Source organism: Rutidosis leptorrhynchoides, chromosome 3, assembly GCF_046630445.1.
Source record: "Rutidosis leptorrhynchoides isolate AG116_Rl617_1_P2 chromosome 3, CSIRO_AGI_Rlap_v1, whole genome shotgun sequence".
Lineage (NCBI taxonomy): Eukaryota > Viridiplantae > Streptophyta > Magnoliopsida > Asterales > Asteraceae > Rutidosis > Rutidosis leptorrhynchoides.
The window spans coordinates 82,314,043-82,458,221 of record NC_092335.1 but is presented as its reverse complement, the minus strand read 5'-3'; the positions used below and the strand labels follow the sequence as shown (position 1 = coordinate 82,458,221).

Genomic DNA, 144,179 nt, shown 5'->3' with positions numbered 1-144,179 from the left:
TAAAACTGCATGTATTCTCATCCCAAAATATTAGATTTTAAAAGTGGGACTATAACTCACTTTCACAGATTTTTACTTCGTCGGTAGTAAGACTTAGCCACTGGTCGATTCACGAACCTATAACAATTATATACATATATATATATCAAAGTATGTTCAAAATATATTTACAACATTTTTAATACATTTTGATGTTTTAAGTTTATTAAGTCAGCTGTCCTCGTTAGTAACCTACAACTAGTTGTCCATAGTTAGATGTACAGAAATAAATCGATATATATTATCTTGAATCAATCCACGAACCAGTGTATACACGTCTCAGGCTAGATCACAACTCAAAGTATATATATTTTTGGAATCAACCTCAACCCTGTATAGCTAACTCAAACATTACTGCATATAGAGTGTCTATGGTTGTTCCAAATAATATATATACATGGGTCGATATGATATGTCAAAACATTTGCATACGTGTCTATGGTATCCCAAGATTACATAATATATTAGAATACATGTATAATATAATATAAGTTAGCTAGGATATGATTTGTATAGAATTGTTACAATATTTCCAGTAGCTACAACAATAAAAAAAAATCCAATTTTGTTTTACCCATAACTTCTTCGTTTTAAATCCGTTTTGAGTGAATCAAATTGCTATGGTTTCATATTGAACTCTATTTTATGAATCTAAATAGAAAAAGTATAGGTTTATAGTCGGAAATATAAGTTACAAGTCATTTTTGTAAGAGGTAGTCATTTCAGTCGAAAGAACGACGTCTTGATGACCATTTTGAAAAACATACTTTCACTTTGAGTTTAACCATGATTTTTGGATATAGTTTCATGTTCATAAGAAAAATAATTTTCCTAGAATAACAACTTTTAAATCAAAGTTTATCATAGTTTTTAATTATCAAACCCAAAACAGCCCGCGGTGTTACTACGACGGCGTATGTTCGGTTTTACGGTGTTTTTCGTGTTTCCAGGTTTTAAATCATTAAGTTAGCATATCATATAGATATAGAAAATGTGTTTAGTTGATTTTAAAAGTAAAGTTAGAAGGATTAACTTTTGTTTGCGAACAAGTTTAGAATTAACTAAACTATGTTCTAGTGATTTCAAGTTTAAACCTTCGAATAAGGTAGTTTTATATATATGAATCGAATAATGTTATGAACATCATTAATACCTCAGGTTTTGTGGATAAACCTACTTGAAATGAGAAAAATAGATCTAGCTTCAAAGGATCCTTGGATGGCTTGAAAGTTCTTGAAGCAGAATCATGACACGAAAACAAGTTCAAGTAAGATTTCTACTCGAAATAAGATTGTTATAGTTATAGAAATTGAATAAAAGTTTGAATATGAGTATTACCTTGTATTAGAAAGATATCTTACAGTAAATAAGAAAGATTTCTTGAGGTTGGATGATCACTTTACAAGATTGGAAGTAGACTTGTAAACTTGAGAGTATTCTTGATTTTATGAAACTAGAACTTATAGAATTTATGAAGAACACTTAGAACTTGAAGATAGAACTTGAGAGAGATCAATTAGATGAAGAAAATTGAAGAATGAAAGTGTTTGTAGGTGTTTTTGGTCATTGGTATATGGATTAGATATAAAGGATGTGTAATTTTGTTTACATGTAAATAAGTCATGAATGATTACTAATATTTTTGTAATTTTAAGAGATATTTCATGCTAGTTTCCAAATGATGGTTCCCACATGTGTTAGGTGACTTACATGGACTGCTAAGAGCTAATCATTGGAGTGTATATACCAATAGTACATACATCTAAAAGCTGTGTATTGTACGAGTACGGATACGGGTGCATACGAGTAGAATTGTTGATGAAACTGAACGAGGATGTAATTGTAAGCATTTTTGTTAAGTAAAATTATTTTGATAAGTGTCTTGAAGTCTTACAAAAGTGTATGAATACATATTAAAACACTACATGTATATACATTTTAACTGTGTCGTTAAGTCATCGTTAGTCGTTACATGTAAATGTTGTTTTGAAACCTTTAGGTTAACGATCTTGTTAAATGTTGTTAACCCATTGTTTATATTATCTAAAGAGATGTTAAATTATTACATTATCATGATATTATGATATATTAATATATCTTAGTATGATGTATATACAGTTAAATGTTGTTACAACGATAATCGTTACATATATGTCTCGTTTCGAAATCATTAAGTTAGTAGTCTTGTTTTAGCCCAATTAGGGTCTACACAATTAACTTGGGCCCCAAGTCAATTAACCCTAATTCCCATCTATAAATATGGGGCACAATCTACATCAAGTTCACAATCTCCCAATCGCATACAACTCTTACTCTCTCAATGAAAGCACCACCTCATACGATCATTCGATCATGCTGCAACGCCGCCACCGCAAGTCCACAATGCACACGGCATTTATCGCCGGATCTTCTCCATGATCGTCTTCACGATCGCAACTCTAGGGTTTTTACCTACGGGTCTTGTAGGGTTTTTTCTCCCTTTGCCGTCGATAGGGTCCGACTATCGACCGGCGGGCAATTCGTTGGCCACCCTCCCGAGATCATCATCTCGGGTACGGGTTATTCACGGTAACTGGACCGGAGATCAACAATGTTGACGCCTAAAAAAACCTTATCGCATTGATGTCCGTGTGTATGTTTTCCCTTGGAAAAAATATGCATGAACATTTTTACATATGTAGTTCATTGTTAATACACTTAATGACATGTTTACTTATCATTTATCATGATTAAAGATAGTGTAACAATATCTTAATATGATTCATATGTATTTAGTAAGACGTTGTTATAACGATAATCGTTATATATATCGTTTCGAGTTTCTTAATTCAATAAACTCAATTTTATGTATATAACTCATTGTTAAAATACCTAATGAGATACATCTTATCATAATAGCATGTTAACTATATATTTAATCATATATATGTCATCATATAGTTTTTACAAGTTTTAACATTCGTGAATCACCGGTCAACTTGTGTGGTCAATTGTCTATATGAAACCTATTTCAATTAATCAAGCCTTAACAAGTTTGAATGCTTAACATGTTGGAAACACTTAATCATGTGAATAACAATTTCATTTAATATATATAAACATGGAAAAGTTCGGTTCACTACAGAGGGGGTTCTCACAGTGTTACCTGTGACCAGTGTTGTAAATCTCCCGAGATCTCCCCGAGATCTCCCCCGAGATCTCATTTTTAGAAGGCAACCGAGACGAGATGTTCATCTCCCGAGATTTCTAGGTCAACGGGGTCAAACTTAGTCAAAGCCACGATTTCTCGGATTTTCTTGCTAATTTATAAAATTTTCTTGTCAAATTCGTAATTTCTAAGATTTTCTCACTCATTTCTCGGATATTTTTGTAAAATATCGTAAAAACGTATATAAATATACATATATTTATGTTTTTATGTATATTTTTATTAAAAAACTATAAAGTCAACGTAAGTCAACGTCCGAGATCTCCCCGAGATTATTCCGAGATGCCGAGATCTCCCTAAAAAAGTTCAAACGAGATCTCCCCGAGATCCGAATTCTCCAACCTTGCCTGTGACGAAGCATTGGCTCTTACTCCTTGCGGTCCGAATATGGTTGGCTTTGCCGAGAGCCATGGCCGTAAAATCAGTGTCTGAGGTACGCTCAGTGGTCACCAGGCAGTTATCTGGGAAGGCACTGAGTGGGATGCGTCCCTACTAACTTCAGTTGGTATCAGAGCGGTGGTCTTAGCGAACCAGGTATTGCATTAGTGTGTCTAACTGATAGTTGTTTAGATGCATTAGTGGGTCTGGACTTCGACCGTGTCTGCATGTCAAAAGTTTTGCTTATCATTTCGTGTCGAAAATTATTTTCTTATCATTCTTAAAGTCTAGACACATCTTACTGCATTGATTGCATGAATAGTGTATAGACAAAATTCATATCTTAGCGTATCTGCTAATTCATATCTTAGCGTATCTGCTAATTCATATCTTAGCGTATCTGTTACTGTAAACTTTGCCTGGCATATTCCGTAAATTCTTTCGTAATCTACGAAATCTTTTATTCTATATATATAGATATTCTATGTAATTAGAAAATCATACGATAGCCGGAAATCAGTTCATATCGAAAAATCCTTTACTCAATCTTACGAAATGGAACTCGCTACAAGTTCAAGTCCCTCGAATTCCGATATGGAGTATCACTCGAGCTCCGAAAGCAGTGTGACCGGAATGGATCAACTAATCAGTCATCACCAAATCTGGAGAAATTGGGAATGGGTTCGTAGTCGACTTAATCAATGGAGACAAGAAAAAGGAGATTCCTTCTACCAATCGAATTCACCTCTTGGAAAAGAACCTAAAGCACTTACCGGCGAACCCATTCGAAATATCATTTTCACACTCATTTCCAGTGTATCTCGCCACGATTATATTCTATCTAAAATTCTAAACCTTATTCATTCGCTCGTTCCGACCGACAATCATCCCGGAATAATAGAAGAAGTAAACAAATTTCGCGCTCGAGTAATTAATTTGGAGAATATGGTGTAAAACGTACCAGCTTCAGCAACATCACCGGCACTAACAGCACCAACAGTACCACCAACAACCCAAGTTTCAACATCACATGCCTCAACATCCCATTCTGTACCTCGAGTATAATCAGCATTCTACGTATCGTTCTACATCATTTATCTTCGTTCGACATGGCGATTATGTAATCTCTAATGTTTTAGAGATTATGTATTCTAGTTCTAACAGTAAATCAAATGAGATTAATATTATATTAACTCATTAAATCTATGATTACATCTGAAGAAAATATATATGTAAGTATATTTTCATAAAGATTGTAATTAAAAATTCTTTCGTACAAACGGTTAATGGTGAAAATATTTTAACGGGTATGTAATACCCGAGGAATATTTAGATTTCACATTAATAAGTTACACTGTACATTCTTCGAATCTGATTCAACAGTCATTTACTATCCTACTTACATCCACCGATATACTTATCCGTTCACCGCAGGATAACTATTTTCATTCAATTTCATATTTGGATTTTGACCTATCAGAATCCAACAAGTGGCATAATGAAGAAAACATTGGACAAAATAAAATTTGTTAGAAACAAACAAATTAACTATGAGAAATTTTTTGTTAAGAATCCACACTAACTGTTCCTAGCTAACTGATTACATTTTATTTATCACAATTTATTTATCACAATTCATATTCTCGCAATTTTATTTACCGTCATTTAGTTTCTGTTATTTATTTTACGCACTTTAAATATCGGGACACATATACAAGGTTTTGACATATCATATCGATGCATCTATATATATTATTTGGAATAACCATAGACACTCTATATGCGGTAATGCTGGAGTTAGCTATACCGGGTTGAGGTTGATTCTACAATAATATATATACTTTGAGTTATGATCGAGTCTGAGACATGTACACGGGTCACGATACGTATTAAATAATTCGAATATTATATATTAAACTATATATGAATTATTGAACTATTAACTATGGACTATTAGCTGTGGACTACCAACATTGGACAATTAAAATGAATTAAAATATTGATTATAACTTATGAAACTAAACATTTCTTCAAGTTTGCCACTTGATTTCATCTTAAACCTCATTTGTATCTTGACGATTACAATCTGCGTTCAAACCTTTTATGTGTGACGACCCGGAAATTTCCGATTAAATTTAAACTTGATCTTTATATGATTTCAACACGATAATCAAAGTCTGTAATATTGAGTCTTGAAAACTTTGGAACAATTTACATGAATGCATCTGACTTTGACCATTCTCGACGATTCACGAACCCTTGTTATAAATAAAGATGTATATATAAATATAAATATAAGTATATATATTAATTTGAATTAATAAAATACAAATTAATCATTTGAATTGAAAACGTAAAGTAAAATATAAAATAATTAAGCTGTTATTAAAATAAAAAAAATTATATATATATATACATATATGACTCCTATATAAAATTAATAATATATATTAAATACTCAAATATGTTATTATATAAAAATAAGTATTACATAATTTATAATATGAAAAGTTAACATAATAAATTTTATTACAAGTTAAGAATATAGTTGTTGTAAGTAATATTAATATTACTTTAATTATTACTATTAATATTAACATTAATTTTGGATTTGATACATGTAATATATTATTATTAGTATTATTATTATTATTATTTTTTATTAATAAAATTTTTACTATCATAATTATTATTATTAAATATCATCATTCATTATATTAGTATAATTATTATTAATATCATACTTAGTAATACCATGGTATTATTATAAATGACATATATATATATATATATTCCTGTATTATTATTAATTATTACTAATAGAATTATTATTATTATTATTAAATGTATTATTATTATATTTATATATTTTATTGAAAAATCAATTACACAGATTTATATATCACGCGTATATATCTTTTTTTGTTTTAACTTGTTTTGTTTTTTTTCTTCTTCTTGCACACTTGTGAATATCGGTTGGATTAGTTGAAGATACAAACAAGTACCCATCAATTCATGACACAGAAACAAATCAATTAATCAGATGATTATATTCGTTTTATGCAAACCACAATCGAAAAACAGAAAAATCAAGAAAACCACTCGTTAACCTTTGTTCCTTCATTTTTTTTTAGCCAAAACTCAATTTCGTATTGAATCTTAAAATCTTTAAATGAAATTATGTTAGAAATCCTTCGTTTAAAATGTCAGCAAAGTTTTAAAGCCCAACTCATTGTATCAAGATCGAATTTGTGAAGTCAAACTTATTAATTCAAAAGTCAAAGAAAGTGTTCATCGCGAAATTCGTAATCGTGTTGAAGTTTTCAGTGAAATTGATGATTGATAAGGATTTTAGGAAAGATTTGGAACTAAATTCATGTTGTAAGTTTGGTTTAAAACGTTCTCAAAATCAAAGTTATTTTTTTTTCTTCCCTCACAACAGCGACGAACACAAGGGCTGCTGTATTTTCGTTTATTTTTATTTTTTGATTAACAAGAAACTTGTTTACTGATTTCTAATTATTTATAAGCCTTAAACAAAACTTGAATTCGTTATTTTGATTATAAACACCTCTGTTCGAATGATCCTGTGAAGAAGATGAAGAATAGAGGGAAACAGAAGTTATAAGTTAAATAAATTCTAGTTCTGTATTAAATTAGGAAATGGGCAACAGCCCAATTGGTCTGAGTGTTTGGCGGGGGAGCGAGAGGTCGCGGGTTCAAGTCCTTGGAGCTGCGGTATATTTTTTTAGGACGATTTCCTCTAAGGTAGTCTTTATTATATGTATTATTATTATTATTATTATTATTATTATTATTATTATTATTATTATTATTATTATTATTATTATTATTATTATTATTATTATGAACTATTATTGTTATTGTTATTAACGTTATTATTATTATTATTATGAGTATTTTGAATTTAGTTATTTTAATAGAATAAGTATTATGATTATTATTATTTATGGTTATGATTAAGATTATTATTATTATATATACATTAACATTGTTATTGTTATCATTATTATTTATATCAAAATCAATAAGGGTGTTTTTATTAAAACCTTAGAATCACTAGTATTATCAATATAGATATTACCATTACCACTATGATTATGAATAATAAAAGTATTATTATTTTTATTAGTATTAATACCATTTCATAATTATTAGAATTATTATTTATATTACAAACATAAGTATCATTAAATATTAACATTATTATTATTAATATAATTACCACTATTAGTAATGCTATTAATAAAATTTTAACGTTATTAACAAACAACATGTTATTATCCCTAAAGCTACCAGTATTATTATTATTAGTAATATCAATATTATTAACATTAAAATTTTTTCTGAAAATGAAGGTTTTAAAGATATTAATAAAGATATAAGTATGTACTAATCATATTAACAATTTTATATAAATATTCATAAATAACAAGTTAAATATTTTAATATATTACAAATCAGATATATATATATATTAATATAACTATATAGATAATAATCATTTTGAATATATACACAAATTAAATATATAATATATAAATTAAGATATAATAAATTAAGTTGTTCGATTACAATTATGTATATTAATAAATATACAAATGATATAGGTTCGTGAATCCGAGGCCAACCCTGCATTGTTCGATATAGTCATATGTATTTTTACTACAAAATACATTTGGCGAGTTTCATTTACCTTTTTACCCTTTATATTTTTGGGCTGAGAATACATGCGCAATTTTTATAAATGTTTTACGAAATAGACACAAGTAATTGAAACTACATTATATGGGTGAATGATCGAAGCTGAATATGCCCCTTTTGCTTGGTAACCTAAGAATTAGTAAACCGATCTACTAATTGACACGAATCCTAAAGATAGATCTATTGGGCCCAACAATCCCCATTCTGGAATTTGGAATGATTTAGAACTTCGATTTTATCATGTCCGATAGGTGTCCCGGAATGATGGGGATATTCTATATGCATCTTGTTAATGTCGGTTACCAGGTGTTCAATCCATATGAATGATTATTTTTGTCTCTATGCACGGGACGTATATTTATGAGAAATGAAAATCTTGTGGTCTATTAAAATGATGGAAATGATTATTTATGTTAAACTAATGAACTCACCAACCTTTTGGTTGACACTTTAAAGCATGTTTATTCTCAGGTATGAAAGAAGTCTTCCGTTGTGCAATTGCTCATTTTAAAGATATTACTTGGAGTCATTCATGACATATTTCAAAAGATGTTGCATTCGAGTCATTGAGTTCATCAAGATTATTATTAAGTCAATTATAGTTAGATATATTATAAAATAGTATGCTTGCCGTCAACTTTCGATGTAAAGAAAGTTTGTCTTTTAAAAATGAATGCAATGTTTGTAAAATGTATCATATAGAGGTCAAATACCTCGCGATGTAACCAAATGTAATGTATTCGTCCAGATGGATTAGGACGGGTCACTTCAGTTGGTATCAGAGTGGTGGTCTTAGTGAACCAGGTCTTGCATTAGTGTGTCTAACTGATAATTGTTTAGATGCATTAGTGGGTCTGGACTTCGACCGTGTCTGCATGTCAAAAGTTTTGCTTATCATTTAGTGTCGAAAATTATTTGCTTATCATCCTTAAGGTCTAGACACATCTTACTGCCTTTATTGCATAGACAGTGTATAGATAAATTCATATCTTAGCGTATATGTTATTGTTACCTTTGCCTGACAGCTTCCGTAGATTCCTCCGTAACTTATGGGATTTTAGTATTATATATGCATATGTAAATTATGTATTGCAGGGTACTAATCTACATCCTATAATCTATTTCTTATCGAAAATCCTTCATCTGATCGTATGAGATGAATCCCTCAACCAGTTCGAGTCCCTCTGATTTCGATAGCTATTCAGATAGTTATTCCGACAGCTATTCCGACATGGATGTTCACCTAAGCTCCGAAGGCAGTGTCACCAGAATGAATCAACCAATCAGTCATCCCCAATTCATTTGATGGGTTCGTAGTCGACTTAATCAAAGGAGACGCGAAGAAGGCGATCCCTTCCACCAACCAAATTCACCTCTTGACGATGAACCTGAAGCACTTACCGGTGAACCTGTTCGAGACACCATTTTCTCTCTAATTTCCAGAGTATCTCGTCACGATTATATTCTATCCAAAATTCTAAACCTTATTCAGGCGCTCGTTCCGACCGACAATCATCCCGGAATAATGGAAGAAGTCAACGAGCTTCGCGCTCGAGCAATCAATTTGGAAAACGTGGTGCAAAACCTACCAGCTTCAACAACAGCACCGGCAACACCAGTACCACCAACAACAACATCCGCAGCACAAGCCTCAACACTACACGCCTCAAACTCACAGTCGGTACCCCAAGCATGATCTCCGTTCTACGTATCGTTCTACATCATCTATCCTCGTTCGACATGGCGATTATGTAATCTCTAAAGTTTTGGAGATTATTCACTCTAGTTTCCAACCGAAAATAATATGAGATTAATATCATATTAATTCATTAAATCTATGATTACATCTAAAGAAAATATATATGTATATATGTTTTCATAAAGATTGTAATTAAAATTTCTTTTGTACAAACTGTTAATGATGAAAATATTTTAACGGGTAGGTAATACTCGAGGAATATTTAAATTTCACATTAATAAGTTACACTGTACATTCTTCGAATCTGATTCAACAGTCATTACTATCCTACTCATATCCACAGATATACGTATCCGTTTACCACAGAATAACCATTTTCATTCAATTTTATATTTGGATTTTGACCTATCAGAATCCAACAAGTGGCATAATTAAGAAAACATTTGGCAAAATAAAATTTGTTAGAAACAGACAAATTAACTATGAGGAATTTTGTTAAGAATTCACGCTAACAAAATCCTAGCTAACTGTTCCTAGCTAACTGGTAATTCCGTATTACATTTATTTATCGCAATTTATTTATCTCAAGTTAATTATCGCAATTTTAATTCTCGCAATTTTATTTATCGTCATTTAATTTTTGTTATTTATTTTACGTACTTTAAATATCAGGACACGTATACAAGGTTTTGACATATCATATCGACACATCTATATATATTATTTGGAATCACCATAGACACTCTATATGCAGTAATGATCGAGTTCTCTATACAGGGTTGAGGTTGATTCTCAAATAATATATATAGTTTGAGTTGTGATCAAGTTTGAGACATGTACACGGGTCACGATACGTATTAATTAATTCAAATATTATATATTAAACTATATATAAATTATTGAATTGCTAACTGTGGACTATCAACTGTGGACTAATAACATTGGACAATTAAAATGAATTAAAATATTGATTATAACATATGAAACTAAATAATTCTTTAAGTTTGCCACTTGGTTTCATCTTAAACCTCATTTGTATCTTGTCAATTACAATCTGCGTTCAAACCTTTCATAATTCTTGAAAACACTTCAATCAATAGGATGAACCAACCGCACTTCATCTACAGAAGAAGAGATTGATGCATATAGTTATGCACCTGAAAGCACTCGGAACCTGAGTAAACGTTTAACACGTGTCTGTGCTAGCTCCTTTGGCATTGTTATTACCGAAAATAACATTGCAACCCTTTTTCAAAGTAGTGAATTTTGTTACAGCTCCAGCAAGTCAACTTCGACTTTCATTCGGATTAGCCTTATTATAACCTTGATATATAAGGTTGCCTTTCATCATCGTTACCAGAGAACCGTTTATATTCCACCATATTAACAGTAAACTTACCAACAACTTCATTACTCATTGGCTTAAGTCTCTCTGAAGGACCATTATATTTGTTCATTAAAACCCTATCATATACTCATTCGCATCTTGTAACGAGAATAGCCATAATAATTATCGAGAATCGGCAATCAGTATTTTGAATTTCGCAGCATTTCTACATCAACAGTTATATGTATACATATAACATTTATCTCTTAGAATTATGATATCTCATTCTGAAATTCTGAAAAGCACTCTAGCCTATGAATCAGTCTTTCGAGTTTTGAAAAAGCTGATGAAGCAGTGAAAACTGAAGACTGCCTTAACAGTCAAAAGTTTGATGATAAAGAATTGTATGTTGGCAAAGCTCAGAAAAGTTAGAACTGGAAAACGGATTGAACTAATTATGAAGGAGACCAAGGACAAATACAAGGAAAATACCCTATATCCAAAGAATCCAGGTAATTCTGGATCTGTTGAAATCATTAGCGAATATCTTGCTCTGTACTCATGTTAAAATCTTGCGAAAAATCTTTCTTCATCAACCATCGAACTTAGAATTCCAAAATATCATCATAAATATCTTCGATATTTCTGAAGATATTTTCATAAATATTCTCGTCCGAAATCATTTATCGCTTCGTGCTATCTGTATTACATCAGAAAGGAAACTATTTTAGTTTCTAAACTCTGAAAGATTTGAATTTAAAATATGAATGTTTTTGAAGTAGTGTTGGGAATTGAAGCATGAGTTAGTATAATATAATGACACTTGATCAACGTGATTATATTACAGTAAGTCATGCTGAGTTTCTAAATGAAACGTGGTGATTCACAGACTATAACATCATCATGTACCATGTTACACGACTCTTACATTCTGTCTATTCTATAAACATATCAAGAACATATTTCATGATAGTTCTATCTTTTATCTTAAATTCTGGTAATTCAACCAATCAAGATCTTGCTATTACAATCTCTTTCTTAGGACATTAGTTATGTTCATTCAAAACTTCATACCTACAAATTCTGGACCATTATTTGCTTAACTTGAAGTTGGGAAGTAGAAACAAAAGTATGGAACTCCAAAATATAAATGAGACAAAGAGGGTGAATTTATAGTGAAATATCTGACAAAGCAATCGAAATAGATTATCGCATTTAACCAAAGAGGAGTCTAACTTCCTTATTTATCGGAGAATCAAATCTTATTACGAGGATTTCTTGAATTCCGGAAATCAACCATATCTACTTCAAAAGTTAAGACGAACTTTTATTACCTCGTCTCACTCTTTTGTGACAGCTTCACTCGTACTCTTCGAGTAATTGAATTATTTTATCCATATTACTCTATGGTAATAAAACTCTATTTATCAACTCATATTCGCCATGAAAACATTTTTATGGTAAGCCATGATGTAGTGACCCGAACTTTTCCATGTTTATATATATTAACTGAGATTGATATTTACATGATTAAATGTTTCCAACATGTTAAGCAATCAAACTTGTTAAGACTTGATTAATTGAAATAGGTTTCATATAGACAATTGACCACCCAAGTTGACCGGTGATTCACGAACGTTAAAACTTGTAAAAACTATATGATGACATATATATGGTTATATATATAGTTAACATTATATTATGATAATTAAACATATCATTAAGTATATTAACAATAAACTACATATGTAAAAACAAGACTACTAACTTAATGATTTTGAAACGAGACATATATGTAACGATTATCGTTGTAACGACATTTAATGTATATATATCATATTAAGAGATATTCGTACATCATAATATCATGATAATATAATAATTTAAAATCTCTTTTGATATTATAAACATTAGGTTAACAACATTTAACAAGATCGTTAACCTAAAGGTTTCAAAACAACATTTACATGTAACGACTAACGATGACTTAACGACTCAGTTAAAATGTATATACATGTAGTGTTTTAATATGTATTTATACACTTTTGAAAGACTTCAATACACTTATCAAAATACTTCTACTTAACAAAAATGCTTACAATTACATCCTCGTTCAGTTTCATCAACAATTCTACTCGTATGCACCCGTATTCGTACTCGTACAATACACAGCTTTTAGATGTATGTACTATTGGTATATACACTCCAATGATCAGCTCTTAGCAGCCCATGTGAGTCACCTAACACATGTGGGAACCATCATTTGGCAACTAGCATGAAATATCTCATAAAATTACAAAAATATGAGTAATCATTCATGACTTATTTACATGAAAACAAAATTACATATCCTTTATATCTAATCCATACACCAACGACCAAAAACACCTACAAACACTTTCATTCTTCAATTTTCTTCATCTAATTGATCTCTCTCAAGTTCTATCTTCAAGTTCTAAGTGTTCTTCATAAATTCCAAAAGTTCTAGTTTCATAAAATCAAGAATACTTTCAAGTTTGCTAGCTCACTTCCAATCTTGTAAGGTGATCATCCAACCTCAAGAAATCTTTGTTTCTTACAGTAGGTTATCATTCTAATACAAGGTAATAATCATATTCAAACTTTGGTTCAATTTCTATAACTATAACAATCTTATTTCAAGTGATGATCTTACTTGAACTTGTTTTCGTGTCATGATTCTGCTTCAAGAACTTCGAGCCATCCAAGGATCCATTGAAGCTAGATCCATTTTTCTCTTTTCCAGTAGGTTTATCCAAGGAACTTAAGGTAGTAATGATGTTCATAACATCATTCAATTCATACATATAAAGCTATCTTATTCGAAGGTTTAAACTTGTAATCACTAGAACATAGTTTAGTTAATTCTAAACTTGTTCGCAAACAAAAATTAATCCTTCTAACTTGACTTTTAAAATCAAATAAACACATGTTCTATATCTATATGATATGCTAACTTAATGATTTAAAACCTGGAAACACGAAAAACACCGTAAAACCGGATTTACGCCGTCGTAGTAACACCGCGGGCTGTTTTGGGTTAGTTAATTAAAAACTATGATAACCTTTGATTTAAAAGTTGTTATTCTGAGAAAATTATTTTTATTATGAACATGAAACTATATCCAAAAATTATGGTTAAACTCAAAGTGGAAGTATGTTTTCTAAAATGGTCATCTAGACGTCGTTCTTTCGACTGAAATGACTACCTTTACAAAAACGACTTGTAACTTATTTTTCCGACTATAAACCTATACTTTTTCTGTTTAGATTCATAAAATAGAGTTCAATATGAAACCATAGCAATTTGATTCACTCAAAACGGATTTAAAATGAAGAAGTTATGGGTAAAACAAGATTGGATAATTTTTCTCATTTTAGCTACGTGAAAATTGGTAACAAATCTATTCCAACCATAACTTAATCAACTTGTATTGTATATTATGTAATCTTGAGATACCATAGACACGTATACAATGTTTCGACCTATCATGTCGACACATCTATATATATTTCGGAACAACCATAGACACTCTATATGTGAATGTTGGAGTTAGCTATACAGGGTTGAGGTTGATTCCAAAATATATATAGTTTGAGTTATGATTAATACTGAGATACGTATACACTGGGTCGTGGATTGATTCAAGATAATATTTATCGATTTATTTCTGTACATCTAACTGTGGACAACTAGTTGTAGGTTACTAACGAGGACAGCTGACTTAATAAACTTAAAACATCGAAATATATTAAAAGTGTTGTAAATATATTTTGAACATACTTTGATATATATGTATATATTGTTATAGGTTCGTGAATCAACCAGTGGTCAAGTCTTACTTCCCGACGAAGTAAAAATCTGTGAAAGTGAGTTATAGTCCCACTTTTAAAATCTAATATTTTTGGGATGAGAATACATGCAGGTTTTATAAATGATTTACAAAATAGACACAAGTACGTGAAACTACATTCTATGGTTGAATTATCGAAATCGAATATGCCCCTTTTTATTAAGTCTGGTAATCTAAGAATTAGGGAACAGACACCCTAATTGACGCGAATCCTAAAGATAGATCTATTGGGCCCAACAAGCCCCATCCAAAGTACCGGATGCTTTAGTACTTCGAAATTTATATCATATCCGAAGGATGTCCCGGAATGATGGGGATATTCTTATATATGCATCTTGTTAATGTCGGTTACCAGGTGTTCACCATATGAATGATTTTTATCTCTATGTATGGGATGTGTATTGAAATATGAAATCTTGTGGTCTATTATTATGATTTGATATATATAGGTTAAACCTATAACTCACCAACATTTTTGTTGACGTTTTAAGCATGTTTATTCTCAGGTGATTATTAAGAGCTTCCGCTGTCGCATACTTAAATAAGGACGAGATTTGGAGTCCATGCTTGTATGATATTGTGTAAAAACTGCATTCAAGAAACTTATTTTGTTGTAACATATTTGTATTGTAAACCATTATGTAATGGTCGTGTGTAAATAGGATATTTTAGATTATCATTATTTGATAATCTACGTAAAGATTTTTAAACCTTTATTGATGAAATAAAGGTTATGGTTTGTTTTAAAATGAATGCAGTCTTTGAAAAACGTCTCATATAGAGGTCAAAACCTCGCAACGAAATCAATTAATATGGAACGTTTTTAATCAATAAGAACGGGACATTTCACATGACGACCACGATCAAATTTCGGGACGAAATTTCTTTAACGGGTAGGTACTGTGACGACCCGGAAATTTCCGATCAAATTTAAACTTGATCTTTATATGATTTCAACACGATAAGCAAAGTCTGTAATACTGAGTCTTGAAAACTTTGGAACAGTTTACATGAATACATCTGACTTTGACCATTCCCGACGATTCACGAACCCTTGTTATAAATAAAGATGTATATATAAATATAAATATAAGTATATATATTAATTTGAATTAATAAAATACAAATTAATCATTTGAATTGAAAACGTAAAGTAAAATACAAAATAATTAAGCTGTTATTAAAATAAATATATATATATATATATATATATATATATATACATATACATATACATATACATATACATATACATATATGACTCCTATACAAAATTAATAATATATATTAAATACTCAGTTATGTTATTTTATAAAAATAAGTATTACAGAATTTATAATATGAAAAGTTAACATAATAAATTTTATTACAAGTTAAGAATATAGTTGTTGTAAGTAATATTAATATTACTTTAATTATTACTATTAATATTAACATTAATTTTGGATTTGATACATGTAATATATTATTATTAGTATTATTATTATTATTATTTTTTATTAATAAAATTTTTACTATCATAATTATTATTATTATTAAATATCATCATTCATTATATTAGTATAATTATTATTAATATCATACTTAGTAATACCATGGTATTATTATAAATGACATATATATATATATATATATATATATATATATATATATATATATATATATATATATATATATATATATATATATATATATATTCCTGTATTATTATTAATTATTACTAATAGAATTATTATTATTAATATTAAATGTATTATTATTATATTTATATATTTTATTGAAAAATCAATTACACAGATTTATATATCACGCGTATATATCTTTTTTTGTTTTAACCTGTTTTGTTTTTTTTCTTCTTCCTGCACACTTGTGAATATCGGTTGGATTAGTTGAAGATACAAACAAGTACCCATCAATTCATGACACTGCAACAACTCAATTAATCAGATGATTATATTCGTTTTATGCAAACCATAATAAAAAAATAGAAAAATCAAGAAAACCACTCGTTAACCTCTGTTCCTTCATTTTTTTTTAGCCAAAACTCAATTTCGTATTGAATCTTAAAATCTTTAAATGCAATTATGTTAGAAATCCTTCGTTTAAAATGTCTGCAAAGTTTCAAAGCCCAACTCACTGTATCAAGATCGAATTTGTGAAGTCAAACTTATTAATTCAAAAGTCAAAGAAAGTGTTCATCGCGAAATTCATAATTGTGTTGAAGTTTTCAGTGAAATTGATGATTGATAAGGATTTTAGGAAAGATTTGGAACTAAATTCATGTTGTAAGTTTGGTATAAAACGTTCTCAAAATCAAAGTTATTTTTTTCTTCCCTCACAACAGCGACGAACACAAGGGTTGCTGTATTTTCATTTAATTTTTTTTTGATTAACAAGAAACTTGTTTGCTGATTTCTAATTATTTATAAGCCTTAAACAAAACTTGAATTCGTTATTTTGATTATAAACACCTCTGTTCGAATGATCCTGTGAAGAAGATGAAGAATAGAGGGAAACAGAAGTTATAAGTTAAATAAATTCTAGTTCTGTATTAAATCAGGAAATGGGCAACAGCCCAATTGGTCTGAGTGTTTGGCGGGGGAGCGAGAGGTCGCGGGTTCAAGTCCCTGGAGCTGCGGTATATTTTTTTTAGGACGATTTCCTCTAAGGTAGTCTTTATTATATGTATTATTATTATTATTATGAACTATTATTGTTATTGTTATTAACGTTATTATTATTATTATTATTATTATTATTATTATTATGAGTATTTTGAATTTAGTTATTTTAATAGAATAAGTATTATGATTATTATTATTTATGGTTATGATTAAGATTATTATTATTATATATACATTAACATTGTTATTGTAATCATTATTATTTATATCAAAATCAATAAGGGTGTTTTTATTAAAACCTTAGAATCACTAGTATTATCAATATAGATATTACCATTACCACTATGATTATGAATAATAAAAGTATTATTATTTTTATTAGTATTAATACCATTTCATAATTATTAGAATTATTATTTATATTACAAACATAAGTATCATTAAATATTAACATTATTATTATTAATATAATTACCACTATTAGTAATGCTATTAATAAAATTTTAACCATTATTAACAAACAACATGTTATTATCCCTAAAGCTACCAGTATTATTATTATTAGTAATATCAATATTATTAACATTAAAATTTTTTATGAAAATGAAGGTTTTAAAGATATTAATAAAGATATAAGTATGTACTAATCATATTAACAATTTTATATAAATATTCATAAATAACAAGTTAAATATTTTAATATATTACAAATTAGATATATATATTAATATAACTATATAGATAATAATCATTTTGAATATATACACAAATTAAATATATAATATATAAATTAAGATATAATAAATTAAGTTGTTCGATTACAATTATGTATATTAATAAATATACAAATGATATAGGTTCGTGAATCCGAGGCCAACCCTGCATTGTTCGATATAGTCATATGTATTTTTACTACAAAAAACATTTGGTGAGTTTCATTTACCTTTTTACCTTTTATATTTTTGGGCTGAGAATACATGCACAATTTTTATTAATGTTTTACGAAATAGACATAAGTAATTGAAACTACATTATATGAGTGAATGATCGAAGCCGAATATGCCCCTTTTGCTTGGTAACCTAAGAATTAGTAAACCGGTCTACTAATTGACGCGAATCCTAAAGATAGATCTATTGGGCCCAACAATCCCCATTCTGGAATTTGGAATGCTTTAGTACTTCAATTTTATCATGTCCGATGGGTGTCCCGGAATGATTGGGATATTCTATATGCATCTTGTTAATGTTGGTTACCAGGTGTTCAATCCATATGAATGATTATTTTTGTCTCTATGCATGGGACGTATATTTATGAGAAATGAAAATCTTGTGGTCTATTAAAATGATGGAAATGATTATTTATGTTAAACTAATGAACTCACCAACCTTTTGGTTGACACTTTAAAGCATGTTTATTCTCAGTTATGAAAGAAGTCTTCTGTTATGCAATTGCTCATTTTAAAGATATTACTTGGAGTCATTCATGACATATTTCAAAAGACGTTGTATTCGAGTCATTGAGTTCATCAAGATTATTATTAAGTCAATTATAGTTAGATATATTATAAAATCGTATGCTTGCCGTCAACTTTCGATGTAAAGAAAATTTGTCTTTTAAAAACGAATGCAATGTTTGTAAAATGTATCATATAGAGGTCAAATACCTCGCGATGTAACCAAATATAATGTATTCGTCCAGATGGATTAGGACGAGTCACTTCATTATGAGTCTTGAAAACACCTCAATCGAGAGGAGGAACCAACCGCACTTCATCTACGGAAGAAAAGATGGATACATATAGTTATGCACCTGAAAACACTTAGAACCTGAGTAAACATTTAACACGTATCTGTGCTAGCTCCTTTGGCGCTGTTACTATCGAAAATAACCTTGCAATCACTTTTCAAAATAGCCAATTTTGTCACAGCTCCAGCAAGTCAACTCCGACTTTCATTTGAATAAGCCTTATTATAACCTTGTTATATAAGTTCACCTTTCGTTATCGTTGTCAAGGAACCGTTTATATTCCACCACATTAGTATTAAAACTTACCAGCAACTTCCTTGACCTTCGACGTTCCGAAAAACCATTATAAATGTTCAGAAAAACCCTATCATCTTATAACGAGAATTACCATACCAATTACCAGAAAATCAACAAGCAGTACTTTGAAAACTCGCAGCATGTCTACATCAACAGATATACAAATAACATTTATCTCTTAGAATTATGATCTTCCATCCTGAAACTATGAGAAGCACCCGGTCTACGAATCAAGACTCCAAATTCTGAAAAAGCTGAATACAACAGCAAAAACTGTAAACGACCTTAACAGTTGAAAGTGATGATAAAGAATAGTATGTTGGCAAAGCTCAAAAGAAAATTTGGTACTGAAAAACAGATTGAGCAAACTATGAAAGAGGCTGAGGACAAATCACAAAGACTAAATCTGCCTACAAAGAATCCAAATGATTCAGTATCTGCTGAAATTACTAATGAATACATTGTTCCTGACTCTACGCTTTTATGTACAAATCTTCATCATCATCCATCGATATTAGAAATTCTAAGATATCATCGTATCTTTCATTATAAATATCCTCCATATTTCTGAAGATATTTTCATAACTATTTTTATCTGAAATCATTTATCTCTTTGCGATATCAGTGTTACATCAGAAAGGAAACTATTTTAGTTTCTAAATTCTGAAATATTCGAATTTAAAATATGAATATTATTGAAGTAGTGTTGGGAACTGAAGCATGAGTTAGTATAATATAATGACACTTGATCAACGTGATTATATTATAGTAAGTCATGCTGAGTTTCTAATGGAACGTGATGATTCACAGTTCATAACATCATCACGTGCCATATTACATAACTCTTTCATTCTGCTTAACTTCTGAACATATCAAGAAAGTATATTCTTGATAGTTCTATTCTCAGTGATTCAGGTAATTTGACAAATCAAATCGTGCTATTATGTTCTTTCTTATTTAGAACATGAAGTTCATTCGAAACTCCATAATTACGAACACTGGACCATTACTCGCTTTACTAGAGGTCGAGAAGAGAATAAAAAGGCAAAGAGCTCCAAAATATAAGAGAAAATATAAAGCCCAATAACAACACTGAGGTTACAAACCGTGGATATTAATACGAATAGCAATATAAGGACATGGTAGAATTAAGAATAGTATCACCCCAAGGTAATAGTAAAAGTAAACAGATTTTTCTAGTGGAAGATTGAAAAGAAGGAGGACAGGAATAATAATTAGGAAAATATCAAGGATTAGAACGGGATTAAGTATTTTCACAAATCTTTTGGATGTAGGAACTAAGAAAGAAAGTATAAGAATGATGAGAATAATAAAACGGAAGGGTTTAACTTATAAAGGAAAAATCAGACGTAATAATCGAGACAGATGACAGCATTTAATTAAAGAGACCCTAATTTCCTTATTCGCTGAAGAATCAAATCTTTTAGATTTAGAAGATTTTCTTTAAATTCCTTGAATTCCGAAAATCAATCGTGACTACGTCACTGGTTAAGACGAACCTGCATTTACTCATTCTCATTCTTTTATGATAGCTTCATTCGTACTCTTCGAATAATCGAAATATTTTATCCATATTACTCAATAATGATAAAACTCTATTTATCAACTCATAATTGTCATGAAAACATTTTTATTGTTAGCCATGATGACCCCACTCAAATTTCGGGACGAAATTTCTTTAACGGGTAGGTACTGTGATGACCCGAAAATTTCCGACCAAATTTAAACTTATCTCTATATGATTTCGATACGATAAGCAAAGTCTGTAATATTCAGTCTCGAAAATTTTTGAACTGTTCAATTGACCTTCGACTATTCCCGACGATTCACGAACAATTAATTGTAAATAGATATTTATGTATAAATGTATATATATATATAAATAATAATTTGGAAATATAATTTGAAGTATTATATGTTGTTGTTATTAAAATAAAAAAAATAAAAATATGATATTATAATAATTATTATCTACAATATATCTATATATATAAATAAAGTATATTAAAAATAAATATTAAATGATTGTAATATTCAATTGACGTTCCTAGTGATATTAAATGAGTTAAAAACAACATATATGATTTTAAAATAAACGGTGATTCGAAAATGAGTTTTATAAATTATAGGCTTATTAAAAATGTATTCAGGAACTATTTGTTGAATTCTAAAACTTTTTATATTTTACTTGGGGTTGGGAGTGAATAATTAATGTAATTTTTATTTAATAGTTAATGACTGAATTTTATACCATAATGACCAAAATAAATAAACGAATTTAATTTAAAAATATGGGATTTTTCTGAAGACTTTTCTCCGTCACTGTTTAACGACGGAATACGAAATACTACCCCTTATAAACTACTATTGTGGCTGCTAAACTGTTCTTTAAAAATTCTCACGTTTAATTTTGATTTTTGTTACTTAATTATTATTAATATTAATATTATAATATTATTATTATTAATATATATACACTTGAGTTATTATAAGATCAAACTCACTGCTTACGTTTCTTGTTTCATTCGAATAACTACACACAACAATACAGTGTTACAGCTCAACCAAACCCATAAACTTATTATACACATTTATTCTATGGTGTTACACTTAAACTACTTGCATGCTACTTCTGTTTACGTTTATTTTTTTATTTTTATTTTTTTGAGAGAACCAACACCACTTTTCGGTTGCAGCTAACCATCGGCCACCATCACCATACACCGCCATCTTCAACCATCATCACCTTCATCCACCAAAACTCTATAAACCCACCACCACTAAACCACCTCCCATCATCGATCAAACCCACTTGTGCCACTCGTTTCTTTTATTTACCACTTTCAAACAATCACCACCCTCACCATCTTAAGTGAATTAAACCAACCGTAAACCACCACCTCCATGAAACCACAGCCATCACTATTGAAACCACCCATGAAACTACTATCGTCTCCTGTTTTCCTGTTGCCAAGACCAAAACCCAAACCCATCTAACCCATGTAACAAATGTTACTATTTTGTTACTATTTGAAATCGTCTATAACGGTTAACGAAAAGAATGATAAAAGCCGAAACCCCACTTTGTTACTATACGCTACTACTTGTTTCTTTCCATTCGTCATTTAAAAAAAAATTATATATAAATGAAACCCACTTGCTAAAGTGGTCGATACTTTATTTTTATACTTATATTCTATTGTTTTAAAAAGTGAAAGATATCTATATATATGGACTTTTGGTTTTAGCTTGTCGGTTGGAAAAAATAAAAAGGAACCAAAATATTTTTTTAACTTGTTGATTAAACTAACTGAGTCAATTAATACAATAGGGTCAATTAAACCATAGTGGGATTAGACTACTATCCGTAATATTAATAAGGATATTGGACTATGTATCCTATGATAAAAATGATTAAATTTTAATGATGGTGCATTTATATTAACGACGATAATAATGGTTGGGTTTTATAAGAAGAAGAAGAAAGAAGCAGAATACTACGGGTTAAAAGGATTTAATGGGAGGGTTGTTACAGAAAAACATGGACAGTGTAATGGTTTGGATGCGTGTTGTGGGTGAGCGAGAGGTCGCGGGTTCGAGCCCGTTCTGTGGCATTATTTTTAAGCCATTTTATTTTTGAGGTAGAATTCCTATTTATTATTAGTATTACTTTTATTATTATTATTATTATTATTATTATTATTATTATTATTATTATTATTATTATTATTATTATTATTATTATTATATAAGTATTATTGTTATTAGTATTATTATTGTTGTTATTATTATGATTAGTAATATAAGTAGTATTAAGTATTATTTTTCAAAATTATTATTATTATTATTTTGTTAACTTAAGTATTATTATTAACTTTATCATTAGTAGTAAAATGATTATTTTTATAATTATTATTATTATCAATATTATTATTATCATTATTACTAAAAGTATCATTATTTTTAAATCTATCATTTTTATTAACATTAGTATTATTATTGAAATTAACATTTTTATTAAAATTATCATTTTTATTATTAAAAATATCATTATTATTATTATTAGAATTATCATTTATTATTATTATTATTATTATTATTTTTGAATATTACTATATTTTTTATAATTACAAGTATCATAACTATTATTATAATAACTATATTATTATTATTATTATTATTATTATTATTATTATTATTATTATTATTATTATCAATATTACTATTAATATTATTATTATTATTACAATAAAATTTGTTATTTAAAAATACTTATATGAAACATATATAAAAGTATATATATTTCTATATATATATATATATATATATATATATATATATATATATATATATATATATATATATATATATATATATATATATATATATATATATATATATATATGACAATTGAAATAATATATTACTAATATTAATATATAACTTATTCGATTATGATTACATGAGTTAACATATATAAATGATATAGGTTTGTGAATCCGAGGCCAACCATGCATTGTTCAGTTCCGTCGTATGCATGTTTACTACAAAATATCGTATTGTGAGTTTCATTTGCTCTCTTTTTAAATGCTTTTGGAATATATATTTTTGGGACCGAGAATACATGCACTGCTTTTATAAATGTTTTACGAAATAGACACAAATAATCGAAACTACATTCTATGGTTGAATTGTTATACCGGATATCGCCCTTGTTGAACTTGGTAGCCTAAGAATTGGTGTTTATTATAATTGCCACCAATTGACGCGAACCCTAAAGATAGATCTACGGGCTTTGACACGCCCCAGTCAGAGAATTTGAACTGCTTTAGTACTTCGATGTTTATATGTTTGGGGATATTCTAGATGCATTTTGTTAATTTCGGTTACCAGGTGTTCAATCCATATGAATGATTTTATAGCAGTGAGCAGACCTGCACAGATTGTTTATGAAAAATGAAAATCTTGTGGTCTATTAAAATTATTGAAATGATTGTTATGATAAACCTATGAACTCACCAACCTTTTGGTTGACACTTTAAAGCATGTTTATTCTCAGGTATGAAAGAACCTTCCGCTGTGCATTTGCTCATTTTAAAGATATTAATTGGAGTCATTCATGACATATTTCAAAAGACGTTGCATTCAAGTCATTGAGTTCATCAAGATTGTTATTAAGTCGTTGATAGTTTGATATATTATGAAATGGTATGCATGTCTATCAACTTTCGATGTAAAGAAAGTTTGTCTTTTAAAAACGAATGCAATGTTTGTAAAATGTATCATATAGAGGTCAAGTACCTCGCAATGAAATCAACTATTGTGAATCATTTATAATCGGTATGAACGGGTCATTTCAGTCAAGTTTTAAATTGTCGAGTATGGATGCTAGAGCTTTTGTTGTGAAGATGCCGAATTGGTCTAAGTTCCATTTCCAAGTGTTTTGTTTATCAGAGAGGCTAATGGATGCTAGAAGGTTATTTAAATCCGTTAGTTCATTGAGTACGCAACCATTAGGTGTTCGGGACCAATTCCATGAGTCAAATGTAGACGAGTTGTTTATTCTGAGGCAATCCGATACCGAAGAGATTTTGTTGGTTTCAAGCATAAAAAGCCTTCAGAATTGAGTGCTAAATTTTCTGTTCCGCACCGTTATCATGCCAGAATTTGGTGTTGTTTCTGTTTCCGATGTTTTTGATTATCAAGTTGGTGAAGTTAGCTCCAAGGTTATCCACAATTTTTCCGGCCTTGATTATTTCATTCCAAATTATGCAACCTGAAACATTTCTAGAAAAAATGTTAGTACAAACCCCTCCCCATCCCCGTATATGCTCGATATGATTTTAACCCATAGTGCATTTTTTTTTTAATCTCCACCACCATTTGCATAGTAGGGATATGATTTTGCAAATTAAAGACCCGATGTTCAACCCACCTTTATCATATGGTAAAAGAATACGTTCCCATTTAATCCAATTGATTTTATTGTCCGTATCCGACCCGCCCCAGAAAAATTTTCTTCTTTTTGTTTTCAAGTGTATTGATTATTTTTATGGGTGCATAGAATAAGGAAACGTAGTATAATTGGATACTGGAGAGAACTGATTTAATTAAAGTTAGTCGTCAGCCGTAAGACATGGATTTTGCCTTCCAATCATAGAGTCGTTTTGTCGAATTTTTCAATGATTTGTTGCCAAGAGGAAGCTTTTGTAGAAGGGACACCGATGGGTAGTCCAAGATAAGTGAATGGGGTTGAGCCTGCCGAGCAATCAATATAGTTAGTCATTTCCTCAACATCGTTTTTTGTAACCCCGATTCCATATAAGTTGCTTATTTAAAGATTTACTTTTAGACCGGATATGTTTTCGAAGCATTTTAATAGTTCAGAGATATTTTTTGCATTACGATTACTCCATTCGCCGAAAAAGATTGTATTATCTGCATATTGGAGATGGGATACCACAATCTTGTCGTGGCCAACACAAATACCGCAAAATTGGTCGTTTGCGATTGCACGTTTTGCGAGGATGTTGAGGCCTTCAGCCGCAATGATGAAGAGGAAGGGAGATATTGGATCTCTTTCACGGATACCCCTACCGGGAGAATATTCCATGGTCGGGGACCCATTGATGAGTATGGAGATGGAAGATGAGGAGAGACAAGCTCAGATAAAGTTGATCCATTTAGGGCCGAATCCCATACATTTCATGGTGTCGAAAAGAATGTCTCATTCGATGCAATCGAATGCCTTTTCGAAATCAACTTTGAATATGAGGCCCTTTCGTTTTTTCCTTTTGAGTTCGTCATTATTTCATTTGCAATTAAGACACTATCGATGATGTTTCTACCTTTTAAGAAAGCGGTTTGTTCAATACCGATTATTTTGTGGATAATTTTAGAGAGGCGATTGGATAAGATCTTGGTGAGAATTTTATAATAGCTTCCGATTAAACATATTGGACGATATTCATTAAATCCGATTGGGTTGACTTTCTTAGATATTAGTGTGAAAAAAGAGGCATTACAACCCTTAGATATTTCGAAATTGAACCAAAACCAATCCCGGGCTTTAATAAGATCCTCTTTAATTGTGACGATCCGGAAATTTCTGACTAAATTTAAACTTAATCTTCACATGATAACACTATTCCGACATGATAAGCAATTAATTTTGACAAGTTTTAAAACTTTTGAAAATGGGTTTTTATATAACGGTTGACCACTATGTTTGTCCGACGATTCACGAACGTCATAACATGTATTATATATATATATATATATATATATATATATATATATATATATATATATATATATATATATATATATATATATATATATATATATATATATATATATATATATATACATCTAACTTGAAAACATAAGAATTTAATATCTTATTAATTATTTTCACAAAGTATTATATACATATTGTAATAAACATAAGAGTTTTCAATATATACGGAATCATGCGAATAATATTTATATACGAAATGATAAAAATTTACTATTGAGTGATGCAATTTCAAATTAAAAATTTTACGTATTAAATCGTTTTATTTTTATGATGTATTTTTTTAATTTTTAAGAAGACACGAAGTTAAATCAAAGATGTACAAGTTGTAAAGCACAACGTATAACAACGTAACTTAAAATAGTTGAATTGAAATTATTTCATTTACTATTCATGTGAATAGTAAATGAAACGAAATTAATTAATTTACTATTCACATGAAAGTGACATGATAGAAATTATTAATTATAAGTTACATAAAATACCCCTAAAGTATATTTAATAAATAAGATTTTTTTAAAATATTAAAATTCTTTCATTCGATTGAATTAAATGAATTCCGTGATTTATGGTGGCACGGAATGATCAGCAGACTAGTACGTACACTCTACATCGAACGTATATAGTAATTTTATAAATAAATGGACCTTTTACAACTATATTTATAAAGCTTAAGACCAAACTAAATATATGTATTCAATTATAAAAAGTGGAATTTTTTTTTATTTATACTTTTACCCTTCAATTATTAGCAATACTGGTCCGTAAAAAACTGTCGGCATAAACTAACAAAATAGAGGCAGCTAAGTTAATTTACACGTTTGATTCCTTTTATTATTATATTACTATTTCATTATTATATTATTACTTTATTATATTATTATATTATTATATTATTATATTTATTATATATATATATATATATATATATATATATATATATATATATATATATATATATCGATCGATCGATCGGAGAAAAACACACACACATATATTTACATATATATTTATTTCATATATTTTTATTCCGTAATAATTCTAGTGTAATATTCAAATTAAGTATTAGTAGTATACATAAAATACTACGACTGAGTTATGCTCGAGTAATTTTCAAAACAAGTTTCAAGTGGGTTTTAGCTAAGGAAATTATGGGTATAGTTCGGGGGTATTGTTCGTGAATCCGAGACCAACCATGCATTCGTCGTTGTCATTGTATCTACATATTTTGCCTACAATATTGAACCACAATATTGGAATGTGAGTTTATAGATCCCTTTTTAAATGCTTTAAATATTTTTGAGCTGAGAATACATGCACTTTATTTTATACGCAATGGGCACAAGTACATACTTAATTCTACACTGAGTTTGAACCGAAAATCCCTTAGCTTTGGTAACTAGTAGCTGCCGGTTATAAGAATTGGTGGGCATGAATAGTTGTATATGGATCCATAGGGCTTGACATCCCCGTCCGTTCCAGGTATAAAGACCCTAGCCTGAACTATAAAACGGACGTATGCTATTTGAGTTTAGTACACGTTGGTTTGCGTGTATTGTACATGTTGGTTGCATGTATGTTAAAACAGGGGTACTTATTATATATATGTTAAGTTTAGTTACCTGAGTGCTCAATTTCGTAGAATATTTTGATAAATGTTTTGGATTAAACTACTGAAATCTTGTGGTCCACCTTTATATACAGATTATGAGCAATATTAAAACCATGAACTCAGCAACCTTTGTGTTGACATTTTTTAGCATATTTATTCTCAGGTCCCTAGAAGTCTTCCGCTGTTTGCTTATACGTTATACAAACTAAGTGCATGGAGTCGTACATGCTTTATTCGAGAAAAACTTTGCATTCACAAAATCATCACCATGTATGTTATTTTGATTGCATTGTCAACGGACGTATTATTGTAAAATATTATTTACGGTGATTGTCTATATGTAGAAATCATCAGATGTCGAAAACCTTGAATTTAAATATTCATTTATGGTGTATCTTTTTAAAAGAATGCAATGTTTACAAAACGTATCATATAGAGTGAGACGACCCGTCCTAATCCATCTGGACGAATACATTACATTTGGTTACATCGCGAGGTATTTGACCTCTATATGATACATTTTACAAACATTGCATTCGTTTTTAAAAGACAAACTTTCATTACATCGAAAGTTGACAGGCATGCATACCATTTCATAATATATCAAGCTATCAATGACTTAATAATATTCTTGATGAACTCAATGACTCGAATGCAACGTCTTTTGAAATATGTCATGAATGACTCCAAGTAATATCTCTAAATGAGCAAATGCACAGCGGAAGTTTTCTTTCATACCTGAGAATAAACATGCTTTCAAGTTTCAACCAAAAGGTTAGTGAGTTCATAGATTTATCATAAATAGTAAAATTCATCATTTTGATAGACCACAAGATTTAAATACAGTACACCTATCTCGTGTACAAAACCATTTTTCATAATGCTTAGCAGAGTAGGTTCGTATCCTTTTCTCCCCCGTAGGTTCCTCGTGATTTTTAAATAATCGTGCACATATCTCGTGCAAAAAACTAATACACATAACCTGTGTATAAAAATTATTCTATCGATACATAACATTCATTTCGATTTCATTGCTCAACATGGTAACCGAACTTAACATATTATGCGCATCAATAATATCCCCAAAACAGAACATCTCGTCTGTATAATATATAAACTTCGAAGTACTAAACACCACGCCCACTAGCTCTTCCGTTTAGTGAATATTCTAGGTGAGGGTGTTAAACCTGGTAGCTACCTTTAGGATTCGTGTGAATTAGGGCCATACCCGATTCTAATTCTTAGGTTACCAAGCAATAATAATCGGGGGAAAATATTCACATCAATTGGTGGCAATCATCATGTCCACCTAATTCAATAATAATCAACAGAACTTCTGTCTGTATAATAATTCATTCGAGGAATGTTTTGCTTGTCTCTATCTCGTCAAACATTTATCAAAGCATATCATGTATTCCAAAAATATAGATTGTAAAAGCATTGAATAAAACAGTTGTAAATCAGTTATAAAGTAGCACATGTATTCTCAGTCCCAATAATGTAAAGAGTAAAAGGGAATCAAATGAACTCACTATACGATATTTTGTAGTAAAAATATACATACTACGGAACTGAACAGTGCAGGGTTGACCTCGGATTCACGAACCTATATCAAGTATATATATTAACACATATAATTAACATGTAATAATAATCAAACTAGTTTATGTATATTTAGTAATATATTTGTTATTTCAAAGGTTATATATATATTTATTTTGTATTTTAATATTTATACATATAGTTATACTAATACATATATATCTATATAATTAGTATTATATTGTTAAATCAAAAATTTGTTGTATGTAAATATTTATGTAAACAATGTTATTAGATTTAATATATAATGTATATGTATTAATAATATAGTTATGGTATATGTAATAAGTATATTTATATACAAAATATTTATTTGTTAAAATAATAATTTTGAAAATAATGATTTACTTAATAATAATAATAATAATAATAATAATAACTTTATTACTAATGATAATATTTAGTAATAACAATAATGATAATAATATTTAATTGTGTTAATGATGGTAACAATAATAATTAACTTATCCCTAATAACAATGATTAATAATAATAATAATAATAATAATAATAATAATAACAACAACAACAACAACAACAACAACAACAACAACAACAACAACAACAACAACAACAACTACCTCTCAAGAAAAGGCTCCAAAAAAATGACTATACGATATTTTGTAGTAAAAATATACATACTACGGAACTGAACAGTGCAGGGTTGACCTCGGATTCACGAACCTATATCAAGTATATATATTAACACATATAATTAACATGTAATAATAATCAAACTAGTTTATGTATATTTAGTAATATATTTGTTATTTCAAAGGTTATATATATATTTATTTTGTATTTTAATATTTATACATATAGTTATACTAATACATATATATCTATATAATTAGTATTATATTGTTAAATCAAAAATTTGTTGTATGTAAATATTTATGTAAACAATGTTATTAGATTTAATATATAATGTATATGTATTAATAATATAGTTATGGTATATGTAATAAGTATATTTATATACAAAATATTTATTTGTTAAAATAATAATTTTGAAAATAATGATTTACTTAATAATAATAATAATAATAATAATAACTTTATTACTAATGATAATATTTAGTAATAACAATAATGATAATAATATTTAATTGTGTTAATGATGGTAACAATAATAATTAACTTATCCCTAATAACAATGATTAATAATAATAATAATAATAATAATAATAATAACAACAACAACAACAACAACAACAACAACAACAACAACAACTACCTCTCAAGAAAAGGCTCCAAAAAAATGACTACCCTTGCCCAGGCTCGAACCCAAGACCTCTCGCTCACCCACAATACCCTCAAACCATCCCTCCATGCATGTTTTTCTGAATTAATATCGCCCCAAAAATTTATATCGCTATTCTATCTGTTTTCTTTCCCATTCTTCCTTAAACGAACTGAGCTTCTTCCAGCCCAAAAGAGATTAAGTGAATTCGGCCCAACATGTAAAACCCATTTATCAATTTAATAAATCCAGTTATAATTTGATAATCCAATGGAGCAAGAATAAATTCGGCCTGTCTGCTTTTCCCCTGAGTTCGACCGTCAAAAACAAAAAAAAAAATAAAACGTGTTGTACTAGTTGTCGGCCACAACATGCAAAAGGAAGACCAAGCAAAATTTGCCAAACAATCTCGGCTTCTTGTTCTAATTACGTGGAAGGCTAAGAAAAATTCCCAACAAATCCTTATTCTATTAACGTAGCCCCAATTAACTCGGTTTCTTTATTAAAACACGATGGCAAACAGTTCCTAGAGGTGTTTGGTTTAACTTTTAAACTGAATCTCTTTTTGTAGTGCATCTCCACTATGTCTTTTTAATATCCCAAGTGTGGTTAAAATAGATAACAAGTGTTTGGCCAAAATAATAAAGTGGGGTAAAATGGATAGCAAGTATTCGGCCAAAAATCTTCCAACTGTCCCTCATGCATCAAATTATCATATTTCATTATGCACCTCACTCTCATCATTCATTTCACTTTAATACAATAATGAACGCCACTTTCTTAAAGATTAAATTTGTCAGCCATACACTCTTAAACCGTCCCACACCATAATCAATCAAAAAAAAATCACTTTCTCTCCCATTCAAGTTGCGTGAGCCCACAAGTGCTTGCCACTATAAATTTAAACGATCCTTAAAATTCTTCATTAGCCACATAGGATCAGCAGGTGAGGGTTTTAGGTTGGAGTTTGGATAGAAAAATGAAGTGCAATAATTTGTTGTTTCTTGACGGACAGAAAAATAGAAACAACATTTGGGTGTTAGATGATGGTAAGCAAATAGAGAAAAAGAAAAACGCAGTAGCAGTCGCAGATGTGGCGATGGGGTGGTGGTTCATGAAGGAAGTAAAAAGACAACAAGGGTGTATTTAATGGTTTTGAGTAGTTTTTCCCTATCTGTAAGTATGTCGATATTTATATATGAATATAGTATATACGTAATGATTATAATAATGTAAATCGAATAATTGAATTTATAAAATTTGATATGATCGATTGTTGTGTAGTGACAATAGTCGACAAAGAATCTCGAGCAGGAAGAAGAAGATAAGGAAAATAGGGACTTGAAACAGATTCGTACGCTTTAACTGTTATTGACAGCTAACAAAAATTCGATTGAAATTTTTTTGTAGTGTTTAATTGAAGTCGTCCAAGAATATTGAACAAGGGAAGGAAGGACAGTCGATAGATTATAGAATCGTGAGCAGGATCGAATGGAAGAAAAATATGAATTCTGATAGTGATATGAAACAGAATTCGATCCCTTTATCTGATTAATATCTAACAAATTTTGTATCTGTCTGCTTGATTTCTTCTCATTGCTTTGTAGAAGGAATATATAGAGTGTGAGTATACAATGGATGCTGTAAGAAGGTTTTCTGTAGTGGTGATATGGGATCGACAGGAAGAATCGATCAAGAATAAGAATACCAAAAAAAAAAAAAAAGGAAAGCGATGGCTAACAAATTCGTACAATTCTGTGAATTTGATATCTACAATATTAGACACGAAGAATCATGAGCAGTAGGAGAACAAGAACAGAGAAAGGAAGAAAATAAAAGTAGATTGGACACTCAACTAATTTTGTTGTATTGTGAATTCGCCTGGTATCAATTGCAGACAGGAACAAAGATTGAATAAGAAAAATTATAAAGCTTGATTATTATTTTTAACTAAATGGTACTATCGATTTGGATGTTTAACCATTTCAGGGACATAAAACAAAATTGTTTACAGTATGACAGAAATGTGAACCTGATTCATAATACGTATTTGTATATGTATCATTATATATATATTTTTATTTATTTTTATAGTTTTTATATATCTATATATATATGTATTTATATATTGTATGTATATATCTGTATTTATATATATAAATAATTTTATTAATTAATAATTATAACTATAATAATAATACTTTTAATATTATAAATAATAATAATATAATGGTAATAATAATAATAATATTATTACTGATATAGTTAATAATAACTATAAAATTTGTAACCATAATATTATTAATAATAATATTAATTATAATAATACTAATATTTTTAATGAAAAGAATAATATTAGCAATAATAATACTATAACAATTTATTTATCAAACTTCATATCTATATGTTATATATTGAAAATAATACTATTAATAATACTGATTTTAATATATAACAATATACATATAATTATCAATGAAGTATATATATATATATATACACACACACACATATCTATTTACAATTAATTGTTCGTGAATCGTTGGAACTAGTCGAAGGTCAATTGAATATATGAAATAGTTCAAAAATTTTGAGACTCAACCTAACAAACTTTCCTTATTGTGTCAAAAATATTAAATCATATCGAGAGTTTGGTTTAAAATTAGTCGAAATTTTCCGGGTCGTCACATAGAGGTCAATACCTCGCAATGAAACCGGTGAATAACGTACTGCGTCAATAGCGATTTTAGCAGGTCGTTACATTAATCAACCACCAATATTTTTTGAAGAATTTCATGTTGAAGCCATCAGGACCGGGAGCTTTTGAGCTATCACAGTCTTGAAGTGCATCCCACACTTCATTTTCAGAAAATAGGGCTTTGAGAATAAGGTTATCCGCTTGAGTAATATAGGAACGATGATGATGCAGCGGAGGTGTACGAAATACTATTATTGTTTACTGCGGAATACGACGAAATATTACACAAGTTTTATTATTTTACGGATGGAATATACCTAAACCTTGCTACAACACTATAGGCAGTATACCTAATCGTAGAGTAGTGTAGTTTTTAGAAAGTCCGGTTCGTTCCACATGGAGCTAGCGATTACGTACTATATTTTTAACAACTATATTTATATAAAATATATATAATTATATATAGTAATATTATTATTATTATAAAAGGGGGTTTTTACCGTTTAGTGACCGGTTTGTCGATTTTAAATAAAGCGTAAAGATAAATGATGATAATTAAAGTGCGTAAAATAAATAACAATATTTAAAGTGACGATAAATAAAATTAAGAATAATAAAATGACAATAATTAAAAGTACGATGAGAAATACAATAAAAGAATTATGCTTATTTAAACTTCCGTAATCATGATGTTTGACGTTTTGATTTTAATTTATTACTCTGGGTTAATTGTCATTTGTCCTGGTTTATTTGATACCTATATGGGTTTTGTCCATAATAGTCCATCGGTCATAATTATAAAATGCTCGTCAAATTAACCATATTCTCGGAGTCAAATATTCCAACTAATTAGGGATTCGAACTATAACAAGGTTTAATACTTTGTTAATAATTACACCAGGTTATCGACTGCGTGTAATCCAAGGTTTTAATACTTTGTTAACAATTACACCAATTATCCTTGTATGTAATCCACCCCTATTTTAATTAGTCCATGATACATTAATTTATTCACTTGGCCATAATGAATAATCAATTATCCAATCCAATTGATTAATTAAATGATTTGTAAAAGATGTCGTATAAACATCACTAAATAGGACATTCATAATCATTTAATAATTATTAGATTAAATAATTTGAAGATATGTTCGACAGGTTCCAATGAGTTGTCATTCAAGTAGACAATACCCCCTACCTATTAATAGTCAATAGTCCAATGTTCACAAGTGTCGGTCTTTTGTCCAAACCCTAATTATGGTACAAAATCCAATAACCCCGTCTTAATATTTAGCCCAACATCACGATTACTTCGGCTCAAATAAGCATAATAATAACTTAGTTACGAGACATTAATTTAAAAAGGAAGAACATAGCTTACAGTGATTATTTATCGCGCAGCGTTACACGGACAGAGTTCCGACTTTAAAACCCGTAAAACATTTCTTACAATAACCCAATTATTATTAATCTTAAATTAAACTTAATATTATAATAAAATATATACATATTCTTACAGAGGGAAAATAAAAGAGTGAAGGTGAAATGTCCCGTTCATATTGATTATAAACGTTCCATATTAATTGATTTCGTTGCGAGGTTTTGACCTCTATATGAGACGTTTTTCAAAGACTGCATTCATTTTTAAAACAACCATAACCTTTATTTTATCAATAAAGGTTTCAAAAGCATTACGTAGATTATCAAATAATGATAATCTAAAATATACTGTTTACACACGACCATTACATAATGGTTCACAATAGAAATATATTACATCGACATATGTTTCTTGAATGCAGTTTTTACATAATATCATACAAACATGGACTCCAAATCTTGTCCTTATTTTAGTATGCAACAGCGGAAGCTCTTAATATTCACCTGAGAATAAACATGCTTTAAACGTCAACAAAAATGTTGGTGAGTTATAGGTTTAACCTATATATATCAAATAAACCACAAGATTTCATATTTCAATATACATCCCATACATAGAGATAAAAATCATTTATATGGTGAACACCTGGTAACCGACATTAACAAGATGCATATATAAGAATATCCCCATCATTCCGGGACACCCTTCGGATATGATATAAATTTTGAAGTACTAAAGCATCCGGTACTTTGGATGGGGTTTGTTAGGCCCAATAGATCTATCTTTAGGATTCGCGTCAATTAGGGTGTCTGTTCCCTAATTCTTAGATTACCAGACTTAATAAAAAGGGGCATATTCGATTTCGATAATTCAATCATAGAATGTAGTTTCACGTACTTGTGTCTATTTTGTAAATCATTTATAAAACCTGCATGTATTCTCATCCCAAAAATATTAGATTTTAAAAGTGGGACTATAACTCACTTTCACAGATTTTTACTTCGTCGGGAAGTAAGACTTAGCCACTGGTTGATTCACGAACCTATAACAATATATACATATATATCAAAGTATGTTCAAAATATATTTACAACACTTTTAATACATTTTAATATTTTAAGTTTATTAAGTCAGCCGTCCTCGTTAGTAACCTACAACTAGTTGTCCACAGTTAGATGTACAAAAATAAATCGATAAAAATTATCTTGAATCAATCCACGACCCGGTGTATACGTATCTCAGTATTGATCACAACTCAAACTATATATATATTTTGGAATCAACCTCAACCCTGTATAGCTAACTCCAACATTCACATATAGAGTGTCTATGGTTGTTCCGTAATATATATATATATATATATGGGTTGACATGATAGGTCAAAACATTGTATACGTGTCTATGGTATCTCAATATTACATAATATACAATATAAGTTGATTAGGTTATGGTTGGAATAGATTTATTACTAACTTTCACGTAGGTAAAATGAGTAGTTTTTAACAATCTTGTTTTACTCGCCATTTCTTCGTTTCTAATCCATTTTGAGTGATTCCAGTTGCCACGGTTTCGTATTGAACTTAACTTTATGAATCTAAACAGAAAAAGTATAAGTTTATAGTCGGAAATACAAGTTACAAGTCGTTTTTGAAAGAGGTAGTCATTTTCGTCGAAAGAACGACATCTTGATGACCATTTTGAAAAACATACTTTCACTTTGAGTTTAACCATGATTTTTGGATATAGTTTCATGTTCATAAGAAAAATCATTTTTCCAGAAGTATAGCTTTTAAATCATAGTTCTTCTTAGCTTTTAATTATCCCAACCAAAACAGCCCCCGGTTTTACTACGACGGCGTATATCCAGTTTTATGGTGTTTATCGTGTTTCCGGGTTTTAAATCATTAAGTTAGCATATCATATAGATATAGAACATGTGTTTAGTTGATTTTAAAAGTCTAGTTAGAAGGATTAACTTTATTTGCGAACAAGTTTAGAATTAACTAAACTATGTTCTAGTGATTACAAGTATATAACGTTGAATAAGACAGCTTTTTATGTATGAATCGAATGATGTTATGAACATCATTACTACCTCAAGTTCCTTGGATAAACCTACTGGAAATGAGAAAAATGGATCTAGCTTCAAAGGATCCTTGGATGGCTTGAAAGATCTTGAAGCAGAATCATGACACGAAAACAATTTCAAGTAAGATTTCCACTCGAAATAAGATTGTTATAGTTATAGAAATTGAATTAAAGTTTGAATATGATTATTACCTTGTATTAGAAATATAACCTACTGTAAGTAACAAAGGTTTCTTGATCTTGGATGATGACTTGGAATGGATTTAGAAAACTTGGAAGTAAACTTGCAATCTTGGAAGTATTCTTGATTTTATGAAACTAGAACTTTTTGGAATTTATGAAGAACACTTAGAACTTGAAGATAGAACTTGAGAGAGATCAATTAGATGAAGAAGATTGCAGAATGAAAGTGTTTGTAGGTGTTTTTGGTCGTTGGTGTATGGATTAGATATAAAGGATATGTAATTTTGTTTTCATGTAAATAAGTCATGAATGATTACTCATATTTTTGTAATTTTATGAGATATTTCATGGTAGTTGCCAAATGATGGTTCCCACATGTGTTAGGTGACTCACATGGGCTGCTAAGAGCTGATCATTGGAGTGTATATACCAATAGTACATACATCTAAAAGCTGTGTATTGTACGAGTACAAATACGGGTGCATACGAGTAGAATTGTTGATGAAACTGAACGAGGATGTAATTGTTAGTATTTTTGTTAAGTAGAAGTATTTTGATAAGTGTCTTGAAGTCTTTAAAAAGTGTATGAATACATATTAAAACACTACATGTATATACATTTTAACTGAGTCGTTAAGTCATCGTTATTCGTTACATGTAAGTGTTGTTTTGAAACCTTTAGGTTAACGATCTTGTTAAATGTTGTTAACCCAATGTTTATAATATCAAAAGAGATTTTAAATTATTATATTATCATGATATTATGATGTACGAATATCTCTTAATATGATATATGTACATTAAATGTCGTTACAACGATAATCGTTACATATATGTCTCGTTTCAAAATCATTAAGTTAGTAGTCTTGTTTTTACATATGTAGTTCATTGTTAATATACTTAATGATATGTTTACTTATCATAATATCATGTTAACTATATATATAACCATATATATGTCATCATATAGTTTTTACAAGTTTTAACGTTCGTGAATCACCGGTCAACTTGGGTGGTCAATTATCTATATGAAACATATTTCAATTAATCAAGTCTTAACAAGTTTGATTGCTTAACATGTTGGAAACACTTAATCATGTAAAATAACAATTTCATTTAATATATATATATATAAACATGGAAAAGTTCGGGTCACTACAGTACCTACCCGTTAAATAAATTTCGTCCCGAAATTTTAAGCAGTTGGAGGTGTTGACGTATCTTCTGGAAATAAATGCGGGTATTTCTTCTTCATCTGATCTTCTTGTTCCCAGGTGAACTCGGGTCCTCTACGAGCATTCCATCGAACCTTAACAATTGGTATCTTGTTTTGCTTAAGTCTTTTAACCTCACGATCCATTATTTCGACGGCTTCTTCGATGAATTGAAGTTTTTTGTTGATTTAGATTTCATCTAACGGAATAGTGAGATCTTCTTTAGAAAAACATTTCTTCAAATTCGAGACGTGGAAAGTGTTATGTACAGCCGCGAGTTGTTGAGATAACTCAAGTCGGTAAGCTATTGGTCCGACACGATCAATAATCTTGAATGGTCCAATATACCTTGGATTTAATTTCCCTCATTTACCAAATAGAACAACGCCTTTCCAAGGTGCAACTTTAAGCATGACCATCTCTCCAATTTCAAATTCTATATCTTTTCTTTTAATGTCAGCATAGCTCTTTTGTCGACTTTGGGCGGTTTTCAACTGTTGTTGAATTTGGATGATCTTCTCGGTAGTTTCTTGTATTATCTCCGGACCCGTAATCTGTCTATCCCCCACTTCACTCCAACAAATCGGAGACCTGCACTTTCTACCATAAAGTGCTTCAAACGGCGCCATCTCAATGCTTGAATGGTAGCTGTTGTTGTAGGAAAATTCTGCTAACGGTAGATGTCGATCCCAAATGTTTCTGAAATCAATAACACATGCTCGTAGCATGTCTTCAAGCGTTTGTATCGTCCTTTCGCTCTGCCCAAGAGTTTGTGGATGATAGGCAGTACTCATGTCTAGACGAGTTCCTAATGCTTGCTGTAATGTCTGCCAGAATCTTGAAATAAATCTTCCATCCCTATCAGAGATAATAGAGATTGGTATTCCATGTCTGGAGACGACTTCCTTCAAATACAGTCGTGCTAACTTCTCCATCTTGTCATCTTCTCTTATTGGCAGGATGTGTGCTGATTTGGTGAGACGATCAACTATTACCCAAATAGTATCAAAACCACTTGCAGTCATTGGCAATTTAGTGATGAAATCCATGGTAATGTTTTCCCATTTCCATTCCGGGATTTCGGGTTGTTGAAGTAGACCTGATGGTTTCTGATGCTCAGCTTTGACCTTAGAACACGTCAAACATTCTCCTACGTATTTAGCAACATCGGCTTTCATACCCGGCCACCAAAAATGTTTCTTGAGATCCTTGTACATCTTTCCCGTTTCAGGATGTATTGAGTATCTGGTTTTATGAGCTTCTCTAAGTACCATTTCTCTCATGTCTCCATATTTTGGTACCCAAATTCTTTCAGCCCTATACCGGGTTCCGTCTTCCCGAATATTAAGATGCTTCTCCGATCCTTTGGGTATTTCATCCTTTAAATTTCCCTCTTTTAAAACTCCTTGTTGCGCCTCCTTTATTTGAGTAGTAAGGTTAGTGTGAATCATTATATTCATAGATTTTACTCGAATGGGTTCTCTGTCCTTTCTGCTCAAGGCGTCGGTTACCACATTTTCCTTCCCCGGGTGGTAACGAATCTCAAAGTCGTAATCATTCAACAATTCAATCCACCTACGCTGCCTCATATTCAGTTGTTTCTGATTAAATATGTGTTGAAGACTTTTGTGGTCGGTATATATAATACTTTTGACCCCATATAAGTAGTGCCTCCAAGTCTTCAATGCAAAAACAACCGCACCTAATTCCAAATCATGCGTCGTATAATTTTGTTCGTGAATCTTCAATTGTCTAGACGCATAAGCAATCACCTTCGTTCGTTGCATTAATACACAACCGAGACCTTGCTTTGATGCGTCACAATAAATCACAAAATCATCATTCCCTTCAGGCAATGACAATATAGGTGTCGTAGTTAGCTTTTTCTTCAATAACTGAAACGCTTTCTCGTGTTCATCCTTCCATTCAAATTTCTTCCCTTTATGCGTTAATGCAGTCAAGGGTTTTGCTATTCTGGAAAAGTCTTGGATGAATCTTCTGTAGTAACCAGCTAGTCCTAAAAACGGGCGTATGTGTTTCGGAGTTTTCGGGGTTTCCCACTTTTCAACATTTTCTATCTTTGCCGGATCCACCTTAATACCTTCTTTGTTCACTATGTGACCGAGGAATTGAACTTCTTTCAACCAAAATGCACACTTTGAAAACTTAGCGTACAATTCTTCCTTCCTCAATACTTCTAACACCTTTCTCAAATGTTCACCGTGTTCTTGGTCATTCTTTGAGTAAATAAGTATGTCATCAATGAAAACAATGACAAATTTGTCAAGGTATGGTCCACACACTCGGTTCATAAGGTCCATGAACACAGCTGGTGCATTAGTTAAACCAAACGGCATGACCATAAACTCGTAATGACCGTAACGTGTTCTGAAAGCAGTCGTTGGAATATCATCTTCTTTCACCCGCATTTGATGATACTCGGATCGTAAGTCAATCTTTGAATAAACAGACGAGCCTTGTAGTTGATCAAATAAGTCGTCGATTCTCGATAGTGGGTAGCGGTTCTTGATGGTAAGTTTGTTCAACTCTCGGTAGTCGATACACAACCTGAATGTACCATCTTTCTTCTTGACAAACAAAACAGGAGCTCCCCACGGTGATGTGCTTGGTCGAATGAAACCACGCTCTAAAAGTTCTTGTAATTGGCTTTGCAGTTCTTTCATCTCGCTGGGTGCGAGTCTGTAAGGAGCACGAGCTATTGGTGCAGCTCCTGGTATAAGATCTATTTGAAATTCAACAGATCGATGTGGAGGTAGTCCCGGTAATTCTTTCGGAAATACATCGGGAAATTCTTTTGCGACGGGAACATCATTGATGCTCTTTTCTTCAGTTTGTACTTTCTCGACGTGTGCTAAAACAGGATAGCAACATTTTATTATTAGTTTTTGTGCCTTCAAATTACTAATAAGATGTAGCTTCGTGTTGCCCTTTTCTCCGTACACCATTAAGGGTTTTCCTTTTTCTCGTATAATGCGAATTGCATTTTTGTAACAAACGATCTCTGCTTTCACTTCTTTCAACCAGTCTATACCGATTATCACTTCAAAACTCCCTAACTCTACTGGTATCAAGTCAATCTTAAATGTTTCGCTAACCAGTTTAATTTCTCGATTCCGACATATATTATCTGCTGAAATTAATTTACCATTTGCTAATTGGAGTAAAAATTTACTATCCAAAGGCGTCAATGGGCAACTTAATTTAGCACAAAAATCTCTACTCATATAGCTTCTATCCGCACCCGAATCAAATAAAACGTAAGCAGATTTATTATCAATAAGAAACGTACCCGTAACAAGCTCCGGGTCTTCCTGTGCCTCTACCGCATTAATATTGAAAACTCTTCCGCGGACTTGTCCATTCGTGTTCTCCTGGTTCGGGCAATTTCTAATAATGTGGCCCGGTTTTCCACATTTATAACAAACTACATTGGCATAACTTGCTCCGACACTACTTGCTCCGCCATTACTCGTTCCGACACCATTTGTTCCTTTCGTTCTGTTAACCCCTGGTCCGTAGACCTCACACTTCGCCGCGCTATGACCATTTCTTTTACACTTGTTGCAAAATTTGGTGCAGAACCCCGAGTGATACTTTTCACACCTTTGGCATAGCTGCTTCTGATTGTTGTTGTTGTTGCGGTTATTATTGTTGTTGGGATGATTATTGTAGTTGCTATTGTTGTTGTTGTTGTTGTTGTAGTTGGGCCATTTGTTGTAGTTGCGATTGATGTTGCGATTGTTGGGATAGTTGTTGCGATTATTGTTGTAATTGCTGTTGTTGTTGTATTGGTGATTCTTATCACCGTTTTCCTCCCACTTTCTTTTGACTTGCTTCAAATTGGCCTCTTCAGCAGTCTGTTCTTGAATTCTTTCTTCAATCTGGTTCACTAGTTTATGAGCCATTCTACATGCCTGTTGTATGGAGGCGGGCTCGTGTGAACTTATATCTTCTTGGATTCTTTCCGGTAATCCTTTCACAAACGCTTCGATCTTCTCTTCCTCATCTTCGAACGCTCCCGGACACAATAAGCACAATTCTGTGAATCGTCTTTCGTATGTGGTAATATCAAATCCTTGGGTTCGTAACCCTCTAAGTTCTGTCTTGAGCTTATTGACCTCGGTTCTGGGACGGTACTTCTCGTTCATCAAGTGCTTGAATGCTGACCACGGTAGTGCGTAAGCATCATCTTGTCCCACTTGCTCTAGATAGGTATTCCACCATGTTAACGCAGAACCTGTGAAGGTATGCGTAGCGTACTTCACTTTGTCCTCTTCAATACACTTACTTATGGCAAACACCGATTCGACCTTCTCGGTCCACCGTTTCAATCCGATCGGTCCTTCGGTTCCATCAAATTCCAAAGGTTTGCAGGCAGTGAATTCTTTGTAGGTGCATCCTACACGATTTCCTGTACTGCTAGATCCAAGGTTATTGTTGGTATGTAGCGCAGCCTATACTGCAGCTATGTTTGAAGCAAGAAAGGCACGAAATTCCTCTTCACTCATATTCAAGGTGTGTCGAGTAGTCGGTGCCATTTCCTTCAAAATATTCAAATGAAACGAGTTAATCATATAGAATATCAAGAGTAGTCAATAGTATTTCGTAGCGTAATATGAACTTATTTATAAAAGCTCTTTCTTCATATTAGCGTTTTATACTCTTTAATTCGGGTAGTACCTACCCGTTAAGTTCATACTTAGTAGCTAACATACCATTTCAACTACTACAATTCTATATGAAAAACTAATCAAAACAAAAAAAAATATATATCATATTCAAACCTTTATACAATAACTTGCAAACTTACAATACCGCTATTTTACATATAGCATGAAATATAGCACATAAAACTTTGATACAAAGTAGTTGCGAAGATAATTCTAGTTAATAAATAAGGTGTTCAGCAAAGGCAATAAAGACACGTAATTCATACGTCCAGAAACAAGTCATGCATTCTGGTTTTACTAATACCACTTCCCATCCTTGGTCTTGCGGAACGTAATCGTTGTGACCGATAGTATGACAACGTGTTGTAACGTCGTCAAAAGGGCGAAGGTTACGTAATGACCAACAGTCTCGTAATAACCTAAAAACCTCATTTCTTACCCCAATTACCAACTCCGTCACTTGTAGGAACGTTTTGTTTAATAGTTGTAGCCCGATGTTCTTGTTCTCACTTTGGTGAGAAGCGAACATTACTAACCCGTAAGCATAACATGCTTCTTTATGTTGCATGTTAGCCGCTTTTTCTAAATCATGAAGTCCTATATTCGGATATATTGAGTCAAAATAATTTCTTAACCCGTTGCGTAAAATAGCATTTGGGTTCCCCGCAATATATGCGTCAAAGTAAACACATCGTAACTTATGGATTTACCAATGTGATATCCCCCATCTTTCGAACGAAAGCATTTTATAAATCAAGGCATTCTTGGAACGTTCTTCGAATGTCTTACAAACTGATCTCGCCTTAAATAGTTGTGCCGAGGAATTCTGACCGACTCTAGACAAGATTTCATCAATCATGTCTCCGGGTAGGTCTCTTAAAATATTGGGTTGTCTATCCATTTTGTATTTTTATACTGTAAAACAGACAAGAGTTAGATTCATAAAAAAAAATACTTATTAATACAAGCAATTTTTACATATATCATAAAGCATAAGCACACTATATTACATATATTACACCACACGAATACAACTATCTTATTCCGACTCGCTCGTTTCTTCTTCTTCGGTTTTGGTTCGTTTTGCCAAGTTTCTAAGGATATATGATGTTCCCCTAATACGAGCCGTCGTTTTCCACATTGGTTTAGAAAAACCTGGTGGTTTTGAGGTTCCCGGGTTATTGTCACAACTTAAGAAATACGGGTGTTGACGATACATATAAAGTTCATCGGAGTTAGAATCAGATTTCTCTATTTTTATGCCCTTTCCCTTATTGTTCTCTTTTGCCTTTTTAAATTCAGTTGGGGTAATTTCTATAACATCATCGGAATCCTCGTCGGGATCCGATTCATCGGAGAATTGGTAATCCTCCCAATATTTTGCTTCCTTGGCGGAAACACCGTTGACCATAATTAACTTTGGTCGGTTGGTTGAGGATTTTCTTCTACTTAACTGTTTTATTATTTCCCCCACTGGTTCTTCTTTCAGTTCCGATTCTTCTTCCGGTTCCGATTCTTCTTCCGGTTCCGACTCTTCTTCCGGTTCCTCTTCGAGAACTTGTGAATCAGTCCACGAATCATTCCAATTTCATTTGACTCTTCATTATTATTAGGTGAGTCAATGGGACTAGTTCTAGAGGTAGACATCTATCACATAATATCAAACACGTTAAGAGATTAATATATCACATAATATTTACATGTTAAAAATATATAGTTTCCAATAAAATTTATTAAGCAATCTTTTTTCAAGTAAACACGGTCGAAGTCCAGACTCACTAATGCATCCTAACAAACTCGATAAGACACACTAATGCAAAATTCTGGTTCTCTAAGACCAACGCTCGGATACCAACTGAAATGTCCCGTTCATATTGATTATAAATGTTCCATATTAATTGATTTCGTTGCGAGGTTTTGACCTCTATATGAGACGTTTTTCAAAGACTGCATTCATTTTTAAAACAACCATAACCTTTATTTTATCAATAAAGGTTTCAAAAGTATTACGTAGATTATCAAATAACGATAATCTAAAATATACTGTTTACACACGACCATTACATAATGGTTCACAATAGAAATATATTACATCGACATATGTTTCTTGAATGCAGTTTTTACATAATATCATACAAACATGGACTCCAAATCTTGTCCTTATTTTAGTATGCAACAGCGGAAGCTCTTAATATTCACCTGAGAATAAACATGCTTTAAACGTCAACAAAAATATTGGTGAGTTATAGGTTTAACCTATATATATCAAATAGACCACAAGATTTCATATTTCAATATACATCCCATACATAGAGATAAAACTCATTTATATGGTGAACACCTGGTAACCGACATTAACAAGATGCATATATAAGAATATCCCCATCATTCCGGGACACCCTTCGGATATGATATAAATTTCGAAGTACTAAAGCATCCGGTACTTTGGATGGGGTTTGTTAGGCCCAATAGATCTATCTTTAGGATTCGCGTCAATTAGGGTGTCTGTTCCCTAATTCTTAGATTACCAGACTTAATAAAAAGGGGCATATTCGATTTTGATAATTCAACCATAGAATGTAGTTTCACGTACTTGTGTCTATTTTGTAAATCATTTATAAAACCTGCATGTATTCTCATCCCAAAAATATTAGATTTTAAAAGTGGGACTATAACTCACTTTCACAGATTTTTACTTCGTCGGGAAGTAAGACTTGGCCACTGGTTGATTCAAGAACCTATAACAATATATACATATATATCAAAGTATGTTCAAAATATATTTACAACACTTTTAATACATTTTGATATTTTAAGTTTATTAAGTCAGCTGTCCTCGTTAGTAACCTACAACTAGTTGTCCACAGTTAGATGTACAGAAATAAATCGATAAATATTATCTTGAATCAATCCACGACCCGGTGTATACGTATCTCAGTATTGATCACAACTCAAACTATATATATATTTTGGAATCAACCTCAACCCTGTATAGCTAACTCCAACATTCACATATAGAGTGTCTATGGTTGTTCCGTAATATATATATAGATGGGTTGACATGATAGGTCGAAACATTGTATACGTGTCTATGGTATCTCAAGATTACATAATATACAATATAAGTTGATTAGGTTATGGTTGGAATAGATTTATTACTAACTTTCACGTAGGTAAAATGAGTAGTTTTTATCAATCTTGTTTTACTCGCCATTTCTTCGTTTCTAATCCGTTTTGAGTGATTCCAGTGGCCACGGTTTCGTATTGAACTTAACTTTATGAATCTAAACAGAAAAAGTATAAGTTTATAGTCGTAAATACAAGTTACAAGTCGTTTTTGAAAGAGGTAGTCATTTTCGTCGAAAGAACGACATCTTGATGACCATTTTGAAAAACATACTTTCACTTTGAGTTTAACCATGATTTTTAGATATAGTTTCATGTTCATAAGAAAAATCATTTTTCCAGAAGTATAGCTTTTAATTCAAAGTTCTTCTTAGCTTTTAATTATCCCAACCAAAACAGCCCCCGGTTTTACTACGACAGCGTATATCCAGTTTTATGGTGTTTATCGTGTTTTCGGGTTTTTAATCATTAAGTTAGCATATCATATAGATATAGAACATGTGTTTAGTTAATTTTAAAAGTCTAGTTAGAAGGATTAACTTTATTTGCGAACAAGTTTAGAATTAACTAAACTATGTTCTAGTGATTACAAGTTTATAACGTTGAATAAGACAGCTTTTTATGTATGAATCGAATGATGTTATGAACATCATTACTACCTCAAGTTCCTTGGATAAACCTACTGGAAATGAGAAAAATGGATCAAGCTTCAAAGGATCCTTGAATGGCTTGAAAGTTCTTGAAGCAGAATCATGACACGAAAACAATTTCAAGTAAGATTTCCACTCGAAATAAGATTGTTATAGTTATAGAAATTGAATTAAAGTTTGAATATGATTATTACCTTATATTAGAAATATAACCTACTGTAAGTAACAAAGGTTTCTTGATCTTGGATGATGACTTGGAATGGATTTAGAAAACTTGGAAGTAAACTTGCAATCTTGGAAGTATTCTTGATTTTATGAAACTAGAACTTTTTGGAATTTATGAAGAACACTTAGAACTTGAAGATAGAACTTGAGAGAGATCAATTAGATGAAGAAAATTGAAGAATGAAAGTGTTTGTAGGTGTTTTTGGTCGTTGGTGTATGGATTAGATATAAAGGATATGTAATTTTGTTTTCATGTAAATAAGTCATGAATGATTACTCATATTTTTGTAATTTTATGAGATATTTCATGGTAGTTGCCAAATGATGGTTCCCACATGTGTTAGGTGACTCACATGGGCTGCTAAGAGCTGATCATTGGAGTGTATATACCAATAGTACATACATCTAAAAGCTGTGTATTGTACGAGTACAAATACAGGTGCATACGAGTAGAATTGTTGATGAAACTGAACGAGGATGTAATTATAAGTATTTTTGTTAAGTAGAAGTATTTTGATAAGTGTCTTGAAGTCTTTCAAAAGTGTATGAATACATATTAAAACACTACATGTATATACATTTTAACTGAGTCGTTAAGTCATCGTTAGTCGTTACATGTAAGTGTTGTTTTGAAACCTTTAGGTTAACAATCTTGTTAAATGTTGTTAACCCAATGTTTATAATATCAAAAGAGATTTTAAATTATTATATTATCATGATATTATGATGTACAAATATCTCTTAATATGATATATGTACATTAAATGTCATTACAACGATAATCGTTACATATATGTCTCGTTTCAAAATCATTAAGTTAGTAGTCTTGTTTTTACATATGTAGTTCATTGTTAATATACCTAATGATATGTTTACTTATCATAATATCATGTTAACTATATATATAACCATATATATGTCATCATATAGTTTTTACAAGTTTTAACGTTCGTGAATCACCGGTCAACTTGGGTGGTCAATTGTCTATATGAAACATATTTCAATTAGTCAAGTCTTAACAAGTTTGATTGCTTAACATGTTGGAAACACTTAATCATGTAAAATAACAATTTTATTTAATATATATATATAAACATGGAAAAGTTCGGGTCACTACAGAAGGTGTGTGTTTTTTCGAGCAGAAAACGTATCAATTTATAGACTTGGCCAGCTTCTGACCCCCATGCGATCGCATGGATTTTCTGCCTCCTGGCCATGCGATCGCATGGCCCTCTGATCCAGATATTTTTGGCTTTTAAAAACGTGGGCTGCTGAATTTTAATAATATATAATATAATATAATATATATAATTAATTATATATTATATTATATTCTTGTGCATAGTTGACTTGTAATTTTAGGTCCGTTGACTCCCGGTTGATGCTCGGTTATGTCTCGGTTCCGGATTTTCGAACGTCTTTTCGTACGCTTTAATATCTTGTACTTTATATTTCGCAACTTGTAATTTGCACAAAAATTTATTTTCCTTAACTCCCAAAATCCGCGCAAGTCTTTAACTCACTTTTTGTGGTGCTTTTGAATGCACTGTGGCTTTAGTGGCAGTTTTCAAGCTTTAGTGGCACTTTTTCTTCAATTCTTTAATCTTCGTGCTTCGTCTTCACATTTATTTATTTAAATGATTACAACTTAAAAATAGAATAATTACAACTAAAAACTTTACATTTTGGGATGATATTGCGACTAAATATATGTTCATTTGGAGCACTATCAAATATCTCCACACTTGAACGTTGCTTGTCCTCAAGCAATACAGAACTTGAAATTAAATCACACTTCATTCGAATCACTTTTTTATTCTCACAATTTATACATCAGTGATTTTAATACGGCGGTATAAACAATGATATTAACGGTATGGTTTACAGTCCCACATGACTATGAAAATTTAGATCCTTTAAGGAAATTGGATCTTTATGAAAATATTTGATCTTTTGAAAATTCATTCTAGCTTTTACCCTAGATAAGTTTTCCAGAATAACCCTTCATCGGTGTTTGTAAATTATTTTTGTGGGTTGCGTGGGTTTCATATTTTAAAATTTTAGCTCAAAACTTGTGGTTTTGCGTCACCCACTTGCTAACCTTGTATTAGGAAAGCACACGTCCAGTATACTTGTTCCGTATATTACCTTTCGGTATACTACCGTCCGATTGTAAAGGAAAGCGTTGACCAAGCAACTGTTAAGGAAATGTCTAATGACATGCTTTTGATTATGGTCCACATCGTGTCAGATACAATTACTATCCTTTGTAGGAGAAATAGTAAAGATCACCCTATAATTTTTCGGTCTGGCACAAGGTCATGTCTTCGACCATGCTATGCAACCACCGTTCTTACGGTTGACACCCGATTTAGTTCAGGTGACCTAATGAATTCCAGGTGAATTTCTAGGATTTTACGTTCAATGGTAATGAACGCATTGAAAATGGGTTTTCAGAAAACAAATCGGTTGTAATTTTTATCAAAATATTTTCTCGTTCAAGCTCGAGTTTAGATATCATCAAATTCTATGAGTTTGTAATTCTCAATCTTTAAAGTCAATCTCAAGGATTGAGTAATATCAGGCTTAAAAGCTGATTTTTTTAATCTTTTAGGAGATTATCCTTTCCGGGGGTCTGATTCATTAGTCTTGTCAAGCTAATTTGCACGGCGCCCTCCCCAGTTTACGAGACAGATCCTTTCATAGTTAGGATAAGTCTAACCACATGGCAACCCTGTTTGATGCTGAGGTCCGTGGATTTCCTGCTGATTTTAGAGATGACTTTTCTAGATTTTTCGTCAACCTACAGCTAGTCTGGACGACAACTTCCTGACCTAAATCAAGAAGCGCGTGTCTTTTTCGGAAGACTTTACTTCCTTTTAATGATAGAATTGATTCATCGTGTAGACCCATCTTTCTTTCAAATATATTACAGTAAATCGGTTAAAACTGATTAGTTTAGTCCAAAACAAAAGTACCTGTAATAATCTTGTACAAAAATATGTGATATCTGTTTTAAAGAACTTAGTGCATTCTTCCCACACTTAGCTTTTATTTTATTTCTTTCTTCGCCTTTTTATTCTCTTATTTTTCATTTTAAATGAATTCTAACGTTTTGGGTTGTTTCTCAATTTATGTCCTCTCCAAGGTAACAATAATTTCGGTGTTAATACCTAGTTTTATCGTTCATAAATATGTATAAACATGATTTTGAATTCATTTAATTGCACACCAAATTTTAAAAATTTTACTAGAAGTGGGTAGTCAGTATATAAGACTAGGGCTGTTCTTTATTATCAGAGAGCACTAGATTCTAATACAACTACTGTTTTACTAGTAAAATTTAACGGTAGTTATTAAACCAAATGTATAAGTCAAATGTTTAAAACCCAAAAGAATTTAATCCCTTCCCACACTTAAGATCTTGCAATGCCCTCATTTGAAATAAATCAGTAAAAATTAAATTCATGAGGGTGATTAGTGTAGAAAAGTGATTAAAAATACCCAATTTGTAATTACTAAGCTCGTTGAATGATAGATGGTGCGCCTCATCATTCATTCCTTTTGTTGTAATTTCACATATGTTTTGCGTCTTATCATCAAAATTAGTAGCTTTTGCTGAACTTAATGCCAGTCTTTGAAAGTGCGCTGTTTTACCCTATTTTACATAAGATAAACTACAAACATATATACACATATATTATTATTATTATTATTATTATTATTATTTTTTATAAAACCTTTATTTATTAAAACAATTTAAATGAATAGATTTTTTTAAAAAATTTGTTTCCTTTTACTTTAGGTAGAGGTAGTTTCGGTACATTACACCTAGTCCGTCCCTCAACAAAATTTAAAAATTGTCGTTTAAAGCAATTGTTTTAAAAACAAAGATTTCGGTTTTTTTTTTTGGTATACTTTAGATCAATAATATTAAAAATAATGATAACAAAATTTTTTGCCTCATCCTTGGGTAAAGCAATTTTGATTCTATGACCTAGTCTTTAACTCCTGACGAATTTTAGATATCATTTTTTTAACTTAATGAAATAAAGTAAATTTTGATTTTAAATTCACACAAAACTTAAATTTAAAAAAATGCATATTAATTTTATACAAAACTTACAAAACAAAAATTCAGAATGGGGGGAGAAAACTAGTTCTTTAGTGTCTGCTAGCGAAAAAGACCAATCGGATTCTATTTTTGGAACCACACGAGAACAGAACAACTAACTCTAGACAGCATTTTCTTTTTAGAACATTTGAATCTCCCCACACTTAGGTAGTTGTGGTGTCGAAATTGTGATTAACTTCATCGTCAACTTCTCTTGGACCATAATCAACTTGCATATCTGTGACTTTTGCTTTAAGCCATTGGTCAGATTCCAGTGTAATATCCACAAATTCAACTAGTTTCGCATTTTATTTAGGCGATAGATTGGATACTAACCGGTTACATAACTTAAAGTTCCCCTTGGTTCTAGCATCGCGAATCCGTTTAATAAGTTTCTTCATTGAACTATTAATAACGGGGTCATTTAATTTCGTATCAACAACGGGGTTCTTTGTTATCAGGTCATCATTAGATGTTACTTCATCTTCCCCACACTTAGTCATTTTATTATTGTTAAGCACTACCGTTGGAGTTGGTAAAACAATATGGTTCTTACCAATCATTTTCATTGGTTCAACGGATTTGGTTGGCGGAGATTTAGACTTCGAATCACAAAGGTAACTGATTTGTCACCATTACTAAGTGTCATTCTACCCTCTCTTACATCAAATAACGCCCCGGTGGATGCTAAGAATGGTCAACCTAAAATTAGAGAAATGTTTGAGTCTTCTTCTATGTCAATGACAATAAATTTGACTAGAAAGGTTAAATTACCTAATTGAACGGGTAGGTTGTCAGCAATTCCAACTGGGTGCCTAATGGTTTGATCAAAGAGTCGAACACTCATCTTCGTTGGACTTAACTCACCTACTCCTAATCTCTTATATAATGAAAGAGGCATAACACTCACACTTGCACCTAAATCTGCTAGTGCATCATACATGAAACAATCACTAAGGAGACAAGGAACAATAAATTCACCCGGATCACCAACCTTGGTGGAAGTTTTGGTGAAACTGTCTTCACCGGGTTTATTTTTACGGTTTTTGTTTCTTGCACTTTCTTATTCTTCTTCTTCTTTCCAGAGGTATCACAAACTTTATTACATATTACTTGCTAATACTCAACTCCTTTTCTTGGAAACTGATAATGCTAAAAACGAACATATATTTCATAGCATTATTCCTCAAGAAAGACAAGCTTTTAGTTGCAATTGTTCTATTTACAAGTGATACTCGTTTAAATAATAAAAGGTGAAGACAAAAGACAGATTCGACGAATTGAAGACGCAAACGACCAAAAAGCTCAAAAGTACAAAAGACAATCAAAAAGGTTCCAATTATTGATAAGAAACGTCTCGAAATTACAAGAGTACAAGATTCAAAACGCAAAGTACAAAATATAAAATTGTACGCAAGGACGTTCGAAAATTCGGAACCGGGACCAGAGTCAACTCTCAACGCTCGACGCAACGGACTAAAAATTACAAGTTAACTATGTATATAAATATAATATAATATATAATTAATTATATTAATTATATATATGTTATATATATATTATAAACCGTCGGCAGAGAAAGACTCCAAGGGTGTGAGCTGTAAATACATTCTTCGCGACTCGCGGAGTTTGAAGAGGATTTTGCCGCGAGTCGCGGAGCCCCAAAAATCAACTCTGCCTATAAAGTAAACCGAATTCTGATCAAAAATTCATAATCTATTTCTCTCTTCTCTCATATATACGATATATATATATATATATAATTTATATTTTAATTTTAATTATAATTATAATTCTAATAATAAGGGTATGTTAGCGAATATTGTAAGGGTGTAAGTCGAAATTCTGTCCGTGTAACGCTACGCTATTTTTAATCATTGTAAGTTATGTTCAACCTTTTTATATTAATGTCTCGTAGCTAAGTTATTATTATGCTTATTTAAAACGAAGTAATCATGATGTTGGGCTAATTACTAAAATTGGGTAATTGGGCTTTGTACCATAATTGGGGTTTGGACAAAAGAACGACACTTGTGGAAATTAGACTATGGGCTATTAATGGGCTTTATATTTGTTTAACTAAATGATAGTTTGTTAATGTTAATATAAAGATTTACAATTGGGCGTCCCTATAAATTACCATATACACTCGATCGGACACGATGGGCGGGGTATTTATATGTACGAATAATCGTTCATTTAACCGGACACGGGAATGGATCAATAGCCACTAGAATAATTAAAACAGGGGTGAAATTACATTCAAGGGTAATTGGTGTAATTGTTAGCAAAGTAGTAAAACCTTGGTTTACACGCAGTCGATAACCTGGTGTATTCATTAAACAAAGTATTAAAACCTTGTTACAATTCGAATCCCCAATTAGTTGGAATATTTAACTTCGGGTATAATAATAATTTGACGAGGACACTCGCACTTTATATTTATGACTGATGGACTGTTATGGACAAAAACCAGACGGACATATTAAATAATCCAGGACAAAGGACAATTAACCCATGGGCATAAAACTAAAATCAACACGTCAAACATCATGATTACGGAAGTTTAAATAAGCATAATTCTTTTATTTCATATTTAATTTCCTTTATTTTATATTTAATTGCACTTCTAATTATCGCACTTTTATTTATTGTTATTTAATCGCACTTTTAATTATCATACTTTTTAATTATCGCAATTTTATTTTCGTTATTTACTTTACGCTTTAATTTAAGTCTTGTATTTATTTTATATTTTACAATAGGTTTTAACTGCGACTAAAGTCTTAAAATCGACAAACCGGTCATTAAACGGTAAAAACCCCCCTTTATAATAATAATATTACTTATATATATATTTGTATTTTTATAAAATTAAACTAATATAGCGTTGAGCTTTGTTTAAAGATTTCCCTGTGGAACGAACTGGACTTACTAAAAACTACACTACTGTACGATTAGGTACACTGCCTATAAGTGTTGTAGCAAGGTTTAAGTATATCCATTCTATAAATAAATAAATATCTTGTGTAAAATTGTATCGTATTTAATAGTGTTTTCTGCTAAAATTGATAACTATTTTATATACACCTCGCATAACATCAAGTATTTTTAGCGCCGCTGCCGGGGATCTTATCTTAAAAGCCGGAAGCGGAACGCTAATATAAAAAAAAAAAAGATTTTTAGCTTACTTCTATTAAAAATTCGTTTTTGTAAAAATACGTGTTAATTATTCAAAAATATAAAAAGAAAAACAAAAATATAAGTATTTTTTTTAAATATTTAAGTTTAATAAGTTTCTTTATTCTTATTTTAATTTATAAAAATATAAGTTTTATTAAATATCTTTTATATATAGAAAAAAAAAACAGAAAACAGAAAATAAAAAAAAATAAATAAAGAAAAAACGCGTCGAATTTAAAGCTGTCATCTGAATTCTGGAACCCCGCGACTCGCGGGGTTTTCTGCATTAATTACCGCGACTCGCGGAGACTTTCTGACACGCCGACAGAAGTCCTAATTCAGCATTAATTACGGGTATTAATTAATTATTATTATTATTTAACCCTAATAATTATTATTATTATTATTAGTTTTATTTTAAGATTTACTTTTTATTTAATTTGTTTTATTTAGTTAAATTAGTTTAATTAAATTGTAAAATTAATAGTTTTATTAAATAAATAATATAAAAATAATATTTTTATAAAAATTGTACTTTTTACAACTTTTTGTATATTTTTATATTTTGTCCCTTTTTAATCGTTGAAGCGTAATATTTGTATTTTTCTCTCATATTTAATTTTAAACTTAGTTTTTGCTATAGTTATTTTTACTCCTAGATTTTTAGGCTTTGCCGTAGAATTCCTTAAGTGCTTTTTCTTTAGACTAAGATTTAGGTGCTTTAGAATTTTGCGACGCCTTTTTAAGTTTTAGTTTCTTTTTAAGTTATTTCCATTTGGGATTTAGTTTTTCCTGTAAGCTTTAATATTTTTAGACCTTTTACTATGTATCAATTATCATTCCAATTAGTAATTTCAATTTGCGATTATAATTTTAAGTTAGTTGTAGTAATAAGGTTAGGTTAGTCAAGTAATTTTTAAGTTTTTATAAGTTTCTTTTATTTTTCCGTCACCTTTTATTTTTCAACCATTTTTCTTTTTCGACCTTTTGCGACGAACTCTTTTTCTCTCTTATTTCTCGCCATTCTAGTTTTTAGGACTTAGAATTTTTTCTACTTCTTATCTAAAATTTCTTAAAATTACGAAAATTTATTTTGAGTGGTTAAATTGATAGACATAAAAATTTTCTGATTCGTAGTAATAGTTGGATTTGTACGTGGACCGGGTTATTGGAGCCAAACAGTCCTCAATTATATTGAGACCAAACGAATCCTGCCCCTCTGCTGCATCTTTTGGCTATTCGAAATGTGGGCAAAATCAGAAAAGTCTATTGATTGGATAACTTATTATAATTTTTCTTTCCTTTTTAAAACTAATAGGATATTCAGTGAATGCATCGAGCAAGACGTTCACCACCTTTTGTACGTTCACCACCTGTAACTAGATCAAGACATTTAGCAAATATTACCGCCGTTGATTTTTCTTTAGAATCGTCATCCAGTCGACCAAGTACTTCAGTTCAAATTTCCGATAATCCATTTTTTGAACCCAACCTCACAATTGAGAATCCGGAAAATATTCAGGAACGGTTCGTAGATCCTGAACCATTAAACTTTCCTCCGGAGCCACCAATCATTCAAACAGAGATTGTTGAGGAACGAACCATTAAATCAGAATCATCTAGTGATACCGATTCAACAAATTCAATTATGGAGAATCTAGAACCTTTAAGTATGGAAGACCGAATGAGAGCTAAACGCACTGGCCAAGGTCACGCAATTACTCATCCAGACATTAATGCGCCAGATTATGAAATCAAAGGACAAATTCTACACATGGTGACTAATCAATGCCAATTTAGTGGTGCGCCGAAGGAAGATCCAAATGAACATCTACGTACCTTTAATAGGATCTGTACACTATTCAAAATCCGAGAAGTGGAGGATGAACAGATATATCTCATGTTATTTCCCTGGACTTTAAAGGGAGAAGCCAAAGATTGGTTGGAATCGTTACCTGAAGGGGCGATTGATACATGGGACGTTTTAGTTGAGAAATTTCTTAAACAATTCTTTCCTGCATCTAAAGCCGTAAGACTTCAAGCAGAAATTGTTACGTTCACACAGAAACCAAATGAAACTCTATATGAGGCGTGGACAAGATATGGAAAGTTGTTAAGAGGATGTCCGCAACATGGTTTAGACACCTGTCAAATAGTACAAATATTCTACCAAGGATGCGACATCACTACAAGGAAAGACATAGATATAGCAGCTGGTGGTTCTATTATGAAGAAAACCGAAACTGATGCTTACAAAATTATTGATAATACTGCTTCCCACTCACATGAGTGGCACCAAGAAAAAGATATCGTTAGATCATCTAAAGCAGCTAGAGCCGATTCTAGCCATGACTTAGATTCCATTTCCGCAAAGATAGATGCTGTGGAGAGACGAATGGAAAAGATGACTAAGGATATTCACTCAATACGAATTAGTTGTGAGCAGTGTGGAGGACCACATTTGACAAAAGATTGTCTCAGTATTGAATTAACAATGGAACAAAGAGAGAATATTTCATACATAAACCAAAGGCCTGGAAATAATTATCAGAATAATTATCAACCGCCAAGACCAATTTACAATCAAAACCAGAATTATAACCGAAATATTCCATACAACAACCAACAGGGTCCTAGCAATCAACAAGTATCCAATAATACTTACAATCAGCAAAGACCGAATTTTCAAAACAAACCACCACAACAAACCGATGATAAAAAACCAAATTTAGAAGATATGATGACGAAGCTAGTTGAAACTCAAACGCAGTTTTTCACATCTCAGAAACAAACCAATGAACAAAATGCTCAAGCATTTAGAAATCAACAAGCTTCTATTCAAAATCTGGAACAAGAAGTGAGTAACCTAGCAAGGTTAATAGGTGAAAGAAAACCGGGAAGTCTACCTAGTGATACAAATGCTAACCCCCGGAATGAAACAGCTAAAGCTATTACCACAAGAAGTGGTACAACACTTAAACCACCTGAAATACCTGTAACTTCTGATGAAACTATTCCTACTCCACAAGAACCACAACCTGATCAAGATAAGGAAAAAGAACCGGTAGTTGAAAAAGTTAATGAAGATAACACAGTTAAGGATAAGCCTTATGTTAAACCATACCAACCACCACTTCCTTACCCGAGTAAAATGAAGAAAGAAAAACTTGAAGCCGAGCAATCCAAATTTTTGGATATGTTTAAACAGATAAATGTAAATCTTCCTTTCATTGATGTGATTTCAGGAATGCCAAGATATGCTAAATTCTTGAAAGATCTAATCTCAAATAGAAAGAAAATGGAAGAACTCTCGGCTGTTACTATGAATGCTAATTGTTCAGCAGTGCTGTTGAATAAGATACCAGAAAAATTATCTGATCCAGGAAGTTTCACAATTCCATGTTTTCTGGGTAGTCTTAGTTCAATAGAAGCATTGGCAGACTTAGGTGCTAGTATAAATCTAATGCCGTATTCACTATACACTAAACTAGACCTTGAAGAATTGAAACCAACCAGAATAAGCATACAACTAGCCGATAGATCAATAAAATATCCTAGAGGGATAATGGAGAACATGCTAGTTAAAGTTGGTACTTTAGTATTTCCAGTAGATTTTGTTGTTCTGGACATGGAAGAAGATTCTCAAGTTCCTCTCATATTAGGAAGACCATTCTTAAACACGGCTAAAGCAATGATAGACGTGTTCGGTAAGAAACTGACCCTAAGTATAGAGGATGAGAGTGTTACCTTTTCAGTTGATAGAGCAATGCAACAACCACAATCTGCAGATGATACATGTTATTATATTCAAACTATAGATGCACATGCAGAATTATTAGAAGAATTTCCAGAATTACAAGGAACAGGAGAATGTTCTTTAGGAGAAGGTAATGAACCAATTGATGAAGCTGAAATGTTAGCTACACTTATAGCTAATGGATATGAACCAACAACAGAAGAAATTCAAATGCTAAAAGAAGAAGACAGATATCGATATAAATCATCGATAGAAGAACCTCCGAAATTAGAGTTAAAGCCACTTCCAAACCATTTGGAATACGCTTATTTACATGGTGAATCTGAATTACCTGTAATAATATCGTCTTCTCTTACTGAAAATGAGAAATAACAACTCATTTCTGTGTTGAAAGCTCATAAACCAGCCATTGCATGGAAGATTCATGATATTAAAGGAATAAGTCCTTCGTATTGCACACATAAAATCCTTATGGAAGAAGGTCATAAAACGTATGTGCAACACCAACGAAGACTAAATCCTAATATGCAAGATGTAGTTAAGAAAGAGATTATTAAACTGCTAGATGCAGGTTTGATATATCCAATTTCTGATAGTCCATGGGTAAGCCCAGTTCAATGCGTACCTAAGAAGGGTGGCATGACTGTCATTACAAATGAGAAAAATGAGCTTATTCCTACTAGGACTGTAACAGGATGGTGTGTATGTATTGATTATAGAAAATTAAATGACGCCACCAGAAAAGATCACTTTCCCTTACCTTTCATAGATCAAATGTTGGAAAGATTAGCCGGAAATAGTTACTATTGTTTTCTAGATGGATTTTCCGGATATTTTCAAATTCCAATAGCACCCGAGGACCAAGAGAAAACCACATTCACGTGCCCTTATGGTACTTTTGCTTACAAACGCATGCCATTTGGACTTTGCAACGCCCCTGCAACCTTTCAAAGGTGTATGATGGCGATTTTTCACGACATGATAGAAGAATGCATGGAAGTATTCATGGATGACTTTTCAGTCTTCGGTGATACATTTAAATCATGTCTAGTTAATCTGGAACGAATGCTAATTAGATGCGAAAAATCAAATCTAGTACTTAATTGGGAGAAATGTCATTTCATGGTTAAAGAAGGCATCGTTCTTGGACATAAAATTTCAAAAGAAGGAATTGAAGTGGATAGAGCTAAAGTAGATGTAATTGCTAAACTTCCACATCCCACAAATGTTAGAGGAGTTAGGAGTTTTCTAGGGCATGCCGGTTTTTACCGACGTTTCATAAAAGATTTTTCTAAAATTGCCACTCCTATGAATAAACTCCTAGAAAAGGATGCGCCATTCATCTTTTCAGATGAGTGTATCAAATCTTTTAATATTCTTAAAGAGAAACTTACTAATGCACCAATCATGATAACACCAAATTGGAATCTACCATTTGAACTAATGTGCGATGCAAATGATTTTGCAATGGGAGCCGTTTTAGGACAAAGGATTGAAAAACGATTTCAACCTATATATTATGCTAGTAAGACGTTACAAGGAGCACAAACAAACTATACAACTACTGAAAAAGAACTCCTTGCTATTGTCTTTGCTTTTGACAAATTTCGATCATATCTCGTTCTAGCAAAAACGGTGGTCTATACCGACCATTCTGCTCTTAGATACCTATTTTCAAAACAAGATGCTAAACCAAGATTAATCCGTTGGATCTTACTCTTACAAGAGTTTGATATTGAAATCCGAGATAAAAGAGGAGCAGAAAATCTCGCCGCTGATCATCTTTCTCGTCTTGAAAATCCCGAATTAGAAGTTCTAAATGAATCGGCCATACAAGACAACTTTCCTGATGAATATCTATTGAAGATAGATTATAAAGAAATCCCATGGTTTGCAGACTATGCAAACTACTTAGTTTGTGGATTCCTTGAAAAAGGATTATCGTATCAAAGACGAAAGAAATTCTTCAGTGATATAAAACACTATTTCTGGGAAGATCCACATCTGTTTAAAAGTTGTCCCGATGGAATAATACGCCGATGTGTATTTGGAGATGAAGCTAGTAAAATTTTAAACCATTGTCACACAGGACCAACAGGAGGGCATTATGGGCCTCAACTAACAGCAAGAAAAGTTTATGAAGCTGGATTCTATTGGCCTACAATTTACAAAGACGCACACCTTCTTTGCAAATCCTGTGATGCATGTCAAAGGGCCGGAAAAATAAGTCAACGTGATGAAATGCCACAAAATGTCATCCAAGTATGTGAAGTATTTGACATTTGGGGTATTGACTTTATGGGTCCATTTCCAAAATCTAATAATAATCTATATATACTCGTAGCCATTGATTATGTATCTAAATGGGCGGAAGCACAAGCTCTCCCAACTAACGATGCACGAGTTGTAGTCAACTTTTTAAAACGTCTTTTTGCAAGGTTTGGAACACCGAAAGCTTTAATAAGTGATCGGGGTACTCATTTCTGTAATAATCAACTTGAGAAAGTTCTTAAAAGATATGGAGTAACTCATAAAATCTCCACCGCATATCATCCACAAACAAGTGGACAAGTTGAAAATACCAACCGAGCTTTAAAACGTATTCTAGAGAAAACGGTAGGATCAAATCCGAAGGAATGGTCCATTAAATTGGAGGATGCACTCTGGGCTTTTAGAACAGCCTACAAAACTCCAATTGGAACCACACCTTTTAGACTTGTTTATGGAAAAGCATGTCATCTTCCAGTAGAAATTGAACACAAAGCATTTTGGGCTTTGAAGACATGTAATCTTGATTTACATGAAGCCGGACGTCTACGATTAAGTCAACTAAATGAATTAGAAGAATTAAGACATGAAGCATACGAAAATTCGTTAATCTATAAAGAAAGAACGAAGAAATGGCATGATAAAAGAATCAGAAGTTCAAAAGAATTTAAAGAAGGAGACAGAGTTCTTCTTTTCAATTCACGATTCAAGCTATTTCCTGGAAAATTGAAATCAAGATGGTCTGGACCATTCATAGTCAAAAGAGTTTTCCCATACGGAACGATAGAATTAATAAATTCAAATGGGATTGAATTTAAAGTTAATGGTCACAGAGTTAAACATTACATACATGGTCCGATGGAAGTCGACAGCGAAGTTAATCACAATTTCGACACCACAGCTAACTAAGTGTGGGGAGAATCAAGTCTTTAAAGGATAATATGTATTTCTGTTAGAGTTAGATTGTCTGTTTTTGTGTAGTTCTCGAAAATGGAACCCGAATGGTCTTTCCCTAGCAGACCCTAAAGAACTAGTCTTCTCCCCCCATTCTGAATTTTTATTTTTTTTAGGTTTTTACAAAATGAAGACTGCCTGTGAACTAAACCATGGTCTATTGCTACACGCTTTGATCACTAAACGTAATAATGACATACTACCGAGTGAAATAGTATCAGTAATCAGAGAAAGAATGGACGGAGTTAGAAAAGAATCCAGATGCGAAGATAATAAGTTACAATTTGGTAAAGGAAAATCAAAATCCGCAGCGAAAAGAAGAGCACGACACCTAGAACGATGTCACAAATGCGGAAAATGGTCACATGGAGGTAAATGTTCCAATAATCAAACCTATTCAAATACCGAATTTGTTACTTTATGCAGAGACGGACCGTTCATATGTTTAGAAGAAAAGACACTGAATGCTCGAGGTTACGCCTATGTAGCCATGGAAAATCAATTAAACCGACTATCTTATGAATGGGATAGATCATATAACTAAGAAATCTATTTCACAGGTATGTCTGTACAGTTTTTATTTTTTTTTTTTTTTTAACCTTTTGATAATAAACGCTAATTTGTTCGCTAAAAAGTATTAAATTGGTATTAAATAAAATTAGGTTTGGCGACCGAAATTATTGATATCATTCAAAAATTTATTACATCACTGCAAAATTTAACGTTATTCTTAAGGTATAAATATCTTTAAACAATCAACCCAAAATATTTCAAAAATTCGTCATGAGTTAAATTAGGTCTTGGAACCGAAATTACTTTACCGAAAAGAGGGGCGCATATTTTTGATAATATTTGATTGATTAAAGTGGGATAAAAAGACAAAAAGATTTTTAAATTTATTTTTACCATGTTTTTAAAATTAATATTTAAATCTTAAATTAATATTGTAAACTTTGTAAAAACAATATTTTTAAAATTATAATTATTTGATTTTTTAAATTAAGTTTGGTGTGAACTTTTAATTTTTAAAATATAAATTCTTAATTTTATGCATTTTAAATTTTAAGTTTGGTGTGAATTTTTAATATTAATTTTGAATTTTATATTTAAGTTGTGTGAATTTAAAAAACAAAAATTTACTTTATCTCATTAAGTTAAGAATATGATTTTCAAAATTCGTCGTAAGTTGAAGACTAGGTCTTTGAACCGAAATTGCTTTACCCAAGGGAGGGACGAGAACTTTTATTATCATTATTTTTAATCTTATTGATTTAAAGTATGCCAAAAACATTAAAAAAAACCCAAAAATCTTAGCTTTTAAAACAATCGCTACAAAAAGACAAATTTTAAAATTTTGTCGAGAGACGGACTAGGACATCGATCCGAAACGACCTCGTCCTAAATAATAAGGGAAACAAAATTTTAAAATTAATTTCTTAATTGTTTTCAAAAGTTAATGATTATAAAAAAAAAAAAACAAACTCCGCGAGTCGCGGAGTTTGAAGTGCATTTCGCCGCGACTCGCGGAGGGGTCGGAAATCAGAAAAAAAAAATAAAGAGCTGCAAACTGATCAGTCCAACCCCCAACTCAAAAATAACTGCGAAAAACTGCACCCGAAAAACACCCCCAAAAATCCCAATTTTTAACCGTTAATCACCAAATCTTTTGCTAAAATCATGTTGAGAAGGATGCTATCTAAGAATTACTCAAGAAAAACGGTAAATTTCTACACCTAAACACCATTTAATTCGAAATTTGATGTTCTTGAGCAATTTTTTCCCCAATTTGATTTTGATGCTTTTTAGTGTAATTAGGCTTAAATGGTTTATGTATTATGCTTGTATAACCTAGATTGATGCTGTTTAACATGATTAGAAGCCTTAAACTTCAAATTTTGAGTAATCTAGGGTTTGTGTTCTTGAGCAATTTGGGGCTTTTTGATATAAACAGGTTATGGCCGATTTTTGTCATGAATTGTTGCTAAATTGAGTAGTGTAACATGTCTAAGTAGTTAAATGATCCAAACTTTGAGCCTAAACATGATTTTGAGAATTAAAGTGGACTTTTTCAAGTCTAAAATTCATGAACTTGATTTTTGAAAGATAATGCCATTTGAGACTTGTTTGATTGCTAGTAATGATTATTTTGACATGTTATTTGAGTTGAATGCTTATGAACTTGGCGAAAATTTTTGTATATGCTTATTTGAAAAAGTGTAGATTTGATAAAAATGTGAAAATAAGCTTAAGTTTGATATAAATTGATAATGTCATTGTAATTATTTTGATTGATGATTTTGCTGACACTAATGTATATTTGGATGCACAAAAAATTGTGTTTGATGTGTTTTGCAGAATGAAAGGGGTGAATCTTCATCCCAAGCCCGCAATGCTCCTGCTGAGAATTTGGAACAACAGGAGGTGGATAACTACTACAAGCAGGATATACCTCATCCAGTCATGACCTTTTCCGATATGCATTTGGAAGAGTTGCACCCGAACCTGAGATTTGACAGACTTTGGATAGATTATCCAAAATATCAACGGGGTTTGCATACTCTTCATTCTAAGGTTGTTGAGGTACCGAGGGTCATAGAATGGGGACCCTTAGAAGCTGTAGAATTGGCCGGGCCAATTAGGGAATTACTTGTACAGAGGTATGGTAATTCTTCTTTTAATGACTGGATATGTTTATTCACCATACGTAGACCTGTATATAAAGTATGGTGTGAAGAATTGTTATGTAGTATAGAGTTGAATGATCGGGTAGCTAGTTTAACCGATCGTTCTTTTATTAGATTTTTGTTAGGCGGTTCGATGCGCCACATGTCTTTACTGGACATGGCTCAGGCTTTACGTATATATACGCCTGAGGAGTTAGCGTCTGCCGATTGTAGAGGATTGATACTAAACGGTAGAAAGATAGATGAAAATTTTGATACACACGGTGTGTGGAGTCAAATGACAAGCCATCACCGTTTCAAAGGGGGAAATTACTCTTATTTGGATATAGATAGAGCCGAATTAAGAGTGATACATAGGTTTTTAGCTAATTCGATTACACAAAGGGGTAAGAACAAAGAAAAAGTAAATGAACAGGATTTGTTTTACCATATGTGTATTCGAGACCCACAAAGCGCTGTAAGTATACCATATTGTGTGGGTTATTATTTATCAGCTATGGTTCGGGGGATGCGACCACATAGCATAATAGGAGTTGGTATTTTTATTACTTTGATTGGTGAATATCTCGGTGTGGATATAAGTCGGGGGGGATTATTACTAGAAGAGCCGGAACCCCGCGATACTATAGGTTTAAATGTATACCATGGTGCGAAAGTTTTGAAGAGGCGAAATAACGCCGCAGTACGATACCATGGTAGACATCCACAGGTGGAGAGAAACCAGCAGCAAGGTAATGTAGGAGGGGGGAATGAGATGCAAGAAATGCATAGGTTTATAGCTTCTCAGGAATACGAAAATGCTAGACAGAGAGCATTTGAAGATTGGCAAGTTCATCAGAACCAAATCATAGCTCATTGCCAACATATAGGTAGAAACTATATTCCTACACCGAAACCCATCTTCCCTCCTTGGTCTATAGAGATGCAGCCACCATATCCTACGTATGACCCTGCCGAAGCATTCTATAGCACCTATGGTTATGCCTGGAACCCCTATTGGTACCAATATCATCCTTAGTTTACTTATTATTTATTTTTTTTTATTTTGTAATTTGTAATTATTGATACGTTTAATACTTTTGTTAATATTGTAATCATTTTTATAATTATCTAACTTTTATTCTTAGATTTTAATAATTTTTGAACGTGGGGTAATATACCAAACTTCAAAAATATGTATATATGTTTGCAAGTTTATCTTATGTACACAACAGGGTAAAACAACGCATTTTCAAAGACTGGCATTAAGTTCAGCAAAAGCAACTAATTTTGACGACAAGATGCAAAATATATGTGAAATAACAACAAGACGGAATGAACAAATGATGTGCACCATTTATCATTCAGCAAACAAACGCCAATATATTTGGAAACTTTGGTAAAATTTAATCATTTTCACACAAATCACCCTCAATAATTTAAATTGTTACTGATTTCTTGCAAATGAGGGCATTGCAAGATCTTAAGTGTGGGAAGGGGTTAAATTCTTTCGGATTTTAAAATTTTTTACTTTATACACTTGGTTACCATTAAAAATACTAGTAAAGCAGTAGTTGTATTAGAATCTAGTGCTCTCTGATAAAAAAGAACAGCCCTAGTCTTATATACTGACTACCCAATTCTAGTAAAATTTTAAAAAAAAAATTTTCAATTAAATGAACTCAAAATCATGTTTATACATATTTATGAACGATAAAACTAGGTTTTAACACCGAAATTATTGTTACCTCGGAAAGGACATAAATTGAGAAACAAACTAAAATGTTAAAATTCATTTAAAATGGAATAGAGGACGATAAAAAGGAAAATAAAAGCCAAGTGTGGGAAAATTTACCAAGTTATCTTAAACATATGTCACATATATCTGTAACAAATAACTGAAAATACTTTTGCTTTGGACTAAACTAAACTGTTTTACCCGATGAAAGAAAAGAAGAGATGGATCTACACGATGAATCAATTCCATCATTAAAAGGAAGTAAAGTCTTCCGAAAAAGACACGCGCTTCTTGATTTAGGTCATGAAGTTGTCGTCCAGACCAGCTGTAGGTTGACGAAAAATCTAGAAAAGTCATCACTAAAATCAGCAGGAAATCCACGGACCTCAGCATTAAACAGGGTCGCCAAGTGGTCGGATTTATCCTAACCATGAGAAGGATTTATCTCGTACAATGGGGGGGCACCATGCAAATTAGCTGGATAAGACAAATGAATCAGATCCCCAGAAAGGATAATCTCCTTAAAGATTAAAAATCAGCTTTTAAGACTGATATTACTCAATCCTAGAGATTGACCTTAAAGATTGAGAATTACAAACTCATGGAATTCGATGATATCTAAACTCGAGCTTAAACGAGAAAATATTTTGATCAAAATTACAAACCGATTTGTTTTCTGAAAACCCTATTTTCAATGCGTTCATTACCATTGAACGTAAAATCCTAGGAATTCACCTGGAATTCATTAGGTCACCTGAACTAAATCGGGTGTCAACCGTAAGAACAGTGGTTGCATAGTGGTCAAAGACAGGACCTTGTGCCAGACCGAAAAATTATAAGGGTGAGCTTTACTATTGCTCCTACCAAGGATAGTAATTGCGTCCGACACGTTATAGACCATAATCAAAAGCATGTCACGGGACATTGCCTTAACAGTTGCTTGTTCAACGCTTTCCTTTACAACCGGACGGTAGTTTGCCGAAAGGTAATATACGGAACAAGTAAACTGGACGTGTTGCTTTCCTAATACAAGGTTAGCAAGTGGGTGACACAAAACCATAAGTTTTGAGCTAAAATTTTCAAATCTGAAACCCACCAAACCCACAAAAATATTTTGCAAACACCGGTAAAGGGTTATCCCGGAAAACTTATCTAGGGTAAAAACTAGATTTAATTTTCAAAAGATCAAATGTTTTCATAAAGATCCAATTTCCTTAATGGATCTAAATTTTTATAGTCATGTGGGACTGTAAACCATATCGTTACTACCATTGTTTATACCGCCGTATAGAAATCACTGATGTACAAAGTGTGAAGAATAAAGAAGTGATTCTAGTATTTCAAGACGATATTGCTTGAGGACAAGCAACGCTCAAGTGTGGGAATATTTGATAATGCTAAAAACGAACATATATTTCATAGCATTATTCCTCAAGAAAGACAAGCTTTTAGTTGCAATTGTTCTATTTACAAGTGATATTCGTTTAAATAATAAAAGGTGAAGACAAAAGACAGATTCGACGAATTGAAGACGCAAACGACCAAAAAGCTCAAAAGTACAAAAGACAATCAAAAAGGTTCCAATTATTGATAAGAAACGTCTCGAAATTACAAGAGTACAAGATTCAAAACGCAAAGTACAAAATATAAAATTGTACGCAAGGACGTTCGAAAATCCGGAACCGGGACCAGAGTCAACTCTCAACGCTCGACGCAACGGACTAAAAATTACAAGTTAACTATGTATATAAATATAATATAATATATAATTAATTATATTAATTATATATATGTTATATATATATATTATAAACCGTCGGCAGAGAAAGACTCCAAGGGTGTGAGCTGTAAATACATTCTCCGCGACTCGCGGAGTTTGAAGAGGATTTTGCCGCGAGTCGCGGAGCCCCAAAAATCAACTCTGCCTATAAAGCAAACCGAATTCTGATCAAAAATTCATAATCTATTTCTCTCTTCTCTCATATATACGATATATATATATATATAATTTATATTTTAATTTTAATTATAATTATAATTCTAATAATAAGGGTATGTTAGCGAATATTGTAAGGGTGTAAGTCGAAATTCTGTCCGTGTAACGCTACGCTATTTTTAATCATTGTAAGTTATGTTCAACCTTTTTATATTAATGTCTCGTAGCTAAGTTATTATTATGCTTATTTAAAACGAAGTAATCATGATGTTGGGCTAATTACTAAAATTGGGTAATTGGGCTTTGTACCATAATTGGGGTTTGGACAAAAGAACGACACTTGTGGAAATTAGACTATGGGCTATTAATGGGCTTTATATTTGTTTAACTAAATGATAGTTTGTTAATGTTAATATAAAGATTTACAATTGGGCGTCCCTATAAATTACCATATACACTCGATCGGACACGATGGGCGGGGTATTTATATGTACGAATAATCGTTCATTTAACCGGACACGGGAATGGATCAATAGCCACTAGAATAATTAAAACAGGGGTGAAATTACATTCAAGGGTAATTGGTGTAATTGTTAGCAAAGTAGTAAAACCTTGGTTTACACGCAGTCGATAACCTGGTGTATTCATTAAACAAAGTATTAAAACCTTGTTACAATTCGAATCCCCAATTAGTTGGAATATTTAACTTCGGGTATAATAATAATTTGACGAGGACACTCACACTTTATATTTATGACTGATGGACTGTTATGGACAAAAACCAGACGGACATATTAAATAATCCAGGACAAAGGACAATTAACCCATGGGCATAAAACTAAAATCAACACGTCAAACATCATGATTACGGAAGTTTAAATAAGCATAATTCTTTTATTTCATATTTAATTTCCTTTATTTTATATTTAATTGCACTTCTAATTATCGCACTTTTATTTATTGTTATTTAATCGCACTTTTAATTATCGTACTTTTTAATTATCGCAATTTTATTTTCGTTATTTACTTTACGCTTTAATTTAAGTCTTGTATTTATTTTATATTTTACAATAGGTTTTAACTGCGACTAAAGTCTTAAAATCGACAAACCGGTCATTAAACTGTAAAAACCCCCCTTTATAATAATAATATTACTTATATATATATTTGTATTTTTATAAAAGTAAACTAATATAGCGTTGAGCTTTGTTTAATGATTTCCCTGTGGAACGAACCGGACTTACTAAAAACTACACTACTGTACGATTAGGTACACTGCCTATAAGTGTTGTAGCAAGGTTTAAGTATATCCATTCTATAAATAAATAAATATCTTGTGTAAAATTGTATCGTATTTAATAGTGTTTTCTGCTAAAATTGATAACTATTTTATATACACCTCGCATAACATCAGAAACTGGATGGGTGGTCTGTATGGTGCCACCACTGGCTTTACATACTCGGGTGGTGGTGGTGTTGTAACTTCTTCATTGTTACTCACATCTAAAACCTTTCCATCTTCTGGTGCTGGTTTTTCAGAAGTTGTTGACACCATATTAACATTCTCATTTTGAGGATTTACTTCAGTATCACTCGGTAGCTTTCCTTGTTCCCTCTCACTCATCATGCTAGCAAGAGTACCTACGTGTTTTTTTAGATTCAAAATGGAAGCTTGTTGAGTTCTTAATGACTGATCAAACCTCTCATTTGTTTGGGTTTGAGATGTAATAAATTGTGTTTGAGATTCCATTAGCTTTGCCATCATTTCTTCCAGATTTGGATTTTTCTCTTCGGTTTGTTGTGGTGGTTTATACAAGCTAGGTCTTTGTTGATTGAAAGTGTTGTTTTGAGTTGGTTGGTTATTCGGACCTTGTTGGTTGTACGAGTTATTGTTGGGTCCATTTGGATTGTAAAGAATGTTTTGATTTCGATTGAAGTTTGGCCTTGACGGTTGATAATTATTTTGATAATTATTTCCCGGCCTTTGGTTCATGTAAGAAACATTCTCTAGTTGTTCCATCGTTTGTTTAACATTACAATCTTTCGTTAAGTGTGGTCCACCGCATTGCTCACAACTGATTCGTATTGCGTGAATATCTTTAGTCATCTTTTCCATTCGTCTTTCGAAAGCATCTATTTTTGCAGAAATAGAATCAAAGTCATGGCTAGAATCGGCTCTAGCCACTTTAGATGAACGAAAAATATCTTTTTCTTGATGCCACTCATGCGAGTGGGAGGCTGTGTTATCAATAATTTTGTGAGCTTCAGTTGCGGTTTTCTTCATAATGGAACCACCAGCTGCTGTGTCGATGTCTTTTCGTGTAGCAACGTCGACACCTTGGTAGAATATTTGTACTATTTGATAAGTGTCTAAACCGTGTTGAGGACATCCTCTCAACAACTTTCCGAATCTTGTCCACGCCTCATATAATGTTTCATTTAGCTTTTGCGCGAACGTAACAATTTCTCCTTGAAGTCTCACGGCTTTAGATGCCGGAAAGAATCTTTTAAGAAATTTCTCAACTAAAACATCCCATGTGTCAATCGCTCCTTCAGGTAACGATTCTAACCAATCTTTGGCTTCTCCCTTTAAAGTCCAGGGAAACAACATGAGATAGATCTGTTCATCCTTAACTTCTCTGATTTTGAATAGAGTACAGATCCTATTAAAGGTTCAAAGATGTTCGTTTGGATCTTCTTTTGGCGTACCACTATATTGGCATTGATTAGTTACCATGTGTAGGATTTGTCCTTTGATTTCATAATCTGGCGCATTAACATCTGGCCGAATAATGGCGTGACCTTGGCCAGTGCGTGTGGCTCTCATTCGGTCTTCTATACTTTGAGGTTCCATTACTTCCATAATTGAATTTGTTGAATACGAATCACTAGAGGATTCTGATTTAACGGTTTGTGGTTCAGAAGGAATGATTAGTGGTTCAGGATCTTGGAATTGTCCTTGAATATCCTCCGGGTTCTCAATTATGAAGTCGGGTTCAAAAAATGGATTATCGGAAATTTGAATTGGAGTACTTGTTCGACTAGATGATGATTCTAAAGAAAAATCAACGGCGACAATATTGGCTAGATGTCTTGAAAGAGTTACAGGTGGTGAACGTATGAAAGATGGTGAACGTTTTGCTCGGTGCATTCACTGAATATCCTATTAGTTATAAATCTAAAAATTGTTAAAGTTATCAAATTAATAGACTTTTTTGATTTTACCCACGTTTCGAATAGCCAAAAGATGCAGCAGGTAGCCAGGATCCTTTAAATCGGAAAATCCACAACTCGCCACTAACAAATCCAACTATTACTACGAATCAGAAAATTAGCGTCAATTAATTTAATCGCTTACAATAATTTTTCATCAAAATCTTGAAATAAAAATCTATGTCCTAAAAACAAGAGCGTAGAAATGAGAAAGAAAAAACGCATCGAAAAACAAAAAGTCGAAAAACAAACGTCGAAAAACAATCTACACTTAGTAATTAAAGTTTACGTCTAAAGCTTAGCGTCACAAAACTTAAAACTAAAAATTGCGACTAAAGGTATTAAAGCTAGTAAGACTTATAATGTAATTCTAAAGGAAAAACGGCAATTACTTAAAAGACACTAAAATTTATTAAATACAAAAGCGAAAAGTGGTGTCATAAATTTCTAAGAATTTTAAAATCTAGTTCTAAGAAAAAGATCTTAAGGGAAAATTACGGCAAAACTTAAAAACTAAACTTGAACTAAGGCGAAAAGAAACTAAAATTATAATTACGAACGAAACTATTAAAAAGATACAATTAATATAAAAGATATAAAAATGATAAAAATAAAATTTATATAAAAATATTATTTTTATATTATTATTTTATAAAATTATTAATTTATATAATTAATAATAATAATTAAACTTAATATTACTAATTATATATTAAAACTACAATTCATTAATATGTTAAATAAATAACCCTAGATAATAATATTAATTAAATCTAAAAATAAACTAACCCTAATCTGGTAATTAATGTGGTACTAGGTTGTCTCTCAATTCAACTCATGCGACCGTATGGTTTTCGGCTACAAGGGTCTTGCGATCGCATGGCCCAATTTTCCAGAACCGTTTTTGGGCTTCGACAGGCTTCGGCCTAATTTTTATTATATTTTTTTTTATTTTGATTTTAATTTTTTGATTTTAATTTATAGAAAATATTTATATAAAATATAATAAACTTATATTTTAAAATCTTAAAAATAAAAATAATTTTATAAACTAAATATTAAAAATATAACTTTTATATATATATATATATAAATATATATATATTTTTTCAATTTTATATATTTAAAACTTATAAAAAATTATATTTTTACAAAAATAGATTAAAACTTATATTTTTTTTATAGCATTTCGCTTTCGGCTCCCCGGCAGCGGCGCCAAAAACTTGATGATGCAGCGGAGGTGTACGAAATACTATTATTGTTTACTGCGAAATACAACGAAATATTACACAAGTTTTATTATTTTACGAATGGAATATACCTAAACCTTGCTATAACACTATAGACAGTGTGCCTAATCGTAGAGTAGTGTCGTTTTTAGTAAGTCCGTTTCGTTCCACAGGGAGCTAGCGATTACGTACTATATTTTTAACAACTATATTTATATAAAATATATATAATTATATATAGTAATATTATTATTATAAAAGGGGATTTTTACCGTTTAATGACTGGTTTGTCGATTTTAAATAAAGCGTAAAGATAAATGACGATAATTAAAGTGCGTAAAATAAATAGAAAAATTTAAAAGTGACGATAAATAAAATTGCGAATAATAAAATGACAATAATTAAAAGTACGATGAGAAATACAATAAAAGAATTATGCTTATTTAAACTTTCGTAATCATGATGTTTGACGTTTTGATTTTAATTTATTACTCTGGGTTTTACCCATAATAGTCCATCAGTCATAATTATAAAATGCTCTTTAAATTAACCTTATTCTTGAAGTCAAATATTCCAACTAATTAGGGATTCGAACTGTAACAAGGTTTTAATACTTTGTGTGACAACCCGGAAATTTCTGACCAAATTTAAACTTTATCTTTATATTATTCTGACACGATAAGCAAAGTTTGTTAAGTTAAATCTCAAGAATTTTAAACTGTGTTCATACATTCTTTTAACCTCGACCAAATTCCAACGATTCACGAACCGTTATATAAATGGATATGATTATATATGTATATGTATATGTTATAACTTGAAAACATTAACAAAGTATTAGACGTATAATACTTTACATGAACGTATTTGTTTCAATATGTTCATCGATGGAATTAGAAGATAATATCAAATGATTGATTTATCAGATACATTGAATTATGATTACGAGTCTCTGTTGAAAGGTCCACATTGATTTGAGAAATCTTTCTATTTTGACAATATTCGGAAAAATGGTAAAATGATTTACAACTAAGAACAAATAGGTCAATTAACGATAACTGGAGAAAGGTTAGTAGAGATTAACTTTCAACACAATGATTGCCTCGAGTCTTTTGATAAAACAATTATTAGTCTTCATAATATTGAAAACGTTTTATTACATAGTTTAAATCTTTTAAAGAATGAATTGGAATATATACAATAAAACGAAATGTTAATTATTAGAACTAAATATATATAGATAACTTGCAACGTGTATTTAAAACGTGTTTATTAAATATATATGTTTCAAATTAGTTAAGAACACGATAGTAACACTCGCTTAGTGATCAGATTGATATTTAAAACGTTAATACATAAATGAATTATATCTATTTAAGTTTTAAAATGAAAACGTTAGATGATATAATAATTTTTATATGTAAACGATCTAAATTATACTTTAAAATATAGTTAGTATTTGAAAAAATAAATATTATATTATTAAATAAATATTCCTAATATATATAAATTAATATTTCTAAATGAATATGTATGTAAATATATATATATATTTTACAAAATGATTAAATATAATATTAACGTTATAAACGTTTTGATACTATTTTATACATATGTATCTATATCAAAACAACGATTTAAAGAAGTAAATGACCAAAACACTCAAATGAATACGTTATACTTTGAGTTGGATTGTTTTTCATTGATTTGAGTCTTGTTATGTATAAAGGTAAACTACACGAAACATAAATTATTAGTTTTCTAAACGTACGAAAATGCGTTCGAGAAACCGAAAGCGAGACTATAGTCGTGTGTCAACGTACGAGTCTTTGGAATTAAATTTACAAGTTAACTATGCACATAATATAATATACTATATAATTAATTATATAAATTAAATATAATATATATTAAATATTATTAAAAACTGTCGGCAGCCCTTAATCATTTGAGAGTGAGCTGGAGGAGGGACCTCCGCGATTGTGGAGCTGTTGTGTGCAAATGCTCCATGACTGCGGAGCTGTGGGTTCCAGATCAGGGCTATAATGCCCGAGCTTTCTGTTTGCTCGATTCATTCTCAATCTCTCTATCTATGATATATACTCCGTATATTATTTATTTTATTTAAATTATTTATTATTATTATTTATTATTATTATTATTATTATTATTATTATTATTATTATTATTATTATTATTATTAATCTCATTATTGTTTAGTAGTATTATTTTTAGTACTATACATAAACTACTACGACGGAGTCATGAGTGGGTTATTTCAAAAATGGATTTTTATGAGCGGGATAGAGCTAAGGAAATTATGGGTTATAGCTATAGAGGTTATGGGTAATGTTCGGGGATATGCTCCTGAGGTCAACCTAGTGTTTATCATCTCTGTTGCGTCTACGTACTTTCCTGCAATATTGAATCTCAATATTGATACGTGAGCACTCATAACTTAACTTTTATATATTAATAGTGTATCCCTGACTAGTGCTCGAGTATATAGGATTATGCATGCTTGTACGTTTGATATTGGTGTTAGTTAGGTTATGTTGAATCCTGAATTAGATACATATTCTATTAAGATAAGGTATATGATATGCATGTCATTGGAAAGCTAGCGAAAAATTAAGAACTTTTCATTTAGATATCGAATGGTTTCGATGAACAGATTTGAAGTTATAGTCAACTGAATTATTATAAACTTTAGTATTATTATTGTTAAAATGATTATTTTTACTATCATCATTATTATCGTCGTTATTATTATTATCTAAAAATTATTATTATTATTATCATTATCGTTATCAATATAAATATTATCATTAAAATCGTTATTGTTATCGTAATTATAACTAAGTTATTATTATTATTATTATTATTATTATTATTATTATTATTATTATTATTATTATTATTATTATTATTATCATTATAGTAATTATTGGTATTATCATTAGTACTATCATAATTTGTATTTTTAATATCATTATCATTTAAACTAATATTAGTATCATTTAATTATCATGATTAACATTATTATCATTATTATAAATGCTATAGAAACGATCACTAAAAGCTATTAAACAAATCAATTGGGAAATAATGAGTATGAGTATCATGGTGAAATTAAAATATTGTAAGATATTGATTTAGATAAACTTATCGTTCTTATTATTTTTATCATTATTATTATTATTAAAAGTATTGTTAGTATTAAAACTATCATTTTAACAAAAATTATCATTTTAATAGAAATATCATTGTTATTATAAAATATCATTATTATTATCATTTTAGTATTATTATTATTTTGAATAGAATCATTATTTTATTTAAAATATTATTTTAAAGTTAATATTAAAAAGTATCGTAAATATTAAAGTTATCATAATTACAATTATCATTTTATCATAATTAATAATATCATTAGTGAAATGTCCCGTTCATATTGATTATAAACGTTCCATATTAATTGATTTCGTTGCGAAGTTTTGACCTCTATATGAGACGTTTTTCAAAGACTGCATTCATTTTTAAAACAACCATAACCTTTATTTTATCAATAAAGGTTTTAAAAACATTACGTAGATTATCAAATAATGATAATCTAAAATATACTGTTTACACACGACCATTACATAATGGTTTACAATAGAAATAGATTACATTGACATATGTTTCTTGAATGCAGTTTTTACACAATATCATACAAACATGGACTCTAAATCTTGTTCTTATTTTAGTATCCAACAGCGGAAGCTCTTAGTATTCACCTGAGAATAAACATGCTTTAAACGTCAATAAAAATGTTGGTGAGTTATAGGTTTAACCTATATATATCAAATCGTAACAATAGACCACAAGATTTCATATTTTAATACATATCCCATACATAGAGATAAAAATCATTCATATGGTGAACACCTGGTAACCGACATTAACAAGATGCATATATAAGAATATCCCCATCATTCCGGGACACCCTTCGGATATGATATAAATTTCAAAGTACAAAAGCATCCGGTACGTTGGATGGGGTTTGTTAGGCCCAATAGATCTATCTTTAGGATTCGCGTCAATTAGGGTGTTTGTTCCCTAATTCTTAGATTACCAGACTTAATAAAAAGGGGCATATTCGATTTCGATAATTCAACCATAGAATGTAGTTTCACGTACTTGTGTCTATTTTGTAAATCATTTATAAAACCTGCATGTATTCTCATCCCAAAAATATTAGATTTTAAAAGTGGGACTATAAGTCACTTTCACATATATTTCCTTCCTCGGAAATAAGACTTGGCCACGGATCGATTCAGGAACCTATACAAATATGTACATATATATCAAAGTATGATCAAAATATAATTACAACCATTTTTATTATATTTTAAAGATTTGAGTGTATTAAGTCAGCTGTCCTCGTTAGTAACCTACGACTAGTTGTCCACAGTTAGATGTACAGAAATAAATCGATATATATTATCTTGAATCAATCCACGACCCAATGTATACACATCTTAGGCTAAATCACAACTCAAAGTATATATATTTTTAGAATCAACCTCAACCCTGTATAGCTAACTCCAACATTACTGCATATAGAGTGTCTATGGTTGTTCCAAATAATATATATACATGGGTCGATATGTGTGACACCCTGATTTTTTTTTTTTTTTAAAATCACAGCGGAAGTCTTAATTCACATAAATACCCTTAGTTAATTACAAACATGATTATCACAAATCATTAGCTAGTTACTTATTACAAACCACCGGTGTTACGTTAAACAACTAGTTACATATTTATAAAGGTTAAGACATCAGAGTTCGTCTTGTCAAACATATCGTCAACCCAACTCCCGTCCCTACCAGCACTAAGATCCAAAACCTGCAAGGGAGGAGGTGAAGGGGGTTAGCACGAGGCTAAGTGAATGGAATCATCTAACAGATCTAGCATACAGTACCAACTTGTACAACTACAGCAACTACAACAATCCATAACAGGCAACTGACAACTAATAACTAGCAACTATCAACTGGCAACAATCAACTAGCAACTATGCTCCAACTAGAGACTCGGCGGCTTGTACGAGCACACGACCACTAGCTGATCAGTCTAGCGTCTACCGAAAGTCCTTACTACTGAATCTCCAGTATAGTAAATCCACACGCAGGTGATGCGTCATTCAGTACTATACTCAACAAACAGTAGCCAACTGGACCCAACCACAACAAGGTTGACCTCTCTGAGCTGAACCTAACAACAATAGGTTCCAACAGTCAACTACAACTTGTGCACACAACTGTTAAGCAACTATCACTACGAACAACTGTTCCTACGACTAGCATGGCAACTCTACGATGATCATTATTACAACATATCTACAAAGCATAGCAACTATAACAGTATAACATAGTAGCACAACTTGCTACTCTATACTACACCCGGAGATAATCCCACTCACCGATTACCAGCTACAGCTCAGTTATCTTACTTCTGAGCTTCTTCCTTGTTCTTATCACCTGAGAACAACACAACGAAGTCAATATACATATCCAATAAATAATATAATCATTTCATACAATTAACTAGGTCATAACACCATATATTCATAATTTTATGAGTCTACATCATGACTCCATTCAATAATGGCATACATGTGCGTGCAAAACACGACATACACACTAAAACTCCTTTTTCGACCCAAAAACAGTTTGATCTAGTTTCTTAAAAGTTCACCATTGAAAAGTATTCTTTATTACGATTCTAACGATAGTTTATTCATCAAAAACGGAGTTACGTTTTGAAAGTTACGCCCGTTTCAATTTCATAAAAGGTACTGTAGCAAATAATGACACTGTAGCAAATAGTGATACTGTAGCAACTCGGGCACTGTAGCAACTCGGGTACTGTAGCAACTCGGCACTGTAGCAAATAGTGACACTGTAGCAAATAGTGAAACTGTAGCAAATAGTGAGACTGTAGCAACTCGGTACTGTAGCAAACAGTGACACTGTAGCAAATAGTGAAACTGTAGCAAATAGTGACACTGTAGCAACTCGGTACTGTAGCAACTCGGGGTACTGTAGCAACTCGGGGTACTGTAGCAACTGGGTTTCGAACCAATTTCGCTGATTTTGTGATTTCTTCCCCAAAAACTCGATTTCTAAGTGTTTTTGACCAAATTTTAAGCACAAGAAAGTTACTAAACATATATACAACCTATTTCTAACATCAATTAAGGATAACTAACATATTTCATGAAGATCCAAGCCCAATTCCACACTTTTAGTCAAGAACACAAATAAACCCAATTTTAACAAGAATCAAAGCATGAATCGACGAAGCACTTACCTTGTGATGATCACCAACACACAAAGTAACAGATTACTAGCTCGAATTCAACAAACTAACAAGCTTTGATCTTTAGGGTTTGAGAGGATGAAGGAGTTAGGTACGTTCTTAATTAGGAAAAGTCTAGAAAATGGGTGAAAGAAGCAGATACATACACTTAAGGGGTTTAAAACCCATTCCCCACGACACACGGGTATTTACCAGTTATCTAATATCTTTCGTACTTCGTTAGGAGGCCCTAACGGAGTCCAAATTCAACAAACGAACCTGTTCTGTGACCCTTGTCACAAACTGGTCTTAACTAAACAACCAAATAATTATAAACATATAATTATTAAAAATCACTAATTACACCATACCCAAGGGTATAATGGTCATTTCATCTAGGCCCAAAACGCGGGTGTTACAAATCTACCCTCCTTAAAAGAGATTCCGTCCTCGGAATCGGGTCAACTATGGTCAACAAACCCAAAAATTGTTACTCGCACCGCCAAAACACTCGGTTAACTTTATCGATCTTATCCCCGATACCGACAATATCCACCATAATTGCATAGGGAAATGAGATTCTTGACGTCAATACACTCCCGGTACAAAATAAGTTGTCATAATCTTCATCGATCAACGCCCGTTAATCCACTTAAGCCCACAAATTACACGATCAAGTCAAATAATCAGAGTCAAATTCGTGTTTCTTCGCCATTCCGTATCATAAATTTCACGATCTGTCATCCAATTCAACTCTTTATACTGTCCACTTTTCCCAATTATCCAAAGCTTAGGCAATAGAATTAGTCATCATGCTAAAATCTTTACCTATGTCCACTAAATTGTCTCGTAAGTCAACAGAACTTCACAGGTTATTCGTCTCATATCCAGTCACATCACAATCCAATATAGCACAGGCCGCCTAATTTTCCTTCAGCTTCCCAGAAATTCTGTATGATTTATCACAATATACTTCTGTTGGCCAGACACAAGCATATTATCCTAAATCATACCTTCATTCTGAGTTGCTCGTAACGGAAAAATTCTACTTGTCTCATTCACTAACTTATGTCCAATCAATTTCCTCAATAAGCATCGGTAATTAATTTAACTACTTTATGACTAATCAATCACAACATCTGTCCAATCATAGTTACTCAAACCTTGTCTATCAATCATCCAAATATAATCTATCAACCAGATCATACATCCAACAAGCTTAGGAAATACCGTCATAACAATCATACTCATGCCACTATCCAACAACTTCATGTCGTCCAAAAGTCCACTACACAAACATAATCAACGCATCTCTATCCAAGTCACGGTTCTCAATCCCAAAAAGTCAACCTAAGGGTCACCCTTACCCCACATGGCACAGAAGGGTCGCAACCTAAACATAAACAACATAATGCAACAAAATAAATCTTACACTACTATCAAGATCTACTAATCTACCACACATATATATACACCCAATCATATACATGTATATAACTAAACAATACGAGGATTTTGAAGCATACCTGTATTCACATCATATTCAACATCTGCATCTGCAACCATCTGATAAGCTCTTGCTGTTTTTGTAGGTGGATTCTTTCTTTTCTGCCCAACTGGAGAACCAGAAGATCCACCTACTGATCTCGACTGCGCTCCTGGCCCCGCCCCAGAACTCGATCCTCTTACATACGGACACTGAGCTGACCTATGCCCCACTTGATGACATCTCCAACATACATCCTCTTGGAACGAACACATCCGAATCTCGTGTCCCACAATACCACATCTCAAACATCTTTTGGTTGAATCCGAACAAGGACCACCATGAGATGATCTGCAACTATAACACCAAGAATTCTGACTTGATGCTGACCCACTCTGTTCTGACCCACTCTTATGTTTCAACTTAACAGACTTCTTTGACCTAGAGTCCGAATGACTCATCACCTGATCTTGTTGTGACATCTCATAACCTACTATTCTATTCCTTGCTGCTCTGACATCATCCTCTACCATCTTGGCCATAACAAACGCTTGCGATAACGTCGTCGCCATCCTAACCATTGTTCTGTACTCTGGTAAAATTATGTTAACAAAGTGCTAAATTCTGGACTGCTCATCTGGAACCCACTGTTGCACAAACCTTAATTTATCCATATACTGCTCAATCACCTCATCTATCGTCATCCGAGGTGTCATTTTCATTGCCAGAAATTCTGTCTTAATTCTATTGAGGTCATAAGACGAACAATACTGCTCACAAACTTTACTATAAAATTGTTCCCAAGTAATCATGTTCACTTGCTCTTTTGGTATACTAGAAATAACTGTATCCCACCAAACCATTGCCCTATTCTTCAGCATACGACTAGCATAAATAACCTGCAATTCTGGTTCACACTGACATGCCTCAAAAACCTTTTCTATCTCTCTTAACCAGTTAAGTGTTACCGTTGGATTAGAACTTCCTGAGTACTCTGGTGGATTACAATTCAGAAACTGTTTGAAGGTACATTTCTTTGGTTGTTGAAACATCGGCGTCTGATACGGACCCCACATCTGATTTGGGAACTGTTGATTAAACTGAGGTGACATCTGATACTGTTGAGGAAACTGATATTGAGGTGGTAACCATTGCTGTTGTTGGAAAGCACTTCCAATTTGCTGATAATTATTTGACTGCACCGGATACCCACTAATCGTCTGATTCGGTACACTACCACTTGGATTCACGGTTACCTGACGTTGTTCTAATTCCCTTATTCGATCACGTGCTTCCGTTAACTTACTTTGCAAATCTAGAATTTGTTCTTGCGGATCCTCTTCTGACACATATCCGTCTTCATCTGGGGCTCTGAATGTTCCGGGGGCTGACGGACCAGTTGCGTTTCCTGTATTATCTGCCATATCTGCACTACCACAATATCTCACACAAACTCTTAGTGGAAAACAGGTTAGTACCTATCAACTAACACATGTAATCCCTACATTCACTTAACCCGTTCCCTCATATATGTTTGACACAACACAAGGTTTGGGAACATGACATTCAACACAATGTACATGCGGCCAAACCTATGCTCTGATACCAAGTTGTGACACCCTGATTTTTTTTTTTTTAAAATCACAGCGGAAGTCTTAATTCACATAAATACCCTTAGTTAATTACGAACATGATTATCACAAATCATTAGCTAGTTACTTATTACAAACCACCGGTGTTACGTTAAACAACTAGTTACATATTTATAAAAGTTAAGACATCAGAGTTCGTCTTGTCAAACATATCGTCAACCCAACTCCCGTCCCTACCAGCACTAAGATCCAAAACCTGCAAGGGATGAGGTGAGGGGGGTTAGCACGAGGCTAAGTGAATGGAATCATCTAACAGATCTAGCATACAGTACCAACTTGTACAACTACAGCAACTACAACAATCCATAACAGGCAACTGACAACTAATAACTAGCAACTATCAACTGGCAACAATCAACTAGCAACTATGCTCCAACTAGAGACTCGGCGGCTTGTACGAGCACACGACCACTAGCTGATCAGTCTAGCGTCTACCGAAAGTCCTTACTACTGAATCTCCAGTATAGTAAATCCACACGCAGGTGATGCGTCATTCAGTACTATACTCAACAAACAGTAGCCAACTGGACCCAACCACAACAAGGTTGACCTCTCTGAGCTGAACCTAACAACAATAGGTTCCAACAGTCAACTACAACTTGTGCACACAACTGTTAAGCAACTATCACTACGAACAACTGTTCCTACGACTAGCATGGCAACTCTACGATGATCATTATTACAACATATCTATTAAGCATAGCAACTATAACAGTATAACATAGTAGCACAACTTGCTACTCTATACTACACCCGGAGATAATCCCACTCACCGATTACCAGCTACAGCTCAGTTATCTTACTTCTGAGCTTCTTCCTTGTTCTTATCACCTGAGAACAACACAACGAAGTCAATATACATATCTCAATCAATAGTATAATCAAATCATACTATAAACTAGGTCATAACACCATATATTCATAATTTTATGAGTCTACATCATGACTCCATTCAATAATGGCATACATGTGCGTGCAAAACACGACATACACACTAAAACTCCTTTTTCGACCCAAAAACAGTTTGATCTAGTTTCTTAAAAGTTCACCATTGAAAAGTATTCTTTATTACGATTCTAACGATAGTTTATTCATCAAAAACGGAGTTACGTTTTGAAAGTTACGCCCGTTTCAATTTCATAAAAGGTACTGTAGCAAATAATGACACTGTAGCAAATAGTGACACTGTAGCAACTCGGGCACTGTAGCAACTCGGGTACTGTAGCAACTCGGCACTGTAGCAAATAGTGACACTGTAGCAAATAGTGAAACTGTAGCATATAGTGAGACTGTAGCAACTCGGTACTGTAGCAAACAGTGACACTGTAGCAAATAGTGAAACTGTAGCAAATAGTGACACTGTAGCAACTCGGTACTGTAGCAACTCGGGGTACTGTAGCAACTCGGGGTACTGTAGCAACTGGGTTTCGAACCAATTTCGCTGATTTTGTGATTTCTTCCCCAAAAACTCGATTTCTAAGTGTTTTTGACCAAATTTTAAGCACAAGAAAGTTACTAAACATATATACAACCTATTTCTAACATCAATTAAGGATAACTAACATATTTCATGAAGATCCAAGCCCAATTCCACACTTTTAGTCAAGAACACAAATAAACCCAATTTTAACAAGAATCAAAGCATGAATCGACGAAGCACTTACCTTGTGATGATCACCAACACACAAAGTAACAGATTACTAGCTCGAATTCAACAAACTAACAAGCTTTGATATTTAGGGTTTGAGAGGATGAAGGAGTTAGGTACGTTCTTAATTAGGAAAAGTCTAGAAAATGGGTGAAAGAAGCAGATACATACACTTAAGGGGTTTAAAACCCATACCCCACGACACACGGGTATTTACCAGTTATCTAATATCTTTCGTACTTCGTTAGGAGGCCCTAACGGAGTCCAAATTCAACAAACGAACCTGTTCTGTGACCCTTGTCACAAACTGGTCTCAACTAAACAACCAAATAATTATAAACATATAATTATTAAAAATCACTAATTACACCATACCCAAGGGTATAATGGTCATTTCATCTAGGCCCAAAACGCGGGTGTTACAATATGATATGTCAAAACATTTGCATACGTGTCTATGGTATCCTAAGATTACATAATATATTAGAATACATGTATAATACAATATAAGTTAGCTAGGATATGATTTGTATAGATTTGTTAAAATTTCCCGTAGCTAAAAAGATCAAAAATATCCAATCTTGTTTTACCCATAACTTCTTCATTTTAAATCCATTTTGAGTGAATAAAATTGCTATGATTTCATATTGAACTCTAATTTAAGAATCCAAACAGAAAAAGTATAGGTTTATAGTCGGAAATTTAAGTTACATGTCAATTACTAAAGAGGTAGTCATTTTCGTCGAAAGAACGACATCTTGATGACCATTTTGAAAAACATACTTTCACTTTGAGTTTAACCAAGATTTTTGGATATAGTTTCATGTTCATATGAAAAATCATTTTCTCAGAAGAACAACTTTTAAATCAAAGTTTATCATAGTTTTTAATTATCCAAACCAAAACAACCTCCGGTTTCACTACGACGGCGTATATCTGATTTTATGGTGTTCATCGTGTTTCCAGGTTTTAAATCATTAAGTTAGCATATCATATAGATATAGAACATGTGTTTATTTTATTTTAAAAGTCAAGTTAGAAGGATTAACTTTTGTTTGCGAACAAGTTTAGAATTAACTAAACTATGTTCTAGTGATTACAAGTTTAAACCTTCGAATAAGATAGCTTTATATGTATGAATCGAATGATGTTATGAACATCATTACTACCTCAAGTTTTCTGGATAAAACTACTGGAAATAAGAAAAATGGATCTAGCTTCAAAGGATCCTTGGATGGCTTGAAAGTTCTTGAAGCAGAATCATGACACGAAAACAGTTCAAGTAAGATTTTCACTCGAAATAAGATTGTTATAGTTTTAGAAATTGAATCAAAGTTTGAATATGAATATTAACTTGAATTAGAAAGATAACCTACTGTAAATAACAAAGGTTCCTTGATCTTAGATGATTACTTGGAATGGATTAGAAAGCTTGGAAGTAGACTTGCAAACTTGGAAGTATTCTTGATTTTTATGAAACTATACTTATGGAATTTATGAAGAACACTTAGAATTTGAAGATGGAACTTGAGAGAGATCAATTAGATGAAGAAAATTGAAGAATGAAAGTGTTTGTAGGTGTTTTTGGTCGTTGGTATATGGATTAGATATAAAGGATATGTAATTTTGTTTTCATGTAAATAAGTCATGAATGATTACTAATATTTTTGTAATTTTATGAGATATTTCATGCTAGTTGCCAAATGATGGTTCCCACATGTGTTAGGTGACTCACATGGGCTGCTAAGAGCTAATCATTAGAGTGTATATACCAATAGTACATACATCTAAAAGCTGTGTATTGTACGAGTACGAATACGGGTGCATACGAGTAGAATTGTTGATGAAACTGAATGAGGATGTAATTGTAAGCATTTTTGTTAAGTAGAAGTACTTTGATATGTGTCTTGAAGTCTTTCAAAAGTGTAAGAATACGTATCAAAACACAACATGTATATACATTCTAATGGAGTCATTAAGTCTTCGTTAGTCGTTACATGTAAGTGTTGTTTTGAAATCTTTAAGTTAACGATCTCAATTAATGTTGTTAACCCAATGTTTATTATATCAAATGAGATGTTAAATTATTATGTTATCATGATATTATGATGTATGAATATCTCTTAATATGATATATACATTAAAATATCGTTACAACGATAATCGTTACATATAAGTCTCGTTTCGTAATTCTTGAGTTAGTAGTCTTGTTTTTACATATGTAGTTCATTGTTAACACACTTAATGATATATATGTATTTAGTAGTCGTTATCATAACGATAATCGTTATATATATCATTTCGAGTTTCTTAACTTAGTAATCTCATTTCTTATGTATATCACACATTGTTAATATACTCAGTGAGATACTTACTCATCATAATCTCATGTCAACCATATATATGTGTCTATATATACCACAACATGTAGTTTTTACAAATTTGTAACGTTCGTGAATCGCCGGTCAACTTGGGTGATCAATTGTCTATATGAAACTTATTTCATTTAATCAAGTCTTAACAAGTTTGATTACTTAACACGTTGGAAACATTTAGTCATGTAAATATCAATCTCAATTAATATATATAAACATGGAAAATTTCGGGTCACTACAATTAGCAAATATAAATATTGTTATTATTATTATTACCAATATTATTTTATCAAATAAATATATGATACAAAGATATTTTTACCACATGCAACATAATTATATTAATAATACATATCACTATATTTTATGATATTAAGTGAACTTTTTAAATTTATTTACTTAAAATATATAAAAGTATATTATATATAAATTTTAATATAAACTTTTATTAATAAATGACTTTTATTAATTACTTTAACAAGATCTAATAAATATATTTAAATATATATATATAACGGCTATATTTAAACTATATAATAATCATGTATAAATTTTGGAAATCATTTTGAGTCAAATTGACTTTTGTTGACTTTTGCATATTAGTCTCGAGCATTAGGATTGTGATACACTACGATTTGACCTAAATTGTTAGACAGATATTGACCAACACATAAATATATATACTTAATATAGGTTCATGAATCCGAGGCCAACCTTGCACTTGTTCAATGACGACATATGTATTTTTACTACGAAATACAGTATTGTGAGTTTCATTACTCCCCTTTTAAATGCTTTTACAATATATTTTTGGGACTGAGAATACATGCGCAACTTTTATAAATGTTTGACGAAATAGACACAATGTACCTTGGATTTAGTTTCCCCCGTTTACCAAATCGAACAACGCCTTTCCAAGGTGAAACCTTAAGCATGACCATATCTCTAATTTCAAACTCTATATCTTTTCTTTTACTGTCCGCGTAGCTCTTTTGTCGACTCCGGGCGGTTTTCAATCGTTGTTGAATTTGGATGATTTTCTTGGTAGTTTCTTGTATTATCTCCGGACCCGTAATCTGTCTATCCCCCACTTCATTCCAACAAATCGGAGACCTGTACTTTCTACCATAAAGTACCTCAAACGGCGCCATCTCAATACTAGAATGATAACTGTTGTTGTAGGAAAATTCTGCTAACGGTAGGTGTCGATCCCAACTGTTTCCGAAATCAATAACACATGCTCGTAGCATGTCTTCAAGTGTTTGTATCATCCTTTTGCTCTGCCCATCAGTTTGTGGATGATAGGTAGTACTCATGTCTAGACGAGTCCCCAATGCTTGTTGCAACGTTTGCCAGAACCTTGAAACAAATCTACCATCCCTATCAGAGATAATAGAGACGGGTATTCCATGTCTGGAGACAACCTCCTTCAAATACAATCACGCCAACTTCTCCATTTTGTCATCTTCTCTCATTGGCAGGAAGTGTGCTGACTTGGTGAGACGATCAACTATTACCCAAATAGTATCATAACCACTTGCAGTCCTTGGCAATTTTGTAATGAAATCCATGGTAATGTTTTCCTATTTCCCTTCCGGGATTTCAGGTTGTTGTAGTAGACCTGATGGTTTCTGATGTTCAGCCTTGACCTTAGAACACGTCAAAATTCTCCTACATATTTAGCAATATCGGCTTTCATACCCAGCCACCAAAAGTGTTTCTTGAGATCTTTATACATCTTCCCCGCTCTGTGATGTATTGAATATCTGGTTTTATGTGCTTCCTTAAGTACCATTTCTCTTACATCTCCAAACCTTGGTACCCAAATTCTATCAGCCCTATATCGGGTTCCATCTTCCCGAATATTAAGATGTTTCTCTGATCCTTTGGGTATATCATTCTTCAACTTTCCTTCTTTTACAACCCCCTGTTGCGCCTCCTTTATTTAAGTAGTAAGGTTAGTACGAATAATTATATTCATAGCTTTTACCCGTATAGGTTCTCTGTCCTTTCTACTCAAATCGTCGGCTACCACATTCGCCTTCCCCGGGTGGTATCGAATCTCAAAATCATAATCATTCAACAGTTCAATCCACCTGCGTTGTCTCATATTCAGTTGCTTCTGATTAAATATATGTTGGAGACTTTTGTGGTCGGTATATATAATACTTTTGACTCCATATAAATAATGCCTCCAAGTCTTTAATGTAAAAACAACAGCACCCAATTCGAAATCGTGAGTTGTATAATTTTGCTCGTGAATCTTCAATTGTCTAGACGCATAAGCAATCACCTTCGTTCGTTGCATTAATACACAACCGAGACCTTGCTTTGATGCGTCACAATAAATCACAAAATCATCATTCCCTTCAGGCAATGACAATATAGGTGACGTAGTTAGCTTTTTCTTCAATAACTGAAACGCCTTCTCTTGTTCATCCTTCCATTCAAATTTCTTCCCTTTATGCGTTAATGCAGTTAAGGGTTTTGCTATTTTGGAGAAATCTTAGATGAATCTTCTGTAGTAACCAGCCAATCCTAAAAATTGACGTATATGCTTCGGAGTTTTTGGGGTTTCTCACTTTTCAACGGTTTCAATCTTTGCCGGGTCCACCTGGATACCTTCTTTGTTCACTATGTGACCGAGGAATTGAACTTCTTCCAACTAAAATGCACACTTTGAAAACTTAGTGTACAGTTTTTCTTTCCTCAATACTTCTAGCACTTTTCTCAAATGTTCTTCATGCTCTTGATCATTCTTTGAGTAAATAAGTATGCCATCGATGAAAACAATGACAAACTTGTCAAGATATGGCCCACACACTCGGTTCATAAGGTCCATGAACACAGCTGGTGCGTTAGTCAATCCAAACGGCATAACCATAAACTCGTAATGACCATAACGCGTCCTAAAAGTAGTTTTTGGAATATCATCCTCCTTTACTCGCATTTGATGATATCCAGAACGTAGATCGATTTTCGAATAAACCGACGAGCCTTGTAGTTGATCAAATAAGTCGTCAATTCTCGGTAGTGGATAACGGTTTTTGATGGTAAGTTTATTCAACTCTCTGTAGTCAATACACAACCTAAATGTTCTTCTTGACAAACAAAATAGGAGCTCCCCATGGTGATGTGCTTGGTCGAATGAAACCACGTTCTAATAGTTCTTGCAGTTGGCTTTGCAGTTCTTTCATCTCGCTGGGTTCGATCTGTAAGGAGCACGAGCTATTGGTGCAGCTCCTGGTACAAGATCTATTTGAAATTCAACAGATCGATGTGGAGGTAGTCCCGGTAATTCTTTCGGAAATACATCGGGAAATTCTTTTGCGACGGGAACATCATTGATGCTCTTTTCTTCAGTTTGTACTTTCTCGACGTGTGCTAGAACAGCATAGCAACCTTTTCTTATTAGTTTTTGTGCCTTCAAATTACTAATAAGATGTAGCTTCGTGTTGCCCTTTTCTCCGTACACCATTAAGGGTTCTCCTTCTTCTCGTACAATGCGAATTGCATTTTTGTAACATACGATCTCTACTTTCATCTCCTTCAGCCAGTCCATGCCAACTATTACATCAAAACTCCCTAACTCTACTGGTATCAAATCAATCTTAAATATTACGCTACCCAGTTTAATTTCTCGATTCCGGCATATATAATCTGCTAAAATTAATTTACCGTTTGCTAATTCTAGTAAAAATTTACTATTCAACCGCGTCAATGGACAACTTAATTTAGCAAAAAAATCTCTACTCATATAGCTTCTATCCGCACCTGAATCAAATAAAACGTAAGCAGATTTATTGTCAATAAGAAACGTACCCGTAACAAGCTCCGAGTTTTCCTGTGCCTCTGCCGCATTAATATTAAAAACTCTTCCGCGGCCTTGTCCATTCGTGTTCTCCTAGTTTGAGCAATTTCTAATAATGTGGCCCGGTTTTTCATATTTATAACAAACTACATTGGCATAACTTGTTCCGACACTACTTGCTCCGCCATTACTCGTTCCGACACCATTTGTTCCTTTCGTTCTGTTAACCCCTGGTTCGTAGACCTCACACATCACCGCGCTACGACTATTTCTTTTACACTTGTTGCAAAATTTGGTGCAGAACCCCGAGTGATACTTTTCACACCTTTGGCATAGCTGCTTCTGATTGTTGTTGTTGTTGCGGTTGTTATTATTGTTGGGATGATTGTTGTAGTTGTTGTTGTTGTTGTTGTGCCATTTTTTGTAGTTGCGATTGATGTTGCGATTGTTGGGATAGTTGTTGTTGTTTTGGTGACTCTTATCACCGTTTTTCTCCCACTTTCTTTTGACTAGCTTCACGTTGGCCTCTTCGGCCGCCTGTTCTTTAATTCTTCCCTCAATCTGGTTCACTAGTTTGTGAGCCATTCTACATGCCTTTTGTATGGAGGTAGGCTCGTGTGAACTTATATCTTCTTGGATTCTCTCCGGTAACCCTTCACAAACGCGTCAATCTTCTCTTCCTCATCTTCGAACGCTCTCGGACACAATAGGCACAATTCTGTGAATCGTCTTTCGTACGAAGTAATATCAAATCCCTGTGTTCGTAACCCTCTAAGTTCTGACTTGAGCTTATTGACCTCAGTTCTGGGACGGTACTTCTCGTTCATCAAGTGCTTGAATGCTGACCACGGTAGCGCGTAAGCAGCATCTTGTCCCACTTGCTCTAGATAGGTATTCCACCATGTTAACGCAATACCTGTGAAGGTATGCGTAGCGTACTTCACTTTATCTCCTTCAGTACACTTACTTATGGCAAACATCGATTCAACTTTCTCGGTCCACCGTTTCAATCCGATTGGTCCTTCGGTCCCATCAAATTCTGAAGGTTTGCAGTCAGTGAATTCCTTGTAGGAGCATCCTACATGATTTCTTGCGCCGTTAGCTGTATTGCTAGATTCAGAGTTATTGTTGGTATGTAGCGCGGCCTATACTGCGGCTATGTTTGAAGCAAGAAAGGCACGAAGTTCCTCTTCGCTCATATTCAAGGTGTGTCGAGTAGTCGATGCCATTTCCTTCAAAATAGTCAAATGAAACAAGTTAATCATACATAATATTAAGAGTAGTCAATAGTATCTCGTAGCATAATATGAACTCATTTATAAAAGCTTTTTCTTCATATTAGCGTTTTATAAGTTTAAATTCGGATACTACCTACCCGTTAAGTTCATACTTAGTAGCTAATATACAATTCAACTACTACAATTCCATATGAAAAACTGATTATAATAATATATCACATACAAATATTCTTCAAACTTACAACTTCGCTATATTACATATAACATGAAATATAGTACACTATGATACAGGACAGTTTTGAAGATAAATCTAGTTAATACACAAGTTGTTCAGCAAAGGAAATAAAGACACGTAATTCATAAGTCCAGAAACAAGTCATGCATTCTGGTTTTACTAAGACGACTTCCCATCCTTGGTCTTGTGGAAAATAACCGTTATGACCATTGACTAGGCAGCATGTTGTAATGTCGTCAAAAGGACGAGGGTTTCGTAATGTCCAATAGCCCCGTAATAATCTAAAAACCTTGTTTCTCACCCCAACTACTGAATCCGTCACTTGTGGAAAAGTTTTATTTAAAAGCTGCAATCCGATGTTCTTTTTCTCACTTTGGTAAGAAGCGAACATCACTAACCCGTAAGCATAACATGCTTCTTTATGTTACATGTTAGAAGCTCTTTCTAATTCATGAAATCCTATGTTGGGATATGTTGAGTCAAAATAGGTTCTTAACCCGTAGCGTAAAATTGCATTTGGGTTCCCCGCATTTAATGCTTTAAAGAAAACACGGCGTAACTTAAAGTCTCCCCAATGTGATATACCCCACCTATCATAGGAAAGCCTTTTATAAACTAAGGCATTTCTGGAAAGTCTTTCAAATGTTTGACAAGTTAATTTCGCCATAACTAAATGTGCTGATGAATTCTGACCGACTCTAGACAATATTTCCTCAATCATATCCTCTGGTAGGTCTTCTAAAATATTCGGTTGTCTACCCTTAACGTCCATTTTGTTTTTATACTATAAAATAGACAAGGATTAGATTCGTAATAACAAACAATACAAGTAATTTTTACATAGAACATAAAAGTACAAGCACACTACAATACATTTATTACACAACATGCTCACACCCCTCTAATCTGAATCACTAGTTTCTTCTTCTTCGGACTTGGTTCTTTTTCCTAATATTCTAGGGATATATGATGTTCCTCTAATACGAGTCATCGTTTTCCACATTGGTTTAGAAAAACCTGGTGGTTTAGAGGTTCCCGGGTTATTGTCAGGATATTGAAAATACGGGTATTGACGGTACATATAAAGTTCATCGGGGTCGGAATCAGATTTCTCTATTTTGATGCCTTTTCCCTTATTATTTTCTTTTGCCTCATTAAATTAGGTTGGGGTAATTTCTATAACATCATCGGAATCCTCATCAGGATCCAATTCATCGGAAAATTGGTAATTATCCCAATATTTTGCTTCCTTAGCAGAAACACCATTGACCATTATTAACTTTGGTCTATTGGTTGAGGATTTTCTTTTATTTGACCAGTTTTCTGTGGTTCCTACTATTCCCCCCTCCGGAACCTCTTCTTCTTCCGGTTCCTCTTCTTCTGGTTCCTCTTCTTCCTGTTCCTCTTCTTCCAGTTCCGTTTCCTCTTCTTCCGGTTCTTCGGGAACTTGTGAATCTTGCCAATATATATTCGACTCTTCGTTATTATTAGGTGAGTTAATGGGATTTGTGCTAGAGGTAGACATCTATCACACAATATCAAACATGTTAAGAGATTAATATATCACATAATATTTACATGTTAATAATATATAGTTTCCAACAAAAATGTTAAGCAATCATTTTTAAAGAAAACACGGTCGAAGTCCAGACTCACTAATGCATCCTAAACAAACTCGATAAGACACACTAATGCAAATTTTCTGGTTCTCTAAGACCAACGCTCGGATACCAACTGAAATGTCCCGTTCATATTGATTATAAACATTCCACATTAATTGATTTCGTTGCGAGGTTTTGACCTCTATATGAGACGTTTTTCAAAGACTGCATTCATTTTTAAAACAACCATAACCTTTATTTTATCAATAAAGGTTTTAAAAACATTACGTAGATTATCAAATAATGATAATCTAAAATATACTGCTTACACACGACCATTACATAATGGTTTACAATAGAAATATATTACATCGACATACGTTTCTTGAATGCAGTTTTTACACAATATCATACAAACATGGACTCCAAATCTTGTTCTTATTTTAGTATGCAACAGCGGAAGCTCTTAGTATTTACCTGAGAATAAACATGCTTTAAACGTCAACAAAAATGTTAGTGAGTTATAGGTTTAACCTATATATATCAAATCGTAACAATAGACCACAAGATTTCATATTTCAATACACATCCCATACATAGAGATAAAAATCATTCATATGTTGAACACCTGGTAACCGACATTAACAAGATGCATATATAAGAATATCCCCATCATTCCGGGACACTCTTCGGATATGATATAAATTTCGAAGTACTAAAGCATCCGGTACTTTGGATGGGATTTGTTAGGCCCAATAGATCTATCTTTAGGATTCGCGTCAATTAGGGTGTCTGTTCCCTAATTCTTAGATTACCAGACTTAATAAAAAGGGGCATATTCGATTTCGATAATTCGACCACAGAATGTAGTTTCACGTACTTATGTCTATTTTGTAAATAATTTATAAAACCTGCATGTATTCTCATCCCAAAAATATTAGATTTTAAAAGTGAGACTATAACTCACTTTCACAGATATTTCCTTCCTCGGAAATAAGACTTGGTCACGGATTGATTCACGAACTTATACAAATATGTACATATATATCAAAGTATGATCAAAATATAATTACAACCATTTTTATTATGTTTTAAAGATTTGAGTATATTACGTCAGTTGTCCTCGTTAGTAACCTACAACTAGTTGTCCACGGTTAGATGTACAGAAATAAATCGATATATATTATCTTGAATCAATCCACGACCCAGTGTATACACATCTCAGGCTAAATCACAACTCAAAGTGTATATATTTTTGGAATCAACCTCAACCCTGTATAGCTAACTCCAACATTACTGCATATAGAGTGTCTATGGTTGTTCTAAATAATATATATACATGGGTCGATATGATATATCAAAATATTTGCATACGTGTCTATGGTATCCCAAGATTACATAATATATTTGAATACATGTATAATACAATATAAGCTAGCTAGGATATGATTTGTGTAGATTTGTTAAACATTTCTCGTAGCTAAAAAGATCAAAAATATCTAATCTTGTTTTACCCATAACTTCTTCATTTTAAATCCGTTTTGAGTGAATCAAATTGCTATGATTTCATATTGAACTCTAATTTAAGAATACAAACAGAAAAAGTATAGGTTTATAGTCGAAAATTTAAGTTACATGTCAATTACTAAAGAGGTAGTCATTTTCGTCGAAAGAACGACATCTTGATGACCATTTTGAAAAACATACTTTCACTTTGAGTTTAACCAAGATTTTTGGATATAGTTTCATGTTCATATGAAAAATCATTTTCTCAGAAGAACAACTTTTAAATCAAAGTTTATCATAGTTTTTAATCATCCAAACCAAAACAGCCCCCGGTTTCACTACGACGGCGTATATCCGATTTTATGGTGTTCATCGTGTTTCCAGGTTTTAAATCATTAAGTTAGCATATCATATAGATATATAACATGTGTTTAGTTGATTTTAAAAGTCAAGTTAGAAGGATTAACTTTTATTTGCGAACAAGTTTAGAATTAACTAAACTATGTTCTAGTGATTACAAGTTTAAACCTTTGAATAAGATAACTTTATATGTATGAATCGAATGATGTTATGAACATCATTACTACCTCAAGTTTTTTGGATAAAACTACTGGAAATGAGAAAAATGGATCTAGTTTCAAAGGATCCTTGGATGGCTTGAAAGTTCTTGAAGCAGAATCATGACACGAAAACAGTTCAAGTAAGATTTTCACTCGAAATAAGATTGTTATAGTTGTAGAAATTGAATCAAAGTTTGAATATGAATATTACCTTGAATTAGAAAGATAACCTACTGTAAATAACAAAGGTTCCTTGATCTTAGATGATTACTTGGAATGAATTAGAAAGCTTGGAAGTAGACTTGCAAACTTGGAAGTATTCTTGATTTTTATGAAACTATACTTATGGAATTTATGAAGAACACTTAGAACTTGAAGATGGAACTTGAGAGAGATCAATTAGATGAAGAAAATTGAAGAATGAAAGTGTTTGTAGGTCTTTTTGGTCGTTGGTATATGGATTAGATATAAAGGATATGTAATTTTATTTTCATGTAAATAAGTCATGAATGATTACTAATATTTTTGTAATTTTATGAGATATTTCATGCTAGTTGCCAAATGATGGTTCCCACATGTGTTAGGTGACTCACATGGGCTGCTAAGAGCTGATCATTGGAGTGTATATACCAATAGTACATACATCTAAAAGCTGTGTATTGTACGAGTACAAATACGGGTGCATACGAGTAGAATTGTTGATGAAACTGAACGAGGATGTAATTGTAAGTATTTTTGTTAAGTAGAAGTACTTTGATATATGTCTTTAAGTCTTTCAAAAGTGTAAGAATACGTATCAAAACACAACATGTATATACATGTAAGTGTTGTTTTGAAACCTTTAAGTTAACGATCTCAATTAATGTTGTTAACCCAATGTTTATTATATCAAATGAGATGTTAAATTATTATGTTATCATGATATTATGATGTATGAATATCTCTTAATATGATATATACATTAAAATATCGTTACAACGATAATCGTTACATATAAGTCTCGTTTCGTAATTCTTGAGTTAGTAGCCTTGTTTTTACATATGTAGTTCATTGTTAACACACTTAATGATATATTTAAATATCATTTTATCATGTTAAATATAGTGTATCAATATCTTAATATGATACATATGTATTTAGTAGACGTTATCATAACGATAATCGTTATATATATCATTTCGAGTTTCTTAACTTAGTAATCTCATTTCTTATGTATATCACACATTGTTAATATACTCAGTGAGATACTTACTCATCATAATCTCATATCAACCATATATATATGTCTATATATACCACAACATGTAGTTTTTACAAATTTGTAACGTTTGTGAATCGCCGGTCAACTTGGGTGATCAATTGTCTATATGAAACTTATTTCATTTAATCAAGTCTTAACAAGTTTGATTGCTTAACATGTTGGAAACATTTAATCATGTAAATATCAATCTCAATTAATATATATAAACATGAAAAAGTTCGGGTCACTACAATTTGCAAATATAAATATTGTTATTATTATTATTACCAATATTATTTTATCAAATATATATATGATACAAAGATATTTTTACCACACGCAACATAATTACATTAATAATACATATCACTATATTTTATGATATTAAGTGAACTTTATAAATTTATTTACTTAAAATACATAAAAGTATATTATATATAAATTTTAATATAAACTTTTATTAATAAATGACTTTTATTAATTACTTTAACAAGATCTAATAAATATATTTAAATATATTTATAAAACGACTATATTTAAACTATATAATAATCATGTATAAATTTTGGAAATCATTTTGAGTCAAATTGACTTTTGTTGACTTTTGCATATTAGTCTCGAGCATTAGGATTGTGATACACTACGATTTGACCTAAATTGTTAGACAGATATTGACCAACACATAAATATATATACTTAATATAGGTTCGTGAATCCGAGGCCAACCTTGCACTTGTTCAATGACGACATATGTATTTTTACTACGAAATACAGTATTGTGAGTTTCATTACTCCCCTTTTAAATGCTTTTACAATATATTTTTGGGACTGAGAATACATGCGCAACTTTTATAAATGTTTGACGAAATAGACACAAGTACTTAAAAACATTCTACGAATGAGTTATGCGTACACCGGATATCACCCCTTTTTGTCTGGTAATCTGAGAATTTGGGAACCGAGCCCCAAATTAACGCGAATCCTAAAGATAGATCTATGGGCACTAACAAGCCCTAGTAAGAGAATTTGAACTGCTTTAGTACTTCGAAATAGGTATACAACCGCCAGCTTTAAAAGATATGATCTGTTTGTGAGGTGTACACAACCATCATATTTAAAAGAGTGGCCTGATTGTATACTTTTTGCATGACCGTCGGAATGCCGGTATGCGGGGGATATTCTAGATACATTTTGTTAAGGTCGATTACCAGGTGTTTGTAGTTCGTATGAATGACTTTTATCTCTATGCCGTGCGAAATGCCTGATACGAGATTATGTTTATGAAAGATGGAATTTAAATCTTGTGGTCTATTAAAAATATGGAATTGATGGATTATGATAAACTAATGAACTCACCAACCTTTTGGTTGACACTTTAAAGCATGTTTATTCTCAGGTATTAAAGAAAGCTTCCGCTGTGCATTAGCTCATTTAAAGGATATTACTTGGAGTCATTCATGGCATATTTCGAAAGACGTTGCATTCGAGTCATTGAGTTCATCAAGATTATTATTAAGTCAATTATAGTTGGATAGTGGATATTATGAAATGGTATGCATGCCTGTCAATTTTTGATGTAAAGAAAGTTTGTCTTTTAAAAACGAATGCAATGTTTGTAAAATGTATCATATAGTGGTCAAATACCGCGCGATATAATCAACTATTGTGAATCGTTTATAAGGTATATGAATGGGTTCTTTTAGTTGGTATCAGAGCGGTGGTCTTAGCAAACCAGGTCTGCAATAGTGTGTCTAACTGATAAGTCGTTAGGATGCATTAGTGAGTCTGGACTTCGACCGTGTCTGCATGTCAAAAGTCTTGCTTATCATTTTTGTCAGAAATTGCCTGCTTATCATTCTTAGTCTAGACACATCTTATTGCATTGATTGCATGAATAGTGTATAGACAAAATCCATATCTTAGCGTATCTGCTAATTCATATTTTAGTATATCTATTACTGTAAACTTTGTCTGACATATTCCGTAAATTCCTCCGTAATCTATGAAATCTTTTGCTCTATATATATATATATAGATATTCTATGTAATTAGAATACCATCCGATAGTTGGAAAATCAATTCATATCGAAAAATTATTTATTCAATCGTACGAAATGGAATTCATCATTAGTTCAAGTCCCTCGAATTTCGATATGGAATCTCACTCAAGCTCCGAAAGCAGTGTGACCGGAATGGATCAACCAATTAGCCATCACCTATTCTGGATGAATTGGGGATGAGTTCGTAACCTCCTTAATCATTGGAGACAAGAAGAAGGCAATTCTTTTCATCCACCACATTGTCCCCTTGGCGAAGAACCTGAAGCACTTACCGGCGAACCTGTTCGAAACACAATTTCTCTCTCATTTCCAGAGTATCTCGTCACGATTATATACTACATCAAATTCTAGATTTTATTTATCCGCTCATCCGAATCGACAATCACCCCGGTGTAATAGAAGAAGTCAACGATCTTCGCGCTCGGGTAGTGGCTTTGGAGAATATGGTGCAAAGGTTACAAACACCAGTAGCAGCATCAGCAGCATAAATAGTACCACCATCAGCAACACCAACAGTACCATCACCACCACCAATAACAACATCCGCATCCCACACCGCAACATCTCAACCTATACCTCAAGCATCAACGTCATACGCCCTGTAAATATCAAGAAATACCAACAACAACAAACGATGAAGTGTTGACTCATAATCTCATTGGAGAAACATTCTACGACGATTATGTAGTCTCTAAAGTCTTAGAGATTATCTATTCTAGCCTTAACCATAAATCAGATGGGTGGATCGAAATGATAAAAAGGAAGAGTAAAAACCCTGACAAGGGATGGTGTATGATTTACAAGTTAGACTTGTTTTACCAACAACATCAACAGTACCGTTAGCATCACCAGCACAGTCAGTGCCGTCAGCATCGTCAGAATCAGCAGCACCTATAACATCACAAACTCCGCCAGTTCAAGAATCCCCTTGGACATCATTACGAATCAATAACGCGTATATTGTATCAATGAGTTATGAAGTATTAACTCATTCCCTCTGAAGAAATTATATGTATATTTTATATATATAAATTTTGAGATCAAAATAAATCTTTCCATACCAAGCTATTATGTATGAATCTTAACTACTCGGTTAATTCATATTACTAATATGCAATAATGTACGTACTTCGTCCGCAACTTAACCATCGTTAACTACAATCTCTGTCTCAATTCAATAAATTCCAATTCATAATAAATCAAGTGTATTATTCAAATATATGTTTGATTTTACACCTTCATCATCGATGTACTCGAAACTTTTCAAATAACATCATTCGTACCTTGCGAAGTTCACAAGAATTTCATGAAAGCCAACATCATGCATCAACAAATAATGAAGTATTGATTCATAATCATTGAAGAAATACTTATGTAATTTTTTAAAGTTTTAGGGATTACTCAATTTTAGTTTCAACCGTAAATCAAATGACTTTAAATTAATATTAACTCATTAAATCTATGTTATATCTAAAGAAAATATACATATATATTTTTATAAAGACTGTAATAAAATTTTTTTGTACAAAATATTAATTGTGAAAAAAATTTTAACGGGTAGGTAATACCCGAGATATAAATTCACAATTAATATGTTACATTCTTCGAATCTGATTCAACAATCATCAACTATACTCACTATTTTCACAATAATATACATTCTTTTATAAAATCAAAACAACCATACTCATTCAAAATCTAATTACATATTTTGATTTTGAAATCACAAAATTCAATTCAAGATATAACCGGTATCATCACTCTTAGATTCCTACATGTTTCAAAGCTATACTTTGACTTCAAAACTGTGTTAGAACATCATATGTATATTAACGATTACAATCTGTGTTCAAACCCTTTGAAATTCCTGAAGACACTTTAAATAATGAATAATCGAGATGATGATCCAACCACATGTTACCCACAGTTATGTACCTGAAAATCCTCGAAACCAAAGTCATAGATTAACATGAATCCGTGTCAAACCCTTTGGCATTTATTAGCTAAAATAACTTTTCAATCCCTTCTAAAAATAGACAATTTTGTCACAGCTCCAGCAAGTCAACTTCGACTTTTCAGTTGAAACAACCTTATTATAATCTTGATATATACGTTGCCTTTTCGTCATCGTTACCGGGGAACCTTTTATATCTCGCCACATTAGCAGTAAACTTACCAACAACTTCATTGATCTTTAAGCCTCTCCAAAAAATCACTGTACCTATTCATTGGAAACCCTATCATGTACTCATCAGCATCTTGTAATGAGAATTATCATACGAATCATCAAGAATTAGCTATCAGTATTTTGAAATCTCATAGCATGTCTACGCCAACAGTTATATGTGAACATATAACGTCTATCTCCTAGACTCACCTACTTCGAATGTGAAGTTTCTGAAAAACACCCTAAACTGCGAACAAGTTCTCGAAATTTTAAAAAATGCTGATGAAGCAGCAAAAACTGTAAACGACCTTAACAGTAAAAAGTTTGATGATAAAGAATAATGTGTTGGCAAAGCACATAAAAAGAGAAGGTTTGGAACTGGAAAACGGATTGAGCACAGTATGAAGGAGACTGTGGACAAATCACAAAGACTGAACATGCCTTCAAAGAATCCAAATGATTCAGTATCTGCTGAATTCATTAACGAATACCTTGCTCCTGACTCTAAACCCTTGCGAACGATAATCTTCATCATCCTCTGATATTAGAAATTCTAAGATATCATCGTATCTTTCATTATAAATATCCTCCATATTTCTGAAGATATTTCCATAATTATTCTTATCTGAAATCAATTACCTCTTCGCGCTATCTGTATTACACCATAAAAGAAACTATTTTAGTTTCTAAATTCTGAAACTTTCGAGCTTAAATAGGAATATTTTTGAAGTAGTGTTGGGAACTGAAGCATGAATTAGTATAATATAATAACACTTGATCAACGTGATTATATTACAGTAATTCATGCTGAGTTTCTAAAATGGAACGTGATGATTCACAGATCATAACGTCATCATGTGCTATGTTACACGACTCTGGTATTCTATTTAACCTCTAAGAATATCAAAAAAATATTTTCTTGATGATTCGGTCTTTTTCGAGGTATTCTGGAAATTTGATAAATCAAGATCGTGCCATTACAATTTTCTTCTTAGAACATTAACTATGTTCATTCCAAAATTCATATCTGCGGATTCTGGACCATTACAAGCGGTGCTTAATCGCAAGAAGAGGAAACGAAAGAATAAAACTCCAAAATAGAAATTGGAGTATAAATCGCAGCAAATAGAAGAGAGCATTAACTATTGATGACAATGATTATAGAAGACAGAAGCAGAGACTTTGAAATATAAGGAAAGATTTAAAGCCCAACAACAACTCAGAAATTATAGGCCGTATATGTCGATGCATATAGCAATGTAAAGACATGGGAGAACTAAAAACACTATAAACCCAAGTATATAGTAGAAGTAAATAGATTCTTCCGGCGGCAGATAAAAAAGAAGGATGACAGATATGAAAGTTAGGAGTATATCAAGAATCAGAACCGGATGGAGCATATTGATGAATACTTTAAAATATGAATTGGAGAGAAGGAATAGAAGGTGTGAGTTGTAAGGAAACGAAGGAGGTGGATTTATAGTGAAATATCTGACAGAGAAATCGAGATGGATTATGGCATTAAATTGAAAAGGATCATAATTTCCTTAATTGCCGAAGAATCAAATCCTATATAGATTACAAAGATTTTCTTTAATCCGGAAATCAACCATGATGACGTCAAAAGATAAGGCAAATCTCTATTTATTCATTTCACTCTTTTACGATAGCTTCACTCATACGCTTCGAGAAATCGAATTTTTTTTCTTTCGTATTTCTTAATCATGATAAAATTCTATGTATCAGCTTATATTCGTCATAATAACATTCTTACTATTAATCATGATGACCTCGATCAAATTTTGGGGACGAAATTTCTTTAACGGGTAGGTACTGTGACAATCCGAAAATTTCTGACCAAATTTAAACTTTATCTTTATATTATTTCGACACGATAAGCAAAGTTTGTTAAGTTAAATCTCAAGAATTTTAAACTGTGTTCATACATTCATTTAACCTCGACCAAATTCCAACGATTCACGAACCGTTATATAAATGGATATGATTATATATGTATGTGTATATGTTATAACTTGAAAACGTTAACAAAGTATTAGACGTATAATACTTTACATGAACGTATTTGTTTTAATATGTTCATCGATGGAATTAGAAGATAATATCAAATGATTTGATTTATCAGATACATTGAATTATGATTACGAGTCTCTGTTGAAAGGTCCACATTGATTTGAGAAATCTTTCTATTTTGACAATATTCAGAAAAATGGTAAAATGATTTACAAGTAAGAACAAATAGGTCAATTAACGATAACTGGAGAAAGGTTAGTAGAGATTAACTTTCAACACAATGATTGCCTCGAGTCTTTTGATAAAACAATTATTAGTCTTCATAATATTGAAAACGTTTTATTACATAGTTGAAATCTTTTAAAGAATGAATTGGAATATATACAATAAATCGAAATGTTAATTACTAGAACTAAATATATATAGATAACTTGCAACGTGTATTTAAAACGTGTTCAATAAATATATATGTTTTCAAATTAGTTAAGAACACAATAGTAACACTCGCTTAGTGATGAGATTGATATTTAAAACGTTAATACATAAATGAATTATATTTATTTAAGTTTTAAAATGAAAACGTTAGATGATATAATAATTTTTATATGTAAACGATCTAAATTATACTTTGAAATATAGTTAGTATTTGAAAAACTAAATATTATATTATTAAATAAATATTCCTAATATATATAAATTAATATTTCTAAATGAATATGTATGTAAATATATATATATTTTACAAATTGATTAAATATAATATTAATGTTATAAACGTTTTGATACTATTTTATACATATGTATCTATATCAAAACGATGATTTAAAGAAGTAAATGACCAAAACACTCAAATGAATAAGTTACACTTTGAGTTGGATTGTTTTTCATTGATTTGAGTCTTGTTATGTATAAAGGTACACTACACGAAACATAAAGTATTAGTTTTCTAAACGTACAAAAATGCGTTCGAGAAATCGAAACCGAGACTATAGTCGTGTGTCAACGTACGAGTCTTTGGAATTAAATTTACAAGTTAACTATGCACATAAATATAATATAATATATAATTAATTATATAAATTAAATATAATATATATTAAATATTATTAAAAACCGTCGGCAGCCCTTAATCATTTGAGAGTGAGCTGGAGGAGGGACCTCCGTGATTGCGGAGCTGTTGTGTGCAAATGCTCCGCGACTGCGGAGCTGTGGGTTCCAGATCAGGGCTATAAAGCCCGAGTTTTCTGTTTGCTAGATTCATTCTCAATCTCTCTATCTATGATATATACTCCATATATTATTTATTTTATTTAAATTATTTATTATTATTATTATTATTATTATTATTATTAGTATTAGTATTAATATTATTATTAATCTCATTATTGTTTAGTAGTATTATTATTAGTACTATACATAAAATACTACGACGGAGTCATGAGTGGGTTATTTCAAAAACGGATTTTTATGAGCGGGATAGAGCTAAGAAAATTATGGGTTATAGCTATGGAGGTTATGGGTAATGTTCGGGGATATGCTCCTGAGGTCAACCTAGTGTTTATCATCTTCGTTGCGTCTACGTACTTTCCTACAATATTGAATCTCAATATTGATACGTGAGCACTCATAACTTAACTTTTATATATTAATAGTGTATCCCTGACTAGTGCTCGAGTATATAGGATTATGCATGCTTGTACGTTTGATATTGGTATTAGTTAGGTTATGTTGAATCCTGAATTAGATACATATTCTATTAAGATAAGGTATATGATATGCATGTCATTGGAAAGCTAGCGAAAAATTAAAAACTTTTCATTTAGATATCGAATGGTTTCGATGAACAGATTTGAAGTTATAGTCAACTAAATTATTATAAACTTTAGTATTATTATTGTTAAAATGATTATTTTTACTATCATCGTTATTATCGTCGTTATTATTATTATCTAAAAATTATTATTATTATCATTTTCATTATCGTTATCAATATAAATATTATCATTAAAATCGTTATTGTTATCGTAATTATAACTAAGTTATTATTATTATTATTATCATTATTATTATTATTATTATCATTATCATTATAGTAATTATTAGTAGTATCATTAGTACTATCATAATTAGTATTTTTAATATCATTATCATTTAAACTAATATTAGTATCATTTAATTATCATGATTAATATTATTATTATTATTATTATAAATGCTATAGAAATGAAGACTAAAAGCTATTAAACAAATCGATTGGGAAATAATGAGTATGAGTATCATGATGAAATTAAAATATTGTAAGATATTAATTTAGATAAACTTATCGTTCTTATTATTTTTATCATTATTATTATTATTAAAAGTATGGTTAGTATTAAAACTATCATTTTAACAAAAATTATCATTTTAATAGAAATATCATTGTTATTATAAAATATCATTATTATTATTATTTTAGTATTATTATTATTTTGAATAGAATCATTATTTTATTAAAAATATTATTTTAAAGTTAATATTAAAAAGTATCATAAATATTAAAGTTATCATAATTACAATTATCATTTTATCATAATTAATAATATCATTAGCAAATATAAATATTATTATTATTATTATTACTAATATTATTTTATCAAATAAATATATGATACAAAGATATTTTTACCACACGCAATATAATTACATTAATAATACATATCACTATATTTTAGGATATTATGTGAACTTTATAAATTTATTTACTTAAAATACATAAAAGTATATTTTTTATTATATATAAGTTTTAATATAAACTTTTATTAATAAATGACTTTTATTAATTACTTTAACAAAATCTAATAAATATATTTAAATATATATAAAACGACTATATTTAAACTATATAATAATCATGTATAAATTTTAGAAATCACTTTGAGTCAAATTGACTTTTGTTGACTTTTGCATATTAGTCTCGAGCATTAGGATTATGATACACTACGATTTGACCTAAATTGTTAGACAGATATTGACCAACACATAAATATATATACTTAATATAGGTTCGTAAATCCGAGGCCAACCTTGCACTTGTTCAATGACGACATATGTATTTTTACTACGAAATACAGTATTGTGAGTTTCATTACTCCCCTTTTAAATGCTTTTACAATATATTTTTGGGACTGAGAATACATGCGCAACTTTTATAAATGTTTGACGAAATAGACACAAGTACTTAAAGACATTCTACGAATGAGTTATGAGTACACCGGATATCACCCCTTTTAGTCTGGTAATCTGAGAATTTGGGAACCGAGCCCCAAATTGACGCGAATCCTAAAGATAGATCTATGGGCACTAACAAGCCCCAGTCAGAGAATTTGAACTGCTTTAGTACTTCGAAATAGGTATACAACCACCAGCTTTAAAAGATATGATCTGTTTGTGAGGTGTACACAACCATCATATTTAAAAGAGTGGCCTGATTGTATGCGTTTTGCATGACCGTGCGGAATGCCGGTATGCGGGGAATATTCTAGATGCATTTTGTTAAGGTCGATTACCAGGTGTTTGTAGTTCGTATGAATGACTTTTATCTCTATGCCGTGCGAAATGCCTGATACGAGATTATGTTTATGAAAGATGGAATTTAAATCTTGTGGTCTATTAAAAATATGGAATTGATGGATTATGATAAACTAATAAACTCACCAACCTTTTGGTTGACACTTTAAAGCATGTTTATTCTTAGGTATTAAAGAAAGCTTCCGTTGTGCATTAGCTCATTTAAAGGATATTACTTGGAGTCATTCATTGTGACGACCCGGAAATTTTTGACTAAATTTAAACTTGAATCTTTATTTACTTTCGACACGATAAGCAAAGTCTATTTAATTGAATATAAAAATCTTGAACTGTTTATATGGAACCACTTAACCTTCGACCATTCTCGACGATTCACGAACAGTTGATTGTAAATATATGTATATATGTATATACGTCTATATGTATATATGTATATAAATATATATATATAAACAAAAGTATAGATAATAAATTGAAATAATAAGATATAATTTAATCATCGGAATTGAACATGTAAAATAATATACAAGGTAATAAGGAGATTTTTAAAAAAAAAAAAAAAAAAACTATATATATTTAAATGTATATGATTTCTATAAATAAATATTATGATAAGTATATAGGAATATATATAATAAGTTTCACTATTACATATTATATATATAATTAATAAATTATACATAATTAATAATATGTATTACTAATATATTAAATGCAAGTTGAAAATATAGTTGTTATAGTAATGTTATTAAAAAAATTATTATTATTATTAATATCAATGTTAGTATAATTAATATTATTAGTTCTAATGGGATATAAGTATATATAAAATTTGTTATGTATAACTTGTTACATTATGACTATTATTATTATTATCATTAATAATAATTAATATTAATATAACTAATATTATTAAAAGTATTATTAGTATTATTTTTCATTTTTATTAAAATCATTATTTTATTATTATTACTCATATTATTATTATTATTATTAATAGTATTATTATTATTATTATTATTATTATTATTATTATTATTATTATTATTAGAAATTTTGATTATTGATAATATAATTAAGTTTTATAAATAAAAAGCAATTATATATATATATATATAAACACAAAAAGAAAAATGCCGATACAGATATAGAGATATACAGATACATTCTTGAATCTGTTAAAAACCCTTGTCAACTTTATTCATTTTTTCTTCTTTCTGTACAATTGATTCCTTTTCTTTGCTATAAAACAACCGTTATTATCTCTGGCCTGTCTCTTCAATTATTCGCATATTACAAACAATAATCAACCATTTGTTATCTAATTAGACCTACTGCAATATGGTACCAGTCGATTGAAAATCTAACAGGTTATATTTTTTTTATTCTCCTCCGATACCTCTGTTGTGTATTTTTTTGCTCGTTATTCGAAATCAAATTTTTTTTAAAATCTAAAAATACAGAAGTATCCTAATTCACGTCTTGAATGATTCTTCAAATTCTCAGGTTTCAATTCCTCAAAACAAATTCGAATTTGAAGAGTCAAATTTAGAACCCAAAAAGTCAACTGAATTGAAATTTCTCAAATTCAGAATCGTTTGAATGTTTTAAGTCCAATTGATAATTTCTAACGTTTCTAGGAATGATTTTGGATCTAATTCTTGCAGAAAGTTTCGTTTAAAACTGTCTTTAAATTGAAATCAATTTTTCTTTGAGTTCTTCATTCTTACGAACACAGTAGTACTGTATAATCAAGATCCTTGTTGTTCGTTTTGGTTAAATTATAATCATTCTTATTCTAAATGATATATTTCAAATTTCAAGAATTAAATAAAATTAATTTTGATGATTATGATTTTATCCTGCTCGTGACCATCGAAGAAGATGACAGTTAGATAGGAGTTATATTATAACTGATGGGGTTTAAATCAGATAAAGCTTGTATGGAGGAATGGTTAGGGTGTTAGCGGTATAGCGAGTGGTCTCGGGTTCGAACCCGGCTTGATGCATTTTTTTTATGGGCTTTTCAAAGGTAGTTTTCAATTTTAAAATTTTTATTATTATTATTATTGTTATTATTATGTTTATTATTATTATTATTGTTATTGTTATTATTATTATTGTTATTATTAGTTGTTATTATTATTATTACAAGTATTAGAATTGTTATTATTAGTAATGCTAAAATAGATGTTAATTATTAATATAAATATAATTACAATTATGAATAATGTTAATATTATTATCATTTTATTTCCAAGTAACATCATTAAATATTATTAGTGTTATTATTATTAGTATTAGTGATATTGACATAGGTATTATTATGATTAGGAGTATCATTATTACCATTACTACAAAAATAACACAAACTAGTTTTATTATCATTAATATTAGTATTAGTATCACCTTTGTAAAAGTTAGTATTATTATTACCATTATTATTACTATCACTATTATTATTATTATTATTATTATTATTATTATTATTATTATTATTATTATTATTATTATTATTATTATTATTATTATTATTATTATTATTAGTAAACCATTAATATCAAAACTATCATTTTTAAACAAATAAATATTTTGTACATAAAATATAGTTATTACATATACTATAATTATATTAATATTCCATATAACTATATATAAAACATATTAACATTTCTTATATAAAAACTTATATACAACAAATTAGGTATTTATAATATAATACTAAATATAAATAGATATTAATATAACTATATTAATCACTTTAAATACATATACAAAATAAATATATACAATATATAATTTAAGATATAAAATAAAGTATATGTTTTAAATAGAATCTAGTATAAATCTTATATAACTACGAAATATATATAAATAACATATATAAATAAATAAAATTATGAGATTTCTATTATATGTTTTAATAGAAATACAATTGATATAGGTTCGTGAATACGAGGTCAACCCTACAATTGTTCAGTGTCGTTATATGTATTTTTACTACAAAATACATTATGGTGAGTTCATTTGCTCCCTTTTACTCTTTACATTTTTGGGACTGAGAATACATGCGTTGCTTTTATAACTGCTTTATTAAATGCTTTTGAAATACATTTTGAACTGCGAATACATGAAATGCTTTTATAAATGTTTGACGGGATAGACACAAGCAAAACATTCCTCGAATGAATTATGTGGACGTGATAATTGCCACCATTGAATTATGTGGACGTGATAATTGCCACAATTGATATGAATATTTTTCCCCTGATTATTATGCTTGGTAACCTAAGAATTAGAATCGGGTATGGCCCTAATTCACGCGAATCCTAAAGGTAGCTACCGGCTTTAACACCCCCACCCAGAATGTTCACTAGACGGAAGGGCTAGTGGGCGTGGTGTTTAGTACTTCGAGGTTTATATATTATACAGACGAGATGTTCTGTTTTGGGGATATTATTATGCGCATTATATGTTAAGGTCGGTTACCAAGCCAAGCTATGAAAGCAATGAAAAGTGAATGTTATGTATCGAGAGAATGATTTTATACACAGGTTATGTGTATGTTATTTTTGTGCACGAGATATGTGTACGGTTACTCAGATTTATGAAAGATGATTTCGTACACGAGAAAGGTGTACTGTATTTAAAAGATATCGCATGTACATTACAGGTGGGTATAGGATTCGGGCCCATTTGTACCATGCAGCATTTAAATCTTGTGGTCTATCAAAATGATGAATTTTATTGTTTACGATAAACTTATGAACTCACCAACCTTTTGGCTGACACTTGAAAGCATGTTTATTCTCAGGTACGAAAGAAATCTTCCGCTGTGTATTTGCTCATTTTAGAAATATTACTTGGAGTCATTCTTGGCATATTTCAAAAGACGTTGCATTCAAGTCGTCGAGTTCATCAAGATTATTATTAAGTCAATTATAGTTGGATATATTATAAAATGGTATGCATGCCGTCAACTTTCGTTGTAAAGAAAGATTGTCTTTTCAAATCGAATGCAATGTTTGTAAAATGTATCATATAGAGGTCAAGTACCTCGCAATGTAACCAAATGTAATGTATTCGTCCAGATGGATTAGGACGGGTCACGTCATTCATGGCATATTTTGAAAGACGTTGCATTCGAGTCATTGAGTTCATCAAGATTATTATTAAGTCAATTATAGTTGGATAGTGGATATTATGAAATGGTATGCATGCCTGTCAATTTTCGATGTAAAGAAAGTTTGTCTTTTAAAAACGAATGCAATGTTTGTAAAATGTATCATATAGAGGTCAAATAACTCGCGATGTAATCAACTATTGTGAATCGTTTATAAGGTATATGAACGGGTCCTTTCACTTTGTTAATAATTACACCAGGTTATCGACTGCGTGTAATCTAAGGTTTTAATACTTTGTTAACAATTACACCAATTATCCTTGTATGTAATCCACCCCTGTTTTAATTAGTCCATGATATATTAATTTATTCACTTGGCCATAATGAATAATCAATTACCCAATCCAATTGATTAATTAAATGATTTGTAAAATATGTCGTATAAACGTCACTAAATAGGACATTCATAATCATTTAATAATTATTAGATTAAATAATTCTAAGATAGGTTCGACAGGTTTCAATGAGTTGTCATTCAATTAGACAATACCCCCTACCTATTAATAGTCAATAGTCCAATGTTCACAAGTGTCGGTCTTTTGTCCAAACCCTAATTATGGTACAAAATCCAATAACCCCGTCTTAATATTTAGCAAAACATCACGATTACTTCGGCTCAAATAAGCATAATAATAATTTAGTTACGAGACGTTAATTTAAAAAGGAAGAACATAGCTTACAGTGATTATTTATCGCGTAGCATTACACGGACAGAGTTCCGACTTTAAAACCCGTAAAATATTTCTTACAATAACCCAATTATTATTAATCTTAAATTAAACTTAATATTATTATAAAATATATATATATATATATATATATATATATATATATATATATATATATATATATATATATATATATATATATATATATATATATATATATATATATATATATATATATATATATATATTCTTACAGAGGGAAAATAAAAGAGTGAAGGTGTGTGTTTTTTCGAGCAGAAAACGTATCAATTTATAGACTTGGCCAGCTTCTGACCCCCATGCGATCGCATGGATTTTGTACCTCCTGGCCATGCGATCGCATGGCCCTCTGATCCAGATATTTTTGGCTTTTAAAAACGTAGGCTGCTGAATTTTAATAATATATAATATAATATATATAATTATTTATATATTATATTATATTCTTGTGCATAGTTGACTTGTAATTTTAGGTCCGTTGACTCGCGCGTTGATGCTCGGTTTATGTCTCGGTTCTGGATTTTCAAACGTCTTTTCGTACGCTTTAATATCTTGTACTTTATGTTTCGTAACTTGTAATTTGCATAAAAAAAATATTTTCCTTAACTCCTATAATCCGCGCAAGTCTTTAACTCACTTTTAGTGGCGCTTTTGAGTGCACTATGGCTTTAGTGGCACTTTTCAAGCTTTAGTGGCACTTTTTCTTCAATTCTTTAATCTTCGTGCTTCGTCTTCACATTTATTTATTTAAACGATTACAACTTAAAAATAGAATAATTACAACTAAAAACTTTACATATTGGAATGATATTGCGACTAGATATATGTTCATTTGGGGCACTATCAAACGATGTGGTTCGTTTTCGAAGGGGCAACTTCCTTTTCGTTTTTTGGATTTGAAAAGTTTCTCGGAGTATTTAAGTGCCTCGTTTTTTATCGTGTTAGGGTCCTCGGACCATGAACCATTTAGGGATATGCCACAAATGTTATTTTTATTTGCACGTCTTTTAATGTAGTTATGAAAATATTTGGAGTTTTCGTCGCCCTCAAGATTCCATTTGATACGGGCTTTTTGTTTGAGCATATTGGATTTCTTTTTTTTTCTTTTTCGATGTGTTGTATTTTATCATTCACCTAGTTTTTTCTTTCAGATTCGGTTAGTGGCCTGGATTCCTCGAGTTTTTCCCAATCGTTAGAGGCGCCAAGGTGTGATTTAATTTCGGTGTCAAGGTTATTTAGTTGTAGACTGCATTTTTTAAGTTCAAATTTAACATTTTATAGCTTATTACGGAGTATACAATCAGGACGGTTACCGTTAACGGGGAGGAGCCATGTAGTTTTTATGATTTCGTCAGCTTTTTTTTAATTTTAACCAAGTATTAAAGACGCGTGTAGATTTTGGGCCAAAGTCAACGAATGAGTTTTTGAGTTGATCGGACAGTGATCAGGAAAGATAACGATCGAGAGTTTTGGAAGAGACGTCTGGCCATAATTTAAGGATATTTTCAGAGACGAGGAATTGATCAAGTTTGCCGAAGTTAAGTTTGTTGAAACAAATACGTGTGAACTTTTTTTCCCCAAGCGGGAGTTCAACAAGATTAGATATATACTAAATTTTATAAATCAAATAGAAATGGTTTGGGAACAGGTTCGGGAGTCATCTGTAGCTTCGGATTGAATTATTTAGGTATGAAATAACTTCTACGCAATATGCTAACATCGCCTTTTTTTTTCCTTTTCAAATTTTGTTCAGAAGATAGGCAAATCTACATGTTATCTTTCACCACGACCGATCGATTTATCTCAACTTCTCACGGTTCATTGTTTCACCCCTTTGAGCCGGTGATCTTGATTAACGCATATTCCTTTTCCCGTTGATCTTTATAATCGAGTGGAGATTTTGGTCCATAATTTATATTAATATAAAAAGTTGAATTGTGTTTAGAAACAACTTATTATCAAATTAATTTTCTTGAAAAAAACCATGTAGAAACCTATCTTATATTTTATATTCTTATATTTAAAAAAAAAAATTATGATATTAGTAGGATTTATATTTGTTTAGTTTCCACTACAATATGTACTTATTACAGAGTATATGTTTGTATATATATATATATATATATATATATATATATATATATATATATATATATATATATATATATATATATATATATATATCTTCTTGCAAACCCGGCAAGGTGGCGAATACAAGGTAAGTCTTTTAAGACGCAAACTTCAGTCTTTATTCGAGGAGGATCGCGGCAGCGCCTTCTATAACCAACTCATAAAGATGAGGGAGTCTTTTTATGAGGAAGCTCTTTTTTGTGGGCTTAGGGGAGACTGAGTATATATAGTTAGCCTGTTCCGATTCTTCCTTCTATTATTTGATTTATCTTTGAGAAGACCTCTAACGCGGTTGAGGGGCAGCTGACCGAAAGGAAAGCGGGTAGACCGCCTATTTTTATCCTTCTGAAAGCAGACCACACCTCATGGGCGCCCGGGCCGACCGACAGGCTAAGGGCAATGGAAACGAAAACAAAGAGGGAACCTATGCCCAAAAAGAGAGAAAGAGAGAGAGTCTTGTCATGAGAGTGAAAAGAAAGGGCAAGCGATAGAAAGGATAGTCCCTCGCGCGTTCGCGAGAACTACTAGAAAATGGTGAGATCATTAGATCATTAGTGAAAGAAGGACCAACGACGATATATATATATATATATATATATATATATATATATATATATATATATATATATATATATATATATATATATATATATATATATATATATATATATATATATATATATATATATATATATATTTTATATATATAATATATAATTTTATAAACTATCTTATGTATATATCTGAATCATTTGCTGATATACACAATATAAAGTTTCTAGAAATGTAATTACACACATTAGAAAATATATAGTATATAATACATGTACATGTATATATATGTATAATATAAGGAAAGTGATTATCACACACCACTTTTTGATTGATCTACACTTTTCTCTCATAAATTTACAGTTATACCCTTAAATTAATTTAGGGAGTTAGAACTTATATTATTCTTCTAAGTATAATTAGCGATATAATAGTAAACTAGTTAAATGACCCGTGGTATCACGGGTTTGTTTAAATGAAACAGTTCAATGTATTTTAGTCATTAAGTAAATGTAAATGTTAAAGTCATTTAGTTTAATGACCCGTGGAACCACGGATTCCAACTAAGAAACATGTCGTTGTTTTTACAAACATATTGATGTACTTAACTTAATAAGAGTAAATGAACTACAACACCATTCGGATGCTAGTCCGTATATAACCCGAAAACAATATCCAATATTGTTTGTAACTTTGAAAATCGAAGTAAAACTTACTAAAGTATCTTTTTTTGTACAAAAACAAATACTCCGTATATCTTATCTTTATCGAACGAAAAAAAATACTAAAACTTGACCTTTTGTTTCTGCTCATCTTTTACACCTCACACATCAAGAAAATCTGTGGGGTTTATTTATTTATATCTAATATATATACACTCCGTATAATATATTACATATCTTTAATTAAGAAAGAATTAAAGATGAATTAGAATAAAAACATAACTTTAATATTTCAATCAAAAATACTTCAACAGAATTTATAAATATTATTTGTTTTTATGTTGTTTTTTTTTCTAATTTTTAATTAAGTAATTAATATATAAAATAATAATGACGTCATTATTTAAGTTGTTAAATAATTAGTTACCATAAGTAGAATTTTTTTAATAATAAAATACTTAAGATTAATGACATCATCTAAGTGATCTAGATTTTTTTCTTTTTATATTTGATTTTTTCTTAACAAATGAATTAGCCTAATAATGACATCATCATTATAGGATTTTAATAGAAACTATAGAAGATTAGTCGTAGATGGATAAAAAATGGTGTGTAAGGATCACTTCTCATAATATAATAATAGACGTTAATTTAGAATGATTTATATATGCATAATAAAATATACTACCTCCGTCTCATTTCAATAGACCATTATTCTATTTTGGGCTGTCCCATTCTGATAGTCCACTTCCATAAATAGAAAGAAAAGAAGATATTTCATTGGTGGATCTGGAGATAAGATATTTCATTGGTGGAGAAATGAAGTTAGTGGAATTTCCTAAAACTGCGTGTTTTTTGTCTGTGGACTATTGGAATGAGACAGAGGGAGTACTACAGTAAAATTTATAAACTTGAACTATATTTATTACAGTATAAATTATAGATATTAATATTAAATTAATATCGATACAATTTGGACATACTTTTCCACTGTTTACATTTTGAACGAATTCACCATTTTAATTCAGATAATGTGTTTGGTCACGTCATAAAAAACTTTATTGATAATACTGAGTTATCCTTTCAAGACTTTCTGAACTTGTCGTACTGAAATTTGAGACTCGTACATGAAAACCAACTTTTATAGTTTTATCTTCATTTTCAAATTAGGAGTATCTGTTTCCTTCGTCTCATTTCAATAGGACAGTATTTCATTTTGGACTGTCTCATTCTGATAGGTCACTTTCATAAATAGAAAGGAAAAAAGATATTTCATTGGTAGATCTGGAGAGAGAAGATATTTCATTGGTGGATAAATTAGTGGAATTTCCTAAAACTGTGTACTTTTTGTCTGTGGACTATTGGAATAAGACGGAGTCATTTACAGTACAATTATATTATAATTTGAATTAATTCTAATTCTAATTCTAATTATACTATAACATAACAATAACAATTATATAATTTCCACGGAGTATATTACTACTAGAGATAGAGACTACATAAATTATTGTTAATTTTTCCTTCTTTAAGATAAGTGTCTACATTTGCTTTTTAGGTTCACTCAAAATAAATACGAAGTTTCAAAAGTTGATTATCTACTATACAAGTTTAACCTTAATTACATTTTCCTTTTTTTTATAAGACTATAAACTTAAAATAAAATATAGAAGTGACACTCAAATATTTATACTTAATCTAATATTATTGTCACACATCAATAATATATTAATATGGGAAATTAGTCTAAACGAGTGAGATTTAAGCTCGCATATTGCTACAGAAAGTATTTGTGATATGTTTGTAAACGTAAACTAACGATTTATATATACTCTTTAACGGCCGGGTACCATTATGTATCTATGGATTTGTAGAAAAAAAGTATTAAAAAGAAATATAATAAGAATAATAAATAGTACTAGTTGATGTTGGCACGACGTCAACAATTTTTTAGTGTTCATGGCCCCATCAAACATAGACCGAAAATTTAAAACCTTTATACATACTTGTTTTGCTATCAGTTCAAGTGATGCAAAAATAACTTCATTATAATTTTTTTACACAAATTTTTCAAAATCAAAATCATTTGATTAAGAGATGTCGAAAATAGTAGTAACTTGTTTTCCTATTTATAATGATAACATATTAGTACCACTATATTTTTATATGTATTAAAAATTATAATGGCCAATTTTTATATACTCCCATGGACTTATTAACTAATAAAATATTAAACCCTATAGAAGATGATACGTGCGTTGCTACGGGAAATATTTCGCTCCCTACATGTATAATTACAATTCTCATATCGACGATTGGTACAATTATTTTAATTAATGAAAAGTAAAAAATACATGTATAAAAATACATGTATACTATACTAAAGTTTATAATCAGAAAATACTGAAATAAATTTCGTTTAAAAAACAAAAAAAAAATAAAAGATTTTAATATGTATGTTTGACACGCGAGCTTGTAGGAGCTTATGTGAGCTTATAGGAGCTTGATTTTATGATTTTAATAAGCTCCAAGACATAAGCTTTGTTTGGTAAACAAAAAAATAGAGCTTATGAAAATCATAAGCTCTTAAAAAATAAGCTACTTATAGTAGCTTATAAAAAAAAGTAGAGCTTTTGAATTGAAATATAAGTTCTAGCTAATTTACCAAACACTTATAAAATATAATAAGCTCCAGCTACCAGCTTTAAAAATAAGCTCCAGCTCCAACTCTAGCTCTAGCTCATAAGCTCCAGCTCTAGCTACAAGTCCAGCTCCAGCTAATTTCATCCAAACACCCGAAGAAAAGAAAAGCATAACAAATGAAATGGCTAGTTATATGTAATGAAACAACTATAAATTAAAAATGTTCACGTGAGTTCGAGTATTTAGTATTATATATATCGGCGCACTTAAATTCTAAAGTGTTTAACGATATGTTCTTAAAATAATAAAATTTCAAAAATGCATCTTGATCACTCATTATGCATTATTGATGATGCTCAGTACGTGATGCGTGTTTCTTGCTGGTTGATTTATTTGATATATGAAACTAAAATGGCCTACTTATGTATGAATGAACCCAATTGATGTATGGAAATGGGCTACTTGGCTAAAATTTGTAAAATAAAAGGCCCAAGTATTTATAAAAGTAACTTGGTAAGTTTTTGGCCCAAAGCCTCACAGCTTTATTATTGACTTTATGTATTGTTTCATGTTTTCAAGGGAAAGAAAAGGTTAACTAAAAAATAGAGACCTCCATTCCTTTTTATTCATTTCATCATTACAATTTCACGTCTTCTTCGTCACCTTTTTCATTATTCCGATCTTAACACCTCCTAATCTATAATCATGATCTCGTAATATCACCCAAAAAAATGTAACATTCACAAAACTATAGCCATAAGCCGAAACAAATTCATACAACGATGGAAACGTACAATTCGAAACAAGTTTACAAGCAACAACGATCGGGTCCAAATAAAGAAATGATGGAAGAATTATCTTTCCGATTAAGAAATATGTCCGGTAATAATAATATACAAATCGAAGATATCGATTCTCCCACAGAGGACGATGCGCCTCAACGTGATTCATACGCAGCGCGTATGTTTTTTGGTTCATCAGCATCTCATCACCAAATGTCTCCATTAACAAGATCTCCATGGGCATCATATGTAGAAAGATCTGCACCTGATTGTACCGATAACCATTCGAATTATACCGGTTTAATGGCTTCGCTTGTACGTGAAGAAGGGAATATATATTCGTTAGCTGCGATCGGTGATTTATTGTATACCGGGTCGGATAGTAAGAACATTCGGGTTTGGAAGAATCATAAGGAGTTTTCATGGTTCAAATCAAATAGTGGATTGGTTAAAGATATTGTGATTGCGAATGAGAAGATATTTTCGGGTCATCAAGATGGGAAAATTAGGGTTTGGAAGGTGTCTTCTAAGAACCCTAGTGCACATAAAAGAGTTGGGACATTACCTAATTTTAAATCTATTATGAAAAAATCTATGAAACCGAAGAATTATACCGAAGTCAGAGGAAATCATAATAGAATTTGGATTAAACATTATGACGCGATTTCTTGTCTTAGTTTAAGTGAAGATCAATCACTTCTTTATTCGGGCTCGTGGGATACGACTATTAAAGTTTGGAGTGTATCGAATTTCAAGTGTTTGGAATCAATAAGCGCGAATGAAGATGCAATTAACTCGGTTGTAACTGGATTTGATGGTATGGTGTTTTCGGGCTCAGCCGATGGGACGGTAAAAGTATGGCGAAGGGAGTATCAAGGAAAACGGACGAAACACTTTTTTATCGACAACCTGTTAAAACAAGAATGTGCGATCACCTCGTTAGTTATTAACCAAATGGGGACAGTGATTTACGCGGGCTCTTCTGATGGATTTCTACATTTTTGGGAGCGAGATAATTTGTTGGGCCGTGGCGGGTTACTTAAAGGTCACAAGTTGGCTGTTTTGTGTTTGAAGGCCATTGGGAGTTTGGTTATAAGTGGTTCAGCGGATACGAATATTTGTGTTTGGAGAAGGGAACCGGGAGGGGAGCATAAGTGTTTGTATATGTTAACGGGCCATACGGGCCCGGTGAAGTGTTTGGCGGTTGAGGAGGAAAGAAGGCCGGGTGGAAAATGTCGATGTAATAAGTGTACTAGTAGCAATGTTTGGACAGTGTACAGTGGTAGTTTGGATAAATCGGTTAAGATTTGGAGAGTGACTGAAACGAGCGAAGTTGAGAGCGAACGAGCAACGTGTGGGACGAGCCAACGAGGAAGTAGCTCGTCACGGGCTAGAAGCTCTTCGGGGCAAATTTTTTCGAGATTGCGAGAGTGATCTAGAGGAGAACTGGCCAGGGATGTATGTATATGTATTTGGAATATGTACAAATTTTTGTTGTGAATATGTGTTTGTAAAACCACTCCTAATATGTCACAAAATTCATGAATTTATTCCATAAAAGAGGTCAATGATACACAAGTTGTACACAATACTCCTTATTAATTTGCTTTTTATAAATCTAGTTATTTGTATATTTGTTACTGAATAAAATCTATACTCATTACTAATTTGCTTTCTATAAATTTAGTCGTGTGTATTATTATTACTAAATAAAATCTAGTTATAGGTATGAAAATCTGGCTACAGGCCCAACATTTGTAAAACAAAAGCCCAAAGTGTTTATAACAAGTGGTTTGTGGTTGAAACCGTGATTTCATGTTCAAACATCACTAGCAACATATCTTTACCGGATTTAAGTTATGCGTTTAATGTGTCGGTTCAATTCATGTGAGTCCAAAGATAAAAAATGGGATCCTAACCAGCTATAAAGAAGTACAACAAAGACCAATGAAAATCGTTACTTTCAACTCTAGTCCTCCACATGGTACAACTTACTGATAATACCAAAGTGTAGGTGAACTTATTAGTGCCCTATAAAGCTAGGCAACAAACACTAGCCGAAGTGTACGTGTCGCAATGTGTTATAGGGTGGAGTGCAAGAAGTGTGGTAAGTACGGGTGGGGAGGTTGCGGGGCACATTTGAAGATTCTTTACGGAAGCATAGATGAGGGTAAGCATTGTATGTGTAGATCCTGGCCAGGGGTTGTCATTGTTTCGTCCGATCAAGTTTCCACAAGTACCAACGATGCGACTACACCATCTACTACAGGTAACATATGTGGCAATTAATACTTGCATTCTCAAATTTGGGTCAATCCGGTCTTGGAGAAATTAGGTCTCACAATGTAAACCAGAACCTTAAAATAGGTACCAATGGATTTTCCTATAACCTAGTGGGTCTTACACAATATATAAAGGAACAGGTGCACTGAGTATTAATTCTAAAAGTCAATAAAAAGAGATAGGTCTAATGAGTCTTGTGAATGAAAATGGATTAAACGGGTCGAGTATAAAGATCATAACAAGCTAACATTTATAACAGTATTCATGGCTATATTATTTATTATGTATTTAAATATTTTCATTCAGTTTCAGTTTTCTGTCTCGCGTTTCAATTTATGGTTTTAGTTTCGCGTTTCGATTTGCGGTTCAGTTTCAGTTTAGCGTTTCGATCAATTTTCAGTTTCGCATTTCAGTTTTCAATTTTGCGATTCAGTTTTCTCGTTTCACTTTCTGAAAACAGAAACGCAAAATTGAAAACTGAAACTCGAATATGGAAATAGCCGAGCTTGTGCTTTCCTTGTGTTCATCACCGGCGCTCGTCGGATGTATCACTCATCGAATCTGGAAACTGAAGACTGAAACTTGAATTTGGAAATTGAAAACAAAAATATGAAACGCTAAAATAATACTATTCAGAACCTTTTGACCCATTTTAAAATATGTGTTTTCAATTTTCTCGTTTCAGTTTTAAACCCGACCCCTTTGACCCGTCTAAAAATTGACCCGTTTGACCAATGACCCATTTCAACCCGCGACCTAACCTGACCCGTTTGTACCCGTTTAAAAATCTGACCCGTTTGACCGATGACCATATTCAACCCAAAATTGTTTTGACCCGTTCCCCAAACCGTCCCGCCCGTTTTCCAGGTATTGACATTTCTTGATCTTGACACTGCCATCGATTAATCTTGATATTGGCTCAGACACGCTCAACTTTGTCTTGGCCTACTATTAAATATATCATTTATTTTGTTACTAGAATTAAGGCTAGAAACATGTTTTGTCACCCTTTACAAGTCTTGCATTTGAATGTTATATTTGCCTCCCAATCTGCAGGATAGCCTGAGGCTTATGAAAGCTGGTTGATTGGAAGGAGGACCAATACAGAAGGGTTTACCATGGTCAATTTTTATTAATATATAATTTTATCAGTCTTGTTTAGTGTAGTTTGTATTAAATAATTAACAAATAAGTCGTCCCTCATAGTTGCTTGTGAAAGTTATGATGCATAAATCGATGCTACATAGCACTATAGAATTTGCATATTCATCCACAAGAAAAGGTGATAAAGTTACTGGTAGTTGGGTGATGATACATTAAAATATCATTAACATCATATCTTGTAATTGTAATGATTTTTTAAAGTTTGGTCAGATCAGGAATGGTATTGGATTTTGTTGTTGTTGTTGTTGTTGTTGTTTAGAAGTTTATGTTAAAATACAATGCAAATTTAGAATAATATGGAATTAGTAAATATATATGGGTAAAATATCTAGATATTAATATGTATAAGAAAATATCTAGATATTAGAATATGAGAGAAAAATCTAGAAATTGAAATGTAAAAGAAAAATCTAGATATTTGTAGGTTGTAGAAATATCTAGATATTTATATATCCATGGAAATATCTAGGTTCTAGAATGTTCCATGGAGTAGTATAAATATGGGAGGAGATTTTATTTGTGTTGTGTGAAGTTGTGAGAGTGAAGTGAAGTAGAGAAGTGAAGAAGAGTTAGAAGAAGTTGTGAAGAAGTAAAGAAGAGTGTGAGTTGAGTTCATAATATTGTAATTGTTTCTTTGTATTAATAAAAGTGTTCATTGTTAAGTTTCCCGGTTAAGCCTTAGTTTGTGTTTAAGTTCATAGTGCACTTGAGTTGTTCTCATTATATGGTCGGCTCTGCCGCCTAAGTTATATATGGTCGGTTATACCGCCTGAATCATATATATGGTCGACACTGTCGCCTCACTATTATTGTGCACTAAAGATTCATAAAATTAAAGGCTAACCAACGTCAAAGTGTTGGTGTAGTGAGTGTAGTATAATCTAGGTCCTCAATAGTGGGTGTGTTGAGCTCGTCGAAGCTTCCAACAGTTTACCGGTAGTTAATAAAATAAATAAAACATACAACTATTTAATGTCGATGAACTAGCAAACAAAAACGGAAAAGGCGGCCATGCGATCGCATGGCAAAAACACTGAAAACTCATGCGATCGCATGAGCTACAGTAAATCGAAAAGTATTATAAATACGCCAGATTCCTGCACGAACTCTTCACACTTAAATTTCTTTAATCAATTTTTATATTTATAATTATAATTATAATTTTAATTTAAGTTTAATAATAATAAAGTATATTCGAGGGTGTTTTAATTCGGGTTTCAAACCGCTTTAAGCTAAGGAAATATTGGGTATTGTTCGGGGTATTGTTCTTGAATCCAAGGCCAACCATACAGTCGTCTACCATCATTACGTCTACGCAATTTGCCTACAATATTGAATCGCAATATTGAACTGTGAGTTATAGTCTCCATTTTTAAATACTTTAAATATTTTTGGGCTGAGAATACATGCAATTTATTTTAAACGCGATAAGACACAAGTACATACTAAATTCTACACTGAGTTAAACCGAAAATCCCTTAGCTTTGGTAACTAGTAGCTGCCAGTACATAGGATATGGACTAGTGGGCGCGAATAATTGTATATGGATCCATAGGGCTTGACATCCCCGTCCGAGCTAGAGCGCTAGCCTTTTAACGGACGTATGTTATTTGAGTTTAAGACACGTTGGTTTGCGTGTATTAAAACGAATGGGGTAATTATCACTATAGCGTTAAGTTTAGTTACCAGGGTGCTCTGTTACGTAGAATCTATTGATAAACTTTTGATGAAATCTTGTGGTCTATCTTTATATATGTTTATGAATCGAGCAATTAAACCTATAACTCACCAACATTCGTGTTGACTTTTTAGCATGTTTTATTCTCAGGTCCTTAGAATGCTTCCGCTGTGATGTGCTTGTTGCCTGCATGGAGTCTCTCATGCTTTGTACAAAGTTTATTGCATTCAAAATAAAACTGCGTTGTGTAAATAATTGGACTGTGAAGTCAACCTGTAAATTAAAGACTTATGTATTTTGGGGTTTTGCTTATACCTAAGCACTCGCCCACATGTTTATAACTTTCTATGTTTAGAAAGTCACTTATTTTAATGAATGCAATATTTTATCAAAACGTATCATATAGAGGTCAAAACCTCACTGTGGAATCAATGATTAACGTGCTGCGTCAATAGCGATTTTGACGGGTCATTACACAAAGCCAAAAGATGTAAAACCAATATCTTATAAATGGGTTTACAAGGTGAAGACTCGATCAGATGGCTCCATTGAAAGGTATAAAGCTCGACTTGTTGCTAGAGGTTTTTCTCAACAATATGGGCTGGATTATGAAGAAACGTTTAGTCCAGTGGCGAAGATCACAACAATTCGAGCTCTACTAGCTTTAACCGCTAGCAAATCTTGGAAGCTGTGGCAGATAGATGTCAAGAACGCTTTCTTACATGGAGAACTTGACAAAGAAGTTTATATGGAGCAACCAAGAGGCTTTGAGAACAAGTCCCAACCTGACCATGTCTGCAAATTAAAGAAAGCACTATACGGCTTGAAGCAGGCTCCAAGAGCTTGGTACGGGAAGATTGGCGAGTTTTTAGTAAAAAGTGGTTTCACAGTTGCTCCTTCAGATTCTAGTTTATTTGTGAAACAAGATCAAGGAAAACTAGCCATAGTGCTAGTATATGTGGATGACTTAATCATCACGGGAGATCACTATGAGGAGATTCAAAGAACAAGAGAGAATCTGTCTATCAGATTTCATATGAAGGAGCTTGGAGAACTCAAACATTTTCTTGGACTCGAAATAGAGCAGAAAAGAGAAGGATTATTTCTGGGACAACAGAAATATGCGCGAGATCTTTTACAAAAGTACGGAATGCTTAATTGCAAACCTATCTCAACTCCGATGGATCCGAATACAAAACTACGAGCAGATGAAGGAAAAAGTCTTCAAGATGTTACCATGTATCGAAAGATGGTGGGAAGTCTTATTTATCTCACACTAAGCCGGCCAGACATATCTTATGCAGTTGGAGTGGTTAGTCGATACATGAGCAATCCGAAGAAGCCTCACCTTGATGTTGTACGACGCATCTTAAGGTATGTTAAAGGCACTATTAACTTTGGCATTTTGTACAAGAAAACAAAAGAATGTCACGTGACTGGATATTGTGACGCCGATTACGCTGGAGACTATGATACACGACGGTCAACAACTGGATACATGTTTAGTCTTGGATCAGGAGTAATATCATGGTGCAGCAAGAGACAACCAACAGTATCCTTGTCAAGCACTGAAGCAGAATATCGATCGGCATCGTCAGCAACACAAGAAATTACATGGTTGAAACAACTAATGGAAGATCTTCATCAATCAACAGACTATCAAGTAGAGCTTTTCTGCGATAACCTATCAGCTATACGTCTAGCAGAGAATCCAGTCTTTCACGCAAGAACAAAACATATAGAAGTACACTATCACTATGTTCGCGAGAAGGTCCTTGAAGGGGAGATCAAGATGGTGCCAACAAAGACAGATGAACAGGTAGCAGATATATTCACTAAGAGCCTAAGTAAACCGAAGTTTACAAAATTCAGAGAAGCACTTGAATGGTCTGCAAGACATCGTTGGAAGAAAATTTGCATTGAGGGGGAGTGTTAAAATACAATGCAAATTTAGAATAATATGGAATTAGTAAATGTATATGGGTAAAATATCTAGATATTAATATGTATAAGAAAATATCTAGATATTAGAATATGAGAGAAAAATCTAGAAATTGAAATGTAAAAGAAAAATCTAGATATTTGTAGGTTGTAGAAATATCTAGATATTTATATATCCATGGAAATATCTTGGTTCTAGAAGTATAAATATGGGAGGAGATTTCATTTGTGTTGTGTGAAGTTGTGAGAGTGAAGTGAAGTAGAGAAGTGAAGAAGAGTTAGAAGAAGTTGTGAAGAAGTAAAGAAGAGTGTGATTTGAGTTCATAATATTGTAATTGTTTCTTTGTATTAATAAAAGTGTTCTTTGTTAAGTTTCCCGGTTAAGCTTTAGTTTGTGTTTAAGTTCTTAGTGCACTTGAGTTGTTCTCATTATATGGTCGGCTCTGCCGCCTAAGTTATATATGGTCGGTTATACCGCCTGAATCATATATATGGTCGACACTGTCGCCTCACTATTATTGTGCACTAAGGATTCATAAAATTAAAGGCTAACCAACGTCAAAGTGTTGGTGTAGTGAGTGTAGTATAATCTAGGTCCTCAATAGTGGGTGTGTTGAGCTCGTCGAAGCTTCCAACAGTTTACCGGTAGTTAATAAAATAAATAAAACATACAACTAAAATCCTGGTTGAATAGAAATATAACAACTTGACTCGCAATGATTTAAAAATCAATAAAAATAAAAAGAGTATGTTTTAAATAAATTTATTATTTTTATTTATTAACGTAATTATTACATACCCTACAAATCGTGAGTGCCACATGGCAGTCCACAAAACCATTGAAAATAACTCAGAGTAGCCAATAGAATACCCTCTTATCCTATTCTTATCTTGCACAAAGCAAGTCCAACAGATGAGCTTAGATATCAAACCTTGTTCTATACACCACACAAATCCCTTTCACTACTTCAATCCAATTGTCTGCAAGTAGTCACTACAATCACATTTACAATACCAAAGTTTTTCAAGAAACAGAAAAAAAAGGAAAGGGGAATTGGTTTTACATTATAACCATGGCAGCCTCATTACAAGCAGCTGCTACTTTCATGCAACCAACCAAAGTTGGTGTTTCAAACAGGTTGCACCTCAAATCTTCTCAGACCCTTTGCAGGGCTTTCGGTGTCGAACCAGCTAATGCCAGAGTCACCTGTTCTCTACAATCTGATCTCAAAGACTTCACCCAAAAGTTTACTGATGCAGCCAAGATTGCCGGTTTCGCTCTTGCAACTTCCGCCCTTGTTGTTTCGGTACGTTTTATTTGCGTTACTAGTCCTTACTATCAAGGTAGCAAAACTCGCTAGTCGAGTAACACTCGGTCAGGACATTGGAAGACTTTGGAAGAAGTAATCAGCAATTCGGAGCAGGGATAATCGGGTTGGACTTTTATACATTCAAATAATAAATTACAAAATTTTATCTGTAAATGTAAACATAGAAGAAAACTATGAACATAATCTTTAACACGATTGTCTAGAAACATAAACATGATTGTTCATTTGTTCAAAAACTCTAAAATCCTAGTTTAAATTTAAATTCATGTTAAAATATTCAACAATTTTGACGTTGACAAACTTTGACCAACAAATCTGATTTTGACCCATTAACTTGCGTTGACCGATTAATTAAATGAATTTTAGAAAATCGGATCCCTGTGCTCTTAAAAAGGAGTAATGGGAGTAATCGGGGCTTTTTACAACGATGCTTACTAATCAAATCCATGATCTTTATTGTCCAAATTCTTGATCTTATAACAGGGAGCAGGTGCTGAAACAAAAAGGCTAACTTTTGATGAGATCCAAAGTAAGACATACATGGAAGTCAAAGGAACCGGTACAGCTAACCAGTGTCCAACCATTGACGGTGGAGTCGATGGCTTTGCGGTTAAACCCGGCAAATACAACGCCAAAAAGTTCTGCTTAGAACCCACATCATTCACAGTCAAAGCAGAGGGTGTAAGCAAAAACTCAGCACCCGACTTCCAAAAAACCAAACTCATGACCCGTTTAACCTACACCCTTGACGAAATCGAGGGCCCGTTGGAAGTATCTTCTGACGGTAGCATCAAGTTCGAAGAAAAAGACGGTATCGATTACGCTGCAGTGACTGTTCAGCTCCCGGGAGGTGAACGGGTCCCGTTCTTGTTTACCATCAAACAGCTTGTTGCATCCGGTAAACCCGAGAGCTTTGGTGGGGAATTTTTAGTGCCATCATACAGAGGATCTTCGTTCCTTGACCCAAAGGGTAGAGGTGGGTCCACCGGTTACGACAATGCGGTTGCTTTGCCAGCTGGCGGTAGGGGAGATGAAGAGGAGCTTGCTAAGGAAAATCAAAAGAACGTTGCGGCTTCAGTTGGGAAAATAACGTTGAGTGTGACATCAAGCAAGCCCGATACGGGTGAGTTGATCGGTGTGTTTGAGAGTATTCAGCCATCTGATACTGATTTGGGGGCTAAGGTTCCTAAAGATGTGAAAATTCAAGGTGTTTGGTATGCACAATTGGAGTGAAAAATGTATGTTATTAGCTCAATGTACTATTTGTTTTCTTGAATTATGGTTATGTGCTCAACTATATAAAGGTGGTGTTCGAAATCTTTTACTCTGACCCCAATGGAGAGCTATTGAGATTGTCTTGCATGTATATTATCAGCAATTCGTATAATCAATGCTATGATATATGTTTTCATTACATTATAATCAAACATGAAATTCGTATAGTATCGTAATATTGTACCTGGATTTTGACTGCTTCAAGTACAAATTCAAATGTGATATTGTGATGTAGAGGGAACTGACATAACTTATGATCAAAGATCATCATAAATCTTTACAGGAACATTACTCATATCTAAAATGATGAAACCTTAATGAATCTTTCACAATATGTACACGCAGTCAACACAGCTGTCAACGTAATCTGATTAGGATCATTGCATTCCCCAACAAAAGATCACTATGAACCCATATGACCAAACATAACAGCGTATTTATGAGCTCTTTGGGCCTCGATAAGATCTCTAATTGAGGCACAAGTTTTGACAACAGACAAAAGTTCAAATTAATCAGGTGGATTTCCGTATCCCTCACTCGAGTGTACAGATTTATAGCTTCCTTTAGTGAACCTAGTCTCGTAAAAGCAGATATTCACATGTCGATAATGCAAATCTGGGTCAGTAATTTTATCAAACAGTTGGTGTGCACCTCGTAAATAACCGAATTAAAAGAATGTTTAGATGAGAATGAGGATGATGCGGGAGATTATTTGGTAACTTCATTAATATTTGATTAAGTCAATGCAAACAAGTTTAGAGCCACTAAAAGGAAGCTCGGTTCGAAAGATACTCTCTTGGCGGTAAAAAGTTTTTCTTGTTACTTTAACGACATTAACATAGTACAATGTTAACAAAATTCAAACCCACACGCCCCTAAAAATTGCTGTTTTGAAAATTCGCCAAACATGTTAGCTTCTATCAAACGTTTGACTGTTGTTTCCCGCCACAACAAAACACGCTCATTATCCACTTCTTCATTGCCCAACAATTTCACATCCCCTGCTCACGAAACCCTCCATCAACTCCTTGAAAAATGTCAATCGATGAAGAAACTCAAGAAAATTCATGCCCAAATTATCCTTCATGGACTCCATCAACAAACATTGACAATTAGCAAATTGATATCATTCTGTGCTCTCTCGGAATCAGGCGATCTATGCTATGCCCACCTTGTGTTCGATCAAATGTCTCAACCAAATAGACACACGTACAATAGTTTAATCAGAGGTTACGCAAACAGTAAAGTTCCAATAAACGCTATCAACTTGTACCGTCGAATGTCTTGTTTTGGCATTTCAACAAATGAATTCACTTATCCTTTTGTTCTTAAGGCGTGTGCGGTATTATGTAGATTATTAGATGGGGTGTCTGTGCATGTTCGGGTTATAAAGTCAGGATTTGAGTCACATGTTTACGTCCAAAATGGGTTGATTAGTGTGTATTGCAGTTGTGGTGATGTTAGGGGCTCAAGAAAGGTGTTTGACGATATGGTTGACAAGAGTCTGGTTTCATGGAACACGATGATTGGTGGTTACTCGAAAATGGGTTGTATACAAGAAGCCTTTTTGTTGTTTTGGGAGATGAGGGAACTAGGTGTTGAGCCTGATGACTTTACATATGTCAACTTACTTTCTGTTTGCTCCCAGAATTGTGAAAACATATTGGGCAGAATTTTGCATTCATACATCGTGACTACCGGTGCTCGTACTGATATTTATGTACAAAATGCTATTATCGACATGTATTCAAAGTGTGGGAATCTGCATTATGCTAAAACATTCTTTGATCGTATGATTAGCAAAAATGTCGTTTCATGGACATCTATGGTCAGTGCATATGCTAAATATGGTCAAGTGGAGTCTGCAAAGAATTTATTTAACCAAATGCCATTAAAAAATGTCGTTTCTTGGAATTCAATGATTTCATGTTATTTACAAAAAGGTTTGTATAGTGAAGCTTTGGGTCTCTATAGTGACATCTTCAATGCAGGACTTACTCCCGACGAGTCAACTCTAGCTAGCGTTCTTTCAGCATGCGGTCAACTTGGCGATTTGAAAATGGGAAAAAACATTCATAGTTATATGCGTTCAAAGTATGTAACACCCAGTGTCACATTGTTTAATTCTTTGATAGACATGTATGCCAAATGTGGGGTGTTAGAAGCTTCTTTAAGTATATTTTCTGATATGCCTGAAAAGAATCTTGTTTCATGGAATATTATGATTGGTGCACTAGCCTTACACGGGTGCGGTTTAGAATCAGTTGAACTCTTCGAGCGCATGTGTGTCAGTGGGATACGGCCTAACGAGATTACCTTTACGGGTTTGCTTTCTGCTTGTTGTCACAGTGGTCTCACAGACATAGGTAAATACTACTTTGACAGAATGAAAAGTATGTATGGGGTCCCACATGAAATTGAACATTTTGCTTGCATGATTGATCTGTTTGGACGGGTCGGGCTATTTGGAGATGCTTTCAAACTAATAAGAGAAATGCCAATGAAGCCCGATGTTGTAGTCTGGGGTGCATTGCTAGGGGCTTGTAGAATTCATGGAAATGTTGAAATCGGGAAACAAATTTTAAAGCATGTTCTGGAACTAGAACCGTGTACTTCAGGAGTTTATATGTTGGTATATAATATTTTCTATGAAGCTAGAAGATGGCAGGATGTTAAGAACATAAGGAGATTAATGAAGGATCAAGGTATTAAGAAAGACAAAGGCGTTAGCTCTGTTGAAGTTAATGGGCGTGTATACGAGTTTATGGTTGATGACCAACGAAATGAGTTGTCGAGCGATGTATATGAGTTACTCGATCAATTAGTATATAATCTAAAGGTGTTAGTGTGTGAAGTGGATGATATGGAATGTTGTACTTGAAATTTTGAATAAGAGACCCATATTTGGGCAGCCATTGAGACACACGTATCTAAGTTCTGAATATATGTTTAGTACCATAACTGCGAGGCGTATGAGGATTTTCAGCGCAATCATACTGTGACAGGTAAGCTATTAAATATTCAATTTTGAAATCATATGTGTGTGAAACCACTAACTGCTAATTTGATTTATATATTTATGAAATAAAGAATTTATTGCGATAATGATTTTCTCACGGTTATAATAAATATTGTAGGTGCTTACTCTGTGATGGTTGCTAGAGGAGCTCTGATACGAGAGTACGTTAGGAACGTAAATGAATCTGTTTCTATACCGTTCATATATTACAGATATCATATTTCCTTCCTAACTTATGAATACTTATTGTGATGAATCTTATATGCATCCTTATTTAGAGTTTTTTGTCTGCTTAATTTTAATTTCAGGTGAGTATATGGTAAAGAAAAATATTGCGAATCTATCAACACAAAACAATATGAAGTTGTTGTTGGATCACCCAATGCTTTGAATCTCTAATAGAAAACGACCAATCGAGTCTTCCCATGTTATATATGTTTGTATTCGATGATTGCTTGTGTGTTGATTCGACCATCTCGATGAATCTATCAATGTAGTTTAATGCCTTATAACTGTAGTATATAGTTTGTACAATTTTTCAACATAAAGTATTACAGAAAATTTATACAATCATAATCATTCTCTAGTATCAATTTTAATTTCTTTACAATTCCTATAGGTTGTGTACTTGTGTTTAATAGCAACAACTTTAAGCGATGTTGTGATAGTTAACAATTGATTCTAGAGAATGATTATGATTGTATGTATGGGACAGCTTTTTACAAGCAAGAGTGAAATATTATTTGTCCGAATAACATGCTCGTCCCTTACGGTTGTATTAACAGGAAAATGTAATTTCTTTATCAATTACGATTTCTTTACCAATTAGTCTTAGATTTTCTTAACATAGTTGACTTGTTGGTGATTTAGTGTCATCCAACATGCATTTTAGTTAGTTGCGATTTACTTGAACGCAAGAGTTAGCTAGTTTTACTTAACAACGGGTTTGGAGAGTGTGGAGTACACGACCGTAACTACTGACTGACGCGTAATTGCGGGGTTCAAGGGCAGCGCCCCTGGCGGGGTTCAAGAGGCAGCGCCCCTGGCTGGGGTCCCGCTCCCAGGTGAGCGAGCAGGGGTCGAGGGGGTAGCGCCCTTAGCGGGGGCTCGGGGGCTCGAGGCAACGCCCCGAAACCTCAACCGAAATTGCACTATTCGTTACTTAGGAAAAGTGCATTCCAATAGTTATACCTTTTCGGGTATAACATATTTTTCCGCCAAAAATGAAGGGACACACCCTTTCATTTCCCAACTGTTTTCTATAACAGTTTTATGGACGTTTTTGTTCATATTCTGCATTCATTCCAACAGACAGAAAACACACACATAAACCTCAGATAATTTGATCAGTGATTTCGTTGCCAAAAACACTGATTGCGTTTCTTGTCTTATCCCTGTAAAGATTTCGTGAAACCGAGGCAATCGTTAGGTCGAAATATTTTATAGAGAAAGTGAACACACGATTCAAGAATCAATCCGGGTAGTCAATTCATACCCAATTTCTAACATGACTGACTGAGCTTTATAAATTAAAATCGCTTACAAAAATAACGCCTCTCTCATTTAATATTTAGTATTTCTAATGAAGTCAAACAACTTAGGTTCACGGTTTAAGAGTACTAGTATCGAATCGATAAAGTGGGCGCAAAAGCCAGGGCCAAACTTTGGCACCGATACTAGCAAACATGCTAGCCATCAGCGAAGTTCCAACGCCATGGTCCATGATGTTGTTCAGCATTTTACAACAACAACAGATCCCAATACCACTTGAGTGGTGTATGGGAGGGTGAGATGTAGACAATCTTTCCCTTATCCGAGAATAAAAACAAGTAATTTCTCAACTCAGAAAGTAGAGAAAGTCATCCCTCTCTTTATTCGGCGGATAAAGATATTGCTTTCGAGTGGACCTCCGGCCAAAAAGTATGAATTTTTTTTTAAAAGAATGAAATAAAAATAAAAATTAAAATAAAAAATTAAAATGGTAGAATCAAATTTTTCATGGGATTAAATGCCTGAAAATCAATTTTCATATTGTTCAGCATTTTGTAGAATGATATATTTTTTTATTATTTTTTTTAGCTTTTTTACCGTTTGAATACTAGAAGAAACAAATAGCAGTTAACGGTAAATTTTATTTTTTTACTTTAAAACTCTTATATTTTAACCCTATGAATACGTACACAATTCAAACAACTTTTCTCACACAATCTATATAATATCTGTACTTTTCAGCCACTTATACAAATTTAACTTGTCTTCATGGTTCCAATTGTTGTTTCAATGGGTGTACATTATGGCGGGTGAAGTTGAGGATGACTGGAAGTCATAATCAAAAGTACGAGAAACTCATTTGATGATATCGATATTAGTGAGTTCGGTATATCGTGGTTGTGTGCTTCCTTAGAGAAGTAATACTTTTCGCTTTCTCGTATATTGTGTATTTCTACGAAGACAAGAAAACAATTACGTTTCTTATGTAGAATTACGAATGAGATGTTGAAAAACAACAAGTCAAGAAACGCTCATCTAAAATTGAGTTGTGTCTTATACTTATAGATGAAAGTCTGTAATTACGATGACGAGAGTGATGAGTAAAGATACGTGAGTCATGATTCGTTTTATTAAATTTATTTAATCGTTATAATTGTTTATGTGATCCTATTATTTAATTTATGTAATCTTATTATTTTAATGAAATATTTTTTTAACTTTTTAAAATTGTTATTTAAATAATTATAATACCGATGTATTATTTAGTATGTTATTTATATATTACATTATTATATTCTTTATATAATATAATACTAATAATATATACTCCGAAGTTAATAATAATAAAAAATAATAAAAGTAGGTTTAGTGTTAAAGTAAATAAGTATGTTATGGATACTAGTGTAAAGTAATGTATTAGTGATAAAATGAATTGTTGATGTGTCAATTATTTTCATGAACTAGGTCATAGATAAAAATAATCTAAGAAAAACAATCTATGTCATTTTGGTGCAATTGGAGCGGTCTCAACACTGCTATCATCACCCCACCCTCCTCTTAGCCCTCAAGGGCGTTAATGGCACCATTTAGCCCTCGTCTAGCTCGGGGCACGCCCTTACCCCATCGCCCTCCTCCATTTATTTCTCAAGCATATTCAAGGATGGAGAGAGTGTAATATTAAGTGGTACTTTTTGCTTGTATACTTGTATATTTAATTACATAAATAATATACCGAGTCTCAATTTTTATGAGAAATATATCATTATTGGAAGTTGTGATGACCCATCCAAATTCATTTAGACGAATACATCATTCATCGATTTCATAGTGAGGTACTGACCTCTACATGATACGTTTTGTAAACATTGCATTCTTTTGAAAATGCACACCATAAATAAATATCAATTTCCAAGGTTTTCGACATCGGATGATTTCTACATATAGACAATCATCGTAAATAATAGTTTACCATAATACATCTGTTGTCAATGCAGTCAAAATAAGATACATGGTGATGATTTTGTGAATGCAAAGTTTTCTCGAATAAAGCATATATGACTCCATGCACATAGCTTGTATAACGTATAAGCAAACAGCTGAAGACTTCTAGGGACCTGAGAATAAACATGCTTAAAAGTGTCAACACAAAGGTTGATGAGTTCATAGTTTTAATGTTGCGCATTGTGATGCCCCGTACAAAACCATCGTGTACGAATCATCAACAACATGATCATTACAAGGTCAAACATTATATGCGTTTTCAAAACAAGTTGCATTCATGATAAAAGGTGACGTCATAAACAACGTCAAATGTTTTACATCCAAAAGTATGCTTCAATGAATAGAAGCAAGGATAATAGTATGTGACCCATAGGTCGTTACAAATCATAGTTTCAAAAGTAATAATGTTTATGAATGCAAGATAAACGTTCATGCGGTGACATCTCTAAAGCAGCGGGTGTCTACAGCAAGACTAGTACAACAGCGGAAGCGGCTAACCTTAAGCACCTGAGAAAAACATGCTTAAAAACATCAACACAAAGGTTGGTGAGCTATAGTTTAAGTATAACAGTATGTAAGGTAGGCCACGAGATTTCAGTGCTACAAAGAGCGTTTCAAAACAGTATGATAAAGTATATGTTTAACCGTGGGCACTTGGTAACTAACTTAACGTTTATAACCCCCTGAAAGTACACTTGGCGAGTGCGTATGTTTACGAAGTATTAAACACTCGTTAAATGCTAGCGCGACTAGCTCGAGTGGGGATGTCAAACCCTATGGATCCATATCTAAGATTCGTGTTCACCGGTTCAAAAACCAATGACTAAACGTTACCGAGCTAAAGAGAATGTTTATGCCGTTGTATAACCCACACATATATAAAGTTTAAGTACTCGTGCCTAGTATGTAAAACTTAAAATGCGCATGTATTCTCAGTTCCCAAAATAGTTAAAGTAAAAAGGATGCTATAACTCACAGTGTAAAGTAGTAGTAAAGTCGAGTCGGAAAGTAAGCAAGTATGTAGGTCCGGAAAGTCCTCAACCTAAGTCAAATATTACTAAGTCAGTAAATCGTCCCAATAGGTTTAAATGTATGTAAATTAGGTCTTAAGGGTCATCATCATTCATCATCAAACAAAAGGTGTAAAGTAAGTTTCGTTCATGAAAAGAGTTTAAAACAAAGGCTGACTTCGATCAGTCACCACGGCCTCTATACCTACTGAAATAAGGTGAGACCAGTGGCCATGGCTCCGTATATGAGTCCTTTAGTTGTGGTAAAAATTCCAGAAGCAAACTCGTCTTCGTTTGACCGTGGCGACGGTCTAAGTGCGAGTAGGTCGGAATTTTCAGCATAACGTTAAAGGACATAGTGACACTCGGAGGGCAATAGATCCTAAACCGTAACTCGGATTAAGACGAGTCTTAAACGAAAAATTATCTACTCGAAAAGATATAACTGAAAATAAACTTTACAGTAGCCCAAGTATTCGGGTCTATTCCAGAAAACAGTAAACAGTAGGTTCCGGTGGGTTCTTGGTGCTCGATGCTTATCACGGTTCTCATACTTGATGCATATAGCTTCAAGTGTACAACTCGTTGATGTGTTTGTATCATCTTAACCAAGGTTTGACCATAATAACACTTGTGTAAGTCTAAGACATGTATCACAACTCATTTAAGTGTTGCAAGTAGCTTGATGAACCAAAGTTACATCAAAATCTTAGATCCGACACATACATGAACTATAAAAGTAATATTGAACTACAAACTTGAAAGTAAACTAACTAATCAAGATCTTAAGTTGTAGAACATAGTTCTTAGTTAGATCTTGAAGATCCAAGACCCAAAAGTCTAGATCTAAAGTTATTAAGTTAAATCCTAAGTAATAAAGTTAACTTTAGTTCAAGAAAGTATGAGATCAAGATTAAGTAGTAACACTTGACCATTATAACAATAATCACAAATTTTATGTGCAAGAAAATGAAGAAATAAACTAATTAATCAAGTAACAAGTTTATGGTTCTCATACTTTTAAAGATTCAAGCCAAAGTCTTGATCTTTAAGGAAGTAAACTTTTAAGTTTACAACATGAACTTCAAGTATGATTACAACACATGAACTTAAATCTTTCAAAACATTACATGTAGAACATAACTAGTAAGTTAGGTTCTTGTGTGTTCTTGTAAACAAGATAATATGAAGAATTAAACTAGGTAGTTTGATTCTTGTAACTAGTAAGTAACAACAACAACTATAAGTAATCAAACAACAATCAAAGACAAGTAATCAAACAAGCAAAAGATGATGATGTGAGAGTGTATATGTTACGGTTTTGAGCAAGGGAAAGAAGAGAGAAAACTTGAAAGAAACTCACACTTTGAGAGCAAAAGATGAGAGAAATGTTTGAGAGAAAAATGCAAGTAAGAGTGTGTGTGAGAATGAGAGAATACAAGTGAATGAAGTAATACAAAAATGAAACCAAAAACTCCCTCCACACCACATAGGCCGACGGTTTGGGGAATCAAAAGGGGGGAGGGATTAGTCCACTAGTTTATTGCATGTAAATGTCTCAAAAGTTGGTTAATAAAGGGTGTATGCATGGGAACATGGTGTAACTAAACAAGTAACTAGATTCCTTATGCATTAATCAACTAGTTAAGCCTTAAGTAATACTTACATGGAAGTAATGGGCTAATTAACCCATTAAGTGTGTAGGATGGGCTCTTAAGTCCACTAATCATGAGTCCAAGTCCAAATAAATAATAATTCAAGTAAAAGCCCAAGTAATTAACTAGTAACCATAGTTAATTAAAAATGATTAATAAAAATTAATCATGAATGTAAATAATACCTGAAAATATTATTCGTGAAAGTTTCGTGTGTCACAAAGACGTGTCAGGCATTCAAAGTTAATCGCGGTAACAAGTAAATGTAATAACAATACATTCATTTAATCACAAGTATTAATAATAAATATTAATAAGTAAACGTTGGAAAATCCATGGTCGTTACATTACCCACCTGTTAAAGAAAATTTCGTCCCGAAATTTTAAGTTGAGGTAGATGGAGGAGTTGGGAAAAGGTGAGGATACTTCTGCATCATTTGATCCTCTCGTTCCCAAGTAAACTCAGGTCCTCGTTTGGCATTCCATCGTACTCGAACGATTGAAATCTTGTTACGTTTCAAAGTTTTAACCTCACGGTCCATAATCTCGACAGGTTCTTTCACGAAGTGGAGTTTGTCATCAATTATAAGTTCTTTCAGTGGTATGATAAGTTCGGGTGCAGCAAGACACTTCTTCAAGTTTGACACGTGGAAGGTATGATGAACTGAGCTCAATTGTGTTGGAAGATCCAAACGATAAGCAACGGGTTCAACACATTCCAAGATTTCAAAAGGACCAATGTACCGTGGGTTTAACTTTCCGCGCTTTCCAAAACGAATCACACCTTTCCAAGGTGCAACCTTCAACATCACACGGTCGCCCACGTTGAATTCAAAGTCTTTACATTTAAGATCGACATAACTCTTTTGACGATCACGGGCAGTCTTAAGTCTAGCTTGAATCTGAGCAATCTTCTCGGTTGTTTCGTGGACTACCTCGGGTCCGGTGATTTGCTTTTCGCCTAATTCGGCCCAACAAATAGGTGATCGGTACTTGCAGCCATACAACGCTTCAAAAGGTGTGGTATTAATACTTGAGTGATAACTGTTGTTGTAAGAAAATTTGGCGAATGGCAAATGCCTTTCCCAGGCCTTTCCAAAATCAATAACACATGCACGCAACATGTCCTCCAAAGTCTGAATCGTTCGTTCACTTTGACCGTCGGTCTGTGGGTGATATGCAGTACTCATGTCGAGACGAGTTCCCATGGCTTCTTGCAAAGAACGCCAAAATCTAGAAGCAAAACGGGGATCGCGATCTGAGATGATCGATAAAGGTACACCATGACGAGATACAACCTCTTTGATGTATAGTTGAGCGAGTCTCTCCATCGTATCCGTTTCCTTCATAGCTAGAAAATGCGCAGATTTGGTAAGACGGTCAACGATAACCCATATGGTATCGTATCCGCCCACTGTCTTTGGTAGCTTGGTGATAAAATCCATTGTTATCCTTTCCCACTTCCATTGTGGGATTTCCAGTTGTTGAAGTAATCCAGAGGGTCTTTTATGTTCGGCCTTAACTTTCGAGCAAGTCAAACATTTCCCAACATAAGTTGCAACATCTTTCTTAAGATTCGGCCACCAATACTGTTCTTTAAGATCGTGGTACATTTTGCCAGCTCCGGGATGAATCGAATATCTCGACTTGTAGGCTTCATCAAGTATAAGGTTCTGTAGATCACCATAATAAGGTACCCAAATTCTTCCGGCATAACATCGGAGTCCAGTTTCCCTAACCTCGAATCAAGAGACAAGAATGTTCAAATGTTTGTGAGATATATTCTCCTCCTTGAGAGCCTCATCTTGGGCTACTCGGATCTGACTGTTGAGATTCGAATGGATGGTGATGTTCAGAGCCCTAACACGAAGAGGTGCCGTCCTCTCCTTTCGGCTTAAAGCGTCAGCTACAACATTGGCCTTGCCAGGGTGATAACGGAGTTCACAATCGTAGTCGTTCAACGTCTCGATCCATCGATGCTGTCTCATGTTCAGTTGTTTCTGATTGAAGATGTGTTGGAGGCTTTTGTGGCCGGTGATCATGCATATTTTAACCGAGGGGTCTTAACATGCTTGCTCAACGTAAAGGAGGGGTTTAAGGATCTTAGAACGTGGCTCTCCGGTCCGGCTACCGTGAATAACCCTGGCCGACATGATGATGTCGGCGGGGTGGCCAAGTGATTAAGTCCACCTTCGATGACGTCCGTCGATCAGAAGGCCCCAAGCAAGGTTGTAGGTACCAGTTAATAAAGAACTAACCTGTTAACCTTTAGAAGATGATAGAGGATGTAAGTTACGTAGGATGTGTGGTAGAAGATGGCTACGTAACGTGGTATGTTGCTAACGACGATTAGGGTTTGTATTTATAGGCAAACCCTAATTCTAGAACCGTCATAGGATAGTGATAATCGTTTCCATAACCATCTCCCCCGAATCACGGATATAATTATGGAAAAGATATTTGCTTGTTAGCTAAGCAACCGCCGTAAAGGGACCAGATACGGATCCGCATGCCGCATGACGCATGAGAGCACCCCGCATACGCACCATAGCGCATGCCCGTGTGTATGTTACATGCGCATGCGGGCTGCGTTATCATTAAGTCCCCCCAGTTTGATGTTATATGACGCAAGTCATATGATATCAAACTATTAAGCGAAAAAGAGAAAACAAAAGGACGACGAGCATTTAATGTCCTCGCGTGCGCCTCGATGCCTGTCACAATCGCAGAAGCCCATTCGGCTGACAAGACATAAAGTAACAGTGCCGCAGGCGCGTGCGAACCACGCGCGTGTTTGTAATCATTCTTAACTGACACCACGCGCGATCAGCAAATGCTACCCGTCGATTGCATTACACGTGTATGGCCACGATCACACCATTCCAACCCACGCTCCCCCAATCTTGCCTATAAATAGCCCCAAATCACACACATTTTCACTTTTCCGGTGTCAAGCTTCCCAAATACGCTCTCGCCTCCAAATCCTATCAATTCCGATCAACTCCGTCATATTCCGATCGTCATTTAAAGGTCAGTCGTTCTCCATTCATCTAAAAATGACCAAAGCTAATGAAACTTTCGTAGAGAATGTAGAGTCCAACATAGGCCAGAAAAACATCGACCACTTAGTTAAGCAATACCCCCCTCTAGCGGGTTACAATCCGGTACCACCACTGCCTAGCCAGCGAGCCCATCAGCCACCAGAGAATAAGGTGGCGATCTACGAACATGCTTTTAAGCATGGTAATTTTAGGGTTCCACCCTCCGACTTCTTTTTAGGCGTACTAGATCATTTCAAAGTAGGGCTAGGGCAATTGCACCCGTATGCTATAGGCAAAATCGTTCTATTCGAGATGTGGTGTGTTGCACTCAACACAGTACCATTGGTGAAGGTTTTTTGCCACCTATTCCGCTTAGCCAGCCACCATAAATCTTGGTTCACCTTCTTCGCACGCCAAAATTTCACAAAAACCCCGAAATCGAATGCGGGAAGTTGGAAAGAAACTTTTTTCTTCGTCGACCAGACCGTAGTAGGCACTGGCTTCCCGCAGACGCTCATTTGGTGCGAGAAGGTAGAAAAAGATGTGAACAAGATGCCAGCGTTGGATGACGAGGAGAAAAAGTTGTTGAAGCAGTGCGTCAACGCACAACTGGTGCACCGTTCGTATGGTAATGTCATGCTGCGGTTGGGGAAGATCTCTGCGTATTGGCCTTGGGAGGATGTGCGGCCGGCCATAGTTGGCCCCGATGGAAAGGGTAGGAATAGCATAAACGCGTACTTACATAAATTTTTGTATATTTTCTAATGCAGGCGTTTATTGTTTGTAGAGATGAGGATGAAGAAGGTGCTTACCACGGAGGAGATTGCTGGGATCTCTTTCCGCAAGCAGGATGTGGACAAACAGCTAGAGCAGGCAGCTGCTAGCAAACATGTGGAGGAAACGCCGGCGGAGTCAGGCAATAAACGCAAGGCGGCTGGGACGTCCGAGGCTCAGAAGAAGAAGATGACTCCTAAGCAGCTGGAGGACATGCGCAACGACAATTTTGTTGCCATCGAGCCGCGGTCCGCAGACCTACCTCCCCCCATTAATGGTGAGCGTTTATTTTTCGCATGTATACCGCGTAGAAAAATCTGCGTACTAATCTGAGTATTTTGCAGAGCATGTGGAGGAGACGCAGCCAACAACACCGCGGGTCAACCCCGAGCTGGAGGCCACTGCCACATCCAAAGACAAGGCGATGCCCGTCGAGTCTGAGTCTACATTACCTCCTCCGCAAGGCAGCTTCCGTGTTGCCAACCTCCGCCAACTTTGCCAGTCCTCCGCAGAAAATGCTGCGGAGCAATCTGCATTCTTGCAGCAAATCTTCCCAGCAGAGTTCCGCGAGCAACTGGTCGCGCTGCCGTTTAACCAGGCGCTCAACGCCTTTGTCCAGAACGGGCTGGTATTCTTTGGGATGTTTGCGGATCAAGCCCGTCGATCCTCCAGCCTATACGATGTTGCACTGCGCAAAGAGGTGGAGTTGGGTTTGCTGCAGGCGGGTGTAGATCAGGTCAAGAAGGACAGGGATGCTGCTGAGGAGGCCCGCAAAGCTGTTGAATTGACTGCGGCCGAAACCAAGACCCTCTTGATTCAAGAAAGAAAAAAGAATCAAGAGCTTGTGGGTGCGGTTGATCAGGCAAATGGGGAAACTGAGCGAGTGAGGCTGGAGTTGGAAAAGGTGACGAGGGAGAGGGACGATGCGGTTACCAACCGCGAGCTGGCCGAGGCAGATATGACAAAGCTGCGCACCGCACTCCCCGCAATTGCGCAGAAAGTGATGGACTCCGAGCCCGTGTCCGACCGGTTTAATGCCTATGTCGATGCGGTCAAGGACCATGAGGTGAACAAGGCTGTGCGGGAAGTGATCCAGGTATGCGGCCTAACTCCACCATTCCCCGACATTGTCCAAAAGAAATTAAAGGAGGGAACGGCCGCGGCGCTGCTGGAGGCGGAAGAGGCAATCAAGTCCATCCCTATCCCTTTGATCAATGCGTTTGCGGCTGACCCGACGATGCCGCTTGATGGGTTTTTGAAGGAGGATTACTAGAGTAGTTTGTGCCGTAAGCCCTAATCTTAGGCAGGTAATTGTAAATGTATTTTGGAGCCCTAAGTCCCATGTTGGGCAGGCATGTGAAACAATTACTTATGTAATAATTTATTTGGATGTGTATATATGTTTGTCTGTTATGCATGCGTGTTGTCCTTGTTTATATATCGCAAATCAAAAAAAATTATAAACCGCATGCGCATGCGCATAGTGAACCACAACTTATGCGTATGCGGATGGTACTGCGTAAAATAAACCAATATTTTAACTTACCTTTAATAATTTAGACTCAAAAGCTACTGCGCTATTGCTTTGTCATGTACTAGAGGTGCACTATTAGTTGTATGGTAAGCAAACGCAACTAAAAACAAACCAATGTTTTTATGCTTAGGAGTTCCTCAAGCAAACCAATGCGAGAGCGATTACGCACAAGCAAACCAAAGCTTGTATTTTTTTTTTTTTTTTAAAGTCGACTTTGCAGCCATCTAGTCTGCGTGGCGCTTGGCTAGGGGAAAACCAATTCCCTTCGCCTGCCGTTATTGTCTAGCCTTGTAACCAAACAGGCTTCTGCCGCACGGGGGCTAGAGGACACCCCTTAAGTAGGCAGGAACCGCATAAAAAAAATATAAATGGGCAACAAAAGTATGCGCATGTAATTATTTTTATTTGGCATTAATTATGATTACAACTGCGACATATCCGAAAGGATGAAAAATACAAAAAATAATGTGCTAAACAAATTGGAGTGATCAAGTCCATCTAGCTACATGTAACATTTTTTCAATAACGTCGCATGCCAAGTGCGTTTCACAGGTTTGCCATCTAATGTCTCAAGATGGTATGCCCCGGTGTTGCTTGCTTTTGCTACCCTGTATGGGCCCTCCCAACGAGGTCTCAGTTTCCCAGTATCTTCCGCATGACTTGCATCGTTCTGGCGCCAAACCAAATCACCGCACTTATAAGTGCGTGAACGCACACGCTGATTGTAATACTTTGCGATTTTCTGCTTGTTATTTGCTTCGTTAACAGCCGCAGAGAGTCTGCGTTCTTCAAGCAGATTAAGATTTTCCCGCAGAGCTTCAGAGTTATTTTGCTCATCAAAGTTTTGTATGCGGAACGTTGGTACCCCAATCTCTGCGGGTACAACAGCTTCTGACCCATAAACCAAACTAAACGGAGTCTCACCAGTGCTTGCTTTGGGTGTGGTTCTATGCGCCCATAAAACCTTTGGAAGCTCATCCACCCAACCAACGCGGTCATGACCTAACCTTGCCTTGATTCCAGCAACTATATCTCGGTTGGTAACTTCGCACTGGCCATTCGCCTGCGGATGCGCAACTGAAGTAAAAGTTTGCTTAATATTAAGCTCCGCACACCAACTGTGAAAAGGATCGCCGGCAAATTGTGTACCGTTATCACTAACAATTTCATTGGGTATGCCGAATCGACAGACAATGTCTTCCCATACAAAATTCCGCACTCTTTTCCCTGAAATTGTTGCCAGCGGTTTCGCTTCGACCCACTTCGTGAAGTAATCGATTGCAACAATTAAGAATTTGACATTTCCTGCGTGTGCAGAGTATGCGTAAGATAATGACGTAAGTAGCATATTTAGCAAATGAATGGCAATATTACCTTGGCCTTTGGGGAATGGTCCGACTATGTCGATCGCCCATTTGCAGAATGGCCATGGTGAGGAGACCGGTATCATTGGATGCGCAGGTGCCCTGCTGATAGGTGCATGTATTTGGCATGATTCGCATTGCTTGACAATACGCGCCGTGTCTGCGTACATAGTAGGCCAATAATAACCTAACTGCATGATTTTTGACACAATGGACCTGTGTCCCGAATGAAGGGCGCATGCACCCTCATGCACCTCGCGTATAACTTCCTCTGCCTCTTTCGGACCTATGCACCTTAAATGTGGTCCCAAATAGTTTTTTCGATACAAGACGTCACCCTCAAGGGCATAAAGCGGTGCCTTTGTGCGGACTTTCTTCGCATCAGAGGAGTCCGCGGGTGAAGTGCCGTCCCGTAAAAAAGCGATGATG

General features: G+C 32.7%; 2 protein-coding genes and 1 pseudogene across 3 annotated transcripts; all 3 read left to right on the top strand.

The window, feature by feature from the left end:
• Positions 1–26,296: 26,296 nt before the first annotated feature.
• LOC139900142 (protein JINGUBANG-like) lies at positions 26,297–119,623 on the top strand (annotated as a pseudogene).
• Positions 119,624–126,193: 6,570 nt separating this feature from the next.
• LOC139900584 (oxygen-evolving enhancer protein 1, chloroplastic) lies at positions 126,194–128,002 on the top strand. Its single transcript, XM_071883349.1, has 2 exons — positions 126,194–126,562; positions 127,070–128,002. The coding sequence occupies exons 1-2, from the start codon at positions 126,329–126,331 to the stop codon at positions 127,817–127,819; spliced, it is 984 nt and encodes a 327-aa protein (XP_071739450.1). The 5' UTR covers positions 126,194–126,328; the 3' UTR covers positions 127,820–128,002.
• A 759-nt stretch (positions 128,003–128,761) lies between these two features.
• On the top strand, positions 128,762–131,466 carry LOC139896405 (pentatricopeptide repeat-containing protein At2g22410, mitochondrial-like). 2 transcript variants are annotated; one of them, XM_071879039.1, is made up of 3 exons: positions 128,762–130,866; positions 130,999–131,054; positions 131,189–131,466. In XM_071879039.1, the coding sequence occupies exon 1, from the start codon at positions 128,769–128,771 to the stop codon at positions 130,740–130,742; it is 1,974 nt and encodes a 657-aa protein (XP_071735140.1). In that variant the 5' UTR covers positions 128,762–128,768; the 3' UTR covers positions 130,743–130,866; positions 130,999–131,054; positions 131,189–131,466. The 2 variants fall into 2 exon arrangements, with proteins under 2 accessions (XP_071735140.1, XP_071735139.1); XM_071879038.1 differs by having other exon boundaries at positions 130,999–131,466.
• Positions 131,467–144,179: the final 12,713 nt, after the last annotated feature.

What these genes read in the sequence shown, in the direction of transcription:
- LOC139900584 (XM_071883349.1), top strand. Translation starts at nt 126,329, where the DNA reads ATGGCAGCCTCATTACAAGCAGCTGCTACTTTCATGCAACCAACCAAA. An exon ending in CTTCCGCCCTTGTTGTTTCG is followed by an intron (nt 126,563 to 127,069) that starts GTACGTTTTATT and finishes ATCTTATAACAG; the next exon opens with GGAGCAGGTGCTGAAACAAA.
- LOC139896405 (XM_071879039.1), top strand. Translation starts at nt 128,769, where the DNA reads ATGTTAGCTTCTATCAAACGTTTGACTGTTGTTTCCCGCCACAACAAA.